Source organism: Magnolia sinica, chromosome 4 (genome assembly GCF_029962835.1).
Source record: "Magnolia sinica isolate HGM2019 chromosome 4, MsV1, whole genome shotgun sequence".
Taxonomy (NCBI): Eukaryota; Viridiplantae; Streptophyta; class Magnoliopsida; order Magnoliales; family Magnoliaceae; genus Magnolia; species Magnolia sinica.
Window position 1 is genome coordinate 18,388,862 of NC_080576.1, and position 144,179 is coordinate 18,533,040.

Consider the following 144,179-nt stretch of genomic DNA (forward strand, 5'->3'; position numbering starts at 1 on the left):
ATATTTTATCCATGTTGTCCATCTATTTTTGATGCAGGGATAAACGTAATGAGGATAACTACTCCGAATCCACGGAACTTCTCTAGACTCCTCACAGAGACTTGTCGAATCGACGAGGAAAGAAAGCAGAAAATAGAAATAAATTATAAGAAATTCGAAATTGATTAATTCATGAATAAAAACGAGTTTACAACCCTTTAAATAGGAGTACCAAGCAATGGGAAAGAAATTAGAATCAAACTACAACTCAAACTCCTAGAATCCGCGACTTACTATAAATAGTAAACTTACTATTTATAGACGGTCGTAATGTCTACTAGTGCGCAAGGTTTTCGACCAAAAATAGTAAGTGTCCTATTTGGCTTCACCAAACTGTTCTCCTAATTATTCCAAGCTCTTTTCACTTTGGGCGCAACTCCTAAAGCCCGATGGATGAAGAGTTATAATCAAACTAAAACTTACTATTTATAGTAAAAATGAAATTAAAACAGGGAAACGACCGTCGATCCAGGGGTTTTTCACAATTTTGGGCTGCGCAACTTGGCGTAGCAAGGTTGGTTGGCTTCAGTAGCTCATTCTACCCCAAAATCATATATTTTACGTCAGATAACTCATTCCGGATTGCAAGATACGCCCGATTTAAGGTTCGATGGTTTAGATCACTTTTGTCGTCGACCGGGCCTTTTCTGATCCATCTTGGCCATGTAACTGTCCGCGACCTGCTCTACATTAGTCTCCTCCACTTCAAAAGAACTCGTCCTCGAGTTCTCGTCATGCTCCGGTTCATGATACTCGGTTAGGTCCGTGACATTGAAAGTCCCTGAGATTGTCATGTCATCTAGGAGATCAACAACATAAGCGTTGTCATTGATCTTTCGGATAATTGGTACCAGTCCAATCTTCTTATTTTTCAACTTGTTGTACGTCCCGGTCGGAAATCTCCCTTTGCGCAGATGGACCATAATGCGGTCGCCCACCTCAAACACTTTTTGTCGCCGATGCTTGTCCGCTTGTTCCTTGTACTTCTCGTTCGAGGCATGTAGCTTGGTCTGCACTTCTGCATGGATGCCCATGATCTTGTCTGCCATATGTTCTGCTACAATGCTCGTGCCTGGGTGCTTGGGCAGAGGGACCAAGTTAAGTGTGTGGCGAGGCACTCGTCCGTAGATAATTTGGAACGGTGATCTCCCTATCGAGCGGTTCACCATATTGTTGAATGCAAACTCTGCTTGAGACAAGGCCAAATCCTACCGCTTCGATTTTTCTCCTGAAATACAGCGAAGGAGGTTTCCCAACGTGCGATTCACAACTTCGGTTTGCCCATCAGTCTGTGGGTGGTAAGCACTACTAAATTGAAGTCGTGTATCGAATCGATTCCATAAAGTTCGCCAAAAGTGTCTAATGAACTTCGTGTCACGATCGGAAATAATGGTCTTGGGGACCCCATGTAGCCGTACGACCTCCCTGAAAAATAGATTCACCACATGTGTTGCATCGAGAGTCTTCTTGCATGGGATAAAGTGCGTCATCTTAGAGAAACGATCTACCACCACGAACACCGAATTCATGCCGCGTTGTGTTTGTGGGAGACCAAGCACGAAGTCCATTAATAAATCCTCTCAAGGACCGTTAGGCACAGGTAACGGGGTGTAGAGGCCCGTATTCTGAGATTATCCCTTGGAGGTCTAACAAACATGGTAACGTTGTACGGCTTTTCCCACATCGCGTACTAATTGCGGCCAGTAATACCGCTCTTCCACAAGAGCTCGCGTCTTGTCTCACCCCAGGTGTCTACCGAGGCCACATCCATGTAGCTCCTAGATAATCTTCTTCCTCAGAGAACTTTGGGGGATGCACAATTGATTCCCTTTGAAGAGAAAATCGTCCTATATATGAAGGTCACTAGGGTGACCTTCTTGGTACTTCATCCAAGAATCTTTGAAGTCCTCATCTTCGGTATACAGCTTCTTGAGACAGTTGAAGCCGACCACCTCGTTGCTCATCGTAACAAGTAGTCATGCACGACGGCTAAGTGTGTCAGCTACCTTGTTCTGCTGCACTGACTTGTGCTTCAAAACGAACGTGAATTCCTGTAAAAATGCAACCCATTAGCATGCACACGATTCACGTTAGTCTGACTATTAATAAACTTTAATGCTTGATGGTCAGTGTACAAAATAAACTCTTTTTGAATCAGATAATGCCGCCAATGTCGCAGCGCCTGAACAACTGCGTACAACTCAAGCTCAAAAGTCGACCACTTCTTTCGGGCTTCACTGAGCTTCTCGCTGTAGAAGGCTATCGGCCTGCCTTCCTGTGATAATACTCCTCCAATTTCGACGTATGAAGCGTCACACTCAACCTCAAACAATTTGTCTAAATTAGGAAGCACCAAAACTGGTGTTGTAGACAAACGATGCTTGATCTCATGAAAGCTCTTGTTAGCTTTATCGGTCCACTGGAACGGTCCTTTTTTCATGCAATCTGTTATAGGCGCGACTATGGTACTAAAATCTCGCACAAATCGACGACAAAAAGTCTCCAACCTGTGAAAACTCCTCACCTTATAAATGTTTGTCGGGATCGGCCATTCCCTAATAGCTCGCACTTTTTCATCGTCCACACGAATGCCTGTAAATGTTATAACAAATTCTAGAAACAACAGGCTGTCAGTTAAAAAACTACACTTCTTCAAGTTGAGGTACAACTTGTTAATTTGTAGGACCTGCAGCACCTGCCTGAGATGTTTCCTGTGCTCTGCCTTATCCTGGCTATATATCAATATGTCATCAAAATATACTACCATAAATCGGCCAGTGAACGGTTTTAGAACTTGATTCATCAAACGCATAAAAGTATTTGGTGCGTTCGATAGGTCGAAGGGCATGACCAGCTACTCATACAACCCTTCCTTGGTCTTGAATGCCGTTTTTCACTCATCACCGGGTAGAATACGAATCTGATGGTACCCGCTCCTTAGATCTAGTTTAAAGAACACCTTGGCCCCTTCTAACATATCGAGCATGCCGTCCAACCGTGGTATTGGGAACCGATATTTGATGGTAATTTTGTTGATTGCCCGGCTGTCGACACACATGTGTCAGCTTCCATCTTTTTTTTTGCGTTAATAATGCTGGTACGGCACATGGGCTCATACTCTCTCTCACGAGACCCTTACAGATCAATTCTTTCACTTGCCCCTGAAGTATCTCACACTCCTTTGGACTCATCCGATAATGAGGGCGGTTGGGCAGGCTAGCCCTAGGGACGAGGTCTATGTGATGTTGGATGTCTCTCATGGGGGACAATCCATCAGGTAAATCCTTAGGCCAGACTTCTTTGAATTCGTTTAGCAATAGTCTTAAACTTGGAGGGATGTTTAAGGGTTCCTCTTCCTCGTCCTTCACCACTACAGCGTATACCTCGCCGGTTTCCTTGGATTCTTCCATAAAATCTCGAATGGTCAAGAAGGAACTCTCCTCCACTTTAGAGGCTTCAGGGTGGTTCTCTGGTGCCATAGGGGTAAGGATTATTTTTCAACTATCCTTGACAAATACGTAAACATTATCTCGTCCCCGATGGGTCGCATCACGGTCCGACTGCCAGGGTCGACCAAGTAACATATGACAAGCTTCCATATCAACCATGTCACAAAGTATTTGATCTTTATAATTTTTGTCAATTGAAAACGAGATAGTGCATTGTTCAGTTACCTTGGTCTCATTCACATTTTTTATCCAGCCAATTGAGTACGGGGAAGGATGTTTCATCGTTGGTAGCCGCAACTTGTCCACCATCACTCTTAAGACGATATTTTCGCTAGTACCACTGTCTATGATTACATCACAGACCTTTCCATTAACAGTGTACCGAGTACGAAATATATTGTGTCGTTGTGGATGTAATTCCTTTCGTGTGGCATACAACAATCGCCTCACAACTAGAATTCGCCACGATCTTCGCCGCCATTTCATCGCCACCTGATATTTCTTCAGTGATTTGTTCATGTTCATCATAGCGATGGTCTTCTTCTGTAGCCTCATCTTCAGTGCCCCCTTCGTTTATAGTCAAGTGTGCTGCGGGACGTTGAGGACAAGTGTTTGATAAGTGGCTTGGTTGGCCACAACGGTAATAATTGTTCGACCTTGGCCGAGCATAAGGATTTGGAATCCTACTCGAACTCGCTGTTGTAGGTGTTGCACGTTGAGGCCTGGATGAGTCGCTCCCCGTATCACGGTTTGCGGTTGTAAGAAGTTGAGGTACTGGGTCTTTTCCTCGTGGCAGCACTGGATCCTGCGTGGGACCCATCATGGGGGGTCGAGTTGAAGGATATGAATGATCAGGAGCTCTTGCAAGTTGTGTTTCTGCCCTACCCGCCAATTGAACTGCTTCATCCACAGTCCCGACTGGGTACATCTGAACTCGGTCCTGAATTGTCGGTCGCAACCCACCTATAAATCGTGTCACCTTCTGTGACTCAGATTCTGACAGATCGTTTCATGTAGCCAGCCGTTGAAATTTTTCAGTGTAATCTGTGACTGTTCGATTTTCTTGCCTGCAATTTTGATATTGCTGGAATAATATCTGCTCATAATCACTGGGGAGAAATCGAGATCGAAGAAGATATCTCATCCGTGGCCATGTTGAGATGAGCGCCTTGTTCTGGCGGGCTCATGAGAGTTGTAATTGTTCCCACCATGCAGAAGCACCAGATTTTAATTTAAACGCTACCAATTTTACCCTTTTATGATCTGGCACGTCCATGTAATCAAAATATCTCTCTACTTCGGCTAGCCAATCGAGAAAATCTTCTATACGTAATAAACCGTTAAAACTAAGAATTCAGCCTTACCTCGATAGTGTATTTCAGTACGATCTAGATGATCACCTCCATGGATTGGTCGTCGGGCAAAACCCTCATTAAGGTCCTCGTTGCTAGAACTTGAATCATCTGGTGTAGCCCTACGGTTTGCCACTGGTAGTGCTCTACGAAAATCGGGGTTGCGTCATACAGCAACCATGGGTGGTGGAGCACCACCTAGGGCTCGGGGCGGGAGTAGCGCATCCGCAAGACGGTCGAGAGTTGCCTGCAGCCCTTGTATGGTCAACTGACTCTCCCGGTGGAAAGCTTTCATTCTTTCCGAAAGATAACGAATCCCTGTATCACCGTCCACAGGATTTTGATTCATACCTTCATTGTTTGCTATCAGCCCGAGGGGAATCCTCACTCTGATACCAATTGACACAGGGATGAACGTGATGAGGATAACTACTCCGAATCCACGGAGCTTCTCTGGACTCCTCACAGAGACTTCTCGAATCCACGAGGAAAGAAAGCAGAAAATAGAAATAAATTCTAAAAAATTCGAAATTGATTAATTCATAAATAAAAACGAGTTCACAACCCTTTAAATAGGGGTACCAAGCAATGGGAAAGAAATTAGAATCAAACTATAACTCAAACTCCTAGAATCCGCGACTTACTATAAATAGTAAACTTACTATTTATAGACGGTCGTGATGTCTACTAGTGCGCAAGGTTTTCGGCCAAAAATAGTAAGTGTCCTATTTGGCTTTACCAAACTGTTCTCCTAATTATTCTAAGCTCTTTTCACGTTGGGCGCAACTCCTAAAACCCAACGGATGAAGAGTTATAATCAAACTAAAACTTACTATTTATAGTAAAAACGAAATTAAAACAGGGAAACGACTATCGATTCAGGGGTTTTTCGCAATTCCGGGCTGCGCAACCCGGCATAGCAGGGTTGGTTGGCTTCAATAGCTCGTTCTACCCCAAAATCATATATTTTACGTCAGATAACTCATTCCGGATTGCAAGATACGCTCGATTTAAGGTTCGATGGTCTAGATCACTTTTGTAGTTGACCGGGCCTTTTCCGATCCATCTTGGCCATGTAACTGTCCGCGACCCGCTCTACATCAATTTTCCTATATCATTTTAATCATTTTATGTCAGGTGGACTGTACCATAGGAAATAATGGTGATTGAACGCGCTCACCATTAAAAACTTCTTGGTGGCCACAAAAGTTAAAAATCAAGCTCATTTTTGTTTTTCCTTTCATTCATCTAGGTTTATGCCATCTAGCTAATAGGTTAGATGGAAAATAAATATTACAGCAGCATGGAATAATCTGAAAAAATGTGGAGGATATGTATAAAACACATTTATGATGGTAGGTTCCATGGGGCACCGAATGGTAGCCACCTCGCTACTGGACGTGTCCCTAGGTAATTCACGGACGTGAATTGCGCGGGAACAATGTTAAGTAGCGAGGCGGCTATGGACAGTGCTATGTGATATATATTTGTTTTGTCCAAGTTGTTTATTTATTTTTGCAGGTTAATACGGAGCATAAGTTTAAAAATAACAAAGATCTAAATCCCAAGTGGACTACACCATAAGAAAATATTAAAGATTGGATGCCCACCGATAAAAACTTCCTAAGACTCAATGCAATGCATGTTGATTAGGTCAAGCACAGATGAAGAGAAAACTCAAATATCTAATTAATCCAAAACTATTGTCGACCCTGAGAAGTTTTTAACGGTGATTGTTCAAACACCGCTCTTTCCTACGGCGTGTTGTCCTTATGAGATTTGGATCCGTCTCATTTTTTTTGGCTCAACGCATGAAGTAGACGGATTACGTAGATAGGACACATACATCATAATGGTCCCACATAGCACTGTCACTATCCAACTCGCTACTGACAGCTGTCATATGCAAACCGCGTCCGTAATTCGCGTCCCCCGGTGTCATGATGCCCAAGCAGCTCAACAAATGTCGCTCACGCAACTTACACCAACCTTTGGTCCTGGGTCGGGAGCGGATTATGTGAGACTCCGGATACACCATGTGCGTCAGACGCCTGACCGTGGGACTCACAGTGATGTATGTGCTTTAAATCCACACCGTCCAACGGTTTTAAAAGCTTACTTTAGGGTATGATCACAAAAATAAAACAGATCCAAACCCTACGTGGACCATACGACATAAACAGTAGTGATTGAATCCCACTATTAAAAACTTTATAGCGGCCACCGGAATGTTTATTTTCCATCCAACCTGTTGATAAGGTTAAAAAGATTTGGACGAAAAGACCATGCAAACATCAGATTAATGCAAAACATTTGTGGCCCACGAGAAATTTTTAATGGTTGATTACCACTGTTTCTGTATTATGGTCCACCTGAGATTTTTATCTACTTCTTTTTAGGATCATACCTAAAGTGAGCTTTCAATGCGGATGGACGGCGTGGATGAAGTCACATACATAACAGAAGGCTCCACAATCAGGGTCCCAACCACCTCGTGGATCCGGGTCTCACCTAATCCGCTCCCCCCTGGTACATGGAAACGGATTGGCTACTCCCCCTGCCACCAGCCCCGTGGCTGATGGTCGGTGCTTTGTGGGCCCAACATGATGTATGTGTTTAATCCATTCTGTTCATCCATTTTTAAAGATCATTTTGATTCTTGATGCCAAAAATGAGAAAGATATAAGTCTTAGCTAGACCACACAACATGAAAACAAATTTATTGGATATCCACCATTAAAATCCTCCTAAGGCCTATTGTACTGTTATTTGACATCCAATCTGTTGATTAGATCATACAGGCCCAGATTAAGGGAAAAAAACAAAAATCAGCTTGATCCAAAACTTTTATGGCCCCCAAAATGTTTTTAATAGTCGATGCTCATTTAACATTGTTTCCTGTAATGTGGTCCACTTGAGATTGAGATATACCTCATCTTTGGTCTCGTACCTTAAAATGATCTTTAAAAATATATGGACGGCTTGGATTAAACAAATACATCATGATGGGGCCCACAGAGCACCGACCACGAGCCATTGGCTGGTGTCAGGGGGAGTAGCCAATCCGTTTCCTGCAAAGCATACACAGAAATTTTCAGTTTGCACCATGCTCCGGTGATCCAGGCCGCATACCCTCAAAAATCTCCCCGGCTAGATTATCCTAACCGTTTGCAAACAACAAATGAAAAGGTTATGATTGCTCTGTTGAGGACATTTCATAGGCTGGTACATCCACCATACGCCCATACATCCAACGGTCTCGTGCCTCGGGCACCGAATTATGGGCCCCTCTTGTACAAACTGAAAACCCGAGAGTGCACGTTATCGGGCCTGGGCGAGTGAGATGGAGATGGGGCCTCAATTCGCACGTGTGAAAGATCCGTGACTCTGTTACCAACCCGGCCCACTCATCAGGTTGGAGACAATCGTATGTTCATTGTGGATCTTTGATCATTCATTTCCAGCCGTCCATTCTCCTCGACCAATTGAGGCCTCTTGATGATTGGACTCTCCCAATAATTGTGCAACAACATTCCACAAGTGGTCCCCACTTAGTGAAAGTTCCGGATCTCTCACACGAGTGCCATCCTCGCACCTGTGAGTTCGAGCCCCATTAACTATCTCGCTCGGCCGAATTCCGTTAAACTGGGAATCTGATATTTAGACACCCTTTCCCACACTCGCGTTTCCGGTTGAGAAATTGCATGTATGAAAAATCAGGGGCATAAATGTCATTTACCAAACCACAAGTGATTTACATTTTCTGAAAGGGGATCTCGTGTCGTGTCGCTTCTCCGCGCAGCGCCGATCATTCCTGTTCTCCCTCTTTCTCTCATCTCCATCTGGAATGGTCTGTGATGATGTCCGCGAGGAGGGATAGAGCCGGCACGCCCCGTTACTCGGCCAGCATGCGTTGTATATCTTGTCGAGAGGTGTACGAGGCGTGCGACGCCGGCACTTGCAAGGAGTGCTACGAGGAAGCCAGCGAGACGGAGGAGGAGCTGAAACGCGAGATCGAAGACCTCAAATCCAAGGTTGCCTTCCTCAGGATCTGTTCTCCTCTCGATCCTCACAACCGCTCCTCCCCGTCTTCTTCTTTCACCGATATCGTTCTCGAGGCCTCCGATGATGATTGCGGTACCGGTGCACCTGCTGTCCGGGCCCACAAAGCCATCCTGGTGAGTAATTAAGATGCCCTTAAGGTGTTTGATCTTTTGTCCCAGTGAATTTGTTGTGTAATTAAGCTTTCTTGTTATGATACGTTGGATGTGTTTGATCTTTGATCGCATTGGAGTCATTTTGCTATCTTTATGTTGGGTATTAAAGGTTCTTGTGAAAAGAGGAATTGGGGTTTTCTTGGTATTACTGTCCATTTCGGAAGAATGCAAAACGAAAATCTCTAATATCTATAACTTGGTGAGTATCATTGGAATTTTTTTGTTTCTTGAAGATGTGTTGTGGGATCGCAAAATAGTTAGTATTAAGATTAGTGCTGTGTATTTGGGATTCAACTCTTTTGATCAACGTGCGAATTTTTGCCTTCTAGTTCAATTTAGTGTGGTTATAAAAAGAAAAAGGAAATGCATGTAATGAGAGAAGCAAATTGGATTTACAAGGTCGGTGATCTGTGCAGTTCTAAAGCGATTGTTGCGGTGCAATCTGCTTCCATATATTTCTATCCTTTTTTGCACTACTCAAGTTTCTTACCGTATATTAGGATTACAATTGTCGCGAGCATGGTTCATGTAGTGGTAGGGCATGGGATAGTGGTGTGAGAGGGGAGAATGGTTTGGAACCCTGCATTGAGGACGAACGTAGAGGAAATAGGTTTTCTTGTAAAGCTTTTTTGAGTAGGCTTAGATGTGTTTTAAATTCCTAGGATAGAAGTGAATAAAACAGTGAGCGTGGTTTGGTCGTGGCGTGCTTTCTTGTCAATCATTTTTTGGCCACTTCTTTACATGGTAGTGAAACCTTCTCCCCATTCACTCAGTAACATGCACAGCTATTCCTCAAAGAGCCGAGGTCTTTTATGGGATGCATCGCCAAAGAACTTTCAAATTACAATTGCCTAAATAATAGGAAGATCTAGTGAGCAATTATGTTTTTCATTTTGTAGGAAAGAGGAACTGGCGAACCATCTTTACATCCATTGCAAAGCGGGTCAATGTATTTGTTTTTTCTCGATGTCTTTGGGGTTGGGTGTTTGTGTGAAGATTCAAAGAAGAGATAGAAAGCTGGGTGAGTGATCCCTTTTGAAGATGGCTGGTGTATTTGTTGAAGAATTATCCAAATTTGTCTTACGTTTGGAAGAGAGAAGAGGAAGGATTTTATTGGGAAGGGTCCTCCCTTTTGAAGGTATTGGAAAGGACTAAGGTTTCCACCAATAGTTGGACTATGAATTTATGATGGCATAGGTGTTTCGGAGTATGTCTATGTGTGCAGTGACTCACAGTTGGAGGTTAGTGGAATGAAGAATAAGGATCTCCAAGCCGGCGGTTTTGTGGTAAAAATTGTGATGCACTACTTTTAAACTTTGATGGGAGCTCTTCATGTAATCAGGTTTACCTGAACTAGAGATGTGCAAAAAACTATGGGGTTATCAAATTGTTGTTTCTTGCAGCAATTGGAGAGAAGGAATTAAATGAAGGTGAGGCAAAAACTCTCCTTCTTTTTCTTTTTTCTTTTTTACTTTTTCTTTTTTTTCCCTTTTTTCCTTTCTTCTTCTTTTTGCAGAAAGGTGCAAAAACTCTCCTTTGAGGTCATTGATACAAAAAAAAAAAGAGCTCTCCTTCAAGGTCTCGTTATCTTTCATCATTTTTTTTTACAAAGAGCTTAGGGTTGAGGGGGACTCTTTCCATGTAATTTCATGGGCTTCAGGGAATCTTGTGGGTTGTGATTGGAGATTAGCCAACATCTTTTTTTCTTTTTCTTTTTCAGGAAATGGTAAATGAAATTATTAAAGAAAGAGGAAAAAACTAAAATTACAATCATTATAGGGATAACAATGAACGATGCTGAGTGACTCTATTGCCAATCCCTCGTTGGCTAGAGAAATGGCTATGACATTGGCATCCTGGTAAATGAGAATGTAATGCAAGTGTTGCTACATCGCTTCTTATCTCAGAAATAGAAGACAACAATTCCCATGGGCCTGGCAACTTTGGAGAACACCTGCTTGACAGTGATACAAGAGTTCCCTTCAATCACCGGCAGATCATTAAATTGTGCTGAAATGATGTGCAAACCCTCCCCAAAGCGGCAGGGTTCCTGCTTCACCTGAACCCATGGCACCTCAATGCCAGAGTAATTATGCACAGACCCTCCCCTTTCTGTTTTGTGCCACTTCTCTGACATCATTGACGTGATTTGGGTTCTCTATAGATAGATGTAGTGTGGTGGAGGATGATCCAGTGAAGGAAGGGGTTTCTAGTGGTTCATTTGCATTGGACAATCTTTGCCCCTCCTTTGATGTAGTCTTTTCCTTCTCAAGAAATCTATTATTCGTAAGAAAGATGCGTGCAGTTATCTCAGTTTTCACTCAAGCATCTCTTTCTATTTTTTGAATTGCAGCTGGATCATGCTACTTCAAATGGCAATCTTGGATGGTGTAAGCTTTCAGATAGCATGGCATTTCGTTTTTGTAGCATAAACATTTCTGCAAAATAACTCTAAAAAAACATCTCTGTAAAATCTGTTATGCCTTTGTAGCATGAGACGTTTTTCTACCACAATATTTGGTTCGCTATTATACTATTAAGAGCCAATTGAAATTCCAGAAAACCTTGAACTCAGAAGAATCATGATCATCATTCCAACCTGCTAAATCTTTGTCTAGTATGAAACCATCAGAGGCTACATTTCATCAATTTTTGCATGAAGAAGGCTAAATATGTAGGTCTCTGCATGAAAGTTTTATGCAGTTCCATTCGCACAGTACACGTGGCAAACATTTCTAGTGGTGGGGACTGTTGATACACCAGGTGGATGGAATGTAGGACAAAATTGCAGCAATTGGATGGCTCTGCCCATCCTATTGCTGTGAATTTTGCTGGTTGAATGTGTACTTCTGCTCCAACCATTCCACTGATCAGATGGCTGCCACATGACCCTTGATTTTTGGGATTATTTATTTATTTATTTTTATTTTTTTTTGAAAGATGACAATATTTTTAAAACCAAAAGCTAAAGGATAAACCTGATATAAGATGGCTCAAAACAACCCTTGTTTTTTGGACATTTCTATACACATGATGGCCCTCAGAACAAGAGTACCAATTCCCTGATGTGTTTGCCACATGTACCATGAGGAGGGAGCTGTGTGGAAATTTGATGCAGCGCCCTGCATTAATGCATTCCTATTGTTGCATTTATGAACTTTGGATGTTTGCATCCCTTGTTTTACTTGAGATGGAACAGATTCTACTCTGGCATACTTGAATACTAGCATTCCTGCTTGTTGATATTCACCCTGCTCCTTTTCTTTTCCCACTGAAAGTATCGTCAATTGGAATTTAATTGAATTGGGTCATTTGCAATTTCTGTTATTCACCTTTTTTCTATTTCTTGCCAGATAAGCAAATCTCCAGTTTTTAAAGCAATGCTGGAGAATGAGATGGAGGAGAGCAGGAGTGGCACCATTAAGATAAGTGATGTATCATACGATGTTCTTCGCTCCTTTGTACACTACTTGTATACAGCAGAAGTGTTCCTCGATGAGCAGATGGCCTGTGAACTCCTGGTATTGGCAGAGAAGTACCAGGTGAAGCATCTCAAAGCCTTCTGCGAGAAGTTCATAACATCCAAGGTGAACAACGACAATGCGGTCATGAGTTTTGCCTTTGCACATCGTCACAATGCGAAGAACCTTCTTGAAGCTGCTCTATCATTGATCACAGACAACATGGACACACTAACGGAAAGAGATGAGTATAAGGAGCTTGTGGAAACGGACCCACGCCTGGTGGTCGAGATATATGAAGCCTATCTTGCCAAGCAGGTCAACACAGCTGCCAAAGATTAGTTGGTGGTCATTGCAGTACCGGTGGCCCAACAGCACCATCCTTCAGTGCAAAAGGAAAGAATAATGTAGATTTGCTTTTTTGTTTTTCTCTTTTTGAATTTCTCCTTCTTTCTTTGGTTTTCAAATTCTCTCTGAACAAAAGAAAAGAATTCCAAAAACTTCTCGTGTAAACACTCAAATCATGCCTTCATCAATAGTTTTCTCTCTAGATACAACGGTTGCTTGCTTCTATTCCATACAGTGTGTTTTGTTGTTGTTGCTGTTGTTAGATGACAAAATGTTCATTTAACCATGAACTGCTTCTTGGAAGTTGTCACCCATAGCATTCAAAGTAGGGATGCCTTGGAAGTTTCCAACCCTTCATCTTGGCTTCGTAGCAACTCAAGGACCTCGCTATGCATGAAGGACAGTGTCTGTTTATTGGAATTTATGGTGTCTGGCTGATTCTGGCAGTTAAATTGCCTACGATGATGCGGGTTCAAAGTAATGAAGAACTTTCTCTTACTCCGAATATATGATCTATAACTGGGGTTGGATCCTGCTTTAAATAAGGCCATTGCCACAAAACCTATAATGTACCAAAAGGACCAAAGAAGAATAAAGAAGGAAATATTTTCATCTCGACCTGAAGGATGTCATTGGTTCTTCTGAAAGCAAAAGCCACGTAACCAATCACATTAGAATGGTCGATATGATGGATTGTGCTGAGCCCTTGAATGTGGATCTTCATAATGCTGCTGCTGAACAGGCTTTAGACCTGGATCTTTTGAATCAGGCACCACCTATCGCTGCTTTCTTTGTGATTGAATTGTGAGACTGTTGCGACCCATAAGGCAAACTAGCAAATAACAATAGCACTACTTGAATAATAAAGGAACCCTAATACTCTGGGAATAAAGCCATCTCTACCTCCCCATGTCAAATCCCACAAGCCTCTTATCCATTCACATTCCATCACAATGATGGAGCTACTCAAAATAGAAACACTCACATTGGGTTAGTTCCAAGGATAATCAGGTTAAATTGATGACCCACACCACATCAAGGTGGCATTCTATTGCTGAATTATATCCCTTAACTACCCGTTTCCATTAATAAAGCTGACTAATACCAAGGCAGCAGGTTGAAGGTTGGAAACTGAACCCCAATATTCCAATGTTCCAAAAAAAACCTGGAACCCCTGAGCATATAAAAGAGTCCTTGCAGCCCCCAGTCGGGCCACTGGGCTATGGCTGATCCCAACCTATTGCCACTTCTAGTCGTAAGACTGGGTGTGGGTGATTGTTTTCTCTTTCAAAAAAATAATCTGACCTTTGGAAAGGCCTACCAGAAGAACAGATAAAAACAGCCATCTTCAACACAGTGTGCTCCAGTTTTAGATGGATTCCACATAGAACTTTTGCCTACAGTTGCGGAGAAACCATAAAAGCAGGCCTTTAAGGAAGCCACTCAAGAATTCTCCGGAACTGGGCTTGTCCTCCACGAGATGAATGCTCACTCACAAGAATCTTGTCTCAGCCTGAAATCTCACAGGCACATAGCCCTTCAGTTATTGCCTTATGTGATTTTCATTTAAAGTCCCTGTGAAGATTACAGCTCAGAGCATAGCAGTTAATTGTCTCACAAGAAAGAAGCAGATGGCCTTCACCTATCTCAGTTCTAATAAAAGAAGCGGTCGGCAGAGGAATAGCGGCCATCCTCTGCAATCTTCCTTCTCTTCGAAGCTCAAGATTAATATTTTTTCCCTTCATTCTTTGAAGGCTCTTTGAAATGCTTAAAGCAGAGTTACTGATAGATAGTAATTTGAAGTCGATGGAGCAAACAACTGCAAGCAGGCATTTCAGGGTCTTTGCTGCTCTCTTCTTCCAAAGTAACATCTGAGATTGAAATGCTGTTTTTGTCCCACTACTCCTAGATCTTTGAAATCCATCATGGGAAATTTTAGAGAATCCTCCCGATATTTGGACTGGAATAGAAATCATGAGATCACAAATGCATAAATAGCGGAAGGAAGTTGACCATTATCAACCCAATGGCTTGATTTGGTGACTGTCGGAAGAAAAGAAAAGAAAAATTCAATAGCTCTGTTTACTGATTTTCTTGAGTTTTGGTGGGTTTTTTCTTCTGTTGTCAAATTAATTTAAAGAGAGAATCAGGTGCAGAACACTCCACACTGAAATATGGTGTGATTCATTTTTCCATAGCCATCCAATCTGTTGATGGTAGGATCCACTGCCTGGCAACTAATCAATCTTTGATTCTGAAATGTGACACTGTAATTCTGCCAGTCCATGCCATGGGTGCCATTATGGATCAGATGCAGCCCAAAAATCACATTAAGATCCTGTCTAATGGTGAGTGAATGGACAGTTAAAGAAAGGTGATTGTCCACACTCGCTGGTTCACTGGGTAACTAATATTGTCAAATTGTTGTGATTTTAGGCTAACCTGTAGGTGGACCATCTGAATCACGAGCTATGCAGCATCTGATGTATGGCAGAGATTCATCATCATTGTAGCTCTTGCCCCACACTTTTCGAGGTTTGAAGTATCATCTGAAACCAAAAACCGATACATATGAATCGATATGTATTGATTTTGGTGCCTAACAATATTGATGAGTTGCACAAATATGGGATATTTGAGGGAGAAGTATTTAACATGTCTGGTTGTTTTTTCTGGGTGTTATGGACTGTATCTTGTGCAAAACTGTATTGTCTGATTTGCGTCAGGCATCAGTCATGGATGACAATATACCCGACAATATTAACCCTTGATCCTTTTGGGATCAGGGATCTAAGAATCCCATTACACCAATGGAAATTTTCAACATGAAGTCTCATGATTGCTTTGCAAAACATATATGATTGACTTTGGAACCTGATATCAGCCATCCTTTAGCCAGGCTTGGACTAGACAAAGCACTCAAATAGGTCAGGTGGTGGGTATGCCAGTGATGTTCACTCTATAAATCAGTAATTTTCCATAAATAGATAAATAAATAAAAAAGGGAAAAAAAAAAAAAAAAACCATATAAGCATTAAGCGTAAAACCAGACCTAAGAAAAAACTATTCAAAAGAATTCATTTTTAAAAAAAAAAATCATAAACTCCCCGCGTTTGGCATGTGCAATTTACACATGTTTCCATCTGTGGCTGCAGAAAAGGTAGACGAGATAACAGTATGTGAGTGCCATTATATCTCATTTACAAATTGAGGCAGAAAACTTGGGTGAAATAATAATTAACCGTATGTGCCATCCTACCAACATTTTAGATTCCAAAATCCATTAATGGGGGGACATCCAAACAAGAGAGAACATTATAAAACCTTTAAAAAAAACTAAGAAAAAGAAGAAAGAAAGTGGAAAATCCTTTGCACTATAAAAATAGTTCTTGAATAATAAACATAGTTCGAAATTAAAAAACTCGACTTGCCAATCAGATGGGTCTATCAACTCAAAGGCTCAAACCTGTTTGAAATAATCAAATTAATTTTATTAATCTTTGTTCCTTAGCCATGATGATGAGTACAAAATTTATGCCTACTTTTAAATCTTAAAAAAGAAAATAAAATTATAGCACAAGCAAATCAGCTCGAAATCTCATCAAGTCGACTTGGTTGTAGTCAATCCACCAAGTTTTAGAACTACCATACAAATAACACAAAATATGAGGAAAAAAAAAAATAATAAAATTAACGTGATGGGGTAACAACAGAATTATATTCTATTATGGAGAAACACCTAATTGAAGTTAATCAACTCCATAATACATTTCAGATAGATAATGGCTTCTCCACAGAATCCCATAATGCATCGGAGACCGGCTAATTCAAGGTACTTTCTTAAAGTTGGCACATGATTTAGATGCTTCTTGAGGATTTGAAAGTCATGTAATGGCCTCAATCCTACTTCAACTAGGAAAGAGAAACTCTACAACTCATTAACAAGAGTTCAATTGTTAATTAGGCCATTAAAGAAGAATCAAATTCACTTATAAACATTCAAATCTATCACCCATTTCTCAGAATCTCAACTTATTGTGAGTAACATCATGTTCTTGAATTCATTGAAGTCGAGCTGCCCATCTGAGTTCATATCGAACTCGCTGATCATCCTCGTGCAATCGCTACTCGTCTCCTCCAACAGCCCGAGGCTGGCGAGAACGTTCTGCAACTCACTGCTCGTGATGAATCCATCATTGTTCTGGTCGAACACCTTGAACGCCTCGATGAGATCGGTCTCATCGTCATTGTTGTCGTTGCTGCAACTCTCTCGTGTTGATATGGACTCGTAGAAGAAGATGAACTGTTGCAAGTTCAAGCTGGTGCGGCCGATGGTCGATTCAAGTTCATCTAAGCCGGTCGAGACTCCGACCTTGTGGAGTAACCAGCTCAGCTCCCAGACGTCCACATGGCCATCACCATCGTGATCAAGGGTCAGGAAGATCCTATGTAGATCAGATGAATGAAGAGCGGACATTGTTTCGAGCAATGGGTATGGGTGCAGAACATGCTCGTGTATATATAGATACATGAGATTGGTTCCTCGGACCCGGATTCCCTGCGACCCCGATCGCACAAAGTTCCTGAAGTCAGAAGCTAGGTGAGGTCCACCTTAGACGTTTTTGAGAAATCTACCCTGTTCATCCGTTTTTCCAGATCATGATAGGACATGAGCCAAAAAATGAGCCAGACCCAAAACTCGAGTGGGTCACACGACAGGGAAAAGTGGAGATTGAACCCCCACCGTTGAAACATTCGTGTGGCTACAAAAGTTTACTATCAAGCTACTATTTTTTGGTTTCAGTTCATCCCAGTGTGAATGACCTTATGAACGGTTTGGATTGCATATAAACATCACAGTTGACCTTAAGAATGTTTCCACGGTAGGTATTTCCCTTCCCACTTTTTCCTACTGTGTGGCCCACTCGAGTTTTGGATCTGCCTCATGTTTTGGATCTTATCCTAGCCTGAGCTGGAAAAACGGATGGACGTGGTGGATTTCTCACAAACGTAACGGTTGGCCCTACCTAGCTTCCGACCGCAGGAACATCCTGCCGTCGAGGGATGCAGGCAATAAGCGTCCCGGTTCCTCGATTACCATTGTAGAATGAGCTACGTCTTTGGGGCCCACCGTGCTTTAGGTCCCACATCCGCTCAGTCCATGAGGGGCGCCCCTTTGATTTCACCTTGCATCGAAAAAATAAGATGGATTCAATACACAAGTGGGTCACACCACAGGTAAAACTTGAGATGAGATTACCACCACTAAAACCTTCCAGATTGTTTGTGGAACCCATTGTATTATGTATAAGCTATCCAATCCATTCATAAGATGCACCCCAAGATGATGAATGGATGCCAAAAAATCAGGCCATTCCAAAAATCAGGAAGCCACACCATGTGATTTTACTGATTTTAGGCATGATTTTACATTGTGTCGCCCAGGGGAGTTTCGGACAGGCCTGATTTTCGTCCTCCAAGGAGAACATATGGGGCTCACATGATGTTGGAGTGGATGTGATGCACACATCACGTTGGGCCCAGGCACGTAGCGGTAGGATAAGGTCATTCTGCAAACGTTGTAGAGGAACCCGGCCTCACGAAACTGAAAATTCCAAAGTATGTTTCGTGCGATCATTCAATGTAAATGTAGATCAGAACCGTTGAAGATTCTCTCTTCAAAAGTACAACTAAAAGGGGAGGCGGAGTTATTCGATACTCAGGCAGAGTATGATGGTTGATACACATGGCATACATTAACTCAAATTAAACTCTCTAAATTCTGGGATCCTCGTTAGATAAGATAACATCCCAACATCTGGATTGATTAAATAATCTTAACCGTTGATTTTTGGACAATTTTTGGCTGACTCGGCCCAGAGGCTAACTTCTTTTTATCACAACCGTCCAATAAATGCCCACCAGTGTACGAGGAAACTAATTAAATCAGTGTAAATTCTGGTTCATGGAATCTATAAAGAGGCCCACGGCTCAGCATTTGTTTGGCTTAATTTTTCTCGTAAGCTACAATTTTTAGTTCCTGTGTATCATCTATCACGCTCTGTCAGAGTACCAAAATTTTTCTTACGTAGAAAAGAGAGAAAATGATCCGTCGTTGACGGTTATAATCAAGGAAGTTGCCTATGCAGCTTCTTAGCAAAACGCCTCGAAAGAATAGTCTTCAACGGCTGGCTTGAGCATTTATTGGCTACACGTAGATCGCGGCTTGGGCATTTTTTTGGCCATAGAGATCGTACGGTCGTTATCGACCACACTATCTTCCAAGGCAGCGTTTGTGATTGTGGTGCCCATGGCATGATTAACTAGACGGTTAATATGGTGGGCCCCAACGTGGGGTGGGATTCAAAAGAAAACATATATGAGGCTTACGGTTTGTTTCTCATGTGGTGTGTGCGGGCACGTTAGAACCGACGGTGTGGCTGATGCAAACGGAACTTGGAACTCAAGTACAAAGATAGATGTCAAGAATGACAAATACATGGAATGCGATGTTATGTGACCAAGGGTTGAGAAGCTTGATAGCTTATTCAATCACATACATGAGATTCTTAGGAAATTATCAAGACTAGCAAGCGGTGTGGTTTTTCCTTCGAAGAATAATTGCACTTTGACTTTTATACAAAGGAATTTTTGATATACCATACCATTAGAGACAATCACACATAAATAAAATATTTACCATTGACTATAAGTAAGACTGTAATGAATATTTATCAATAAAGAATTATTTGTATTGAAACGGAAATAGTTCAGCATAAGAGCATAAACTTAAATTATAGATAAGGATTATTGTTACTCTTAAAATAAATCTAAAGCTATGATAAATAAAAATAAAGTGATTGGTTTGTTTGGGTAGTATGAGATGATTTGTTTTGTTGATTTCTCCTTCTATGTACAAGATTCTCTGTTATGTAGATGCTCTGCATTTGTTTATGTTCTTTATTTCATCCATTATGGCAATGGAATTGTTGTCACACCAGTCTTCCAATAAATGCGACTGTAAAAAGATGAAAGCAACATCAGCTCGTCCTTCGGCATAATAAATGTGACTGCTCGACCAAGTAAAAACATCAAATTTAGCCATTTTAGTTGAACTCGGTCATTTCAGTCGAAAAATATCTAATTCGATTATCTTGGTCAAACTCAGCCACCTCGGTCAAAAAACATCAAATTTATCCGTCTTAGTCAAAATCAGACCTTGGTCAAAAAACATTAAATTTGATTGTCTTAATTAAACTCAGCCATCTTAGTTTAAAAACATCAAGGTCATTCCATCCATCTTGGTCGAACTCGGCTATCTTGATCGAAAAACTTTAAAATCTATCTTAACCGAACTTGGCCATATTGGTCGATCACCGTCAACCATCTTAGTCAAACTCAACCATCTTGATCAAAAACCATTAAATTTTTTCACGATAATGGAGTTTGTCGGTCAATCCATTTCGGATAAAGCTTATGGTAGACGGGGGTGGTAGTTTGACCGAGAACTTGACATACCACCTCTTGGACTAGTTGTAAAGCTTGGTCGTTGTCCAAATTCTGAGGTTCAGTTATCAGATGTGGCTTAGGACCTATAGGATATTATCCCCCATTGTAGGGAATATTTTTAAGAAAATGTTGCCCCCTAGGTATTCCCATATTCTTGATCTCAAGAACAAAATTCTTGTTCTCCCATCTAAACTGTCTGATCTCGACAAGAGTAGGATCATTTCGCACTTCCTACATTAGAGCAGGATGCATGTTCTGTTGTAAAAGAGGTGTCGGTGGTATTGTCAGTGCTGGTAGTGTTGGTGTCAGATTTTCGATAGAACTAGTATTAAAAGTTGGTTGAGACATAATTTGTTGAGGCATAACATGTGCTCTTGCAGTAAAAATAGTTATCATATGATTCAAGCTCTCGTCTGACTGGCCATCCACCTGTTGAAAGTTTCAGCCGGAATTCGAGATTGCTTGACCTGATCTTGTGACTGTTCTGGAATATGTTGAATCCTCATTTGCATATCGTGTAGCCCAGCCGACATTATCTCAAGAGGATTAGTCCAACGAAGATGTCTTATCCTGATTTAGAAGATTATGTGTCGGGTTTGGCAACAACTCAGGTATCGGCTACACTTGCATTTCCTCTTCTTGTGAAGGAGGTTCGATATTGCTAGAAGTGTTACGACCTCTTCGGCTCATATTGCACAAGTAAACTTATAGTCACCAAGTAATAACTCGTCCCATAGGGTATGCTAAAATTTGTTAGCTTTTTGCACGGACGGTACACAATAAATATTTATGACAACCTAGTAGTTTGAAGTCCCACCGAGTGTGCCAAAAATTATTGGCTCTCTATTTGTTTTTTGTCATGTGTGGTGTGTGCAGGCGTGATAGAACTTATTGTGCGGTTCGATTCAAAATGAACAAATTTAACCACAAGCAATAAGGTAGGCAGATATGTCGAATACAATTGTATATGATCGAGACCTGAGAAGATCGGTCGCCTATTCACCTATACACAAGATTGTTACAAGATGATCACACAATTGTCGGAGGGTGGGGTTTTTCCTCCAAAGATGGGTTGCCCTTTACCTTACGTACGAATGAACTTTTAGTATACCATACAATCAGAAACAATTACACAGAAATGGAATACTTACAATCGACCACAGGGCAAGACTATAAGGAGCCTTTCTAAATGAAGAATTATTTATATTGAAATGAAAATAATCCAGCGTAAGAGCGTAGAATTTGATTACAGCTAAAGATTATCATTATTCTTAAGATAGAGTTAAAGTTATGATAAGTAAAGATAAAGTAATTGGTTTATTTGGTTGGTATGTGATAATTTGTTCTGTTAATTTTTCCTTCTATTTATAAGCCTTTCTGCTACGCAGCTACTCTGCATATGTTTCTATTCTTTACTTCAGCCGTTGTGGTAGCTGAATCATTTCCACGTCAGTCTTCCAAATCCTTTTACATCTTTGTATTCTTTTAATTATTTTTTTCTTGACCACTTTTTGTCCCTTGAACTTCTTGGTTGTACCCTGTCATTAGATAGCGTGTACTATCCAACTCAGTGCCAGCTATGCTTTTGTGAAAAGCACCCCAAATATTTCATTTTTTGTATGTTATAGCTTCCTTGCAATGAGACGTGTCATTCCCTGATTGGTCATTCTAAGAATAGCCAGAAATATGGTACAACAATTGTTATCCAGTCTTTTGGCCTTTTTACGCTGAATATGGACGATTACCCTACAATTATTTTAAGGTTGCAGATTGATCTTGTAAGACTACGATGGAGTTTTTTTTTAAAGAAATTCGTCATCTACATTGGGGCCTATCAATCAACGATATGAATAGTTGATCTAAAGCACCACTTGTTATATTTCAATGCTCAATGATACAATGCATATTCTGGACTCAAGTTCCATGTTACACCTACACTCCCTTTTTGCCTCACCCAGGTGAGGCCATTCATCTAGAAGGATCCAATTCATATAACACACTTAGAATGATTTTCAAGGATAAGAGATCCCCACGGTTCATAGAAAAGTGAGTTAGAACTTGCATTTATGGACCATCACTTCTACTTTAATTTGTATGGATTATTAGAACCTTGATGAGTAATTTTTTCCCCATATGCTCCATCAAAAGTGGGATATCATAGATGAACGGCCTAGATCATTCCGGGGTGTGGGGGTGGGATGGAGGAAATCAGACAATTCTTATGGTCGAACCATGTCGCAACTAAGCATTTCTCAATCTCGTTCCTTTTCTAAATGCATATCCGTTGTTGATCCTCTTCTTAATTATGTGTATGCAAGGAAAAATTTGAATTTTTAAATTGTTATTGTTTACACTCAATCTCTCTCAGTCAAATTCAATAAATAAGATACTGTCATGTGCCAGCACGTTTGTACGAAGACAAAGAAAATAACTTACAGACCATGAAAAAAAAAAAGGGAATTGTGTGCAAAACAAACCAATTATCTTCATGACAAATCGACAAGAAGGCATGACTAAAATACTAGAATTGGTTATCTTCTCATCAACACACAGCACGAAAGCAAAGGTTATCTATAAGCAAAACACTTAGAGAGCATGCATAACCTTCAATAAAGCTAAGCTGATAACATGTGATGACAGTTAATTAGTCATTAAGAGGAGAAAGTTATCTAAGAATAAAAATACGACCATACGGTATAGTAATGGCTAATTGGTCTCGTTTAAAAAGCATCAGCCTTGCCTATTTTCGAGATCGGCAGGCCAATCAATTAACAGCCTTACTTAATTTGCTTATATATATATATATATATATATATATATATATATATATATATATATATATATATATATAAGCATATTAAATAAGGTTGTTAATTGATTGGCATGCCGATCTCGAAAATAGGCAAGGCCAATGCTTTACCAAAGTCTATAAAAGTAACATATAATATTAAAGAGCTCCAGGCCCTCGCCAATCCAATCAAATACAACTTGTTTTCAGCTTAGAATTGTCTGTCAATCTTTCATCCTTTATGGACAACTTTTTTCATCTCAGCATTGTCTATCAATCTTTCATTCCTCATGAACACTTATCTTAGCCTAGTTTTAACCTCTCTACTTCGATCCAATATTATACTATAGTAGTAAGTTCAAATCGATTAGCATCACTTAGTTTAGTTCACTACTTTTGTCCAATGCATTCCGCGGGAAGTCAAATTATTTCATGTAGTTAAATATTCACGACCCCATTGTCGGATCCCTAAATCCCAAGTCCTTAATGATTCTTCAATCACATCCCGCTGAGCAAATAACGACCGTCTAGGTTTCTATAATTGTCTCACAACCATCCAAGTGTAAAAGACAGTCCTACTTGAACAACAATCGGTAATTTATTCTAATTACTTATTTTACTTTGGTTTGTCGATTACTGTATTTACATTCAGATTAATAAAATTGGCATTGACCTTTATTTCCCTTTTTTTTTCCTTATGTTATTTTTGTTGATGAATGCGATGATCAAATTATACCGTATGATAAAAGTCATTGTCTATCCTTGCCCTCAAGGTAAAAAAGAATGCATCCAAATGGCTAACTCTTTCCTACATAAATCACCTAATATCAGGGATTGAGTGCCCATGTGGTGTGAGTGGGTATGTGGGTGTGTGAGATGCGGATCTATGTAAAATAAAATAAAAAATCAACTAATCTCTTCATCAATCAATAGTTAAATAGTTAGGTCAATCTTCATAGATCTAATCTTAATTTAGCTATTTCAATGCTTAGGGTCACGAGGTCTTCGGATCAATTCGATTCAAATATGACTCCGGCACACCCAACACATATAATTTGCATACGCATAATTAAAATAAGACCATTCACTATATATGTAGTTGGGTGTTCAAATTGAATAGCAATAGTTACTTGATGATATATTTCAATCAGGTCCACTAGTGGTATTTTGTAGCATACCAATGGTTTGAATTGCAGAACCATGGGCTCCACTTGTAAAATGAAATCTTGAGGATATAATTACTAATATACGATTTTACAACTAATTAATTCAGAGACATGTAACCAATGTGGGTTGCAAGGATACCCTATGGGTTCAACCATTATGTATGTGTTTTATCCACATCCATACATTTTCCAGTTCATTTTAAGACATAATCCCAAAATTAAAGTATATCTAAATCTCAAGTGGATCACATCATAGAAATTGTCAGGATTAAACACCTACGGTTGAAGGCCACAGAAGTCGATCAAGTTGATATTTTTGTTTTCCATTCATCCAAGTCTATGTGAACTTATTACAGGTTAGATGACAAATAAGCATCATTGTCGGCCCTAAGAAGGATTTCAATAGTGGACATCATTATCTCGTAGGGGTGTACACCAAGTCAAACCGAGTCGAGCTGGCCTCAGCTCGACTCGGCTCGGTCAGCAGGCACACCCAGCTCATGTTTGGCTCGGCTCGGTGACCGAGTCATTATGTCTAGCTTGACTCGGCTTGGTTAGTAGATTGGACTAGTTCGAGCTAAGTTCGAGCTTGAGCTTTCGAGTCAAAACCAAGCTCGAGCTTTCAAGTCGAGTTCAAGCTCGAGCTTTCGAGCCAAGTTCAAGTTTGAGTGCTTACTGGCGAGCAGGGCAGACGATGGCGAGACTGTCGAGTGGCGATCGAAAGAGGGCAAGCAGCAGGCTGCAGACGGCCAGACAAGGACCACCAAAGACCGAACAGAGCAGGGCGATGGACGAGCAAGCAGCCGAGCAGGGCGACGGCGGAGGGTTGGTCACCGGTCGAACAAAGAGAGAGAGAGAGAGAGAGGCTAGGGTCGCTAGTCAGGCGGGATGAGGAGAGAGAGTGAGAGAGAGGGGGAGAGCTAGAGAGCCAGGGTTGTTGGTTGGGCGGGATGAGCACAGAGTGAGAGGTAGAAAGCTAAGGTCGCTGGTCAGGTGAGCAGTTTTTTTTTTTTTTTTCAAACAAATGGAAAAGGTTAAAAGTTATTTAGGTTTTTCTTTTCTTTTTATATCATCTAATTGAGTCAATCCGGGTCGAGCCGAGTTCAAGCTATATATTGAACCGAGTCGAGTCGAGCTCAGGCCAGCTCGAACTTATTTTCGAGCTCTTAAAACCAACTCGACTCGGATCGAACTCAGCTTCCAACCGAGCCAAATGGAGCTTTTTCGAGCTGAGTCAAGCAAGTTGACCAAGCTATATCGGTTTCGTGCACACCCTGTACTGTTCTTTTCTTGGAATGCTATCCACTTGAGCTTTGGATGTGCTTTAATTGTGGGCTCATGGCCCAAAATAAGCTGGCAAAACGAATGGACGGTGTAGACAAAACACATACACTACGGTGGGCCCTCAGAGTCCTGCCATCACGGAGGTCAGTGGTGGCAGGGTGAGCAGTACTCGGATTCGGTAGCGACCCCTCGAGTGCCAAGGTCGCTGTTAGTTGTACTGGTCATTGCACGCCGGTGTTATGTGAACCCCTTCATGATCCATGCGTTTCAATCACCACTGTTTCGTGAAGTTTTTAACTGTGGCCCCACAATAGGGTAACACCCATTAACGTGTTACCCGGGTAACACTTAATTCACTCCCCGCCCTACATCCATTCTCTCCATCCGTTTCAACAACTCATTTTAGGGCATGATTCCAAAATGAAGCAGATCCAAATCTTAGATGGACCACATCATCATGGAAAATAATGGTGATTAAAACAGTGAGATTGATTGCCCAAAATTGAAATATTCTTGGCGCCCACAAAAGTATTAATTCAAGCTAATATTTATGTTGTTCCTTCATCTTTCATCTTTCATCTTTGTGGGAACGAACTTACGAAGGGATTAGATGAAACATGAACATCATGGTATCCCTAGAAAGATTCCGGTGGTGGGTCTTTCCATCCCTACAAATTGCCTTTGGTGTAGCTCACTTAAGTCTTGCATATGCCTTATTTTTAAGGCTTATTATCTAAATGAGCTTGCAACTGCCTTATTTTTAAGGCTTATTATCTAAATGAGCTTGCAAAACGGATGGACTGAGTGGATGCAACAACAGACATCAGTGGGCCCCAACCACAGATAACTTGGACCATGAAATGGGCGGTGTTTATTCGTATATCAATCCATTTATAATTATTAAACGGGCACATCAATCAACTCTCCATCCATTACTAAATCGTTGGGTTAGATTAGAGAGCCAATCAATCATGTCATAACTTCCCTGCGAGAGACGGACCGAGTATGGTCGACCAGTCACGACCGCATTGCCCAAATCAGCCCGAGTCAGCCCTCAAATCCGCGACTTGTTCCTACATCCCACTTGAGTGTAGCCAAGCACGCAGACTCAGCTTTCCCGCCAAATGGGATGAAAGATCTGGCTGCATGCTGGCCGGCTGAAAGATCTAGGAGCTACTGTATTATACTAAGGACAGTCATCATCATCATCATCTAAGCCTGTCCCAATTAATTAGATTGTAGTAATGAATTCTGTTCTAACCTTACCTCTAGGTAGACAGATGGGCGTATTTGTAATGAAGATGTTGAGATGAACAGGTGACAAAACAGGTAGAAATGTATAAATGAATGCATTCCAAGAACTTAAAACTCCAATGGGGAGTAAAAAAGGAAAAGGTAGACTTAAATAGTTTGGTCAATCTGCAATTAAGACCAAGAACCATAGTTATATCGAGTTGGTACAAATGAAAGGCTACTCATAAAGCAGCATGACTTAAAATAGTTTGGTCAATCTATAAGAACCACCCATCGAGTTTGTCCCATCAAGTAGGTCTAGTGATGGGCCAGGTTTGGTCCGGGCTAGGATTAGCCCAAGCCCGACCTATTTAATAAAGGGGCCAACAGCACAACCTAAGCCTGACTGGTCCCATTCAATTGTAATAGGATCGGGGTCAACCAACCAGGCCGAACCCACATTTCCATATGGAAGTTTCTAAGGTCGGCGTCTCTCACTGAAATCACAGCTCAAATACAAATTCACGTGGAGTGGCCTACCTAATGACGTTCCTTGGATCCGGGCTGCATCAAGGTGCACCACATCATAGCGTCCTAGTTCCCACTATTCCTGTTTACTAGTGGTGTGGACCACCCAAGTTGTGGATCGAGCGGATGTATTGGTTTTAGGTAACAAAATCGAGAGGCAGAAACCTGATCAATGGAGTGGATTGACAGACACAATAATCCCACAGGTCTAGAGCTAATATATTATACACATAAGGTCTGGTTTTCATTGGGCCAGGTTGCCCTGACGCCTCAACCCAAACCAAACCCCAACTCATATCAGATTAACAATTTCTTGCTTAGGTCCAATCCATCACTTCTCTTCACTAACTAACATTTTTTTTCCTACCGTCGTTCTGAAGGCCACCCATCAGATGGATAGGATCATCCATTTTTTGTGTATCTGAACCATTTTGCATCTAAAGAAGGGACTACAAGATGGACGGTCCGTATTTGTACATCCTGCTACGTTATTTGTGGAGGGATGGCTTTACTATATCTCAGTTGTACCGACTCACCATACATTATAGACCTTAGCAAACATGTAATCTATCCATACCATCAAAATCTAATAGATGTATTTTTGCCTGAAAATCAAACTGATTGACCACGAATCCCAACGTTAATTTCAAAATGGAATTTTACAAGTTACATTTTAAATTTCCGTGTACGGCATTTGGACGGTGGGAAATATGGGGGCACCCAAGTCAAGCCGCGCGCTGCAGGTTGGTGAGCAATTTCGCGGTAGATAAATCTACATGGAAAAATCCTAGTCAAGGACACTGGAAAATCTACGGAGTTACATGCAGTCTAGATGGAGACAGTTATTAGTTATTCGAGTGGACCGACCTACCATGGAGGGTTTATAGGTCAAGTAATCATCATCATTGAAGATCCTAACCATTCAATCTTAACATTAGAAAAATATTAAGTAATAAGCAGCATTTAGCAGCCAAGAATTATCTGGTCAGACAATTAGGATCGTCCAATTTGAGAGTACTTTAAGGTGTGGGCCCTCAGACAATTAGGATCGTCCAATTGGAAGTCGGTGTTTCAGATGAAAACAAAACTAGTAAAATTCGTTGATGACGAAGAATATTCTGTTAAATATTATAATGATTTTTTTATTTTTACGTTTGACGTGGATTCTTGGATAACCTATGGGATGGATTGTGCGGATCATCTCAACCGTACAGTTGTGGGTCCCATCCACGAAGGTGCCTAGAAGCAGAGCTGAGCAGCAGACTCGGTTTCAGTCTGTACAACTGGATCCTATTGTTCAGCTATTCGGATCATTGATCTGTTAGCTAAACATGACAGGATTTTCCCAAACTGGAACAGCCAAGCCACCAATCACTGGCAGTATTGGCCGTTGAATGCGGATTGCGGACCATCGCTGCATCCCGTAGCCGTATATTTGCAGTCTCAGGCCCCGTTTGTTAAATCCGAAGTTTAAAGACCGAATCTGAAATCTGGATCTGAGATCTAAAGAATCTGGAATCTGAAGTCAAAAAACTTGTTTGATAATTATCACCAAGTCCAAAAAATTAAGTACTGAATCTGAAATAAATTGTTTGTTAACAAACATTTTAAGTGTATGAAATATGTTAATTTGACACATTTGCCCCTATTTCTCGTTTGGAATGTTTTACGTTATAAAGAAATTATTATTTATTAAATAAAAATAAAATTATTATATTTAATTCAAATAAATTAAAATACTTAATAAAAACTAAAATATCATCATAAGGCCCTCAATTCCTCTTAATGGAAAGATTGTCACTATATGTTGTATAGGATTGAACACCAGTGACAACAAAACCTTCAAATAAGACTCACCTTATATTTATTTGCTATCCAAACCGTTTATAAGGTCATTTCCAATTGGATGAATTGAAAACATATTGATCCAATACTTCCATGGCCTATTGAAATTAATTTTCCATCCAATATGTTCATAAGGTCACTAAAACCTGTAAGATGAGGGGAAAAATAAAATAAAATCATATTGATCTAAAACTTATATAACCCTAAAAAGGGTTTCAATGGTAGACTTCCAATCCCCCACTGCCATTTGCAGCTTATTTTTTCGTCTCAAGCTTTAATATGAGCCCACCAAATGGATGGATGGTTTGAATATAACACATACCTCATGATGGAACCCACAGAACTTGTGGACGTCAATCCAGCACCTATATCCTATATAGTTGGTGTGAGGTACACCAACCAATGCACCCACTATAATGTATGTGGGCCCAACAACGATGTATGTGCTTTATCTACACCGTCCATCTATGTGGAGATTTAATTTTAGAGCCTGAGTTAGAGAATGAGGCAGATCCAAATATGTAACTGACCCCACCACAAAAAACAATAGCGAGATTAATGCCCACCGTTGAAACCTTCCCAATGCTTTATTTGAAATCCAACCTATTCACAAGTTACCACATACACGAAAGAAGGGAAAAAAGCAAATATGAAAAAAGCAAATATCAGCTTGATCAAAAACTTTTATGTCCTATTAAAGTTTTGAATGGTAGGCATCACTCTCCCCACTGTTTTCTGTGGTGAGGTCCACTGGAGCTTTGGATTTGACTCATTCTTTGGATCTTTACCTAAAATTATATTTCCAAATGGATGGACGGCATGGATACAAAACATATATCATGATGGGGCCCAAATAACTTGGTGACGTAACTTCAGTAGCGAGTCCGCGTCCGCGGAAACAGATGGCAACTCCCCTGCCACCAGCCAATGACTGATGGTCGGTGCTATGTGGGCCCCACCATGATGTATGTGTTTCATCCATGCCGTCCATCTATATTTCTAAATCATTTTATGGTATGAGATAAAGAATGAGGTATATCCCAATCTCAAGTGGACCACATTACAGGAAAACAGTGTTGAATGAACGTCGCCCATTAAAAACTTTTTGGTGGCCATAAAAGTTTTGGATCAAGCTGATCTTTGTTTTTTCCATTCATTTAGGTCTATATGACCTAATCAACAAATTGGATGTCAAATAAACAGTACAATGGGCCTTGGGAGAATTTTAATGGTGGATATTCAATCACTATTGTTTGCCTGTGGTACGGTCCACCTGAGATTTATATTCCTCTCATTTTTTGTATCAAGCCCTAAAATGATCTTTAAAAATGGATGAATGAAATGGATGAAACACATACATTATGGTGGGGCATAAAGAAGTATCAAAGGTTAAAAGTTGATTTTGTATTGCGCAAACAATTTAATGATAAAAAATTACCGTAGTTACTTGTTACTTGAAAAGGGGTAATTTTGAAAGCAAAAATTTTTGTTTAACCAAAAAAATCACCTGAGCGCATTCCGCATTCACCATTAAGTCAGACTCCTATCACGGAAAGAATTCATTGATAAAACACTCAGCATTTTCCTTCTTCCGTGTTGACGCGTTAAGAAACACTACTAAACACATGACATTTTTCCAATTCCGCGTTCAATGCAGAAATTCAGCCTTAACAAACAGGCCCTCACAGTCAAAGGACGTCCTTTACCGATTTAGAAAATTTTCAGAGCAAAGCCCATGAGCCAATCCACTTATAGGGCGCAACATATCAACGGTCTGGATCACCCTACCATGGACCCCCACACGGTACAAGCGGAAAACCTGGGTCAAAAGGATCCGACAGACTGAAACGGAGTGGCATTTGCCCAACGTACAACGTATGCACCGAATTTGGTGGTCGGAACGCTCGTCACATTTGGCACTTTACAGTGAATTTGGCGGGGCCCACAGTTACGAGTATGGCGCTGCATTTGATTCTCTGATAGAAACGCAGGCACTAAGACATTGTACACGTGGCATCCAATGGACACAAACTTGGCCGTCCAAATTCTGAGCCCCAGATTTGATAGATTAACAAAAAAACAAAAAAAAAAACAAAAAAAAAACAAAAAAAAACAAAACAAAGCAAAGCAAAGCAAAGGTTACACTTAATTTTCTACTGACTGAACAGCAAACATTTAATGAACGGTTCAAATGAAATATAATTAACGGTCAGGATTAAAAGAACAAAGGATAATTAATTAGAATCGGAGGTGCTGCCCTGTCCTGCTAGACCTCGCAATTTGGACTATTAATTTCAGTAAATATATGCCACGTGTACAATTTCTAAGTGCCTATGTATCAACCACCACAGGTTGTTCCGAAATTTCATTGTATCAAAGGACCATATCCATAATTAAACCATTGGTCATCAAGTCTTTTTTAACTATTTTCACCCATGTCCTTTGGAGCCTTCCCATTGCCCTTTTAGAACCTTCAACTCAACCAGTGTGCTCTAACCAGTACAGTTCTTCGTCTCCGTTTCACCGGAAAAAAATATCAAAGCCTACTTGCTACTCCTAAGTAATTAGGAAACGCATTCATTTCTACCTAAGTTCCTCGCCCTACCATTCATCCATCTCAACATCCTAATTTCAGCTATGGTTATCCAAAGAACATTTTGTTCCTTGATTGCCAAACATTCTATCCTATAAATCACCGTTAGTCTTACAGCTGACCCTATAAATTTCCTCTTCAGTTTGATAGGGATGTGGAGAATACATTAAACTCCAACCGTGCATCTCCACTTCTTCCACTTAGCTTGAATTATAGCAGCATCCTTTTCAATCTCATTGCTCTCATGGATTATCGACCTAAGATTTGGAAATAGTCTTTCCAGGGTACTTGTCTAGCAATCCTAACTAATTCCTTGTTTCTACTCTTAGTTTTACTAAAATTGCATTTCATATGCCTTGCTTTAGTTCATCTAATTTTGAAAAGTTCAGATTCTAAAACATTCTTTTATAGTTCCAGCTTTATACACACACCTTCCCTCACCTAGTCAATCAAAACTATGTCATCTATCAAAACTAGTCAATCAAAACCTTATACTCCCTTTCTGAGAAGGAAGAACAACGAAAAGACAAATCTAGCACCAATCATCATCATCTAAGCCTTATCTGATCATCTAGCCCCATATATATATGGTCCAAATCAATGATGGGACCTTTCTATTGTAACAAGGACCATCCATTTTCCCAGCCATTGATCAATAGTTAAAATCATCAAAGCAAAGTGATTTTTTAATCGGCAAAGTGCCTGACACTGGTAAGATTATCTACCGTTAGTGACCTACAATGTGCATGGCTTAGATGTCCAATGCACGTGATGACCATGCATGTGTACCTGTATCTTCCATTGACCACACATGTTCTGTTAATAAGAGTATATACAATATGCTTTCTATTTACATAGCTTATGATTTTATTTTTATTTTTTGGTTAGCTTGTAAGTACACACCCCACTTGGGAATTGATACCAAGACCTCGGTGTTGAAACGATATAACCTATGATTTTGTGTGCATATAAAATTTATGGAATTTCGTAAACATAATTCTGATTATATGTTGGCATCTAAAGAATTTACCTATCTTCCCAAATCAAGGAATCTTAAGACAACCACACCATCATTCACGCTCTATCATAAATTCCTTTCTTTTTTCATAGAAAGGCCAAGTGCACTAGCAACCAATTTCATTGCACATTTATGAAATCCATGCCCATCCATCAGGTGTCCCTCACCGTGTAATGCCCTTCCCAAACCACAGGCCAGTCCTCTCATCAAATGGGTGACAACATTTAAGAGAATTATACAAAGGTCCAAATTCAATGGTGTGTGCCATCTGGTGATCATATCAGCCTGATTTTCTAGAGGCGGCACATGCCTAACGGATTCACCTGATGAGCTCATAGATGTATGTATGCCATATTGGTGTGTGAGAGTCAAGCACCACAAAGAACAAAGTACAAACACTCTCAGCCCTAGGAATCAATAGGGCCATTCTTTAGCCGGAAAGGAATTTACAGATACACTGGAATTTGAAACTGAATTAAGGGCCAAAATTGGAATTGAAAATGCCTTGAAGCTCTCTTTGCTGATATAGATGTAGATAAATAAAAAGAGAGTTCTAAGACGAGCTTTCTAGGCCCACATGTGTGGAGAAGGCCATCTAAAGGCTACCATAAATAAAAAGAGAGTTCTAAGACGAGCTTTCTAGGCCCACATGTGTGGAGAAGGCCATCTAAAGGCTACCACATGTACCAGCTTGGCATACAGGTACGAGATCCAAACCTTACATTGTGAGCATGCCACTGCAGATGCCCAGCCCAAGTCCACTTATCTGGTAGTTCACAGTTTAAGGAACTATCAGACAAAAGAAACAAACCTGACCAAGTATTTCTAAACCATCAACTTCTTCTAATGTTGTGGCCCACTGATGAGTGGAGCAGCCTCACTAATAGGCTACCAAGGGACACCTGATGGACGGCTTGGATTTGCAGCCTTGTAGGACTGCCTTATACGTGAGTGGGGACTGAGCGAATGCCATGAAACTTTAAAATGTTCCAACCATATCATGATTCTAATTCGAAAACTAGCCTGCAACAGAAAAAGGGAGATCTCCCTTTGTAGAAAGTGAAAATTGATGCACATGTAATGTACATTGGAAAAGACTTGTAACCGCAAAATAAACTTTGCTACTCACAGTTGGAATGCGGTGTATACGGAGTTGATGGTTCCATCAGACAACAACGTAGCTATTAGATAGTTGTTGAGATGTGGGGTTCAACCTTCTTCGAAGCTCCTCCACAACTTGATCTCTTGGGACCGTTACCTCATTGTTGATTGCCACATCTTTTATATTGGCAACACCCTTCTCTAGTTCGGAATCACCCACAATCACCATCCAAGGGATTCCAGACTGCTTGGCACGGTCAATCTGCTTCATCACTCTTTTGGTCATTGCGAACTCAGCTTTGATTTTGGCGTTCCACAGCTCACTCACCAGTTCAGCTGCCAGGGCCAGATCCTTACCCACAAGAACTACCAAAACTTGTGTTTCGGTAGGACGAATTGCCTACAAAACCCAAAAGGGAAAGAACCATTAACATGAATGCCATTGTCAATCAATGGACCTTCAACGATGTCAAGGAAATTTTAGAGACAACTCATTGTACTTCTGTGATAGATTTTCAAAAATACTGAGACATGCCGGTAAAACCCTATAATCGGTTTTCCCCCTCATGCACACAGTAGCATTGATAATACCATTCTTACAACAAAGTATAGTGTAGCAAATTAAGCTAGGTGCACTTACTAAGATGTCAAATAGCATATTATATGAAATCACCTGGTTGCGGTCCTTTTCAATCTGTTCCATTATCGCAAATACACGTTCAATTCCAAGGCTAACACCAACCGCAGGGACCTGCTTTCCACTGAACATCCCTACAAGATTGTCATAACGCCCTCCTGCCGCAATGGAACCAACCTGTGGCCACATGATAGGCTAAAAGTCATACACATACGAGCAACTCTAACCTTCGTTACAAAACAAAAGGTGAAAATGGAAAACACTCATGGTTATTACAGCATTTGATAACCAGGACCAGAAATATAGAAGAAATCAAATGCATCTTATAAGGATGCAAGGTAACCACAGGTCTCTATCAATAGAGTAAATTCTACAATGACATACTGACCAGTTAGAGGTTCCAATTAAAACAGATATAAAAAGAGCAATTATCATCATCATGGCCATGTTCCAACTATCTGGAGTTGGTTACAAGAATCCTGTTAATGAATAGGAAATCTAAATGATTGCTTGGGAAAAGTTCAACAGATTGGTTGATACCTCACATCAACCCTACACCCAGGCTGGGGACCACCTGGCACATCACTACCAGGCAGAGTTCATAATTTAAAAGGAAGTAAGCAACATGGTTCATATATAAAAACGTTGGCAGGAGCTTACCACACCGTGCAAGCTATCTTAATTTTGGTGGATAATTAAGCTTACTCAAAAACAAAGAAAGCAAGGAAGAAAGAATACTGCCCAATCTATGAAATGGGACCCATACACATTGCAAGTAAAATACCTTGACAAATGCGGGAAATAGAGAGAGAGAGAGAGAGAGAGAGAGAGAACAAGAATGCATCATTCCTACCACAGCACCAGACAATGTGAACGAAAGCCATACACGCATGTATAAAGGTATGTCTATACAGGCATAAGCTACATGAGTGAATGTTCAAATGTATCTAGAAAACAATTACATCTAGCAGTAGATTAGTGCTAAAATAGCTAGAGTTTGGGACCCTGAATCTCAACAGCTACAGAAACTTCAATGGATGCCAATCATTGTTCGTCATCATCGTCATAGTTGTCGTCATCATCAGATCCTTATTTCAGCCATTTGGGTCAGCTTCAGGCTCGTTTCACCAAAATACTCAACTCTCATGCTTGCTTAGCAGAAGTTTGACAACTGGCTGCCAATCTGACATCAACCCACCTTTACTCGGGCTTGGGATCAGCTGGCATGTCACATTCACGTGGAGTGCATATTACAGTTTTTAAATATGCAAATGCTTCTTTAGTTGGGCTTGAGACCGCCTGGCATGTCATGTCCAGGCATAGTGTATTATTTTATTTTTTATTTATTTTTATTTTTGAGCCGATAATCAATTTATTAGAAAGGGCCAAAGCCAAAGAATACGTGAGAAAGAAAAATAACTATAATGCAAGCAATAGTTATGGATTAGAAAAGAATACAAGAAGGATGTTAGGCAAATCATTATGCAAGATGACTTCTTATGATCTACTCACTGTTACTGGACACTTTTACTTTTTGGGTTTCCACTGCACCGACACTTCGGACACTTGGGCACTCCAGGACACGACATGACACTTCAAAATCTGTATGGATGAAGTGTCTTAGTGATGTCACTGAAAAAGCAATGTGTTGGACACTTTTAAGTGAGGCGTCCAAACATATTTCATTTTTCTCAATTTTTTTAATGTGAATTTCTTTTGTCAAGCCAGAAGATGTCTCAATCCTAGCCCTAACGCTTGCCTCCATTTTCTTGTTGTTGAACAAACTACTCATAAGGACTTCCTCTCACTCTCTAGATATAAGCTCATTTTTCAACAGAGGTACCATAAGCCTTATAACAAAAAGAAAAAAAAAAAAAAAAAAGCACAAGCTTTGGTGGTCTTTTTGCTTTTGTTCTTTTTTTCGTGGCTATCTAATCTTTAAGAGAGCGAATAACGTCATACAAACTACCTTTTTTTTTATGAGTAATAATTATATTGAAAAAAGACAAAAGGCAAAGGACAATGAGAAAAAAGAAATGAAACAAGACGAGCACGGAACCAAAACCCAAAATAGTTAGGGATCACAATCCCTAATCAACAATAAAACCTTCCTAGCAATAACAATGAGAAAAAAGAAAAGAAACAAGACGAGCACAGAACCAAAACCCAAAATACTGTTCTTGAAGCATCTGCTATTCCTTTCCATCCAAATAGACCACAGAACCACAAGCAAGGCTAGACACCATGTCAACCTGTCTCTAGATCAAGGACACCCTTCATGCCACAACAGAAACAGCTCCTCCACATACTTCGGCATCACCTACGGAACGCTAAAAACTGAGAGAATGCTGGCCGACACCCCCTTCACAAAAGGACAATGGATGAAGATATCCTCCACCAACTCCCCATCCTTCAAGCAGAGAAGACAAACGTTCAGTAACACCATTGCCCATGTACATAGGTTTTCAATAGTTAGAACCCAGTTCCTGCTAGCAAGCCACAAACACAGCTACCTTTGGAGGGGCTTCATATTGCCAAGCATAGCCCATGTGAGTACTTCTAGCTTCAAACGTAAGATCGGAAACCACCTCGAGGAAGGAGTGAACTGAGAAACCTCCCAATCAATCTTTCAACCAGATCTACACATCTTTTTCACCCAGATTGGGGCAAAGACCACCCAAGCAAGAGAGAAGCCTCACCATCTACTCAACTTCAACATCCAAGAGATTGCGGTGACAAGGAGGAAGCCACACACCACCTTGATCCTAACCAGAATAACACTTGGTAAATGAGATGTTCTCAATCAAACACAGTGTTACAATACTTGGGAACTCAGATCTAAGAATGGACTCCCCTACCCAAATATCATCCCAGAATCTGACATTTTCGCCTCTCCAACTGAGAATACAAGCTCTGAAAAAAAATTTGGGTGCTATCCTTGCAATCAATTTCCAACAGAGGCTCTATAGAGCAAAGACTCACTAATCCACCACCCCATACTTCACAGCAATCACGGATCTCCACAAACACCCCTCCTCCACCCCAAATCTCCAACCTATTTTCCCAGCAAAGCAGAGTTAACATCCCATAACCTCCTAATTCCCACCCCACCCTCCTTCAAAGGCCTACAAACCTCCCCCTAATTTAAGAGATGGAACTTTCCTTTTTGAGCTCCACCTTGCCAGAGCAAATCCCCCTGCAACTCGTAAGTTCTAAGAAGAACCAACTTAGGACAGGAAAATAAAGGCGTGAATAAAAAGGAAAGTTCGAAAGAGCCAACTTGATCAAAGTAATTCTACCACCCAAAGAGATTATAAATTTAAGGTGATTATAAATTTATTTTCAATATTTTGTTTATTGATTACGTGTTATATAGATTACTAGTAATTGGTTTGTGTTGGGACTGTACGAATATCCTTTTCTAATATTTTTTGTTTTTTTCTCATTTCCTTTGCTCAGTGTTTTCATCATTTTATCTTATTTTATATAAATATGTTATTTTTCTATGTCCGCAAGTGTCCCTGTGTCTAGATTTTTGGAGTTTGCCCTGCCAGACACATTAGGACACTTTGACACTTGGCACCTATGCCACATGTCCAGGTAACACTGTATCTACTTGTTCATGGTTCAATGCAAAGTAAATAATATGGAGTCAATCTCCATGCATATAACTCGAGTCAGTAATGGGGATCCACCAAAATGCCAGCGTGTTTCCATGTTAATGATGCCATCTAAACGGTCACGTGGAATTCTCACTGAACTGAAAACATAAGAGTTACTCCAATGGTGGGAGCACCCAAATGATACCATCCAAACATAACGTGGAGGTCTCATAGAATTCTGAGAACACAGAAATACTCTAATGGTGGCTGATGCAGGACCATCCAACCTCCAATCAGAGACCACAAGTATTCCTATGCTGGTTGATCAAAGATCACACCACAGGATTGCAGATAGGGGCCAGAACAAGCCCATCCAACGGTCTCAACTGTATATCAGTTCTACTCAACCATCCAGATTGAACATAAGAACCATAAAACCATCTAGATTGCATATATGGATGGCATCAAGCGTGAAGATTGATCCGATCATCTATCTGGATCATATCAAGAGCCTGGATGGTTAGTCTGGACCAAATCAAGGGCCCGGATGACTGATCTGTACCAGTTCAATTGCATGGCTGGGATCACTAACCGTTGGATTGTGGTAGGACTTGAGTATATCCAATTGCATGGCTGGGATCACTAACAATCGATTGTGGGGTCCACTTGTCCAACTGCACAGCTTTTTAAGGCCTAATGCAAACCCTAAGGCTAAGGCCCTTTTTTTGGATTTTGTACAGATTTTACAGTGATTGTAAGGTCCATCTGTATAGAAATGTAGAATATTAGGATTCTTTTCCTTGTTTAAATCTTTTAAGCAGGTTTGGGTGGTATTAAGACGGTATATGTGGACTGTTGAGGTTACAGAGTTGGAGTTTCTCTTGAAGATTCTTTCTAGAAGCTTCTTGGAATTGGATGGTTGTGTGGCATATATAAAGGCAACAAGTCATACATATAAGACAATGAATGAATTCTTGCTAGGTTGAATGATGTTGCCGTCTTTTAGGGCCTGTTTGGATTTACGGCTCAAATCGTTTTGTATTGTATTAATGAATAAAATAATACTTTCAAAGCGTTTGATTCCAAATTCAAATCCGGCGTCTACGCCGCCTTCGAATACATCGATGAGCCAGTGTACTTATTAGAGATGTCAGTAGTGTCAGGGAGCAGTCCATTGAGCAGTTCAACGCCTTCATCGCACTGCACTGGAAAATATACTTTCAGTTTCGAATAGTTCGGTGGTTCATATACAGATTTACACCTTCATTGCCATTTCCTTCTCATCTTCATAGACTATTTCAACTGGGGGCACTAGTGACAATTATGTACATGTGAAAAATATTATGAAATCGTTTTGGACTTTATGCATCGCGCCATTATACGTCTTATCGAAACATCGACTAATCCATCGCCTTTGTATACTCATCCGAATCCACTCTAATCCAAACAGTCTGCTTTCTTCTGGAAAATGGAAGAATACATACTCTTCTATGTCATATGCCTCTGCCGTACAAAAATACAACGCAGAACAATACTACATGTAAATCCAAACAGGCCCTTAGTTTCCTATAACAGGCCTCTAGCTTAGGAAACCAACTCTTCAAGAATCAAGTGGTGCAATGCCTCTAGATCCCTTTGGTGTGACTCCCTACAGTTCCCTTTGTTGTGCTCTGCCATAATTTGTCCCTTTATTTTACTTACTACTTGCTGCAAGAAGAGACATCATCAATTTTGCCACCTGATCTTGGAAGTTTTGATCTCTATTTGTTAAGTAGTCCTATTTCAATTCTTTCAAGTTGTTGGAGGCTTGGAGCATCCAAACCTACTTAAGAGCTTATGATTGGAAAATTAGGAAAAACCTAATGGCATATTTCTTGCTATTTCTGAGCACTAAATCTATAAGGGCCTGTTTGATTTTCTAAGGTAAACGTAATTGCATTGTAAATAGGTAATAATTATTTTCATAGGTAATTACCGCATTGTTTTCGAGGATTGATTTGACTCTTACTTTTTTCAACGCTAAAATGGAGGATGCTACCAAATATTTATGGGGCCCACCGTGATGTATGTGGATTCTCCACACCGTCCATCCGTTATGCCAACTAAATTTAGGGCATGACCCAAAAAATGAGCCAGATTTAAATTTCAAGTAGAGCACACCACAGGAACAAGGGAATCGAACACCCACCGTTAAAAACTTCTTGGGGCCACTCTTTACTTTGGTGTGGGCCACTTCAATGTTGGAACTGCCTCATTTTTCGGCTCATGCCTCAAAATGTCATGGTAAAGCAGATGGACGACGCGGATATGTCATATACATCATGGTGGGGCCCACAAATTTAAGTTAATCCTTTTGGACCGTTTTCTCAAGTAGAAGTACCTACCTATTTCCAAACAGGGTGAAATTGTAATAAGATGGTATTTACAAGGCATTTACAATGAATTTGAAAATTCAAACAGGCCCTAAATAAGAGTAGAATGTAACTTTATAGTAAATCTTTAAATCTTAAAACCTTCTTTCACTAACCTTCAACCAGTTTACAGTAGATAGGGTTTGATGATGGTCATGCACAAGACATAAGGAAAAGCTACAGCATAGAATAATTCAGCAGTTTGCAATAAATACAAGTCAAAGGAAACTCTAAGTTTGCACCAGCAGTTACAACACTAGGGTTTGAGATTCACAGGGAAAAGAATTACAAAACATGCAACTATGTTCAACATTATATCTAATGCTTTTGATGCATTACTCATGCAAGGGCAGTGTCCAAGAGTCATGTCAAGGAAGGAGATCAATTGCATTACCTGTGTGGCACCACCTTTGAAAACGGCTTCAAATATAACTCCAGTATAATAATCAAGACCTCTTGCAAGACTCAAGTCAAAAGACACTTTATTTATACATTTTGATTTTTCAAGAGCTCTAAATAATATCTCCAACTCATTCAATGCAAGAAGGGATCCCTCGTTCTTCAAAAACTGGCTGCCCTCCTGCTTCAAGTCAGATAATATTTCTAGAGGGGGTCCTCTCTTCTTCACAAATGAACCAATCTTTTCTGCTGTTTCAACAGGTAAGCCTTTGTCCTCCACCTAGCGCACAATGCCATAACTTTGAACTTAGATAGAAAGTGATCTAACTACCATTGCATGAGGATAAAGATAACTAACATGAATAATGAAATAGGATAGAGTAAAAATAATAGCATCAGCTAATAAAAGAAGGATGGCTTCTTAACAAGATCAAAACTTCTACTTTTTGCATACATAATTGGTGATGGGGTGCCTCCCATAAGAAGTAATATCATTTGGTTGGAAGTGGAAGCAATGCAGCTTAATTAGATACTTTGATCATAGTGAGATCATTCCAATGAATTTGAGAGACTAAGCAAATGTAAAAGAAAGGGAAATGAGATAGGACATGTTCAATGGTCTACACTTTGTATGGGAACTTGTACCAAATTATTTCTACTTTCTTAACAGAACTTCTCTCATTATTAAAAAATGAGTGATCAAAAGTGATTAAAATGAAGCCACAAGAAGGGAAGAGGTTCTCATATGCAAAGAATTATATGAAAGAAGGCCTCTTCCCTTATAGATCTAGCAATCTCATTAGCTACCCTGCCCACACGATTAAACAGAATTTAAAGATGAACTTAACAATCCAATCATCAAAGATAAACTACTACACTTCTTCGAGAGGGAACTCCTCGTGACAGTACTTGCATGTTCTAATAGATGGGCAGCTTCTTTTCTTCTTTTTTTTGAAATATGAGAAATTTTATTAAAAAACAAAAGAAACAAAGAGGGAGAGGGAGGTCCTCTCCATATTAAGAGAAAGGCAGCAAGGAGGAGGAGAAAACAAAAATAGGAAAAAAAAATAATAAGAAGAAAGCTAAGACAAACTAGGAAAGGAAAAAACACAAAGGCAGGCCCACGCCTAGATATAACAACCCACAGGACCCATTAGGGAGCCCAATCCCTAAAGAGAGCAAGAACTCTAGGAAAAAGAAAAAAAAACCACTGATGAGATGCTTTTATTCCTGAAACATTTGTTGTTTCTTTCCGCTCAAATAGCCCAGCAAAGTCTTCATGTCATATGCTGAAAAAGGAGGCCAATTGAAGTGAGCATAACCCACAAAACACCAGCCAATCTTAGAACTCCCTAGAGTTGTACACAAGTCGAACCGAGTCGACCTTGGCCTAGCTCGGCTCAACTTGGCCAGCAAGCTACCCCAGCTCGAACTCAGCTTGGCTCGGTCCTCGAGCCTGGCTAGGCAGCTCGACTAGACTCGAGCAACAACTCGGGCCAATTCAAGTCAAGTTTGAGTTTATCACTTCGATTCAAGTTCGTGCTTTCCAACGAAGTTCGAGTTCGATATATTGAGTTTGAGTCCAGTTTGAATTCGATTTCAAATTCAAGTTCAAAGTTGAACATAACACTAAAATATATAAAATGCATAAAATATAATTGTAATCCATTATAATTACATTGTTCACAAATTACAACTAATAACCTCCATAGGAGGAGTGTCTTCCCATTCCAGGCATATTAAGCTCTAGCATCGTCGGTCAATCCATCTGAACTACTATCTAATTTTTCATATACATATTGGTTCACCTCTTCTAAATCATAAGGTGGCGAGAGGTTTCCTTCATGCTCTTTTATAGTTTGAACTAGATTTTTCAAACTTTCTTTATATGAAGATTTCTACGTAGTACCCAACGCCTTATAAAATTCATCGAGACGGGCGAGAAACTTAAATTTGTTACTCTTCTTCTTTTTGTTGCTCATGCTCAATCCTGCTTCAGCATCATGTTGTCTTGGAAGACATCGTTGATGTCTAGAAGCATCTTCCATACTCCGTTTTAAGGCGAGTTAGAGTTAATTTTCTTCCAAAGCTTTTAATATAGCTTCATCCTCTGCCTCTTCCATAGAACTTCTCCGTAAACCTGAAAGTTTATATAGAGTGGAAGGTTTCCTATTTGAATCTAGAAAAGCCTGAAAAAGAATTTGCATATCCTTTGAAGCATTAGGGCACGGTTTTGCATCACCACCTCGACACGCCAAGTGTAACCGAAGCCGATTAATTTTATCAACAAACTTTGACCCACACAATCTTTGGTCTTCTAGACCTTGGCAATTCGACTGGGGAATCATAGTCTCAAATGTTGCTTGATAGGTCGGATGACGACATATCTACACTCAATTTTTTTAATATAAAAAAATTAGTATGTTGAGGATTTATAAAGATAAATAGAAATTAGAAACGAATAACTTGATATAAGAGCAAAACAAACTAATATGATAAACAAAAGCAAATAAGCAATAACAAATAAAAGTCACATTGCACCACTTGCAACTTAAGTAACATTACATCATATTCAAGTTTCAGCAAAATAAAAATAAATTATAACCGCATTATGTAGTGGTTGTTACAGGTACAATCTCGCATTGACTCTCAATCTCTTCCTCTTCCTCATCATGAATATTATCTCCTCCCCATATTGGACGCAACCAATCTTGTGTATAAATTAATGCTTCAACTGTTTTTTGTGAAAGTAAGCTTCAATGTTTGCTCACAACCCTACTCCCTTGTGCTAAAAGTGGATTCTTATGTATAAATGGCATATTCAAACGTTAAATGATGTCAATCCATATACTCAATCTCGAGATTGAGTATATGAACTGACATCATCCAATGTTTGAATGTGTCATCTCAAAAAACATTGAAGTTAGATGTATGTACACATTGGAACTCGACTTATAAAATGTTAGATACATACAGCAATGGAATTAGAGCTTGCATTTTCTGAATATGTGACGTTTTACAGAACGTATTCTTGGTTGTCGAGTGCAGATGATTGGAGCAAAGCAAAACAAGTTCACAACTTTCTCAAACTTTTTTATGATAACACGAAGATTTTTTCTAAAAATAAGTATATCCAACTGCGAATCTGTTTCTTCCGTCTCTTTGAAAGATTAAGGATGCCCTACAAAAAAAAAAAAATGCCAGTGTGGATCCAGATTTTATACAACGGATGACAATTGGTATGCAAATGAAGTTTGAAAAGTAATAGGACGAATGTCATTTGTTGATGACCTTAACAGTTGTTCTTGATCCTCATTGTAATATGGGCTTAATCAAGTTTATTTTTATGAAGATTTATTCTGTTGAAAGAGCAATAACGAAGACCTTCGTCAAGCACTCGAAGATTTGTACAATTCGTATGCTACTATTTTACCCACATTGGGTGTTAAAGAAGTTAATGCGGATATTTCAATAAGCGATGACGAAGTGCTCAATGAATACATGTCTTACTTAGCACAAGAAAAAATAGAAGTTCAGGAATCAGAGCTAGAATTGTATCTGAAAAAGTCAATCATAAAGCGATCGGACTTTGATGTTTTAGAATGGTGGAAGACGAAAGTCGGTGAATCAAATTACCCTACATTATCTGTGATGGCACGTGATATATTATCAATACCAATTTCAACAATAGCATCAGAATCCGCTCTTAGCACAGGGAATAGGGTTGTGAGCAAGCATCGAAGCTCACTTTCACCAAAAACAGTCTAAGCATTAATTTGTACACAAGATTAGTTGCGTCCGATATGGGAAGGAGATAATATTCATGATGAGGAAGAGGAAGAGATCAAGAGTCAAGATGAGACTATACTTGCAACAACAACTACATGAAGGCAGTTATAAATTATTTTTATTTTGTTGAAACTTGAATGCGATGTAATGTTACTTAAGTTGAAAGTAGTGCAATGTGACTTTACTCATTATTGCTTATTTGCTTTTGTTTATCATATTGCTTTTGTTTTTATCTTATATTAAATTATTTGTTTTTAATTTCTATTTATTTTTATAAATCCTCAATATACTAATTTTTTTTTTAAATGAGTGTAAATATGTCATCATCCGACCCATCGACCAACATTTGAGACTATGATTCCTCAGTCGAATCACTAAGGTCTGGAAAAACAAAGATTGTGTATGGTTTGTGTGGGCCAAAGTTTATTGACAAAACTAATTTGCTTCAGTTACACTTGACATACCGAGGTGATGCAAAATCGTGCCCTAATACCCCAAAGGATGTCCAAATTCTTTTTCAGGCCCTTCTAGATTCAAATAGGAAGCCTTCCACTCTATACAAACCTTCTGGTACACGAGAAGTTCTACGGAAGAGGAAGAGGAGGAAGCCATATTAAAAAGCTTTTGAAGAATATCAACTCCAACTTGCCCTAAAACGTAATATGGAAGAGGCTTCTAGACATCAACGATGTCCTCCAAGAGAACATGATGCTGAAGCAGGATCGAGCATGAGCAACAAAAAGAAGAAGAGTAACAAATTTAAGTTTCTCGCCCGTCTCGGTGAATTTTATAAGGCGTTGGGTACTACGTAGAAATCTTCACATAAAGAAAGTTTGAAAAATCTATTTTAAACTATAAAAGAGCACGAAGGAAACCTCTCGTCACCTTCTGATTCAGAAGAGTTGAACCAATATGTATATGAAAAATTAGATAATAGTTCGGATGGATCGAACGACGATGCAGGATCTTATAATTATATGCCAGGAATAGGAAGACACTCCTCTTAAAGTCCGTTTTCGTTCTATTTTCGCACTTGCCTCTCACAAAGCAACCTCTGTTTCAGAGTGTTTCGAGATGGCTAACGGCCTGCCAGTTTGGAATATTGTTTGCAGAAGGAATCTTCACGACTAGGAAATCCCTGATTATGCTGATTTGCTGAATTATCTTTATGTTTCTCGGCCTTCTTCTGAGGACGATAGTCTGAGTTGGAATCTTGACAAGAATGGAGCTTTTTTCTATTAGATCCCTATACTGTTTCCTGTCAGCCTCCACCTCCTCCATCCAGCCTAGTCACGTCCCTCTTCCGTGGAAGTATGCCACTCCTCCCAGGATTGTGGCCTTCGGTTGGCTTGCAGGTAGGAAGAAGATCCTCACCATAGACAATCTCAGACGCAGAGGAATGATTATCCTGAACATCTGTCTGTGCTGCATGCGAGAAGCAGAATCGGTCGACCATCTTCTGCTCAATTGTTCGTTTATTCAAGCTGTTTGGATCGGGATCTTTCGTTCCTTTTGCATCTCCTAGTGTCTGCCTGAGAAGATCGACGATTTTCTTTCTGCATGGCACGTTATGCGCTTTGGCAAATCTAAGACCAAGCTTTAGAGAATGGCGCTTCTTGCGGTTTGGTGGTTTGTATGGGAAGAGCGTAATAATCGTTACTTTCGGGACTTGGCAAACTCTGCTAATTTTGTACAGAAGGCTAAAAGTGCTATCATGGAGTGGGCTGCTTATGGTTCTTCCTTCATAGATAGCGATTTTCTTTTCCTTCGTTTTTAGTTTTTGATTTGCTATCTCAGCGGATCTTTTGTTTTTGTCTTCTTTTTTCTCTTTAATGAAATCGTTATCTTTCAAAAAAATTGGAAGACACTCCTCCTATGGAGGTTACTAGTTGTAATTTGTGAACAATGTAATTATAATGGATTATAATTGTATTTTATGCATTTTATATATTTTAGTGTTATATTCAACTTCAAACTCGAATTTGAAATCGAATTCAAACTCAATATATTGAACTCGAACTCTGCTGAAAAACACGAACTCAAATCGAAGTGACAAAAACTCAAACTCGGCTCGGAAAATCGAGCTCAAACTGGCCCGAGCTACTGACCAAGCCAAGCCGAGTTCGAGCTGGGATAGCTTGTTGGCCGAGTCGAGCTGAGTTGGGCAAGCTTGACTCGGTTCGACTCGTGTACAGCTCTAGATCTATGGACCTTACAAGGGCAGAGGAATAATTGTGCTTCCATAACTGTAGTAGGGTAGTGGACCTAGTGGTGGAGGTCTTTAGGCGGGCTAAGTTGGAAGTTATGGATTAGGCATCGTTCTCTCTCTCTAGAAGATTGTTCTCTTTCTTCCGGGTCATGGGTCACTTTGTATTTTGTAAGTCTTTTGGCTGTTTTGGCCTTTTATTAATAAAATCGCTACCTTTCAAGAGAGAGAGAGAGAGAGAGAAGAAAATTGCGATACGAGAAGGGCCATTGTAAAGAAATAAATGCGACAGCCAATAAATAAAAATTCAAAAGATGGGAGAGTTCTCAATATCACAACTATAGGATCAGATGCTTCATCCCAGCTTACCTTGGGAGAAAAGAAACCTAGACCGAGTCAAAAGACTAGTGCACATGGATGAGGTAGCCTTTTAATATTTATTACTTCATATACCTTTCTCGGCCTTTTTTTTAAAAAACTTTTTTTTTTTACACACGCGCACACACCCCACACACTCACGCTAGTGGAATTTCACCACCTATGGATACTCGAACCCTTTCTTCGCCTTTTGGCTAGGATCAAGTGTAGTATATGTTCTAATCAGTTTAATCTGATATGTGAACCGTCGGCTCACATGAGATTAATTTCTTGTGGGGGATGGTCCACCACAGCAGCTTGCTACTGGGGCAGTCGGGCATCGCCCTTTCATTCCACTACTGCATGGGCCTGGCACACCCTCCAAAAAATTTATTTATTATTTAAAAAATTTCTCGATTGTTTCCATATTTTAAAAAATAATAACTCTCGTGACTACAAAAGCATGATGGATAGACAGATACCAATGCTGCAGAATGTAAATGTACTGATATCTAACTCTTGACTGGACATTCTTTTGACAAATACTTGTCCTAGTCATATAGAATAGAAAGTGAATTATCTTACCAATTCTTTCTTGACCTGTTCAAATGATTGTTTATCCAACTTGTCAATACTAGAACACACTGTTCTGAATTTTTCAGGAGAAACTCCACAGATCTCCAACATTCCATCAAGCAACTTCCGATGATTCAACTTTATCTGTAATAGGAAAGTAGCACTAATTGTGATTATAATGCATATACTAAAAACAATACGATCGAATGCTTAGTAGAACATTTGAAGGACAGAATAATAAAATAAAAAGGAAAGAATCAAACAAGATACGTAAATGAAATCTAATGCATTAATGTTTGTATGGATTCTGTATATCAAATTGTTTGCTAAAACTACAACAATATGAATAAAGAGATATGGTTGATGGTGTGATCCAGTAAGAGCATACCTCATAATCACCGATACTTAATTCATCCAGCAGTTCCGTCAAAACTTTAATCACCTCAAAATCAGGTTCCATCACTTCATATTGTCCAGCAATATCAAAATCACACTGATAGAATTCCCGATACCTCCCCTTAGATGGGTTATCCCTTCTGTATACCTTAGCTATTTGGTACCTTTTGAATGTATTGATATTATACATGGCTAAGTACCGGGCAAATGGAACAGTTAGGTCATATCGCAAAGAACAAATCTCCCCACCCTGCAAACAAGGTAAGAAGAACCTTAAACAACTCTTGCAAGAAACATAACTAAATACATGTTTATCATCATCAGAATATAAAACAAAACAAAAAAAAAAATGCAAAAGAACATGTCCAGACCAAAAACCAACATTGCAATGGTGACATTACAAATAAAGGAACAATCGTCAACCACACAATGAAGAAAGAAAATGCATCACTGATATTGACTCCATGTGAATTTGCTCCTTTATCATATCAATAAATTCATTACCTACCAAAAAAAAGTAGTGTAGATCATGGACAACCAAAAATTTGAGTGCATAGAGAGTATTCTGACTAGTGGAGCTTAGCATCCGTGTTCAATGAAACTGGGACATTGCTTCTAGGTCAGGCATTTCGTTTACCCATGTGGAAGAGAACAAAATTGTTTGACTGACTCATTGGGCAAAGGAGTTGTCGATAGGACTCCTCCGTATTGGGGACTCTTTTTTTTTTCTTTGCTGTTATTTCTCTCTTTTAATAGAAGTCAATATTTCTCCAAAAATAGAACAATGTAGCCCCTGGCTTTCGAAAATAATACCTGAGTAAGCAGCACGTTTACCCATGTGGAAGAGAACAGAATGGTTTGACTGACTCATTGGGCAAAGGAGTTGTCTATAGGACTCCTCTGTATTGGGGACTCTTTTTTTTTATTTGCTGTTATTTCTCTCTTTTAATAGAAGTCAATATTCCTCCAAAAAATAGAACAATGTAGCCACTAGCTTTCGAAAATAATACCTGAGTAAGCAGCATTTAGAAAACTATCCCCAGCCTTTTAAAATTTTCAAGATGACGACTAGAATTTCAAACAAAATATTAACCAAAAAAAAGAGCTTGCTGATGGATCTCCAGTAGATATATTGGGAGCTTGAAATGTATGAGTTAAACATAGTCCGAAGGAATTCTATTGAACAATCTTTAACTATAAGAAAAAAAGTAGTAAAAAAAAAAGTCCCAATGACAGAAGGATCAGATAAGCAACAATGCCAATTCACATCATACCTGATCAGCAAGGTCATATATTAACTTTGAATCTTCCCCGTACTTTCCCATTAGAGTCTCTCTCAATTCAAAAACAGGAGTATCTAGCGCCACAGCCCCATGCCTCTTGAATACTCCTACAATAATTGAAAATGCCCTCTCTCTAATGGCCATTTCCTCTTTCCCAAAATCCCTAGTACCCTGATAAACATACAAAATTTAGGGTCAAGGGAAACAAATTAACAGAAGTTTATTGCATTCCATCAAAATAGAGAATAATCCAAGGAAAAACATCAAGAGAATAATGTGCTTGAAGATGTTTCATTGCAAAATCAAATTTACAAAATAAGCTACAGTAAAGGCTAGCACTTCAAATTATAGCTTTGCGAAGATGGCAAAAAATGCTAGCAAATCTATTTGTTAAACTTTCAGTATTGGCTAATCAAAGGGAACGAAGTGCATTTTTCCTAATCAAGTTACTACAGATAAAAGTGGATCCTTGAATCAGTTCCAGACGGGCAGCATCGTGCAAAATTCCCAATAGAAAGGGCCCAAGATGCAAGATTTTAGCCAATTTAGCATAGTTAACTCACTTGGCAACCTGCAATTGTTTAGACTGCATTTGGATGTAAATCAGATGAAAATAATACCAGTCAGAACAAAAACATTTTCTATTGTAGAAAGTGGTGAAATCCACGGGCTCCACTGAAATGCCAAAGTTGTGAAACACTGGTCAAAGCCAGACACGCGGTAAGGCAGGATTACCTTGCCAGTTTTGTTGCATTATCAAGGCGGTCATCCGAATGCGCAGTCAAATACTAACATATCAAAAATATGTAATTAAAAATTTAAAAATAATAATAATAATAATTAAAGCATTCAACCAAACTTAAGCTTTTAATAAAATAAGCAGTTTGCACCTTGGGAATTTTGGGAAGCCTTCTAACTTCATTGCTTTCCACAATTGCCTTCACCTTCTTCAAGAGGGTATCGAGTTCTGCAACCTTAGGGTCAAAAAATGAAGAAAGCTCTCGTGCCCACTTGGTCAGGATGCTCAAACTGTCAGCCGAAGCCACAGTCCCACTCTCCAGCCTGTCTTTGACAAGCTGCCGTATAACAGCAGTTCCCTTTCCCAAAACCTTCTTCTTCTTCTTCTCATTCTTCCTTTCAACATTCGCATTCCCTCCATTTGCTTCCACATTTGACAACAAACCCACTTGGGTTTTGTCACTTGACTCATGCAGCTCAAGTACAAACAGCGCTAGCGCCGCCTCCCAAGCAAGAATTGCTCTCAACCCGACCATCAAATCATAAATTTCATGCAAAATCCCAATGTAATCTGATTCCGAAGCAGCTTTTGCCAAAACCAACTCGAAACCCTTTCTTAAAACTTCCAACCCGGGACAACTCTTCTCAAACACCTCAACCACCTGAGACCGCAGGTCAGCATCATCTATCGATCCAATGGTCAGTTTCGCCCGCCCCAAACTACACTCACCTACTGACCGAATCGACATAGCCAGAGGCAGAACTGTTGCCACCCATGCCTTCCCTTTCCCACTACTCCCACAGGCTGTTTTGCCAATCCTAACCGCAGAATTCAACTCAACCCGTGTCCGAGCATGCACTGACCTCGCCGCCCCTCTCAAACTCCCATGAACCATCGGAATCTCCGTGAATGCATCTGAAATGGCACGGCCCACAAACTTCGACCCAAACAGCAAATCCTTCATATCGCTGGCCACGTCCATCTCATCCTTGATAGAGAAACCCTCTCCAGAGACAGGCAAATCAAATGCCGCCACGTCGGCCTTTGCGGCCTCGCATGACAATGCAGCAACAGCATCGACCACTGTCCCCAACACTGAAAAATTACAATCCAAAATCGCGGAGATCCCATTAACAGCTGCGAAAGAATACTCAACCACGCCGATTTCCTCAGCCGTTGCGCCACCAATATCTTCAAAATTCTTCCTGTTCAGCTTCAGGATCGAGTCTAAGAGCTGGAATGGGGAGCTGAAATCTAGGGCTTCGGGCGGGAAGCCGTGATTGAGGGTTTCCTGGATTAAGAGAGCGAGGGCAGGGCGGACGGCGGGGCCCGCAGCGAGGAGCTTGTTTAAGAGAACGAGGAGGGAAGCGCGGGATTCTTCTAGGGTTAGGGTTTTGGGAGAGGAAGGAGGAGGGATAGAAGAGTAGGAGGAGCTGCTGTTGGGTTTTTTGGGGGGAGAGCGAGAGAGCTTCTCAAGGAGGGAAGAATCGATTTCAACCTTGGAAGAGATAGAAGTGGAGATGGTGTAGATGGTTGTTGAAGAGAGAGAAGAACCTTTCCCGCCAATTACAATGGCGGTTGGAACCGCCATTTTATGTGATCGATCGAGGATGAAAAATAAGGTTTGGAGTTTTGAATTTGATCTCGCGAAGAACCGTCGAGAGAAACACAGATGGAGGAAGGGAAAGGAGGAAAGGAGATTTTATTATAGGGTTTTAAGTGGAGAATGCTACTGCACTCGCCTCACACGTGAAAACTATGCATGCGCGGGTAAGAGAACGTGGATTGCCCACTGACGCTGAACGCAGCGAGGTGGCAACTGGACACTGCTCCGTGGGCCCCACCATGATGTATGTGTTCCGCCAATCCATTTTTCTAGATCATTTGGGGCCATGAACCCAGAAACGAGACATATCTAAATCGCAAGTGGACTACACTACAGGAAAAACGGAGGTGATTAAACACCCACCATTAAAAACTTCCAAGACCCCGCCGTAATGTTTATTTGCCATCCAACTTATTAATTACTGGATAAATGAAAGATACAAATATCAGCTTCATCGTCGAGAACTTTGGTAGCCCTCAAGAGGTTTTTTTTTATGGGGTGGTGAATCAAAACTTTTCATGTAGTGTGGTGCACATGAGATTTAGACTTACCTTATTTTTGGGCTCATGTCATGCCATTAGATGCACTTGAACCACCACTGTATAAATTAAATGAAAAGCTAAGAAAAGTAAATGGACCAATGGTTTAGGGACGTGGATCTCCTGCAAAAGCCTTTCATACCAAGTTCCTGCGCAACGATTCTAGGTGGGATCCACCGCAATGTTTGTGATAAATTTAATGTCCAGAATCTGTCTTATCAAACTCATTTTAGTAAATGCAACAAAAAAGGTGGATCCAAAAGTCAAATGAGCCGCACCAAAGGAAACAATGGGGACTTAGCAACCACCATTGAAATATTTATATAGCCACAAAAGTTTTATATTGGTATAAGTTTTTTGTTTTTTCACATCATCCAATGAAAATCATCTTATAAACAGTTTGGATGGCATATAAACATTAAGGTGAAGCCTAGGAATGTTTCAACGGTAGGAATTCCTTTCCCCATTGTTTCATCTTGTATGGTACAGTTGAGTTTTGGATATTTGTTGGATTTCTCATAAACATCACGGTGGATCCCACCTTGCATCCTGGTGCAGGAACTTCCTGCAGAAGCTTTTGCAGGAAATCCGCATCCATGGTTTAGATTCTATCTCCAGAAATGTGTGGCCCACCTGATTATTATATTCACCTGATTCAAGATGCATGGAATCTGCACAGTGAGAAAGGCCTTTCTATCTGGTCGAATCATACAGCGTGTAAATAATTTTAACGAATGCCCAACCAAAATCTCTATTTTCCAGGGATCTACATAATCTTTTTCCACCGTTGCATTCCATCGAAGGTGAAGTTACGCCATGGGTCATCAAGTCTTATTGTTCAAATTTATGTTGGAGGTTTTGGCATCTGATGCAACTCTCTTCCATCAGGACTAAGGATTGACATTTACAGTATAAAACTCCCGTAAGCACAATGTAATAGATTATCTATCTAGACCAAGGATTGACAATGACAGTATAAAACTCCCGTTAAGTACAATGTAATAGATTATTTCATTAGTTTATTACAATCAAGCATGTCTAATAGTCTTGATTACAATCCACAACTTACACGAGTCTGCCAAAGATCACGCCAGTCTTATGATCCAGACATCCACTGGAGATTTCTGTTCATTGAACGTGGTCCGCTTATTGGACTTTTGCTGAACTTCCCAATTGTAAATCGCAACACTCAAAGAGTCCAATCAGTGGGCACACTCCATCCACAACTTGGCCCAGTAGAAGAAAGGTACAGATGTCATCCACCTGTACCATCCAGAGTAATGCTAAGGCAATTTGAGGAGATTGGGAAAGTCCCTTAACACACTTTCGTGTAATCGAGGTCAATCATCATGTGAGGCTCGCCTCAGACATTCCCGAGCACACAATCAGGCAGTCCCCACATCAGTTGCACCAGTGCTCATTGAGTAATACTGTACTTGGGCAAGTTATGGTAGGTCATGCGCTCACACCAAATAGTCATTGGTGCTCAATTTTCTGATAGCCGCACATCAATGCACGTGTGCCACTGCAAAATATCATGTAAGGTCATCAGACGCACTAGTCATGGATCCATTAGGGACATCTCATTTACTTGCTTACCATACTCAGGGCCTGTCTTCAAGCACTTGCTACCCTGCACAATGCAAAAACTACATGTACCTAGTTTTGTCACTAAGCACTTGTTGTCCTACACATGCACTGCAAGTCCCGCACTGCAGAACTACCTGTACCATGTGCTATTGTTAAGCACTTGAGGAGATGTGGAGAGCTAAAGATAGTTAGTAGCACACGTGACATTATGGTGCACATGCACAATGGTTGGCACACGGCACATGTGGGTGCTTAAATATGAACGATTACACACGTGGAGAACATGTGGCACATGTTATGCATGTGCATGGAACCTAATTTTCCAGCATACACCATACAAGACTTCTAGCATATCAAAACCATCTAGCCTTTCAAGGGCAGTATCCTTGAGCAACGGCAATATTGGATTGTACCAGTTGTCCTCACTTTCCTCTTCTTGTCTACATGAGTTACTTGACAAACACATGTAGTCTGCAGAAAGCTGCTTGACTAAACCTGTGTACATGCCATCAATGCTGGATTAGCATGTGCAGAACAAGACTTTGGATGCATCCAAACAACCACATAAATGCGAGAACCCAGCTCCCTGCCAATATTTGAAATGCTGTGACAGTATCCATGCCAATCCCCCCAAATACAAAACAAGCAACACAAACATCTCCAACTATATATTCAGGCTGCCATTTGGATGTTACCATGCTTCGAAATTGAACAAAATGACCATGTGTCTTCAATTCTACTCTTCCACACATTGAGCTCACTTGTCATTCGGCTGATTCAACAGATTGTCCATTTCGGCTCCCACAGACAATAGCAGGAACAATCATCATGCATGATTTCATTTTAAGAGATTTTATTCATCAATCTCAATTACAGAGCACTTACAGATGGATATTGGAACCCCTTCTCAATATATCTAGAACAGAATCAGGAATTACTGTAGGAGACAGCTAAACTACAAGGGCCTCTCTATAGTAGATGCTACAGCCAAATCTAATTCTATCAGATAAAGTGTAGTCTGCAAATAAAGGTCAGCTGGCCACGAGAGCAAAGGGAAGAATATCAGAAGATGAACCAGTGGAATATGCAAACTACCGCTTACCCCGCTTCCCAGTTTTTAGGACTCTGTGCAGATTGAATGCCTCCCCTTGATCCCCATTCAATGCCCGCCTTTCCAAGCAGCAAGCCGTCAGCTGCTGCAACAGATTCTCAAGGCAAGATTGCAAGCAACTCTGTGAATCTTTCAGGTCGGGGTTTGTTGATAACACCACGGCATTTACAGCATCAGCTACGGCATCTCGCTGGGACATGCCGAGGAGATATGCGACAGATGACTTCAGAGGTTCTTCATACGCCAGCAATGCAATGCAGTCCTATTGAAAAAAAAACAGGTTTCAATGGTGAAAAAGAGCACACACAGGAGAAAGATGTACAGCTTGGCATGTTTATCTACAAAACAAACTAAAGTGTATGGCGTGGAGATACTGGCATTGAAAATAATCAAAGGAAAAAAGAACTACAGTAGGCTAATTTGGCAACCAATAAAGAAACAGAAATATATAGGTCAGAGATATACGGGTATCAATATTTGAGTTTTCGGACAGGAAATTCAAAACGTACCTGAAGTAGACCCTGGAATGATGCTACCCCAAAAAATTTCGCCAGTTCAGCCCGTCCATATTTCACAGCATCCTCCAGGTGCCCAACCTATGCATCCGGTGAAATGAATGTCAAACTACCACAATCTTACAATATTTTCATATGTAATATAAGTGAAGAAATCTGATCAAAGACAATTAAACACAAAATCAAATATAGAGGATACACATCAATTGTTGTGCTCCCCTTAACACAGATTAGCCATCTGACTCCACCTTTCCAAATCTAATGGATTCTAAAACAACAGAAGGGCATATTAGACATTTATAGGAAGTTTCGAAAACAACTTAAAACCAGCCCTCATAGTTTCGGGTTCTCTTTGGTTCAACTATAATGCTGTCCGGATTCTAAATATCACCATAAGGAGCAACCTCTCACAAGTAGATACCATTTATCATATTCACGGTCTGTGTTAAGGATTTCCATGAATGTTAAAATTATATTATTCAAAAGGAACCAATTATACATACACTGATTTTATATATATATACACACACACACACACGTGTCTGTGTGTGTGGTTTCATGAGCAACTAGTTGGATGATGAAGCTATCATCCAACTAGTTCATAAGTCTCAATGTGTCAGGTGCGTACCACATCCAACCTGTACAAAAAGTTGGCCCCCCATGAAGAACATACAATGCAAAAGTTGGGCCAATTCACTCATCATGTGGTCCACACTCTAGAAAACAAAGGACAGCCAGCAACCTCATCCAAAACACATGTGGGCAAGAATATGACATACTAGCCTGATTTGGGGCCAACCTGTTAGACACAGATCGGACCTCCTTTGCACATGGCACATTGCTAATTAGGCACTAATTGGACAATAACTTTATTGTCCAACTAGTTGCAAAAGAGACCTCATATATATGTCCATATGTATGCAAATTATCAATTGATGCCATTTGCACTGTTGCTTAATTAGGACATTTGGACAGTACAATTGGCCAGTTTGCACTGTCCATCAGGTCCAGCATACATTTATTCAGCTACCATGCAAAAATCACACGACCAGATAATCTGATCCTTCTTTTATAGGTTTCAGCCTTCATTTTCTAAGCCATGGAAAGCGTGTCTACAATTGTCTGATAGAATCACCAGAGTAATGTTTTAAAACATAAGTGATTAACTAAATTCATCCATAGCAAGTGCAAACAGATAGGAGCATAATGCAATTAATTCATCCATAGCAAGTGCAAAAATATAGGAGCTTAATTCGAGTCTGTATTGAAAATCTAGCAACATTAGGAACACATTAGTCTCACCAAGGCATTCCCACACTTGTAACGCCGCCCTCGTACATGTCTTTATTGATCCCTTTTGGTGCAACCCAGTTTTCAAGTCAATAAGATCTCGACCCCAAAATGGCAAAGAAATAAATGTGCATACAGTCACAAGGAATATTAGAGTAGAGAGAGAAAAAACTTTATTGATTTTCAAATTTCTCCCCTTACAATACTTGAAATTCACAACTCAAAGAAATGTGGAACGCCTGCCACTGACACCACTCCCCTTTTATCATGGTTCTGAATATCGGTATCGGCGAGTGTATCAGCCCAACCAAAAAATGGTACGATATGGCATCGTGTATCAGCGTATCAACTTGTATCGGATAGATAGAAATTTTAGCAAAATTTTTGCGGAAAATATTAGATAAATAGAAGAAGAAAAAATCAGATACGCAAGAATCTTCTTCTTTTTTGTGTGTGCGTGTATTTTGACCATGTATTCAATAGCATATCAGACCATTCATTGGTAAGAATGTTGTATGTCCGGTTGAAAAAAGAAAAGAATAAATAAATATGAAATTTTAGAAATTTTGAGCATAAATCAGGAAAATTAAAAAATAAAAAATCTCCAAATCGAGATAAATCTGTAGATCAATGGTACTAGAAGGGAATTGATGCATCACTACACCATTTGATTGAAAATGGAAAAATAAATCTGAAATTTTCAAAAAAAAAAAAAGAAGAGCATAAATAGGAAAAAGTTGAAAAATAAAATAAAAATAAATCCCCAAATCTATAAGAAATCTATAGATCTATAGTATTAGAAGGGTATTCATGCATCATTACACCATTTGATTGAAAAATTTAAAAAAAAAAAAAAAAATCCCCAAATTGAGAAGAAATCAACATATCCATAATATTAGAAGGGTATTCATGCATCATCATTACACAATTTGATTTTAAAAAGAAAAAAGAAAAAATAGATCAAAAACTTTCAGAAAATTCGACAATAAATGGGAAAAAAAAAAAATCTCCAAATCAAGAAGAAATCTATATATCTATAGCATTAGAAGGGTATTCATGCATCAATCCAAGTACCAAGGCTTGAACCTTGGATCACTCACACACACTACATTGTCTCTATCAGCGTAGATAGGGAAAAATTAAATCAAAAAATCCTCAAATCAAGAACAAATAAAACATAATTCCTTCGATTTGGGTTTATACTATAATTTTGCATCGATTTCAGCAATAATAGACAAAAAATTAGGTATTTTACTTTTTCCTGGATTTTCCCCAACCCAGGTACCTCCACTTCAATCTATAGATTTGATTTTAAAAAACCAAGTTTTGATATTCAAAACTTGTGTAGATCCGGTCAAAAATGGATCTCAAACAAACCCTGAGGTGAAAAAGTTCGAAAGAAGTAGAGAGGAAACGGTAAAATCAAACATGGTGGACCAGTTCGTGCATTTTAAGCCCATATCAGTCTGACCGATATAGGTGCACTGCATTGGCGCCTATGCGGGTTGTATTGGCTTATACAGGCCGACATGGGTCATTTTTTTGTATCAGGCCAATACAACCCCATATCATGTATTGTCTCGTGCCAATACAGATACGATACAACTGTATCAGCCAATACTATACCAATATTCAAATCTATGCCAATATAGGTGCACTGCATTGGCGCCGATACGGGTTGTATTGGCTGATACAGGCCAACATGGGTCATTTTTTTGTATCGAGCCAATACGACCCCATATCATGTATTGTCTCGTGCCGATAAAGATATGATACAGCCATATCGGCCAATACGATACCAATATTCAAATATATGCCTTTTATAGACCCTAAAGACAAACCCTATGAATCTTTTATGAAAATACCCCAACTATTAAATTGATATCAAATCAATATTAATTAATATCAAACTAATCTAATCTACCTAAGATGGCAACAAGCCTAATAATAATACAAGCAAATGTATGAAATAATACTCAAAATCTTTAATCAAATCTTCAAATTAGCCTCCATATCTTCCACAAGTAATAAGTTGCAATTCTTGACATTTTAAGCCGTAAACCTAGCAACAAACAATCCAAAATTAGAACACGTTGGGCCCTATGGTGGGCCATGGCCTACATCATCCCCTCGGGTTGGAAAGAACTCGACTTAAACGAGTTGGACGCTTCATAAAAGTAGTTGACGTCTGGATCCAATCTTTTCAATTAGTCGCCCATGATCCATATACATTCAAAATTAAACATGTTGTAGTAATTCATCAAGTATAAGTTGGACTAGCCTCGTCGAGTGCTAAAGGTCTTCATCTGCAACATTTGTTCAATTTTTTTCTTTTCATTTCTTGAGTTGTTTGTCCATATCGGTAATTAACTTCATTTTACATATCAAGCACCTCGCCATGGTACTCGAACAAATCCGTCATCAAAAGTTGGTGAGATATCCAAGTTATCTAGCAACTCAATCTCATAGGTGTTGCCACCCAACTTTCTCTTGACTCGCCGTAGTCCAATCTTCTCATACTTGAGCTTGTTGTAAGTTCCTATCAAGAACTTTTCTTTATGGAGATAAATCATAACCAAATCACCTTCTTTAAACATCTTCTAGCAGCGATATTCATTTACAGCTTCTCAGTACTTGGTTCCACTCTCTTTGATATCTTTCTTTTGCCTCTTTTTCTTCTCTCTTTCTTATTTAGAACTCCTCTATGCCAGACCATTCAACCAGCAGAAGTTAAGCTTGTTTGGTTGGGCATTGTTCGGTACCGTACAAGATTTGGTATATGTTCGAACTTAATGCCAAGTCAATATGAATGCTCCTCATAGGAGGAAGTTCAGCTAGGCGTTCTTCAAGCAACAAGTCTTGATATTCACAACAAAATATATATATATATATATATATATATATATATATATATATATATATAAATAAAATAAAATAATTAATTAATTAATTAAATTAAATTAAATTAAAATTAAAAAATTAAAAAATAATAATAATAATAATAATAAGTCTACATGAGAGGTGGGACATCCAACTGTTTTGCTCCTTCTCTAGGAATAGTTTGGATCGTAAGTCATTTTGCTCAAGCTACTTATGCAGTCATGCCTCAAGCAGCTTGTCTTGGTTTCAACTTATCCAACAAATAGGAAGTTTGGTAAACAACATACGTATCAACCAAAAACTAGAAAAGTTTGTATGGTTTCCCACATCACATAAGTAGTTTTTAAATCTCTTCCATCAATCTCTTTCTCCTCACTCTTTTCTTCCAAGTTTTTTTTATTAACTTCTATTAAAATCTCTTCCAAGTTGTATTTATTCATGTGGGTCCACCTTTACTATCCACCATCCATCATGGGGGGCCAACCTTTGATGTGAACCGTTCATTATGTTGGGGTTGGACCACCTAAGCCATATCTTCAATGTGAACCGTCCATCTTGTGGGGCTTACCTTCAATATGGACCATCCACCTTGTAAGGCCCACCTTCAATGTGGGCTATCCATCATCCAAGGCCGCCTTGGATGTGGGCCGTTCATCATGTCTGACATTAGATGTAGATCGTCAATCATGCAAAGCCCACCTTCAATGTTCACAGCCATCATGCAGAGCCCACTTTTGATGTGGACCATCCATCGTGCGGGCCCCACCTTCGAAGTGGGCCATCCATCCTACAAGGCCCACCTTGGATGTGGGTCATTCATCATTAGGGGATGAAATTTGATGTGGACCATCCATTATGTGGGGCCCACCTTGATGTGGGTCATCCATCATGTTGGGCCCACCTTTAATGTGGACCATCCATCATGTGGACCCTACCTTCAAAGTGGGTGATCTATCATACGAGGCCCGCTTTGGATGTGGGCCATTCATCATTAAGGGCCCACCTTTGATATGAATTGTCCATTATGTGGGCACACCTTCGATGTGGACCATCCATCATGTGGGACCCACCTTCAATGTGGACCTTGCATCATTTGGGGCCACCTTTGATATGGATTGTCCATCACGTGGAGAGATGAGAAAGAGGGAGAGAGAAAAAGACAAGGGAGAGAGAAAGCGAGAGAAGAAAAAAAAGTAGTCGAAAAGTAAAAATGTTTAACTTATGGCTAAGTTTAAGCTAATAAGTTACTTTAACAAAGGTTGTTACCAAACTAAATTTTATTTAAAACATAGCTTATTTGTTGCCATAAGTTAAAAAAGTAACTCATAAAGGTGTATCTAAACAGGCCCTTAGCAACTAAGACATGGATGATGTCAGTCTTTTTCCTTTCTTCTTTAGACTTCTATATACTGATTGATTTCTGACCTTCCTCTTTATTAGATTTGAGTGTTGGAAGATATCTCATTGGGCGCAATGTGATATCAACACTGTCCTTGACAAAGAAATAGGTGTTAGTCCAAGTCAAATGCACACAATATCTCGGCCCCACAACCGAAGTCTTCCTAACAAAATGTAGCATGCATCCATGGGGACCGTGTCACACTCCACCTTGTCCTTGTACTTAAATCTGTAGAGAAGAAAAATAAGCTCCAACAGTTAACAAAAACCACTTTCCTTTCTTGAACCAAAGAATCTAGTATGAGCGTGGATGCTTATTGCTCTTCATTAATCAAACCACCCCTCCCCCAAAAAAAAAAAAAAAGACTATGACGAATCCCTTGACCATCAGTAAAAACCATGGGCTTGCCTCTCTAATATTTGTATTGAAGTTGTGCTCCTAAGACTCCATCTTGGTTTTGCTAATTTTTAAGCCTCTAGACTCTTAAGCTACGCATGCAAAAACGGTTATGTAACGTTATGGCCATTATGTAACGGTAATGGTGGTCACCATTAAGCATTATGAGGTTTTAACGATTACAAGGCCGATACAGGGGTTTTTAGGAGAGAGGAGGGGGGATAATGGCCCATATCATAACAGTAACGATGGTGGCCGTTATGGCCACCATTACCGTTACAGAATACCATGCTCTGAAGCTTTCCTCCAAACATCTAATTTAGCATCACATACAGTATGTTAATAAATGTCGGCAAAATAATACAATGTATTAATGCTGCATCACTTGTATCAAACAAGAAACATTTGCAGTAAGTTATCATTCAAATAAGTAAAGATAATTACCCGAACAAGTTCAATAAATTTTTGGCAATGAAGACGAAAGCAAATACTTGATGTGTCATCCTACAAGAAGCAAATGCACAGTTTTTTAGTCAAACGACATGCATCCCAAAGAACATTTAGCTAAAAGAGATTGATAAATTAAGCATACTATATTGTGGGTAAATTTTAGATACAAGGATTAGGAAGAAACAAGATCTTATAAGAACAACAATAACAACAATGGATAATAGTAATTCAAATCAGTCTATAATGAAGGTAGTATCTGCGGTAATAGCAAATTGTAAGAATGCTATTGAGTAACAAAATGAATCTATTGTCGTAGAAGAACTTAATTGCAAATAGATTGATATATTTGCACCAAATGTCAATTTATGATAGTGAAAGAACTTCATTCCAGAAGGAAGAATAAATTCACACCAAAATTTCAATTTCAAGCCCGTGGTTTCAACTTTCAAAACCAAAAAATCAAGATGGCATTTCAAGGGACAACCTCAAGGCATTTTAAGCAATGTGCAGCAGGTCAAGGTTGGTCATTTCTCCAGCAAATCTTGTTATGTGGCTTTACATCCCATTTATTATGGGGATCCTCTATTCTTCATTTGGAAATACAAAGGGCCTCTCCGAGTTCTTGCCTCTGTTTGGCTGGTGAGGAAAAGCAAATTTCTTACTCTAGACAACCTGCAGACAAGAAATATGATCATTACGAATAGGAGTCCCACGTGTCTTGGAGATGCGGAGTCAGTCAAACATAGTTTCCTGCGGTGCCCATTTGTTCTAGAAATATGAGGGTTGATTCTTTGTATGTTCAAGAAGGAATGGGTGATGCCACAGTCTTTTCCGTCATTCCTGCAAGCATAGCACAGAGGGAAGAGGAGATAAAGCAAGGAAGCTGTATGGAGGCTTTCGGCCATGGCCATGATGTGGGAAGTTTGGCTGGAGCACAATGCTCGTTCTTTCAAGGGCAAGTCATGCTCCCCAGGAGTGGTTCTCCTTAAAAGTCAAGTGGATGTTAGCAGAATGGGCCAACGCAGCTCATATCAAAGGGGTTTTTCTGGGGATTTGATGTAAGGTCCAGGTTTTTGTAATTGTGATTTTCAGATTTCTTGTCATCCTTCTGTTTCTCCTTTCGCTTTATAATAAAATTTTGGAATCCTTAAAAAATAAGTCAAGGCATTGATCTCCAAGGCTTTCTAAACAACAGGTTAAAACTAGAAAACATACAGTGTGCAACCATTTGAAAAGCAGGAATATCCAATGAATTGAAAAGCAGGAGTATCCAATGAATTGAAGAGCACAATCTACACCATGCTCCTTCAATTCGGGTTTTTGTTGTCCTATCAAATGGAAGGCACATGATCAACAGCATTAATGGCCTTTCTCAAATGGAAGGATGCTTAGTTGGATGATTTTCCTCTTGTAATTTCCTATAAGGGCTCGTTCTCTCTTGTGAACCTGATGAAAAAGTCCAGGAGTGCTATGAATTGGTAGGGAATTATTTGGTTTGGAGTATTTGAATGGGAAAAAAAAAAGGTCAGATAAGGTGACGATTTTGTTTGCATATCCATTATGGAGGTTACATAGAGTTCATATTGACAGCTGGATAAATGACAAGGAAGTTCGGAGATGGTCTCCAAGTGCCAATTTCTCAGTGATATCATTCTTGTTGTTGCTGACGAGGGCAGGCACTTCTTCTCCTCTTGTGCTAGAGTTTGGAAGGCCCCAGTGCACCCAAGAGTTAAAGCTCCTAGAGTTGGAATAACCTAAAGAATTATAACATGGCTTTCCCCAATATAGGAGTCTATCGATCATCTCTTCATTCATTGCTCTTTGGTAAGAGAGATTTGGTCCTTGTTCCTTGAACGATTTGGGGTCTGCTAGACTTATAATTTAATAAGTCCATTGGTGAAGTGATGTTGGATTGGCACTGTGGTCTGTTCCAGGGACGATTGGAGATCCTCTGGAAGATGGTAGTCTTTGGCGTCTTACAGGGTGTGTGGAAGAGAGGAATGGAAGGATCTTTTTAGGACAAAAACCATTTCGAGAGTCCTTAAAAAGAAAATTTTTACTCATGATCATTAACTGGGCGCTGGAGAGAGAGTTCCAGGAGTGTTCATCAGCGGATATTTTTGAGGGACTGATCTTGGAAGAGGGATAGTCAAAGTCAGAAGTTGTTTTCCCCTTTTCTTTTTTTATTAGGGCCACTTGCTGTATTGCCACCCAAGTTTGTGTTTTCTCTTCTTCTTCTTTTCTAATTGTCGGCCTCTTTACAAAAAAGTACTACTGGCTATTCTACACTTGATTTACTCAAAATACAATCAACCTAGAAAAACTACAAGCAGATCAGCATGTGTCCATTGAAACTGAGCATCAGAACTGATAAAGGTCTCCATCATTAGAAATTAATCCTAGGCCATTTACACTAGCAGCCCAGGTCTTCTGACGAGATGCTGCACCTGCTACCAACTTGCATTTCTGTTGCTTCTTAGGCTTTTACACTTATACAAACATTTGAACAGACACTAAAAGTCTCCAGCATTCAAACCCCAGTCCAACTTCCCCTAACACCTTGAAAGCAAAGACAGGGTAGCATGCAGCAATACAAATTGCACCGGCTTTCAGACCATGTAATCATCCCAAATAATCTACGAGGGAACCTAATGTTCCAAGTTAAACAAGTCATACTGTGGCATTAATTCACACCCGATGGCATAAGAAAGGAAAAACAATACATCCTAAACCAGCTGCAATTCAAATTTATCATGTAAGACTACAGAAGGGTTTTTAAATAAATAAATGAAAGCAATATCATGACCAACAGAGGCAACAAGAATTTAGTGCCGTAAACAGTTTACCTGCACAAGATGTGGATACCATCCCCGAAGCTTGTCCAATGCAGAATCAATGTCTCCATTCCTGATGAGCTTCATTAGAGGATACAATAGATCAGACATATGAATCAAAATCTTTAACACAATAAAATCAACATCACAAGGCTGTTTTTTTTGTGGTAGCTGATCTGGAAAACAACAGAAGACGACATGCAACAACTATAAACACTGAACAAAATCCAGAAGAAAGTTCCATGAATAGGTGACGCTAGTTTAGAATGCCAACAATGACATTGTTTCTGAAATGTTAGTTCAAGCTCATGTGATTGTCAATTACCTACTAAATTTCTCTTAAAGCCAATACATTAACACCTTCACAGCAAATATATCTTCTCACCTGACGAAGAATCTTTCGATGGCTAAGTGCATACATGTCTCCTTGTTCAGCAACACCATTTTCTTGTGCTACGGGAATAGGAGGAAGCGTACTTTTACTTGCTGTGTCAAATGAATTAAGTGTATCTTGATACCCATAGTGTAGCAAATAGGAGCGAACGATCCTGATTTCCACATACAAAAGAATTAGAAGTATAAAAGGCAACTAAAGTTCATGTTTTTTTTTCTTCTTCTTTTAAGATACAACTGAAGTTTATGTTCATGAAAAGTATTTGGAAATGAAAGGTTAACAATCTTGATAATGATATCATTTAATGCCAACCAGTACTTAGCAGTCCTATGAGTAATTGTGAATCAATAATGCAGAAGCCCGTGTGACTGAATGCTCCAATAGACTTCTCCAGAATTTTTGCAGTGACACTCTCGTGGTGCGGGGAAAATTTTCAACCATTGTACAAACATAAACACGCACCCATCCACCACACGCAAGCACACAAACACCCACCCACCAGTACACATGCATCCACAACACATTATTACATTAAGTCCTATCTGGACATGTCATTAATGCCATAATTAGTACATGGGTATATCTTAAATCATACATGTATTCGAGTTGAAGGAGAGGGATTACTCTGGTTGTCCTTGGGAACTAAAGTATGGACATAATGGCCACTAGCCAAGAGAGAGTTGTGTTTCATGAATATCAGTACCCTATAATTCCATGACCACCTAGCAAGTTGTAGGATCCTATGGTTGCTAATGTTCTTATGTAATCGTCTGAGTGATAGGGAACCGATGACGAATAGAAATGGAAAGTCTTCACCATTAGGTTTGACAAGTCAGTGTGCCTATGCCTTACCCTACATAGGATTGTAAGTGTGCCATAGGAATAGGTTCCTGGTATTGGACCTGTTAAACGCTTGAAATGGAGGATCAATTCAAGTCTTTAGGCCAAGAAACCCATCGTGTCTGGACTATGATCAATTTGTGTACGGAATATAGCTTTGACTAATCCTTAGACCTGAGGACAAATGGGGAGTACAAGTTCTTGACGTAATGTGCTTTCGCCCGCCTCACGAAGTCAATTGCAGTGGCTCATATGTGGGTATTGTTAGGTTCACACATTAGAATAGGTTGGGGTCCATATGACCCATTAAGGGATCCATTGGTCTTCTAGGGACACTCTTATGGCTAAGATTTGGTAGATCAAACCATAAACCAAGTGGTTTTTTCACTAGTACCGATACCCCAAGGTTTCAAATGATTTTTACGATTGTTTTCAACCGTTGATCTTTTGTTTCAAGCGTTAAAATGCTTTCATCACAATTCATGGTAATTCTGACAATTAAGATCTTATGGTCCACTTGATATGTATGAGAATTAGATTGAGGATGGATGACTATGATCAATGGAAGGATGGAGTCAATTTGGATATATATGGTTAGGCAGGATTACAAACATTAGATGTAGTGGGCATACTAAGTTCGTATGATGGAGCACCATATTGGTGTCTCTCCCTAAAACCTTAATTCCTCCTTATAAACAATGTTTTCCGTATCATTATCGGTGAATTTATCGCACTCGGGGGATACGGAAACAAATCGATTATCGCATGGGAAATATCAGATGTATCACGTAATGCATCACTATTTTTGGGAAACATTGGGAAATTGGTCACCTTTTACTATGAAACTTCAGTAGGTGTTAAAAAAGACATAAATGCACAATTAGAAATCAAAAAGGCACAAAAAATTTTAAAAAAATTTTAAAAAAAGTTCACATAATAGGTTTCCTTTGTGTAGGGTGTACTAATCTATGCACTATCTGACTGAAGTGATGCAATTATATTCATAATCAATTCATATAATTTATAAATCATAGAAGATATGTAGGAAAACATGACCAATTAATTATCTTTAAAACTTGCATGTGGCAAACAAGTAATTGAAATTAAATTATCCAAATTATATCTCAAAACTGAAATTAGATTTATTTCCTCGTCCAAATGAGATTGGTGAACTTTTTTTCTTTTTTTTTTTTTTGAGATAGCTGAAATTTATTGAAAAGCCACACAAACATGGAAAGAATATAGCATAGCTACAAAAAGAACCAAGAAAATAAATAAGCTTCAACCGCTGATTTAACAAAAATAGCCCATTACAAAATGGCAATTTTGACAAGACAAATGGCCTCCTCAATGGAAGAGGTCTTGTTCTGAAACAACGACCATTTCGAACCTTCCAAATGAACCAAATGATTCCCATCACAACAAGTCTCCAAATAGCCTTTCAACATTAACCCACCGCACTCCCGTGCCAAACCCATAGAAGTTGATCAACAGATTTCAGCATCACCCATAACATATGGAATAAATCGAGGAAGTGCTCCCAAGTCAAGCGAGCGAAGGGACAATGGACAAACATATCATCAACCGACTTTGTATCCCTCATGCATATCAAGCAAATGTTGGGAAGAACCAAAGATCTTCTCTGAAAATTGTTGATCGTTAGAACTCTCTTCCTACCAACGAGCCACACAAAAGCAGAGATCCACAAGGGTGCTCCATACGACCAATGATGAAAAGGAAGAGGGCAACGGCAGCTCAAAGAAGAGGCTATAAAACAATCTCACCAAAAAAAATACCAGAGGTATGAGCTTTCCAAATCATCGAATCTTCATCTTGAGGTGAAGGCATGGAGAGCATAATCGAGTAAGCTAAGGAACTCCTTAAATTCCTCATCTGAAGATTCCACCAACATGTGAGAGACTAAGCTATGGAGCTGCTAGCAATGGAATAGCAAAGATCCACCATAGCAAAACTATCCGGAGCAAGACTAGCCAATCTCGGGAAAATCTCACGCAACGGCCTAACCCCACACTAAATATCAATCTAGAAACGACTTCAATTCCCCCTACCGATAGAGAAAGAAATTCCTTCACGAAATAGATGTTATGTTGCCACAGCTGCTTTCTAGACAGTTGAAGCGCAATAAGGAGAGGAAGATTTTATGTTCCGATCCCCCGATTCAATACCATATTTAAAGACAAGGAGTTCTCTCCACAATTTACCCGCTTCGAAGCTAAATCACCAATACCATTTCCCAAGAAGTGTGGCATTCATGAGGCCCAAATCTTTCAAATTAGCTCCTCCTTCCTTGAGAGGCTTACAAACATCCTCCCACTTCAAATTGAATTTTCTCTTTTCCTCTCTGCCCCTTTCAACAAAACGTCCCTTCTCATTTTCTCGAGACAATCCAACACCGATTTCAGGCACTTGAATAATGACATAAAATAAAAAGGCATGTTTGAGAAGGCCTCTTTTAGAAGAGCCAACCTAGCTCCCATAAAAAGATAGCAGCGCTTCTAAGTTCACAATTTTCTTTCGATGACTTTATCCCACAAGTAATTTGTCAGTTTTCCAATGCAGAGAGGCAACCCGAGATAAGAGGGGAAGGATCCTTGCTTGCACCCAAACTTGTTTACCAACTGCATAAGTCTCTCTGAACATAGATAACCAGCATTTCACTTTTAGCAACATTCACTTTTAGGCCCGAAACCGCTTCAAAAAAAAAAAAAAAAAAAACACAATTTTATTGAGATTTTCAACGGACGTCGTATCTGCATTGCAAAAGAGAATCGTATTGTCCGCATATTGTAAATGACTGATTTGCACTCCTACATCCACCACTTCGAAGCCACGAATTAGATCATTATCTTTAGCTTTATAAAGCATCATGCAAAAAGCTTCAACAATTACAATGAATAGATACAACCACAACGGATCGCCATGTCTAATACCACAGGAGGCCTTGAAGTAGCTGAACATAGATCCATTGATAAGGATTAAAAACGAAGGAGATTGGATGTAGGCCTGAATCCAGCTTCTCGACCTTGGGCCACAACCAAGCCTCTGAAGCATATAGTCCAAAAAATTTCAATCAACATGATCGTAAGCTTTCTCTATATCAAGCTTACAAACTAATCCCCTCTTCCCTTCCATGTGCCTTGAATCAATAAATTTGTGAGCTATTAGGGTTGCATCCAGAATTTGTTTGCTTGTTATGAATGTGCCTTGATTTTTGGAGATGATCTTGGACAAGACAACCCTAAACCTTAGCAAGAGAGCTTTCGCTAGAATATTTTAAGGGCTCCCAATAAGACTTATTGGTTTAAAGTCTTTCAAAAACTCTGCCCCTTCTATCATGGGTATTAGGGCAATGAAAGTAGCGCCAAGATCACTAGTAAGGCAACTTCTAATATAAATAAATAAATAACTCTGAAAGGAAGTCCATCACATCTTTTCCCACCATCAACCAACATTTCTAAAAGAACATTATGAGGAAGCAATTGAGACTAGGAGCCTTACCACCGCACATCGAATCGACGGCAAGCTTGATTTCTTCTTCCATAAGAGGCCTCTCAAGAGACTCGACCTCTTCTAATGAAAGCAACGGGAACTGAAGATTATCAAGAGTCGGCCTTATCCAAGCATCACAAGTAAGCAACTCTTTATAATATCGAACAATAGCATCAAAAATCTTCTCTTTATATGAAGTTTTCACACCATTCACCACCAAGTTGTTGATTCTATTAGCCCAGGCTCGTGCGCTCGCCATATTATGGACAAAAATTGAGTGTCTTACCCCCCCCCCCCCCCCCCCTGTTTCAACCACAAAGCCTTGGAGTGCTGACGCCATTTAATTTCTTCTTCTTTGGAGGAGTTGTACTTAGCTGACCAATCAAGCCTTTCAGCCATATCCTCTCCCAACAAGTAACCAGCTTCTTCTTTAAGATCAAGGTCATGAATTCTAGCCGAAATTGATTCGAATTCAGCCTTCCTAGAGCCCGGAACTTCTTTCTTCCATATCTTAATTTTTTTCCTTTCAATAGCTTGAGTTCCTGACCCAATTTGAAGCCAACATAACCTGTAACCATGAAGGAAGACCACTGGTCCGAAAGTATGTTGTTGACGCCTTCGATTTCCAACCAAGCTAGCTCGAATTTGAAGGGTTTTAGGACCCAATTGTCATGAATAACCTCAAACACAATTGGCCTATGGTCAGAAATCACTCTCAGCAATCCCCGTTGGTTAGCAAGGGAGAATTTTTTTTACCTAGTCTTGGGATACGAGGAATATATCGAGCCTAGAAGGGATGGCATCTGACTGATTATCAGACCAGGTAAATTTAGCGCCACCAAGAGGAAGGTCAGCTAAATTGTGAGTAGCAACCCAATCTGAAAATTTCCGCATGCCGGTGGTTACCCTGCCCCATTGGATTTTTTGAAAGAGAAGCATACGACGTTGAAATCACCTCCAATGCACCACGAAATGTCCCATCACTACCTTACTGACAAGAGCTCATCCCACAAGTGATCATGCATAGAGGGGGAACAAGGACCATAGACCATTGTGAAAACCCAAAAAATATATATATGAATCACAACCCTGAAAAACGACTAAAACAGAAAAAGAACCACAAAAGTTGCCCAACATTCTCCAAACATCCGTGTTCCAAGCAACAAGAATTCCCCCGACAGACCCAGTAACGTCCCGAGCTGCCCACTCAGAATTCTAAGTACCCCCAAATTGAATTTAACATGCTCCTATCAAAAGACTAAAGCTTCATCTCTTGCAAAGCAAAAACATCAGCCTTCGATTTCCTGCATATCTTCTTAACCCAGGCCCTCTTAAGGTTATAGCCCAACCCTCTAACATTCCACAACAGAATTATCATTTGACACCTGCTCTTCCTATTCTCACCCTTTTGTTACTACTTGGGTTGTTTGCTGAATCATAATTGATCGAACATTCCAAACTCAGTAAATCTCTTCAACCCCAGGAAGATTTTTTAGCTTTTAAAAGTTTTTCTTCATTAATCCTTTGTGCTCCTTTACTCTTTATGAATTGAAGGAAATCATACACATCTTCCTCCCTAACACCAAAACACATACCCACCATTCCAAATCTCTCAAGAATATCCTTGGACCAACTAAGTTGAGCCTCGGAGAGACTAATGTTACTGGGAATGTCGAAATGAGAAGATTATGCATCAACAACCATCACCAAAGATGCCACGATGGAATCCGTCGAGCCCGTCGTGACACAGAGTGGAGTTACGACTATAGCATCCTTCAGCACATTCCACTTAGGTTACAATGCTTCCATTGCTAGAGGCTCCTCATTCGGATTTTGTAACACATCGTCAAGAATCGATTCGATGGCGGTATTTGTTTGCTCAGAGCAGCATTTCTCTTCATTATCGGAGTCATCATACCGGTTGGTTTCTACTTCATCAATCTGACTTGTGTCTGTCTTAGATATGAGATTGCGTTAGTCGAGAGGGAGAATATGAAGTTCTCGTCGCGGACTTAGCGTTGTCGACCTCCTGGGCATTCGAGGAGTCGAGTGGTAAAGGAGGATCTTTAGGGCCTATTTGGCTAGGTGTATTAGATGGTATTAGATGTGGTGGTATTCATAATCTCATCTAATACATCTTGTTGGCATGTTTGGAATGATAGTTGAATAGGATGATGAAAGCCATCTTGGGTTTGGTGCCCAAACACCATGCTGTGGGCGGGATTTCGCCATCCCTTATATAGGAAGGGCGGGGCCTCCGCTCATGGTCCCAACTTGATGCGCATGTTTCATCCAAGCTGTCCATCCGATTCTCCATTCCATTTTAGCCTTTAAATCCAAAAATGAAGTTGATTCTCATCCAAGGTTGGCCACACCGTTAGGTGCAAGGGGACTGGAAAACTCCAACGTAAATGATGGTCGCATGCATAGAATTTTAGAGTAGGTTTCTACTTGTGGGATCCATAATGAGCTAGTTGTTAGATCCACACCATCCACCTCTTTAACCAAGTTATTTTGACCGCTAAGCCTAAAAATCAGGCTGATTCAACAATCAGGCGGACCACACTACAAGTGATGTGGGTTGGGAAGACCCACTCACGTCACTGCTCACCTAGGTGGGGTGGGGTGTCCCACTCGTGACCCCACTTTGATGTATATGATAAATCCACGCCATACACCCGTTTCTCCATATCATTTTAGGCCATAGGCCAAAAAATGAGGCAAATCTGAGTTTCAAGTGGGCCGCACGGAGGGAAATGAACTCCTGTTGTTGAAACCTTCCAAAGCCCATTGTGGGGTCCCTAATCATCCAAACCAGTCCAAGTCAGGGCCTGTAAGACCCACTCGAGCTGACCTACGCGATGAACAGGTCAGATTGTCCAAACGGGGCCCACCTCGATGGCGACACAAAAAATATATAATATAAAACATGAAGGGGAGAAATGGTTTATACATTTGCAAATACTCTTTTTCCAAACACGACGCTGGAAAATATGGGATAGTCCCAATTCAACGACAATACCTTACACATGTATTTAATGTATCTTTTCCAATTCCATCCACTTTAATACGACTTAATACACCTGCCCAAATAGGCCCTTAAGTATTTCGAGAGGGTTCCTCTGTGAAAATTAGTCGCACGTATTGCAAAGGAGTCATTTGCACATGGGGAGGCACAAACGAGCAAGAGATCATAATTCAAGTTATAATGGTGAGGTTTAGAACACATGTCGGAAGGAGCGGTGTCCATAGTTGCCTTGGCCCGAAGTTCAAGTTTGGATGAGCTCCGAACCATGTTCGAAGTTGGTAAATCCTACCACAACTCCCGAACCTCTTTGCTAAAGTTGTTCGGGCTCAACAACCAGAAGTTCAAGTTTGGATGAGCTCCGAACCATGTTCGAAGTTGGTAAATCCTACCACAACTCCCGAACCTCTTTGCTAAAGTTGTTCGGGCTCAACAACCACTTCCAAACCAACTATCTGAACGAGCCTTCCTTTGGTTGTTGCATCGAGCCAAAGCACAAGCGCATTTCTCTAGCAATGCACTGAACCATTTTCTCCTGAAATCTCATCCATTCAATTTCCACCAACCACCATCCCACCAATAAGAACTTGACAAGGAGCTTGCAGATGAACAGGTGGAGGGGAGGAGCATTGAGAGAGCATTTCATCCACATCCTGCTAGAGATGCGCCACCATCGGAGAGTGTTCGATTTTCCCGTCTCATCCAAACTTTCCCCCCATCACTGCGAAACCCCCCAAAATGATTCTCATTGAATTGTCAACCTCAGACTCTCATCTCCGACAATCACTTAAATGGCTTGTGGGCAAGGAATTCCATATCGGGTCACCACCGTTACCGATATAGGTATTGGCCATAACGTTCGATACAAGGGCGTAACAACCATTACGACCCCCATAACCGAGGTATTCCATAAAAGTAACGGTGGCCGTAATGGCCACCACCGTTATCTTTGTGATATGGGTTGCAACGCCCGTTACGTCAACTATTATGGTCTCTCTTTTTTATGGGGAAAAAAAAACCTGAAAAGCCCATATCGATCCCATAATGGACCTTTATGGGGCCTGTAACAGTCATCACAGCCTTTGCAACCTCGTAATGTGTAACGGTTGCCACTGTTAACTTTATGTAACGGCCGTTACGGCACACTATGCCCATAGCCCAAAACGGTTGAAAAAATATGGCCAAAAAATTAAAAATATATATTTAGAAAATCTAGAATAATATAAATATTGCAAATATGTATTCATTTTTTTGTTTTGAACATGTTTATGGTAGTGTAGCAGTCCACTCTTTGGTGCGAGTGTTGTATTTGGTTGTTTAGTGAATTCATGAGCATGGTTGTGTCTCTAATATTTACACATCACAATCAAGCATTAGAACTAGAAATCAGGAAAAAAAAAAGGAAGCATAAATCCACTTTTTTTATTTTTGAACAAAAATGACCCTTAGAGCTTCTATTCACCCAAATTGCTTTATTCTACAATTTTAATCTTAAAAACTATAGTAAGAGTGGTCTAAATCTGCTATAGAATAATCTAGGAAAGTTTTTGGAATGAAAAAGAGAGAGAGAGAGAGAGAGAGAGAGAGAGAGAGAGTATGGATTTAAATAGAACAAAAAAATGGTTTTTTTTTTTTTTTTTTTTACCGTTAAGAGGTAACGGTCGTTATGCCCCACAGCGGTCAACGGTCGATACGGTCCCAAAAACCCAACTATCCCATTTCACCCCCATATCGTGTAACGGTCACGGCCGTTACCTATACATACCGGCCTTTACGGCCATATCGTAGCAGATATAAAACACCTTGCTTCTAGGTCAAGGATGCTTTGCTTCTTCTTGACACAATCAAACTACATCGAGCTCTCCTCCCTCTTCGATCACAAGATCGATAGCGAGAAGCTCACCCAAACACACCAATTGCCAAAAACATGTCTCTGAACCAAAGCTCCATCGGGACTCCCCATACTAAAAATTAGGCCTCTCTCCCAAAATGGGTTTTTCCTAAACATCTCGTGAGGTTTTTGTTAGGTCCATTGAGAGACGAAGAGCACGTAAGAATAGCTTGAAGAAGAGACTCTTTCATGTTGAAATGAATCCAGACTTCGTTTTCACCGATAGGCTTGTCCAAAAAAGTCAAGTCTGAAATGTCTCATTCTTAAATCTAGCATTAGACTTTGAAAAGAGTCGCTCTTGAGACGGTTTTTACAAAAAGGGACCATCGTAGTGTGACGAAAGCATTGTCGATAAGTTCCGGTCTCACATTGATACTTGGTTCCCCACCCCACCCCGAAGGTAAAATCGTGTCCAGCGTCTTCTATTGGCGAAGCTTGGAAGGTTTGTAAATGTTGTCCGCCCAGCATTGCATCCTTAAATGACGAGTGGTTTCCTACTTTGGTTGAGTTTTGTTGGTTATGCATATTGAAATTTTGCAAGTTGCCCACCTCCTCCTTTCTTCCCGAACGTTGAACACGAAGCTTCTTGCCCCTAAAACTCTCATCTTCCAGCAAGTTGATCGCACATTTGACCTCTCCTTCTGAGCTCATCCAAACAAAGGCAAAACTTCTGTAGCAAGAGTTCACGCGATCCCAAGGGGATGTAAACATCCATGACAACACCCGCTTACCTGAAAACTCTGGAAAATTGATCAAGAGCCATCCACCCAGGTAGCTGACCACATACGGCGTAGGGTATTCCAATATAGCGGAGGCTAAGATCTTATCTTCCTAAGGGATGTCAATTTCGGTAAACCTCTTGCCAGCCCCCCTCATCTTCCCCTTTTCTGTTTCCCTGCTCTACCATTGTCGCCACATCCCCGCAACCTACTCAATCCGCATCTTGTCTTTCCTACTCCCCCCTAATCGATTTCCCTTTCTCCTTTTTTTTTCTCTCTACTCATGCATTTCCTCATTGTCCCTAATATCATTATGATTTCAATGGAAATGAGAAATGGTCAATGGTGTGGTGAGGAAATCTCCATCAAGCTCGCCATAATAGCTTCAATTTTGGCAAAAATAGAGTCACCAAACAGTCCAAAACTGCACTAAAAAACTCGAGATTTATTGGATAGTTAAGAAAGAAAAACATCCAATGGTCCTGTTTCAACAAACAACTATCCACAATTCAACGATCAGGATCGTTCAACCAATATGAAAAAATCAAGGGACATCAATACAGGATAGGCCTGCTTCAACAAATCCCATTTGCCAACTCATTTTAGGGCATGGGCCCAAAAGTGAAGTAGATGTAAATCTCAAGTGGACCACACCACAGAAATAGTGGTGATTGAATGGAAAAAAAAATTGTGGGACACCCTTGATTTTTATGGGGCCCACCTTGATGTGCATGTGAAATCGACTCTGACCATTAGTTGTGTAATCTCACGTTAGGCCCAGACCAAAAAACAGGCTAACCTATGATTCAAGTGGGCCACACCAAAGAAAAGAATTTGGAGAAATGTCCATCTTTGATTTTTACAGGGCCCACCGTGATGATTATATGAATCCATTCCAACCATTAGATGCCACAACAAAATTTAGGCATGAGGCACAAAAATCAAGCCCAAACGTGATTCATGTGGGCCACACCAAGGGAAACAACTTGGTGGGCGAGCGTTGCCCTGTACATTATTTTCAATCGTGTGGTCTACCTGAGTCACGAATGGGACTGATTTTTGGGCATGGACCTAACGTTAGGTGACCCACCTAGTCGTCAGCGTGGATTTCCAATAAACATCACGATTGGCCCACCGTTTAAATGCAACGTTTGGTTCATGACAAATCCAATCTAGAGCCCATAATATGGATGATCTAATTCGAATTATTTTTTATTCAAGCAAGCAATTTCTAAGTAATTTTTAACCACCACCGTATCATCCATCCATCGAACTCAGATTGCATAGTGTAGAACACAGCACCAAGGTCAGTATTGTGTTGACGTGGCAAAGTTTTTTGGATCCCACCATGATGTATGTGTTATATCCATATTGTCCATCCATTTTTTCCAGACAATTTTACAGCATGAGCCCCAAAACAAGGCATATCCAAAGCAAGTGGACCGCAACACAGAAAGAAGTGGGGATTGAGCGCCTACCATTGAAAACTTCTTAGGGGCCACAAAAGTTTTGGATCAAGCTAGTATTTGTGTTTTCCCTTCATCTAGGTCTATGTGACCTTATCAATAAGTTGGATGGCAAACAAACATTACAGTGGACCACAGGAAGCTTTTAATGGTGGGCGTTCAATGATGATTGTTTCCTGTCGTGTGGTCCACCTAAGATTTGGATCTACTTCATTTTTTGGCCCATGCCCTAAAATGAGGTAGCAAAACAATTGGACGACATGGATATACAACGCATACATTGAGGTGGGCCCCACGGACACGACCTAACCAAACTGGGTAACCCCACCCCCTTTAATTTCGAAAAGATGCATCTACGTCCCGGCTGCAAATGAGGCATAGCAGGAGAGAGAGAGAGAGAAGCAGTAGAGGATGGAGCAGGAGACATAGCAAAGAGGTGATTGAGGATTTTCTTCATTCTCCTCTTCTTTTTTTTTTTTTTTTTTTTTTGGGTGAGAAAAATGAAACCCTCTCACATATTGATGATATCGTTGATACATCCCAACATATTGACGATATATCAACACCAAGAAATCTAAATACGTCCAAGGGTTTCATATCGCCGAGGTGAGATACCGAAAATATTGGCCGATATTATTAATATCGTATTTATTACTTATAAATAAGATCTCATCCTAAAGGGAGAGGACACACAAAATAGAGCCTTGGACGCCCAGGCCACCTAGGGTGTCATCACTTAGAGAGAGAGAGAGAGAGTCATCTCTCTTTCCCTTCCCTCCATCCCCACATGTGAGGCCCACTGTGCATGAATCTCTGTGTAGAGCCTTAGCCCCTCTTTAGGGCTTTGTGTGTAGGGCCTTAGCTCTGCTTTTATGTGTAGAGCCTTAGCCCCGCTTTAGGGCTTTTGTGTGTAGGCTTTCATCCTCACCTCATATGGAACAAGGCGTTCCGTTGCAGTAACGGTGGGCATAATGGTCCCCACCGTTACCAATACGGATACGTCCCATATCAGTCAATACGAGGCCGTAACGGCGAATACGGGGTGTGTAACAGTTGAAAATCTTTTTTGTCAGAAAAATCTGAAAAAATATTCATTAAATCCGGAATATTCTAAATATTCCATATATGGATTCATTTATAATTTTGAACATATTTATGGTGGTGTAACGGTCCAATCTTTGGCGAGAATGCTATATCGGGTTGTCTGATGGATTTATGAACCTGACAACCTGGAATTAACTACAAACCTTTTATATTTAGTTTTCTAACTATACAATATCTATATAAATTTACTATAATGAATGTAATACCAAAACATCTTACATTTTCAAGTTTTCCTTTTATTTATAGTGCTAGTGCATTGCATACTTCGTAACTCACATACATTTCATTTCAATATAGAGAGTTTAGGGACTTTTGTATCCTATTACGTAATTCATATACCTAACAATTTTGATATCATTTTCCCCTATAGATCTTTAAAAAAATTAAAATTAAATTGAGGTAAATAGTGTTATCAATTTAGGGCTGCTTTGGGGACCATTTGATGCCCCAAACTAGCCTCAAATTAATGCAATCTATTGGCACTTATCCCACTAATGGATTGGACATTTATTGGACAATGAAAAAATGAAAAATATCAAATGGTCCTATTTCAAAAAACAAGTGTCTGCAAACTAATGGTGAAAATTGTAGGAGTTATTTAATTTTGGGATAGTGACTTAGCAACAATGGTCCCAAAATTTAATTGGTTAATTTTGAGTTGATATATACCTCATGTATAAATATTTCGAGCCATGTATTGGGGTCCCCTCGATTATGTATTATATCTCCATGTCATCCATCCGTTTTGGCAACTCATTTAAGGGCATTGAAAAAAATAAGGTAAATCTAGATATCAAGTGGACCACTAGTGGGCCAAGAGGGCCACCTCGATGTATTTGTATATCCATGCCATCAATCTGTTTTGCCAACTCATTTTAAGGCATGGTCCAAAAATTCAGGTAGATCTAAATCTTCGGTGGACCACCAGTGAGTATCCCTTTAAAAGTGGGGCCCACCTCAATGCATTTGTTATATATCCATGTGGTCCATCCTTTTTGCCAACTTATTTTAGGGCATGGTCCAAAAAATGAGGTTGATCCAAATCTTATGTGGACCACAAAATAAGGACTTAATTCCCACCATTACAAATTTTCTTAAGACAACTTTTTTTTGGATCAAGGTGTTATTTGTGTTCTCCCTTCATCAAGGTCAAAGTCTATGTGACCTTATCAATAGGTTCAATGGAAAATAAACATTATAGTGGGCCCTGGGAAGATTTTAACAGTGGGCATTCAATCCCAACTGTGTGGTCCAATTGAGATTTGGATCCCTTCATTTCAAGGATTGTGCCCTAAAATGAACCTGAAATATTGATTGGACGGCATGGATATACTACACATAAATCAAGGTGGGCCCCACGTAACAAAACAGTGCACATGCATTGTGCTGCGTGCACTGCAAAGCATTTATAAAAAATATATATATATTGAAATGCGTGGCTATTTCAAAAACTGAAAATGAAAAGAAGAGAGGGAAACCGAAAAGAAAAGAGGGAAAGAAGAGAGAGGGAACTGAAAAGAGGGGGAGAGAGAGAGAGAGGAACAAAGAAGAAGGGCAAGCAACCCAACAACAACAACAACAAGGAAAAAAAAAGTAATGTTTTTTTTTTCTTTTTTTTTCTTTTTCCTATTTTCTTTAGGGTTATGTCTCGTAACAGTTGTTACGGTACTGTAACAGCCGTTACAGCCACAAAAAGAGGTGCCCCCTTTCGGAGTCGTATCGCGTAAAAGTATCACTCGTTACCGTTACGTATCGGCCGTTACAGCCGATATGTAACCGATTTTGAATACCTTGATATGGAATAGATCTGGGAGAGAACTTTTTATTTTGAAGGTACAACATCAGCAATCAAACAAATATTTGACAACGGCGATCAAAAGGTATGGCCAGATCTAAAAATCTCTGATTTTGGCTAATTTAAGAAATTATATAATATCTAAATGGTGATTGTTAGGGCATAATCTATAACTTGTGCCTTTGAAATTTTTTATTTTCCGCTCCATTTCCAAAATTCTAACAACATATGTTCATAGTTAGTTGAGAACAAACAAAAAATCCAATTCTTCATAAAGTCACGGTCACGAGAATAAATAGAGTTGTACATTTATCAAGATTCAAGAATCAGTATTATGTACATAAAATAAAATATTTATATGAAAAATCATATTGCAGGATTTCAACTAAATGTAAAAGGTCTTGTACATTTGAAGGAGGTAAGAAACAAAATGGGAAAATATTCATAAAAAAAGAAATAAAATGACAGGTTATTTCATCAGCATTTACAAAACCAACTACCACGTTAGGAAGACATGTTAGAAAGTAGTTCCGAGCTTGTTTATGCTTACCCATGACTAACGCTAAGTGGCAAAGATATCTTTTCAATCAGCATTTGTTGTTTTAGTCTTTCCTCCAATGCAAAAGCCTAATCAAAAGATTAACAATTATAATACAAATGAGCATTGGAGAGATTACGCATTTATCAATTGAAATGTATGTCAATGCTTCGAAACAAGGAGATGATAAGCAAAACATGGATGTAAATATCCTGGATGGGGACTAAGACAACAAAATAAGAACAAAATCTTCTATCAAGAGAAGTGCAAACATTAATGACGGCATGCTCACATTTGTCTTGATTGCTCTAAATAATTGGTTTCTGCTCCTACTGACAGCCTAGAGTAATTAGCTAGATGAAAGTTAACAAGCCTCAAAACCAATTGAGATCTTGAAATTTGCCCCTGCTTGATGATTAGTCCTTGCGAGTCATATAGAAGGCAAAAGCCACGTACACTAACAGCCATTTGGATCCATAGAATTGTTTGTCCAGGAAACCATAATAGCCCGAATCCCTGCCTTTCCCATGTCTGGTTTCAGGATTGACAACTCACTGAATTCCGAATTTTCCCAAGGGACCTCAAAACCCCAAAAGTTTGGAACTGCAACTTCCAAAAAAAAGAAGGTTTTCCACTTTCTTGAAATTGTGACTCCCTTCTTGATTTTTACCATTGACCAAGACTTTAGTATATTGACAAATATGGTTACACAAGAAAGGCAGCCCCACTGATGAGTTCATGTTGATGATAATCCAACAGTCCACATTGCCCAAACCAACACCCAACCTACCAAAGTAAGATCGAATCGCCCAACTTCCTCAAGATGACATCTAATGGTGCAAAGGTGATCAAGGGGGCCAAGATGAAGATTGGACTGCAGGAATCTGCGATCAATAGTTCAGCAAGAGGCACAGATTAATATCGATGGAGAGAAAAGGATGATTGACAAAAAGAGTGGACAACCAGTGGTCAGATCCAGTGATAATGTATGATCAGCAGTTGCATCTAGCAGCAGTGGACAGTTAACTGTTGGTCCAGCAATGAATGAAGACAAACAGTCAGGTCGGGAAAGGGTGGAAGTTTAATGGTCAGATCAACTGATAATGAACAACAATCTAATACCAGATCTTGCAGTGATGGAAGAAAATGGTGAGATCCAGGGATGTTTCAATAGTGACATCTAGAAATGATGGAAGATCTAAGGATAATTGCATATCAAGTGTCAGATCTAATGATAATTGATAATCAGTGGTCAGATGTAGGGGTATTGGATGACCAACGTTCAGATCTCATGACAAAGGACAATCGACAGTGAGATCTAGCAACCAACAGCTAGATTTAGCAATAATAAGTGATTAATGGCTGGATCTAGCAATAATGAATGATAAATGGTCAAAACTAGCAATTGTTATGCACCAGGAACTCTTGATGGTGGGGCCCACTGTTTGCAGGGCTTCTATGTATTACACACGTGAAACTTTCATGGTTGGGTCACCTTTATATATCCATGGTGGGGCCCACATGCACGACTTGGATGTCATAGACCTTTATATATCCATGTTGGCCCTTAAGGATTGATAGCAGGGCAGCACAACTTATATATTTTATATTCTTCGTAATTTTATTATTTCCACTTCTCAAACAACAAATTTACAATTTCCAAGATTTATGACTCCTGATCTTGGACATCAACTAAATAACATATTTATCCATTCCAAGACTTAGAAAACCAGGATTTACAACTCCTAGGATTCACAACACCCCCAGGACTTACAACTCCAAGCATCAAAAGAAGCCCTAAGAGAATCTATATGATCCTTGACCAAAGGATATGATGCATAATGTCCTAAGGAGTAGAGTTTGTCTAAGTGAGGCTAAGTTTGGTTATCCAGACCAATTATCTAAATGGGCCCACCATAGATGGAAGATGGCTTAAAATATCCAAGATTGTAAGATCCATGACTTCCACTCTTTGGCCTTCTTTCTGTTGAATATGGACAATTGTTGCAATTATTCTTAATTGCCAATATGAGGGTCATCAAAGAAGTTTTTGGTTGTCCCACTGGGAAGATTGTTGCAAATGTTCAAGTGCCACAATTGTCCAATTGGGGAGAATGTTGGCGCATGGTCCATCAGGTATACAGCAGATCGCCGAGGAATGGACCCCAATTGCACAAACTCAAGACCCAAGGATGTTGAACACATTTTCAGGCCAGGGATGAAGAAATCCTCGTAAACTAAAAGCATAAATCACATGTAAGTTCCAGGATTCTCCTTTTTGCTCTTCTTAAAGCTCTGAGGTTCAGATCCAGCTTTTATTTTCCTTTGGAATGGTAATGATGATTTTATTGAGAAGAGAAAAAAAAAAAAATTTTATGGGAACAAAGCAATGATGATGAGGAAACATTTAAGCTACAAAGGCCCCAGGCCTACTAAACAAAAGACAGAGAGCTGACCCAATTCCCAACGCAATGGCCAACATAGGATCCTTCCCCTAGCCATCTGAAAAACAACATCACTTGAGCCTGACACATTACAAAGAGCTCTAGAGTTGCACTCCTTCCGGATTGACCAAAAAATGGCTACCATGAAAGCTGCCAGAGGGTATTCCTACTTTTTTCCCATCCAAATAGCACGCCAGACAAACAGCAATTCTTTAATTCATCACGGCACCACCCAGGCCACACCAAAAGGAGAAAATAGCTTCTGCCAGATAGCTCTTGAAAATTCACAATATAAGAACAATTGATCAACTGTCTCCTTATTGTTGATGTAGAGGTAGCAACTGTTAATAATGATCAACCCCTTGTGCCTCAAGTTGTCAATGGTAAGCATTGTCCAGCCCCACCAACCAATAAAAAGCAATTACTCTCAGAGGGTCGGAGAACTGACAAACAGTAGTTGGAGCAAAAACATGGCAATTCGAGGTACAGTCCAAAAAGTTGTAAAAGGACTGACCATAAAATTACTCCTTTTGTGTCTTCACCACCATTTGTCCTTTTCATTGGATTAGGATCCTATTTTTTCACTCCTCCATGAGACTAAGAAAATCATAAGTTCTGCATTGTTGAAAGCCCTTCTAAGCCCTGAGGCCCAAACAACTTGGTCGCCCAATATATTGTAAGATTGGGAGATCACTTCCTCTCTGTGACTAGCTATCTGGTACAAGCTTGGGTATAATTCACCCAAGGCAATATTATCACACAACAAGTTCTCCCATATGATCTCCGATAACAGCTTTCCCCATGACAAACTTCGAGATTGCTTTCGATAGACCTGAAACCTTGTAGTTTGATGATTATTTGGGGTAACAACCCCCTAGATAAACCCTGTATTACAACAAATGATTTGTCTCCATGAGCTCTCCTCTTGCATGCCAAACCTCTGAAGCCATTTGCCAATAAAAGCAACTTTCATCTTTCTGAGTGATCTGATTCATGCCCTTTCTTGATCTTTAGGTTGCACACATCCCCCCATTCCAAGAAAAACTTGTTTTTCCACAACTCCTTGCCCAAGGAATTCTCTTTGAATCCTCTCCAATTTATGGATTGCAAAAGCCGGAGCATTTAAATAAGGACATGAAGTAGATGGGCATGGTAGCCAGTGCTGAAGTGATTAACATAATGCCCTCTCTCATAATAAAAAATAAAAAATAAAAAAATAAAGAAATGCTAGCAGATATCCATCCAGCCCAAGAGCTTTTTGTCTACCCAGGTCCAACATCACCTCTTTTATTTTCTCCTCCTCTATGGGGCATTCTAGCCAATCTGCTTCCTCATCATTTATTTGATTGAAATAGAAGTTATCCAGCTTTGGCACAGTATGCTCTTCAGCAGACAGCAAATTCTGTTAGAAAGCAACAATGCCGTCACAAATTTATTGACATTCCGAGACACTCACCCAATCCACCACTAAACTGTTGATTTTGTTGCTTCTCCTTCTTGCATTAGATATGTTTTTGGAACTACTTCATGTTTATCTCCCTCTTTTAGCCATATCGCCCTAGACCTTTGTCTCCACTTGATTCCTCTTCCCTCGCTTTCTTCTAGAACTATATTTCTAATAACGCCCACTGGTTTCTTTCTTCCTCTTCTAGAAGCCCCTCCTCCTCTTTCCTATCGAGAGATTGGATCTCGTGAAGAATTCAGAAATTCAGGACTTGGCCTCTGACAGGTCTTCGAATTGGTTCATTTTTCCATTCTTTTATCTTCCTTTTTGGCAATCTTAATTTAGTCATTAGGCAATAACCAGCCCAACCATCTAGTTGGAACGAACACCACCGTTCTTGCAATTCAACAGCAGGTCCTGTTCTTCAAGCCACATCAACTCGAATTTGATGGAATTGAACACTAAGAACCCATATTGATTCCTAAATGACTGGGCAATAATCAGACATGGTGAGAGAGAGACCATTGTACAAAACACTAGGATACATTTATTCCCAGTCAATTGAAATCGCGTCAAGGATCAGAGGTGACCAGTTATCGGACCATGTGAATTTGCACAAAAATAAAATTGTACTTGTTAATAGAAGTTAGAGAAACACCTCCGAAATCAGTCCAGACTAGCAATTTTTTTATTTTTTTTATTTTTGAAAAGTTAGTCCAGACTAACAAAGTAACAACCGCCGACAAGAAGAAAGCCATGTATGCCAAATTTCACTAGAGAATGCATTTAAAAAATATATATTAATATTAAGAATGCATTTTAAACCTTCAAGTCTTAAGGGCCTGTTTGGTTTTCTGGCTCAAGTGTAATTACCTTGTAAATGAGTAATCATTATTTACCAAGGTAATTACCTGCATCTTTCCCAATGCTGACTTGACCAGTTACTTTTTAAGCACTTAAATCGAGAAATTTGTAAAATAAATATGGGGCCCACCATAATGTGTGTGGCTTATCCACACCGCCCATTCATTATGACAAATGAATTTAAGGTATGAGCCCAAAAATTAGGCAAATCCAAAGGTTGAGTGGACCACACCACACGAAATTATGAGAATTGAATGCCTACCATTAAAAACTTGTTGAGGCCCTTAGAAATTTTAGATAAGGCTTATATTTATATTTTTCACTTATCCATGTCCATGTGAACATATGAACAGGTTAGATGGTGAATAAACCTCAATGTGGGCCCAGTAAAAGAATCAACTTTCAACGGTGGACAAATTAAGTCCATTGTTTCCTTTCATGTGGGCCAATTGAACATTAGATCTTCCTAATTTTTTCGGATCAAGCCTCAAAATATTCTAATAAAACAAATGGACGACACAGATATATTATATACATTATGGTGGGGCCCACGGATTTAAGTCAACATTTTTGGACCGGTTTTCTAGGTGAACTTACTCACTCATTTCCAAACAAGTGAAAAAATGTAATAATTACTTCTTTACAGCGATTTACCTGGATTATGGAAAACTAAACAGGCCCTAATAGATTCGTGTGGTGAATTCAGAGAATAGACAGTAGCCAACACCTTAAGTAATCAATCCATAAAGAAGCCTTAATTTGAATATAAGCACCAAAAGGAGAAATGCGGCATACCTCAATGTCGAAAGCAAATGGTTGCTGCCCGAAGTTAACATTCACCCTGAAGAATTGACATCAACCATCCATCTGCAAATATCAGATTCTCTAACACTTTGATAATACCAAGATTTTGGCTCTTACATACTAGAAAACAGAGACTAAGCAGTAAGCATTTGCAAGTTTAACAAGTGCCAGGCACATATTAAGAGAAGAACCGATACTGTTTCCAAATTGATGCACTCATAAATCCTGTAACCAAGCAGTCCAATAACCCCTCATGTAATTTAGCTGCCTTTACATGCTTTACATTGGCAGTTCAAATTGCTTTCTTCAAACCATTTTTTAACGTAGCATATCTTTTAAGTGGCACACAGCTGGCTTTTCTACATTGTCTGCACTTGTTATTACCCATTGGCAGCCATAGCAAACAAATACTATGTCCAGTATCAACATTATGTAGTTTCAAAAATTAATACAAAGTTAACTGCTAGCAATATGGTGATAAAGAAAAAATGAAAGTAAATTTCTTTTTTCTTTTTTTTTTTGAAAGCAACGAGGGAAATTCATATTTGAGCAAGGCTGCTGCGAGAGTAAACGTCATGCAGCAACATGCTCCATTGTGGATTCATTTGATAGTTCCACTTTAATTTTCCAGTCTTTATGATGAACTACACAGTTGGGTATTTACTTAACGTTATAATTATGCTGCAGAAAAAAAGGGGCCAACTGGCACCATGGATTTGGGGAGATTTCAAATCCCCTGATATGTTTGGCACCATAAGGTAACTGGGGGTTTCAAATCCCCTCAAAGAGGGGAGTTGAAATCCAAGGTGGAAGGTTGGATTACATCTAAAATCCTTCCAAGAGTTGCATGTGTAACATGTGTGTCACTAGGCTACTAATCTATTGGGCACATGGCCCACTGATGATATCCCAAAACAATCAAATTATCAACTACATCACTATAATTACTTCAATAGGATAATCTGCACCATCCAAACATTGTCCATGTAAATCAACGGTTAAAAATCGTTGGTTAGCCACTCGGATGTGATCTTGTGCTTGTGGCCCATCCAAGACTTGAAATTTCATCATTTTCAGGCAAAGTATATATTTCAACAGGCCTATCACAATCATTGTGTCAAACATTACATACCTACACTAATTAGAGGTATTAAAGTTGATTTGGTAAATAAATTCAAACCCCTGTGAATATACTATGAATAGCTACTTTTGGATTACAGGGGATTTTGAATCCAGGGTGCCAAACACAACGGGTGGATTCCAAATCCACGCTCTCAAACAGGTCCTAACAGTGTTGTCGTCGTCGTCATCTAAGCCTTATCCCAACTACTTGGGGTCAGCAGCTACATGAATTCTTTTCTACCATTCCACTCTATCAGGAGCCATAATCATCAAGTCTTTTCTTACTACCTCCTCCACCTATGTCCTTTTGGACCTTCCCATCACCCTTTTAGAGCCATCAACTTGTACCCACTCACTCCTAACCAGAGCAGATCTTCATAGACATTGCACATACAGAAAATAACTACGTAGATGGACCAATCAGCAATAAGGGCCTGTTCGGCGCAACGGATTCAACCAAGTTAGGATGTATTTGCATTGAATCGTGTACAGCTCTGCGTATGTTTACGACAACCGCCAGTTGGGTTAATGCCTCGACTGTCATGTGAATGGACAGTTGAGTAGAACAATGGATATCTTCCAATCTCACCTGGATTCGGAAAAATCCAGCTCAGGATAAGCTAGAAGCTTCGGTCAAGAAACCATATCCTTTCCAATCCAACAGCCTACCACCTTCTCTAGCTGCGAACTCAATCCAATGTCATTCCCAAATCCAATTGCGTGTAGGACAATGGAACAGGAGTGAGACATTCACCCGTCTTCTCCATTTCTGTACGCCATGATCGGAAGAAAGGTTGGTGTCTATATAAATGAGGGAGATTTGCTACCGGGAATGGTAGATCATTGTCGGCCTGAGAATGGTAAGCAACGGACACCGATGCTCATCTTCAAAGGGGTTTTTCGGCTAGAGAGTGGATGTTCTTGGGGGTAGAACATTCCAACCTCCCAAGAGGCAATTTTCTGATCAGCTACAGCCTAACAGAGAGCCATATTTCTGTAGATTTACGCTGCCGCATTGCCCCTAACCGTTGATTTATGATGTCGTAGTGTCTGATTTCCATTGCCTTGACATTGTCTCATGCCCGTTGACTTCCGTTTGCCGGATTGCCTGTTTTCGGTTGATTTTCATTGCCGGATTGTACGATTTCCGATGATTTTCGTTGCAGGAAAAACTGTTTTCTAAGGACTTCCATTGACGGGATGTCTGATTTTCGTTGATCTCCTTTGCTTGATAGCCCCTTTACGTTAATTTCTGTTGCCCGATTGTTTGATTTCTGTTGATTTCCACAGAGAGAGAGAGAGAGAGAGCTTGATTTAGAAAAATAGACAGACGGCGGGGATTTTTCACAGAGATCATGGTGGGCCCCACCTAGCATCCCAGCGCATGTACTTCCTGCGAAACCTTGAGTCACAGGAAATCCGTGTCCCAGCAAGCCTGACCGTTGTGATCCATCTGGAGGTGATTTATCACCAAACCTGGCATGTGCAGGAGTCAGCGTGTTCACTTTCGGTCCCAAACACAGGATGGGATCACACGGTGATGTATCCAGTCTATCCCTTGGAATCAGCAGACAATCCTCTGACATGTGCAATAAATGCAAATAAGCAATACAATCCACCCTAATACTTTTTAATCCCTTGCGCCAAACAGGCCCTAAGTAGCATGGATAGATCAAAGGTTTTTCTAGGATATTTTCTACCAGCTTTGTAATTTCTCCCATCCCTTATCCAATGAAGTTGCATTATTAACTTCTCAAAAAAAATGGGCATCCCATATATAGAAGAACAGCACAAATGAGAAAACATTTACCCTAAGTATATAATGAGGGACAAAATCTATTCTCCTCTAGACTGCCTTTCAAAATTAGTGGTAGAACAAAGACTCCATGGGAGTAACAAAGGCTTTGAATGGAAGTACTCGGTGATGAGTGGTAGAAAAACAGAGACCCATTGTAAAGATGTAAACTTATTGTAGAAGCAGCACTTGTAGCAGCACGATATTAAGCTTCACTGCTAGATGAAGCAGCTACAGTCACTCAGGTGCACCACGAAATAAAGTCCTTGTTCATAAAATTACAATATCCTGTTTATCCATAGAAGTCAATGTCACCCACCAAATCATAACCATAAAAGAAATGCTGATGGAGTCTCATGAGACACTGGGAAAAAAAAAAAAAACATGAACAATAATTCCTCGAACAAATGCAAATTATATTTTGCCACTTGAAGATAAAGCTCGCAAGGATTGTGCAAAACCTCTCTTTTTTCTTAAATTATGACACCATATCATGTAAAAACTAACAACCCTATGTCTTGATAAGACTGATTGTGTGGCACATGAGGTTGCAGCCTTCATAGCCAATTCCGCTGGGCATGAATTAGTTGATCTGATGTCCAAACTCTGCTTCCTGGCTTTTGCATGGTGCATATACAAAAGAAATCACCACATGTTTCAATTTAAGTTGAAATCAAAAGCCATTCTTCGAAACGTCCTAGCTGATTTCCATAGTTGGGCCTTTTAGTTCTGCATAATAGTGATGTGCACTCTGCTCCACCAGGACTTTTAACCATCCAGGACCTTCCAAATCTCTCCTCACAGTGTGCCCACCACCCTCTAAACACAAACAGCTATGCTGGAGCCCACAGTGGTTGAACTATCATTTAAGCTCTCAATGACCACCAATAGTGCAGCTGTATTTGTTGAAATCCCAATGGTAATCTATGCTGGAGATCCAGCCATAAAGCTGAGCAAGGCACCAATTCTGATATCATCATGGCCGTTACCCTGCAGGCACTTCTAAAAGCACTCTGCAGAAAAATTCAGCATCTGAGTTTTGAGATGCCAAATCAGGATCATGCATCCATGGCTATCAAAATGGAGCTATCATCCAAATGTCATCTGTGCTGCCACGCTGCTTTCCAGATTCTCCTAACTGAGCACCAGGATGATCTCTACCCCTCATCAGCCTCAACTTACCGGATTGTGACATGTTCTCATCCTTCATGTTGGAGACAATCTCTAGTGCCAGTGCATCCTTTCTCCCTCCCTAATTAGCTGCCACAAGGACTGCCTGTTTGGCATCATGCAATTTGCCAAGCATTACTCCTTTAGCTATCTGTAGCCCTTTGGGTAGCATTTGCCCAGGAAACTTACAAGTTTAGCTGCAGTCAATTATTTGGGTGTTTAAGTTTTTGTTTTTTTTTGTTTTTTTTTTTTTTTTTAAGTTGTGTTTAAGTTTGTTTTGTCAGTGGGAAATAGTTACTTAGTGATTATCTTTTTAAATGGAATTTTGCTAGTACAAATCCATAACAATATAATATACCAGATACCATTCAACATATATACCAGAAATCTAAGCCTATCGGGCAGGTTCGTGATGAAATAAAGTTCTTTTTGCTGTTATTTTGTCCTGAGATTAGACGTGAAGAGATATTCTTCAAATCGGTGGAGAGATTCCACCTAGAGGAAGTTTTTGTTGAGACTCATCAGCAGGTTGTTTCACCTTATTCTTTTATTTACTGTTGCACACAATATCAGTTTGGGCTGTTTACAGCCTCCGAAGAGTCACTTAGTGTCTCTTCATACTTTAGAATTTCTATCTAAATCTATTGAGGGGAGAAGGGCCTGCACATGTGGGTCACACACCAATCAATCATGTTGCAGTAAAGACAGGTTCCAAACTGGACCACCTTTGTTGCTACTGAGTTTAGAATAAAGAATGGAAAAGGTATCAATCAGTTTGTCCCCATTCACCCCGAATTCATCTGGAGGAATTATAGGATCCTCGACCTGAGGCTTTGCACTTCATACTCAGTTTCTTTAATTTTGAGAAGGGGAGGACATGTTCAGTAATTCAGACCACTGGACTGTTGGTTGCACCACGGATGGACCACGTCCCAAATATCTCCTATGGAAGATCATCATCTTCTGCACAGTAAAACTCTGCAAACCAACGACCACAAGATCATAACACCGATGATCTGCCATCTCAAGCTATAGAATATAGATATCCTTGAATTTGTCTCCAAAGATTCTAGTATCCAGTACCCTTCAAGTGACCCAATGACAACCATTGTGAAAAACTTCTATTGAACAAAGTGGAGGACGGTCATCTCTACAGCAATAGATGAGTGGTCAAAGATATCTTCCACTTAACCCTTTCAGGAAATGTTCTGGTAGATCAACCACAAAAGGATCAATAACAACCAGTGGCCTCAACAATCCATTAGGAATCAACAAAGATGCTCCAATCACTCACCAATGAGAATGGAGGAAGAGGTGGTCGATGGTCTGTTCTGCAACAAGATCAATACAAACTGATTCAAAAAAATAAAAAAATAAAAAATAAAAAATGGTGCTAGAATGCCCCAAACATCAACACTCGGGATCAAAAAGCTTCAAGACTAGCCTACAAATAGGACAAACATCAGAACTCGAAATCCCCTGTCAGAAGAGCTTAAACAAGCAAACAGAATATGTTGAAGTCCTTCAAAGTGGTACAGTTTAATATTGAATATAATCATCATGAATTGCATATGAAAAAATGTTCGCACCATTTTTAACTTTCATATATTTTGTAGTATAGATATAGCATTCTTCCCAAGTACAGATGAATGGAAAGTTTAACTGACACACAGAGATGATATGCAAAGGGGGAGGCAAGGCATACTCCTCATTTTGGCTGTGAACGGCAATGGTAGGAAACAAGGAGCCCTTAACCTCCTTGCGCGGTACTGTTCCAACAAGCTTTCCATTTTTACTGCACATTAATATGAAAGGTAAATAGACATGTAAGTAGTATTTATCAAGTAATGGTTACATCTAATACAGAAGGAACTGAAAACTAATACAAGTCTAAGAACCAAATTTGAAGAGCACATAAACAAAGACAACAGCTTAGTTGAGGTTTTGCAAATTCAACAAAATGTTCACATGCAAAAGATGCATGGACTATAGATTATGAAAACATCATATTAGCAGCCAATGCACTGGAACAAAAGGGAAATTGCCGTACGTGAAAAAGAACTCTTGTGAAGCATAGTTAATGCCACCACCAATAGTATCACCAGATGTAAATGTCGGGCCAAAGGTTTCTCCCTTTCCGTGCCCGAGGTAAAGCAGCCCATCATCCCCATGATATCCACAGCTATTTGCTTCCCAACTGCAAAAAGAGCATTCATTATTGTGAATTTAAAATAATATAGAACCTAGATGAGAAGAGGAATGAAAAATCATCCACCAGTTGACCAAACGAGCATATTCTCACATACTTCATCGCACAAAACCATTCAAAATTGCAAGCTGTAACCAAATTCAGACGCAGAAAGATTAAATATTAGTAAGTGTGCTTTTTGTTCACCTATTTCCAACAAGTCAGAATGTGGAATGTTTCATATATGTCAAGAAGGATATGAGAAATAACAAAAGAGCAATTATTATTTTTTTGAAAGGTAATCGCCATCATTGTCTAAGCCTTATCCCAGTTAATTGAGGTCAGTTACATGAATCCTATTACACCATTCCACTATGTCAACGGTCAGACCTTCAATTAGACAATAGGTCATCAAGTCTTTTCATAATTCATACTACCTCCATCCACGTCCTTCTAAACCTTCCTGCCCTTTAGAGCCTTCAATTTGAACCAACTCACTCCTAACTAGCGCAGTTCTTGGTCTCTGTTGCACATTAAGAAACCATCTAAGTCTACTTTCCCTCATCCTATTATCTACTAGTATTACTCCTATGTTCCCTCACAAGCATTCATTTCTAATTTTGTCCTTCCTCATCTTGCCACTCATCCATCTCAAATCCTCATTTCAGCTACACTCATCCTATGAACATGTCATTCTCTAACTACCCAACATTCAAGTTATGGCATAAGTTGAACGTTGGACCAGAACCCAAATCAAGTATTATAACCCAAAATGGATGAATAGATAATCGACGTTTTCAGTATCTTTCAAACACAACCAGCATCCATTAACCAAAATCATGTTTCATTGACATAACCAGTCCACAGTGAGGATGCAGTCCCTTCCAACAAGACATGAATACGATTGTTCTTGGGGGGGCTTTTGTCTTCCACACCATGCCATTGGAGCCACATTAGAATTCTCTAAGAGCATGATTGAAGCCAACGATTTAATCGAGAAAGATTCGGAGAGCATATTTCTTATATGATTTCAATCTACACATATTTCTCATATGATTTCAATCTACATCCCCAACCTAGGTGCGGAAACTGGTTTTGAGTCCAAATCATCACCATCATCGTCTAAGCCATATCCTAATTAAGGTCAACTTAAAAGTTTTAGCCAAAGTTTGGAGCTGGCTGCCAAATTAACACAACCATCCTCCTTTATCTAGGTCTGGGACTAGCAATCAGAGCGCAAAACTCCCATAAGCATTATTATCCATACTCTCAAAAGGATACCTATAGAAAAGGGTATATTCAGGAGATAAGCAGCTTCTAAAACACATCAACTAAATGCAAATCCTCTGAATCTTAATTCATTCAATAGGACACAATGGAATACCCAAATCTGATCAAATGCAAATTCATATCCAATACCACATAATCCAAATCTTAAACTGATGGGGCCCAAATCCAATTCTAGTTTGAGTATATTAACAATGATATCCTAACCGAACCCTACTCTCGCTGACAGCCCAGGAACAGGAGGGATTAAAGATCGGATTGGGAAGATAGTGACAACAATGGCATAGATGTGAGGTTTTTTTTTTTTTTTTTTTTTTTGCTTTTTTTAAAGGGGAGAGGTTGGTGGGTGTGGGACGTAACTATTGAGGATTGAAGGCATTTCCAAACTAGATGTGAGGCATGACCAATCTATTGCGAAAGAAAATATCATGCACTAACTACAAAACATCACCTTCAAACATCTACCAAACCTCCTAAAAGAAAATAATAATAGTAATAATAATAAAAATTAATAGAAAGCCATCGGGTACTTTGGCCAAGTATCAACATGCTAAACACATCACTCATCACTTCCTCATTTGAGAAGGCACATCTTATAGAGACAATCCTAGAGTAAGATGAAGCAAAATCCCAAACAACCACATAAATTTCTCCATTCAGGTAGACCTCTTCTTTCTTTTCTTTTTTCACTTTTTTTAGGGCCAGAAAACAATTTGTTGGTGATGAATGATGAGGGGATAATAAGCCTGCTGATTTCCTTAATTGATAGCCTTACTCTAGGGACGGCAAAAGATGTCAGAGGAGAAACAGACCAACCAACAGCCCTTTCCAAATTACAATTATGAAAGTAGTCTCGTAGGCAAGTAAACATCTCAACTGATTAATAGCCGAAATATATACAAATGAATTAAGAGACGGCCAAAGAATCCAAATGGAAAGAAAAACAAATGCTTTCAGCACACGCACACATTCTTTACTCTGCTTCTAATGCAATGAAGTTCGGCTTACCAAATTAAAAGTTCAAATCACACAAGAGAATATATGCAATTCCCTACAAGTGAGGGTTCGATTCCCCTCCTTGGCTTTACCCGATACACGTGGTTGTGGGTGATTTCGTGTATCCGCAGGGATTAGTCTCACTTCAAAAAGAAGTGGGGACACCCTGTGTCTTCAGAGAGAGAGAGAGAGAGAGAGAGAGAGAATATATGCAATGACTGAGCAAGCTTAGCAGTCCTCTAGTCTTATGCCACAGATCACCACTCCCCCCACAACACACTACCGTAGAGAAACAAGAGAACTTGCTTAAAGAAAATATCATCAACTATCGTATCCCATAGGCCCCATGCCTTATTTAAAATGAGTGTTTACAAGGTTTCCTCCTTGAGAAAATCTCTAGCATACTCTTAAGGAATCTAAAAAATAGAATTCCTTGCTAGCCAAGATCTCTAAAATAAGAAAACCCTTAAACATGAAAATCTAATAATACTTTTTTCCTAGCATACAGATATTTTCCTAACATGAGAATATGAAAGAAAGGAATTTAAGAACAAGCTAAAAAAGAAAACTGGGCCTTTTTGTAGGGTGTGGCCTGATTGCATCAGCTCCAGAAAGGTTTTGCAACGATTTCCCAGTGTCAGCTAAATAGTTGCTGTCTCAAGGAATATCCGCAGCCCCAACTACTCCGGTATTTAGATTCATGGTTACATGTAGCATCTGTGGCTATCCCTTTACTAAACTAAATCCCATTTACTAACTAAAACAGCAAACGAGAAAAAAGAAAAAGAAGAAGAACAACAATGAACCCCCTTCAACCGGGGGGGAAAAAAAACATAAATGGTCCGGCAATCCAGTCAATAGACCTGGCCGACCCCAGCATAGATGGGCCTTCTGCCCACAAATTGCACTGTCCGATCAGTGTCCTGCAAATGGACGGATAAAGAAGTTTACTGACAGTGATCAACATTTGACAGGTAAATGTCAATCCCTGACATGGCTCACACCTGATCCAGTAGAATCTCAGGATGTAGCCCATCTACTGTTGGCCCCACCCAATAAATGTTCTAGATAACTGGATAATTGTACCACATCCATTACATAATTCACATTTTCTTCAATCAAAAACTTAGGGTAGATAAATAAGCCAAGTAAAAGGTAAAGGACAGAAAATGAAATTGACGAAATGGAGAAAAAAGAGACAATGAATTCTCACCCGGGCTGTCTCCTCATCTTGAAATGTTCATTGGTGAAACCGATCGCAATCTGACCCTTTTGCCCTGCATTCTTCACGAATATCTCGAAGTAGTACATCAACTTCTTCGAAGGAGCTGGGCAATTCGCCTGCACGACTCCAACGTCATGCCCGTGCAAATTACTGCTGGTGTATTGGACAGATAGCTTATCCGGCGACACCACGTGGAACCCGCCCGAGCTGTTGATCGTGTTCAGGTGCGTCGGTACCTCTTCTTCGTCGTCCATATCAACGTCGTCCGTGCTCCGCCCAACGCCAAGCTCAGAAAGATCGAGAAGATTGCCCATCGGTTCTTGATCATTTACCATTCGTGCCAGGATTGAGTATTCTCTCTCCAATATCGATCAAAACCCTACCTCTCTTGCTGCTGGAATTTGCCGGGAATTTTCGAAAAGCTAGGGTTCATATCCGCCAATCTAAAAACCCTAATTTCCGGAAATTCGAGAAGAGCGAAAACCCTAGATTCGGCACCAGTTTCCTTCCAATGCACGAAAAGGATTGAAAAAAAAAAAATTTGGAAAAATATGCGATTCTATCGTTCAAGCAGCGACAGTCCCGTAAGGCTCGTAGATGGGAGACAATAAGTTCGGGACTCGAGAAAGCTCTGAGCCTACACGCGTGTACAAGTCAGATAATGCACACGCCGCCTCATATGCGAACGTGGCAGCCACGTGCAGTATCGAAGCCATCCATCTGAAGATTTACGTTCATTTCCCAACTCAATAATCAAGTTGGTACAGTAGCCAGGTGGGCCACACTTCACTAAATAATCTAAGGATGTGAAAAATCGCAAGAAGTTCTCTGACTGGCCATTTATTTCTGATATCATGGCACATTCACTAAGTGGACCATCGTTATAATTGGGCAGTAGCATCCACACGGTGAGTTCCACGTGATAGATGGCTTGGATGGTGCACCTGTCTGCTACGCTAGCGTGTGCATTATCTGACTTGTACACGCGCGTGGGCTCAGCAAAGATACGATTGGTATTTTGTATTTTCTTAGGAAGCCGATTGAGCGTACTGAGCAAGCTCTGTGGGGTCCACCATGATTTATATATTTTATCCGCTCCTTCTTTACATTTTACCGGATAATTTTAGGGATTGATCCATAAATGGAGCATACATGAAGCGTGGATAGACCACACCAAGGAAACAGTATAAATTATACTATTGAAAGTTTTCTGGAGGGCCTCTGAAGTTTTAGATCAAGATTATATTTACATTTTCCTTTCATACATGTTTTTTTTAATCATGTAAGGCCTCAAAAGGTTTCAAAGGTGGAAATCATTATTCCCACACTTCTCCGTGGTAAGGTCCAGTTGAGTTTTTATCATGCTTCGATTTTGATTTCAACCCCTTCAAGGAACCATTCGTGGGCCAAAAAGGGTTTTCTCAGTGAGATAAGAGCGCGCCGACACTCGCTACACAATCCGATTTGATTTTGATATTTAGTAACTCATTTAGCCAAGCGTATTGTGTAAGCACTCTACAGGTCCACGGTAATTTATGAATTTTACCAACTCGGTCCATCCGTTTTACCAAATTATTTCAAGGATATAAAAATCTCAAGTGGACCACACCATACATACCAGTGTGATTGGAATATCTAACACTGAAAATTTCCTGTGTGCTACGGAATTTTTGTATAAGATGATATTTTTTCCTGCGTCCATGTCTTTTTGGTCTCATGAACAGTTTGGATGACAAATAAACATAGCTATAGGCTCTTGGAAGGTTTCAACAGTAGAAATCATATTCCCACTCTTTCATGTAATGTGTTCCACTTGATTTTTGAATATGTTTCAATTTTGAAAGCAACACCGAAAATGAGCTGAAAAAACGGATGGACGGTGTGGATAAACAACATACATACACGGTGGGCCTAGCAGAGTTTACTCAGTACATAAAAGCATACTGAGGTAGTACAGCAATAGGTGATGAGCTGGCACTTAAAAGTACAGTCGCGGCATGTAGACAGTGTACGCGGATTTCCTGCGAAAGCCTTTAGCAGGAAGTTACAGCGCTGGGAACGCAGGTGGGGCCCACCGTAATGTTTGTCGGGAATCCACTCCGTCCATCCGTTTTGTGAGCTAACTTTAGGAGATCATACCAAAATTGAATAGGATCCAAGACTCAAGTGGGCCGTACTAAAAGAAAAAGTATTTAGGGAAATTCTGACCATTGAAACCTCCTTGAGCTCGACAGTGACGTTTACATGCCATCCACACCGTTAATAACGTCATTCCTACATGGATGAACTGAAAACACAAATATTATCATTATTCAAAACTTTCGTGGCCCCACGAATATTTCAACTATGGATGTTTAATTATTACTTTTTTGACGCACTTGAGCAATGGATACTATTCATCTTTAGCCTCATGTCTTAAAATGAACTCACAAGATGGATAGACGATGAGAATTTTTAGCAAACATTCCATTGAGCCCCACGGGCGTTCCCAGCACAGGAACCCCCTGCAAAAGGCTTTCGCAGGAAATCCACGTTTGTAGATAGTTAACTTAGTCCGCCGAAATTACGGTCTCAGTTGAGATGCACCAGTAACTAAAATTAAGGTTATTTGGCCAACTGACCATCTGGACATTTTTTGAACCGTTAAAAATGAAATATATTCAACAGTTCCATGTCCATGCTTCAAGGTATCAAGTAGCTCTTCTTTTTATCAGGAGAGAGAATCTTACCACTTCTACTACTCGCGATCGAGCTAGTGTTACTGCCGCTGGGCTCACAAGCTCAGTTGCGGATACAATTCGGTAGTGACCCTTATAGCACTGAGGTTGGTGCTGTGGCCACCCACCCACAATGATGCGCTTGTTAAATCAATGTTATCCATTCATCTTTCCGGTTCATTTAAGAGCATTATTCAAAAATTGAGCCAGGTCCAAATCTCATAAGAAATAATGGTGATAGAGTGCCCACACCAAAAATTTCTAAAGGGCATGATGGTTTTAGATTAAGCTGATATTTGTGTTTTCTTTGTAGTTTATAATTGTGTTTTCTCTTCATTTAGGTGTGCGACCTAATCAACAGGTTGAAATTTCTAATGTTGGGCATTCAATCACCACTATTTCATGTGATGTTGTTCAATTGAGATTTGGATCTTCCTCGTTTTCTAGCTCATGGCCTAAAATGAGCTGAAAAAATGGATGAACAACATTGATAAAACATGTATATCATATAATGAGGCTTGTGGAGCTTTTCATGTGTCAATTGGACTAGTACTCAAGGGGTCACTACAAGTTTGAATATGAGTCGTTAGATGTTTGGAACGATGATTGGATGGGATTTTAGCTTGAGGCCTCGTTTGTTAAATCTGAAGTCCAAAGACTGAATCTGAAATCTGAAGTCAAAAAACTTGTTCGATAATTATGACTGAAGTCTGACAATTAAGTACTGAATTAAAAATAATATGTTTGTTAACAAATATTTTAAATGTCTGAAATATGTTAATTTGACACATTTGCCCCTATTCATTATTTGGAAATGTTTAGTGCCACCAAAAAACTTTTAAACAATAGTGAGCCCTTCCATATCGAGATCAAGGTAGGCATTGTGGGCACCAACATGGTATATGTGTTTTATCCACTCCATCCATCCATTTTACCAGCTCAATTTAGAGCTTAAGCGCAAGACTGAGGCTGATCTAAATCTCGAGTGGACCACACAATAAGAAACAATAGTGATTGAACACTTGTCACTAAAAACTTTGTAGGCCCACTATAATGCTTACTTGTCATCAAACCTGTTGATTAGGTCACACAGACCTGGATGAGGATAAAACACAAATTTGTTTGATCCAAAACTTTTAAGGGCCTTGAGAAGTTTTTAATAGTCGGCGTTCAGTCACCAATATTTTTATGGGGTGTGGTCCACCTAAGATTTGGATCTAATTCATTTTTGGCGTGTGCCGTAAAATGAGTTGAGAAAATGAATGGATAACATGGATAAAATACATACATCTTTGTAGGCCCACTGAGAGTTTTCAGCACTCACCTTGTATTAGAGGTGTCACTGCAGAATTGGAATATCTTTTATGTATGCTTTGGGTGGCCCCTCTCTTACAAAGCAACATGTGGCCTAATTAAATCCTGCCAAATCAGTTGCCATCCATGTCACCCTACTGGTATGTCCTCCGGGTCATTATCATCATTATCATCGTATCATCATGGAAATAACATTAAAGGATTGTTTTATAAAGAAAAAGAAAAGAAATGAAAGGAAATCAAAATGAGATGTGACATTTAACTGTATTTAATTTTTAAAGAAAATGAAGTATTCCACTTTCCTGTCATCCGTTCTGTAAACAAATTCTCATGCTGGGAGGTTTTATTTCGTTATTCAAATATGACTCTATTTGAACTGTGTTATGAAACTTATCCTTTAATAGTGTTTTTTTTTTTTTTTCATTTCTTTTTTTCTTACCTCACTGATCAATCAGGCCCGATGGAAGTTACACGGTAACAAATGCAGATGGTTCATAATGGCAAGTTTTATATATATATATATATATATATATATATATATATATATATATATATATATATATATATATATATATATATATATATATATATATATATATAACCCAAAATTCATCCAAATGCATAATAACATGGGAAGATGCTTTGATGTTGGATACCAAAACAATCCCTCAGCCCTATGGACAACGTCTCTTCATCTCATCCGGAAAAAAATATATGAAGCTATGTGGACCCCTCCATAATATGTGTTTCTAAAATTTACTCCCGTCACCAGTTGCATGATTTAATTTTAGGTGCAGGGCTCAAAAACCATCCCCATATGTGATTCAAGTGAACCACATGATTGGAAAAGGTGTGTAAGGTGACCCCACCGTCCAAACTATTTTCTTTAATGTGGCCCATTTGAATGAATCATGAACTGTCCAAATTTTTACATTGCATCTAATGGTCATAGTGGATTTCACATAATCATCATGGTGGGCCCTGTAAAAACTAATGGTGGACGCATCTCTCATAAATATTTTCTTTAGTGTGGACCATCTAAATGACAAGTCAACATTATTTTTTTAGGCCTAGCGTGGGACCACATCTAATGATCAGAGAGGATTCCACATACACATCAGGGTGGGCCTTACCAAAAAAATGGGAGGAGTGTTGCTCTCATGATTGGATTTTGTAGCATATCATATGGCACCTACGTCAACACCACATGATGCTGGAAAAGATCTATATATGGTCCCCACCGTGATGAATTTCTGATCCACGTAATTTATCCAATTTGTTAGATATCCATAAGAAACACTAGTGATTAAACACCTTACATTAAAAATCCTCTGGAGAATATAAAAGTTTTGGATAAAGTTGATCTATGTGTTCTCCCTTCGCCTAGGTTTATGTGACCTAATTAACATGTTGGACGGCAAATAAATATTATAATGAGCCCTGTGAAGTTTTCAATGATGGGCGTATTGTTCCCTATGGTGTGGTTTATTTGAGATTTGGATCTGCCTCATTTTTTGGACCATAACTATAATGACCTGAAAAAATGGATGGATGATGTAGATAAAACATATACATTATAACGGGGCCCACAAATCTTTTGAGCACCACACATTATGGATGACATGTGCTACGCTAAGCATTGTGAGTTCGAGAGCGATGCCCCCTAGATATTGGTGGGGCCCACATTGATATGTATATGAAATCTACTCTGACCATTATGTGTAATCCCACATTTACAGCTAAAAAATTTAGGTTGGCTTGTGATTTAGATATGTCAAACAAAAGAAAACAACTAAAAAATACATCCACCGTTGATTTTTTTACAGGGCTCATCATGTTGATTATATAAAATCCACCAGGATTATTAGATAAAACACAAAAAAAAAAAAAAAAAAAAAAGTCTTATAGCCCAAAAATGAGGACAATTGATGATTTAGGGGGGGCCACTTTGAGGGAAATAGTTTGGAGGGTGGACATCGCCTCGTACACCTTTTCCAATCGTGTGGCCCACTTGAATCATGGACGGGGATGGTTGTTGAACCATATGCCTAGAATCAAGTCACACAAATGATAGTCATTGTGAAATTAAAAACCATATCATAGTCTAGCTTACATTGATCTAAGCTTTTTATGTGCAAGGAGACATGAGCAAAGTAAATTTTCACTCCCTATGGTCTAGGTAACGCTTTCGTAAATATCTAATGTCAATACATCTTCTGGTAATATTGTATATTCGAAAGATTTTTTTTATATAAAAATCCCATTAAAAAGTAAGCATCTTATAATTAATTTAGACTATTCAACCAAAATACACAGATGCACGTGAAATATAATTCTTTATAAATTTAATTATAAAAATAAATAAATCTTTGTTGACATTTTCACAATCAAAATTATTTATTTTTTTACAACTAAAATATGTAATTTAAAATCTCAATAATACAAAATAGTAAAGTTATCATTTTACTTAAAGAATTGAATTTGTAATTAAATATTTAAAAATATTATGCTATCTTTAAAATTTTAGCAAGTTTAAAATATTATGTGTTGTTTTAAATATTTAAAATTTGCATGGTAAATAAATATATGTTAAGACATACCGTGATTTTGAATCATTTGTAAATACTGTATAAATAACATTTAATTACAAAAAAAATTATTTAGAAATAAAAAAAAATCATTATAAATTTACAATTAAATTTAGTTTTTATAATTAAAATATCTACGAAGATTGAAATAGTACAAACTGATATAATTATTATTTTATTAAGGGAGAAATTTTCATTTAATTAGCTAGACATTTACATTAATCCTTAATATTCACATTTGTTTGACATTTAATTCTCTTTCAAGAGCAATAAATAATTTAGCTTTTTTAGTTTTTTATTTATCTCAACAACATTAGACACCAACAGAAGCAGCGCTACTTGGAACCACTAATGGCGCAAACCACCCCTACCACCAATCGTCGTCCTTGTTGTATAGCGATAAGTCTTATAGTATTTTTATTTATATATTTTAAAGATGACAAAAGAAAATAAAAATTAGAAAAAGTAGTTTTTTCGATTTATCAAGTGCAAGAGTTGATCTAACATCGAATAAAGAGAAAGATTGTGAAGTGCTTATAAAGTATTCATCTTCTCAACCTTTGTAAAAAATGCTACATTATGTTTTTGCACGTATGTGCGATTAGGAATGGAGGGCCAGAAAACTAGTTAACCAGGTGTGTGTGCATGATACTCGTCCATAAGGAGTGCAAATCAAACTTTGAATCTTGATGAGTTTAGTTTTACTAATATTACAATGTTTTTAATTCACCTTCTTTTAATTGAGTTTTTATAAAATCGTATAATATGACTCACAATTTAAGACTGTTTTCTTGGGTGAAACATGTCTAATCAAATTTGAGCACTTCCTAACTTCGTGTGGTCACAATGATATCAAAACTCCCTCTCTATTTTTATATATAAATGAGAGCATGACTTCTTAGTATTTTATATATAGAAAAAAATTGTTCACATCCCTCTCTCTAAAATTTCAATTTATCTTTATCTTTCTCGACATGCTGAGGAGGTTTATAGTGATGGTTATGGTGTTGGGTTTTAACTAGCATGTGCATGCTATCAAGATTGTATGTTGGGTGATTTATCCTAAAAATAGCACATCAGGAGCCTATTGTACTAGTAAATTCAATTAAGGGGTGTAAACTATCTCAAATGAAGTGACTAATTTTTGCTTCATCCAATAAGAAACTAAATTTGTTATTAGTTGTAGCATTGTATTTACAATCATCTGAACATATGAAGTATTTCATATTTCTTTAATTTATTGTTGTTTGAATATTGCCGATGCTATTATTTATAACAATGAGTTACGTTATCCATTCAATTAAACATGAGATATACAATTTATTTATAATGTATACCATAGTCAATAAATATATGAAATACAATTGTCTAGATGTATTCCCATAAAAATATTTGATATGCACATGTCAACTTACTTAAGAGATTGCAAGCTTATAACGAGGTGGACTATATATGTAACACCCTAAAAAATTGGGGGTCGTGCATACGCTCGACTCCCAAGTTCCCGGGTGTAACTTATACCCAATTTTTATAGTTTTATGATAAATTAGGTTTAAATGCGCAACTGAGAATTACTGGAAACATGAATCACAATTCACAACTAGTCTACTAAGATAAATGAGTCTAAATATATGTAAGTCCAAATTAATATAAATGGGTCGCATAAGGTGTTGCCCAGCAAAATCACAAAAATATGTCCAAAAGGAATGATGAGCTGAATCCAACACTCAGCGATCCAAGTCCACTCATGAATTCCACGGCAAACAGCCCATCAACTGAAAATAGGAAACTCGTCCTCCTTATCCAAGCTCACGCCGCAAGGCTCCTCGTACTCGGCGGCACCTGCAACTACTGAAGAGTCTGGTTGGTGTTTTAAAATACCGTCCCATAGTGGGAGTGAGTGATCAACTCAGTGGGTGCTATTAGTCTTAAGTTGCAACAGTCATCAATTACATTATGAATTTAATGAAAAGCAATCATTCATAAATACCTAATTAGTCTTATTCATGCATATGCATGATAAATGACATGATGCATGCCCTCGCCACAACACTCCCTCAAGCGACTTCATCTAACGATCGCGTATGACCAACACTCCCTCAAAGCGACCTCAACTGCCGAGTCGCCACCCTAACTAGTGCGATGCAATGTAATAGTATTAGCTGAGTTCTTAATTAAGTCCATTCATCCAGCAGGTTGGGAAATCTGATACATCCCACGTATTAATGCCCTGAACTAGTTGCGAGGCCAAGGCCCCCCAACGTGTGAGGCCGAGACCCCGCGATCCTTGATCCCGTCGAGTTCCCCATCCCCAACTTCAAGCGCATGAGGAGTGTCGAGAAAAAGGGATCGCTCGCGGTCACTACGGGGAGGCGCGTCACCCAAGCGTAGGCCGATAGCTCGGACATAGTATCCCATTCCACCATGCCCGGCTCATGAGGCGGTGGATCAGTTTCAATTAGTTTACGATAGGCTACAACGGTTGTAGGGTGTTCCAGGTTCCATACATATATTAACAAACAGGGTTAACAAACGGGGTTAGACAGTAAATAGGCTAGACCACATGAGTCTAGGCAACCATGTGACAGACGACATCGGGTACAAGCGACCCATGTAGTCTAACTACTATTACCCATACGCACTCGCCCAAATTCATGGGTTTAGTCTCAGGATAATCTTACCAACGGGATCGCCTTCGCTTTCCTTATTTTCCTGATCAACCCAAGGGTTGAGGGTAATTCCATAACATGCCACAATCAGGGTTATCGCATAATACAAGTAGAAGCATGCGTGCATATCTTCCAACATAGATTCCAAAATTTCTCTACTAAACAAAGCTAATCATGATGTGAACTAAGGGTGCAAGTGTGTTGTGTGGGTTAGTGAGGAAGCTAAGCACTTCCTACATACATGGAACCAATTTACACAAGAATTAATACGGCATAATGCTATAGGGCAACATCATATAAGAAATCATATAAGACATAAACATGAGATCATTAATTTGTACCAAATCATGTGAGAAGCAACATCATATGAGAAAATCAATAAGACATTCAATTCCATACAATTCCAAACAAACCGACAATTCCTAGGTTTTCTTTAGATTCTCCAAATATATCATCGAAGCATACAAAATCATTAGACTCATATTATAATTGGTGCTAGGCCACCTAAGAGCAATAGTCCACACCTATGGATCGTTGAGTTCTTGAGAAACGACCTAGGAGTGCTCGGATTTGGGGTTCGATTGACCGGAATCCCTAAGGCAAAGCATTTGCATGTTAGAACTTCATACAAATCCCTTTTCAACACAAAGGGTTTCAAGAAAATATGAGGGATTACCTACCCAATCGGAGGAGAGAGGTTCTTCCAGTTGTGGGTGAGGGATTCATTAAGGAAGAGATGATGAGTTGCAAGAATCGAACTCCTATGGGCCCCACTTAAGCTATGACCCACTTTCTCTCCTTTCTTCACTCTCCCTTCCCCTCTTCTTCCTTTCTTCTTTCTCCTTTTCTCTCTTCTCTCTTTCCTTTTTCTAGGGCAAAATCGTATAGGGAGAGGGGGTGCCTAAATGAGACCCTTTTATAATGCCAGATTTGGTGTAAATGGCCCCAAGGGCTAGGTTTTTACTATACTAGACTTATGGGAGGGTCTTTCTAAGCTCTAGGGCTTACTATGGGGTGTACTATTAATATACATCATAGGATAGTTAACCCTAATGATGATCTACGTATGGACATGTTCGGCCCGCCATTTGGATGCGCTGATCAACAGATATGATGAGAAGTCTATTCAACGGTCGCCAATGGTCGATCAGGGCCGCGGCTATACGGATAGGAGCAGGGAAATATCCTTACTCCACGTGTGAGGTTTGGTCTTAACCAACGGTTCGAAATCCTCAACTTTGCATAGGAGTGGACGACCCTATTCACTTAAGTTTCAGCTTCCTACTTTGGGGTATTTGCACTTCTCATGCACTCGTCATTTGGCTCAAGTTAAGCGGTTCTGGACCGTTCCCAGGTCCGACACTCGCAATGGACGTCGAGCCCAGTAAAACGGATTTTTCTCTATAGTTTTGAAACTAGTGGCCCGCCAACGAGCGGTCTAGAACTTGTTCGAAAAATTGGGGTATTTCTGGAATGAATTTGGTAGTGAGATTTCTCGTGGACAATGATTAGGTTTTGGATTAGCTATGTTCATAATGTGACCCATTTATAATTAATGAAAGTGGAGAATTGATCATGATTACTTTAAACCGTCGGTTTTAGGTTAAAAGAGTAATGGGGTTGATTTAGTCTATTAGTTAAGATCCGAGCCTTATCTGACTCGGCTTCGGTTAGATCTTTAATTTAGTTATGTTTGTCTTGATTAGTTAGCAATGAGTCAGTTAGATTTAGTCCTATGTGAGTAAATCATGGGGCTACACTTGATGTTCAAGTGATCGGGCGGATTCATTGGCTTCCTACGGCTGATTAATTGGACTTGTGCGGTTCTTTACTGGTACCACCCCTGTATAAACTAACATTGAGTGCTAATGGTCATTAAGTGATATTATAAGTTAACTAATAAAAATTTTTTTAAGGATTTTTGGAAATCCAAAACAGTGAAAATCCAGGATGTTACAATATATCAAGTCATGTTATATATTTTTGTACTAATGTGGAATGAACTTAACTACTATATGCCTCAAAATTCCATGAAGAATTGTATAAATGTTATGAAAAATTGCATATATTTGATTTTCTAAACATATTTAATGAGTTTAGTCTCAAAAGGTCCAATTTTTTTGGATGGAGTATGTATCATCTTTTTAATAAGTTTACAACTACATTCACGGATATGCCATTGGACATATTTAAAGCGATTCTTCATTGGTTTAAAAAAGGCTTGCCTTTATTGGGTCTAAATTAAACAATAGAGGGTTTCCAACAATTAAATGAACAATCAATCTTATTAATCGCGGTATTTCTCGTAATGTGGATCATAATAGCTCAATGTGCACACACAACAATAAAAGTTGACATACTAAATATTTCTACTATGATCTTCATCTTCATCTTTAGGTCAGGCGTCGATAAGGGGCCAACGGTGCAATAATTGAGGTGGAGTGATGTTAGAACCACAACAAATTGCTAAACTTCGTGAAGGGATGACTAACCTTTCCAGTACCCCTTCAATTTTGCTTGGTCGAATGACTCGTTTGGTATTTTTACATATCATGGTGCTCCACACCATTACGATCCTACAAATACTCATGAGTCAGGCATAATGGTGTGAAACATCATGTCCAAGTTGTTAGCTTATGCTGGGTGATGTGCTTGCCAAAAATTACACAGTTTCTTCTACAATATTGATATTTGTTGGGGGCCTTGCACAAAACCTTAGGATCTAGCCTCCCAGAACAAACCAGAATTATGGGATATTAAAGCAATGAAATAAATCAAACCATAAACGATACACCACATAAGAGATTTTTACGTGGAAAACTCTCAAAGAGGTAAAAACCATGGGACCTCGTCTAGATCAACAACTCACTATGAAGTAGAACGTTACAACCTTCTTCACTCACGCAGGAGTGGGTAAATAATAAGAGAAACAAAGAAAACGGAGAGATCTCACCGATTACGAGGACGTGGAAGCGTTAAGATATGGTAGATCACATCTACGAGCATAGCCTCCCTTGCACAAGCTTCCTCTCTCTCTTTCTCTCTATCTCTCACGCCTTTAATAGCCCTAAACCCTTTAGCAAAACCTTGCAAAGCTTTTAGGAAACCCTCTTGTATCGTTTTCATACCTTAGAAAAACCCTAGGGACCCCTATTTATAGTTTTAGGAAACTCCTTTCCGCATCCCAATTGCGAAAGGACTCGAATTTCTGCAATCTGCACAAAATCACGGAACGAATCTGTGTAACCTCGACTGGTCGAGCTAAGTCCTCGACCGGTCGAGCGCTACCCACGACCGGTCAAGCACCACCCTCGACCGGCACCCCGGAGAAAAATAACCCAAAGTCGCTTGACTTTGAGTCGAGTCAAGGCTCGACTCCACGACTGGTCGTGTACCAGCCCTCGACCGGTCGTGTAAGGCTCATGACCAGTCAAGCACGGAGAAAAAACTCCATTAAATCTCTCCCTTTTTGACCCAGGAGGGATTTACCTTCTTCAATCCAGCCTGGTTTCTACAAACCTCAAACTTGCCCTTGAGCAAAGCCTTGGTCATCATGTCTGACCCATTATCGTCCGTATGGACCTTCTCAAGTTGTAACACCTTTTGTTCCAAATATCCCTGATCCAGTGATACCGAATCTCTATGTGCTTTGACTTGGAATATTGACTTGGATTCTTGCTCAAGTGTATAGCACTCTAACTATCGCAATAGACCACGTGCTCCTCCTTCTTTAGGCTAAGTTCTTGTAAGAACATTTTCATCCAAAACATCTCTTTACATGTCTCTGTAACTGCAATGTACTCGGCCTCTGTCGTCGACAATGTTACGACCTTCTGTAGCTTGCTCTGCCAAGAAACTGCTCCCCCTATAAACGTGAAAATGAACCCTGATGTAGACTTTCTGGAGTCTATGTCGCCTGCCATATCTGCATTTGTGTACCCCTCTAACACAAGTTTACCGTCACTATAGCATAGACTCAACCTAGATGAGCCTCTTAAATACCGCAGTATCCATTTCACCGCTGCCCAATGCTCTTTGCTAGGATTGACAAGATACCGGCTGACAACACCAATCGCATATGCTATGTCTGGGAGTGTGCACACTATAACATACATCAAACTTCGTACAGTTGACACATAGGGTATCTTCTGTATATTTTCCACCTCTTCCTTCGTCTTGGGACACTGTCTGTCGCTCAATCTGAAGTGACCATCCAGTGGAGTACTGACCGGCATCGCTGCATTCATATTGAACTGCTTTAGGATTTTCTCAATATACCGCTCTTATGATAGCCAAAGCTTCCTGTTGCTTCTGTCTCATGTTATCTTCATTCTTAGGATCTGTCTAGCCGGGCCCAATTCTTTCATTGCAAATGATTTGCCCAACTCCTGTTTCAGCCCATCGATCTTCTTGATGTCTTTTCCCATGATGAGCATATCATCAATATATAACAGCAGAACTAAGAAATCACCATCTGATAACTTGCGCATGAACATACAGTGGTCCGACTTCATTCTGTCATACCCATGTTGTAACATGAATGAGTCGAACTTCTTGTACCATTGTCGTCGAACTTTTTTCAGCCCATACAATTTCTTCCTCAGTCTACACACCATATGCTCCTTGCCCTTGACTTCGAACCCCTATGGTTGGTGCATGTAGATCTCTTCTTCCAGGTCACCATGTAGAAAGACAGTTTTAACATCTAACTGCTCTATCTCCAGATCCATGCTAGCCACCAACCCAAGTAACACCCGTATAAATGTCATCTTCACCATGGGTGAGAATATCTCCTCGAAGTTTATGCCTTTCCTCTGACCAAACCCTTTCACCATAAGTCTGGCCTTGAATCTCGTCTATGAATTCTTCTGCTCAACCTTCTTTCTGAACACACACTTGTTGCTCAAAGCTTTCTTGCCCTTAAGTAGTTTCACCACGCCATAGGTGTGGTTCTTATGCAAGGATTTCATCTCCTCTTGCATAGCTTTCAACCACTCCCCCTTATGCTCATCGGCTAGGGCCTCAGAGTAGTCTTCTAGCTCTCCCCCATCAGCCAGCATGATGTACTCATGCGGTGAGTACCTCTTAAACTGTTGTCTGTCCCTACATGACCTCCTCACCTGTGGCTCAACAGGTGGATCAAGTAGGGGCTGCTCCCCTGGTCCATCTTCTGTAGGAACTCCCTCATCCTCTGCACCTTGTTATACTCCCCTGTCATCAGGCACCACGGGAGGAATAATCGGATCCATGTCCTTTATCTCACCTGAACTAGGCTGGTTCTTTTCTGGCTTACCAATGTCTTCGATACCCTAATCTTCAAAGAATACCACATCTCTACTCCTGACGAGCTTCTTCTAGGTCAGATCTCACAATCTATAACCGAATTTTTCATCACCGTACCCTAATAACACAAACTGCCTGATCTTCATATCGAGCTTGGACCTCTCGTCATTTGGTACGTGAACGGATGCCTTGCATCCAAACACCATGAGATGACTGTACGATAGATCATGTCCAGTCCACACCTTCTCAGGCACTTCTCCATTCAACGGGGCTGATGGAGACCTGTTTATCAAATACACCGCCGTGTGCATTACTTCTCCTCAAAACGTCTTGGGCAACTTCGCATGGGATAACATGCATCTAATTCTCTCTACAATGGTGCAATACATTCGTTCAGCCACACCATTATGCTGGGGGTCTTAGGAACTGTCTGTTCATGTCGTATACCCAGGGACTTGCAATACTCATGAAAGTTGCCAATGTATTCACCACCATTGTCAGTACGGATGCACTTCAATGATCTACCTGTCTCTCTCTCGACCATAGCATGGAACAATTTAAACACACCAAAGACATCGTCCTTAGATTTCAAAGTATAAACCCAAACCCTCCTAGATGCATCATCTATAAAAGTGATAAAATACAATGCCTCGCCTAAGATTTTTATCCTTATAGGACCACAAATATCAGAATAAACCAAATCTAATGCATGCACTTTATTAACATGAGAAGCAAATTTAATAGATGAAACTCTAGTTGTTTCCCTAATAAGCAATCAAGACAGGTTTTGAGAGGTGTACCTGTCACGTTTGGAAGGAGCCGCTTCTTTGCTAGTACCTGAAGTCCTTTTTTACTCATGTGGTCTAGATGCCTGTGCCACATGTCAATAACTAAATCTTCCGCTGCGTTCAACCCACCCTTGCATATACTAACACTTGCCTTGTAAAGGGTATAACACTTCTTTCATCTAGCTATGATCAACGAACCCTTAATGAGCTTCTAATGCCCACCAGCAAACCGGCTTTCATAGCCATCATCATCCAACCTTCCCGTCGACATCAAGTTGAGGCGAAGGTCTGGGATATGCCTCACATTCCTGAGAACCAATGTGTAGCCCACATCGGTCTTCACACAAATATCACCGACCCCTATGATCTTCGATACGCCAGAATTTCTCATCTTCATGGTCTCATAGTCACCTGACTTGTAGCTTGTGAAGAAATCTCTGCGTGGAGTCGCATGAAAAGAAGTTCCCGAGTTAATCACCCAATCGGTGTCCTGACTCGTAGCCGTGAAACATATATCGTGATCTGCTGAAAGAATAACTACAACGTCGCCATCTAAAGTGACCGCAGTGAAATCTGATTCATCTTCAAACTCCTTTCTTTTTCCTTTCTTGTCGTTCTTCTTACCACAACGCTCATGCTTGTAGTGGCCCTTCTTACCACAGTTCCAGCATTCAACATCCTTTCTGTTACTCAACTTACCTCTTGATTTATCTCTGGCCTTCCTACCCTTCCTGTTCTTTCATCTCTCTCGTTCCTCTGTCACAAGGGCCTCTTGCTGAGTAAACCTATGAGACTTCCTCCTTGTCTCCTCATTGAAGAGATAACTAGTTACCTGTTCCATGGATACCTTTCTGTCTGGCGTGGAGTTACTTGGGGACACCACCAATGTCTCCCAATTGTCAAGCAATGAACTAACTAATAGTAAAGCCTTCAATTCATCATTCATGACCATATTCATAGAGAAGAGTTGGTTCACTATATTGTTAACCTCATTCATGTGCTCGGCCACAAAACCACCATCTTTGAACTTGAGATTCACAAGTGGCCTTATCAGAAAAATCTTATTACCGGCTGTCTTCCTCTCATACAGCCCTTTCAATTTCAGTCATAGGCTAGCAGCTGAGGTCTCCGTAGACACATGGTGAAATACGAAATCGTCCAACCGTTGTCTAAGAAACCCCACCGCCTTCCGGTCCATCTTCTTCCAATCATCATCAGACATATCATTGGATTTTGCTGATATGCCTAAAATTGGAGAATATAGGTCCTTTCAATAAAGCAAGTTCTTCATCTTAGCCTTCCATGTGGTCCAGTTAGAACCATAGAGGCTGATCATCCTTGATGAACCAACTTTTATAATTCCAAACCAATCCTACCAGTTCAATGAACTTAGCTCTGATACCACTTTGTTGAGGGCCTTGCACAAAACCTTAGGATCTAGCCTCCCAGAACAAACCAGAATTATGGGATATTAAAGCAATGAAATAAATCAAAACATAAACCATACACCACATAAGAGATTTTTACGTGGAAAATTCTCAAAGAGGTAAAAACCATGGGACCTCGTCCAGATCAACAGTTCACTATGAAGTACAACGTTACAACCTTCTTCACTCACGCAGGAGTGGATAAACAATAAGAGAAACAAAGAAAACGGAGAGATCTTACTGATTACGAGGACGTGGAAGCGCTAAAATATGATAGATCATCTCTACGAGCATAGTCTCCCTTTCACAAGCTTCCTCTTTCTCTCTCTCTCTCTCACACCTTTGATAGCCTTAAACCCTTTAGCAAAACCTTGTAAAACTTTTAGGAAACCCTCTTGTATCTTTTTTATACCCTAGAAAAACCCAAGGGACCCCTATTTATAGTTTTAAGAAACTCTTTTTCCGCATCCCCGTTGCGAAAGGACTCGGATTTTCGCAATCTGCACAAAATCACGGAATGAATTTGCGTAACCTCGACTGGTCGAGCCGAGTCCTCGACCGGTTGAGCGCCACCCACAACCAGTCGAGCACCACCCACGACCAGTCGAGCACCCCGGAGAAAAATAACCCAAAGTCGCTTAACTTTAAGTCGAGTCAGGGCTCGACTCCACGACTGGTTGTGTACTAGCCTTCGACCGGTCGTGTAAGGCTCACAACCGATCGAGCACGGGGAAAACACCCCATCAATATTTAGATTTAAATAATGTATATCTATACTATAGAATATAATGAAGTTTTTAAGACAAAAATTACTACTTATTGGAAGTGATTTGTTTATGTTGATAAAAATAGTTGTTTGTTCAAATTACGAAGATGAAACATTTTTTACTGCTGCTTATCTTATCAATTAGGTGATATTGTATACTCTTAAATAGAGTTACCCTATTAAAATGTTTTAATTAAGTTTATTTACGTTACGTCACAATGCATTCAAGTGCGTTTATTATGTTCATTTTGTTGACATTGTTGAAGATAAACACTCACATAATTTGTTAAGTATATTTTCCTTGGATACTCTTTTTTCTAAAAAATGATACTGTTGTTACTATTCTGACAACTAAACACCAATGTGTTTCTCATAATGTTACATTTTTTTAGAATGTATCTTATTTTGCATCATCATCATCTATTTATCCATCACTGTGTAGGCCCGTAGTGGACAAATCAAACACGGTATAAAGGACAATTCGCTTGTAAATGAACATGCCAATCTCTATATACGACTGCAAATTCATCTTCATGTGATTCTTTTGCTAATCTTTACATGGTTGTCGGCAATGTAAAATATAATATTGTTCTCTTACATAGCATCATTATTATTTGTCTTACCACATTAGTCACTTAATTTTATATGGCCATCTTTCTCATTTATTTCATGGTTTTTTGTATGTTGCATTGTTTTTATTTTATTTTATTCCAAAGTGTTTAGTGTCCTAAAAAAACCTTTAGTGAAAAGTTATAGTGATTGATGAGATGGGTTCCCTAAAGAAGCAATGTATTTGAAAATTGATCAATCTCCTCGGTGATCATCATTTCATTGGTTATAAATGAGTGTACATGGTAAAGTACAACTCTAATAGATTTGTTGTTAGTTATAAGACTAACTTTATTAAAAATGGCTTCACTGAAAAGTTTTGCATCGACCATCATAAAACATTTTCTTCGATTGTTGTACTTAATTATGAGAGTGTCATTTGAAAAAAAAAACTTTAATTATTATTGGTATGTTTATTAACTCAATGTTAAAAACACCGTTCTCAATGGTGGGTATCATGAAGAAACTACTTGGCTCATCAATCTAGCTTTTTTCACCATAGTTCAATAGAAAAAGTATACATTCTCAAGAAACGTTATGTGAACACGAGCAATCCACATGTGTTTAGTATGAATAAATCAATAATATTATCTTTCTACATGTGTTAGGGCGAATGTAATACCTATGTCAAATTGGCCTCTGACTGTTCCTCTTACATTGGAATGACTATTCCTTTCATTGTGTGATGACTATAAGCCTGTCATAATACTCGTGATGATCATGGTATAACAAGGTTATGAGATCTATATATCACAATTTTCTCCTGATTAAGACCATTGTGTCTAATCTCAAGCTCTCAAGGGCATCTAAAGAAATCACTCCTCAACTTAACCTATATTCATGTATGTTTAAGATGATATTGCACACTGCGTATAAATTAAGGCATAGCATTATGTCCAATAACACTTGGTCATCTTGATCTATGATTTAGATGATCATTGTCATGCCACATGGTCAATGGACTGCGTATTGTAAATTACCACAGTGGACTCTAGGATCTATACTAGCATGATCAATCTAGAGTATTCAAATGACTGGATTGCATACCCTGGTCAGCTATCGTGCTAACTGTAGAGAGTTGCACCATATCATGTTGCATGTCGGCCTTTCGTCTCGACCACACCTGCACTTAGATGCACACTTCAATAAGAAGAGAACATGCCTGCAATATTGTGATAAGGTTCAATATTATAAGAGCCTAATTATCATGATTTGATGATTAGGCCCGTGATCTTAGATAATCTAGTCAACTGTCCCGTTAATTAAATAAAGTTTATTATAATAAGTGTCAATTTTCTAATGCTTAACGTTTAATGGAATATTTTATTTTATGTGAGTTGTTGCACCTTTTATGTATTATAGTTATAAACATTGGATTTATTCTTTCATAAATTAAAAGCCTCCATATCCTTAATGATTCTAACTTTTCATAATGAAATGATATATTAAAAATAACTATTGATTGTATGGAGTTGGACTTAACCTTAAATGATGATCAACCTTCAAACATCATTGAATTCAGTCAATGCCTATGATATTGCCAAATATGATAAATGAGAACGGATCAATAAGATAAGCATAAAAATCATTAGATGTTCCATTTATAAGTCCTTTCGTGGGGTGTTCCTAAGAAAGAGATCGTGAAATAATTTACTGAAGAAATCGGAAAGAAGTTTACTAAATCCAATAAGGCAGAGGCTACGAGGATTTCCTCCAAACTTGTATATCTGAAATATAGTAGTGATGAGATTATGTAGCACATCATAAAGATGACCGACCTTTGTAGACTGGAATCGATTGTCGAAGTAGTTGATTCCGATCATCTGGAGATGCAAATGGAAGTATTTCTGTACAAGCTAATTTTAAGGCCAGAAATGACGATAACGACTGCCGAATCAATAGCTAGGGTGGCTGAAGGGGTTGTTGTTAATGACAGCCACCATCATCAATAAAGGGTTGCAATAGACAAAGGAATAAGAAAGTCGTAGATGGTGCATATGATTTTTTTATTAACTACAGTTTACAAACATGGCAACAACCATAAATTAGTTGTGCGTGAATCACCCAATCACATACAATAGCAAGGTTAAGATTATACCATCCGATTTTAAACGCCATCTAGGCATGGCATTTGTCCGATTCCGATGATGACATGAGATTACAATTCGAATTGCCTGTTTGCCGTCGGGATCTGACAATCTCAATTCGAGTTCATATTCAATCTCTAAGAATCCAAAATAATACAAAAAATAAAGCTGTATATGAGCAGCAAAAGCTCAGCAACTAGCTCGACTTGGCCTGAAAAAGCTTGACTCGACTCAGATCAAAACTCTGTTCAAACCGAGTCGAGCCATTTTTTGGAAGCTCGGAACATTTCGAGTCGACTCCGAGCTGGACCTAGCTCGACTCGGCGCGACTCGAATACTGCTCAAACTCGGCTCGACTTGGCTTGACTTGGTACAGGGTATATATACCCTTAAAAAAAAAACCCAACCCCCTTTTCAAAATACATCCCGCCCGCACGACCCTAACCCTACCCCACCTCTTCCTCCCTCTCTATTAGTCCGACCAACGAAGCTCCTCCTCCCTCTCTCTCTATGTTACGCCCCGAACTCGAAAACCGGGCTTACAAAACTTTCGATCGCCGAATCCGGCTCCGACAGCCTCCGTAGAACCCCATTATCGGCCCTGGCACCCATTTACCAGGTTCCAATCCTGGGATCCTATAAGGAGGATTTTTGATATCAATTTAATTCATAATGAGCATAACAAAAAGCATAACCCACGAACAATAACCATAAGAACACCATCACAAAATCTACTATGATAAAAAAACTTTTAAGTACAAGGCGTATGAAAGGGAAATACAATATAATGAAAATAACGAAAACTCCAAAAGCTCAATTGCACGCTCCTGCTGCGACAAGGCTACGGCTGCGTCTTAGCGTCACCTGCATGCATCAATCGTGCATAAGCTTATAGAAAGCTTAGAGGGTGGTGTAAGTGTGTGCGCAATATAAGCGTGTGTTGAAGGTCAAATATTACAGATCATACCCCAGTTATTGCCTGATTTTACGTACATGATAATGCTTAATGTCATATTTTAATTGTGCTTTTATTGCAGGATGTAATCAGGAGCGTGGACTGAAAAATAGCACTAAAAGCATGGATTTGACACTCCGAAGTCACCAGAGCAAGGGACGCACTTTAGAGAACCAAGACTGAAGAATTTACATGCCAGGGATCCAAGAAAATCAAGCCATTCACGTTAAAGAGGCCCGAAATTGGTGAAGAATACAAGATCACATAGTTTCCGCCATCTGATTGGCTCAAAACTTCATACATGGGCTGAGGGCCATAAATTAACCGTATATATCAAATTTCAGCCCTCGGATCACTATGAAAGTGTCCCAACTGACAGATCAGCCCATAAACCGTTGATTCTGGGCCCACCTGATATATGGAGCTGCCTCAAATCTAGTCTTAACGCCTTAAATAGGGAGATTCATTGAACGAATGGATTGGATTTTGTAAAAACATCACAATGGGCCCCGTATGTACAGTGTGTGTACATAATGTACACACGTGCCGCCGCGCGCCAAACCGAGTAAGGCGGGTCAGCAGGCGCTGACCCGCGTCTTCTTCTCAAAACGGCAACTGCCGTTTTGGCACTGCGTAACGGACGGACGGTGTCCATTTTGTGGATGCTAGTGGGCCCCACAGAGTGACCGTACGGATGATCCAAGCCGTCCATCGTGTAGAGGGCCACGAATACATCAAATCTATGCTGACTGTTTGTACCCATGCAAGCACACGTGCACGATACAGATGCCATAAGTGGACTGCCCTGCAACGTTCAAATCGATTTTAGCATGATTTTTTCTCTGGTCCGAGTCAATGGACATTCAAAATCATCCGTTTCTGACCGAAATTTTGAGGGCAATCTAATGGATGAGGTGAATTTCCATGAAAGCACCTCTGTGGGGCCCACCGATCACGACAGCGCTGAACGTGCGAAAGGCTACGCACGTCTATGAAATCCGGTTTTCCAGGCGGTTGTGGCCCACCATCTTTGATCATATGGCAGATCTGAACCGTCCTCGGCAACGGCGCCAAAAACTTGTTCACACCCCAAGTGCAGGGTTGTGATGTAGTAATAAACTCGGTAAGACCGAGGTCGAATCCCAAGGGACTGAAACCTGTACGTAATCTGAAACTAGGTAGAAATAGAATTAGCCTAAGATGAAATCTAAATCAAATATAAATTGATGAATAATGGTGAGAGATTAATGTAAAACTTAAGAGAAATCAGAGATAAGAAACTAGAGATTCAGAGGATCCACTTATAAAGATCAGGGAGATCTTACGCCTGCTTCAAAAATCATGGAAATTAAACTGAACTTATTTGATATAATTTTTAAGAGATGAAAGGTATATGAATTAGAATGGATTTCGTCACCAAACAATGCCCAGGAGACAAAGCAAACAACAGAATTAAACTAACTACCAACCAATCAACAATGCATGAAGGTTAGGAAGGGTACCGTCATCCGACCATGCCCAGGAGACGATGGTGAACAACAGGGCTTCCTGATGTCAAAAACATAAAAATGAAAGGAATAGGCTCAAAGCTATCGCAGACCCATTGTAATTTCAGTCACAACAGACCATTAAAAACTGAAAGCATTCCCATAATCAAACTAGTATCAAATTCAATTCAACCTAAATAAAAACACAAGCAAAAGGTCTCCCCATCACGTTACAAGCTTCACCTCTTAACCCTAGCTAAGAGGTTTAGCCCAACATGATTGGGTTAAATCTCTCAAAAATAATCATTAAAAAAAAAAACAAATAAACATTCAACAAACTCTCTCTCTGCTCCTTTGCTTCACATCCAGCCCCCCAGCTCCAGATAGGATGCCTCCTCTTCAATCTCCCCTTCTTATAGGCAGAGGCATCAGCGCACGGTTGGTGGGAAATTTCCGTAGTATAGGTTGGCGAGCTTCTTACGCAACAGCGTGTGTATAACTTTTACGTTGATGTCTGGTGGGGTCTGTAGTCAGACTTGTTAAAGAAATCCATGTCGTCCATTAGTTTCCCCCTGAAAAACCAGTGGAACCTGATTGGTTTTGGAGCAGATTCGTGGTGGACCGCGAATTATTTCAATTCACCGTCAGTCTTCCGTTTAGACGGTCAAAATCCGATTAACGCTATCTTCTGCAATTCCACCACCTAACGAGGGAGATAGGACCCGTGGGCTCCTGATTGACGGTCCTAATTAGCCCGATGGGCCCTGATGGTGGCCCATAGAGATCAACCGCGACCTATGTTGCGGAACAGAGCCATCGCAGATCTCACGCTGAGGTTAGTGGGGCCCACTTCTTGGTGCCAGGCACAAGATCCACGCCGTATGTTAGAGTCTCCTCAAAAAACCATTCGGGAAGGGACAATTTTGGATCCAAAATGTGGTGGCCCATGAGATCGTTCTTCAGCCATCCATATCACGTTCAACGGCCAAGATCTTCCGATAACTTGAATGGGGCCAAAAATTCAACATGGTTGTGGTCGTGGCTATCCTCTAAGATGATTGGACGGTTCAAATTGGTCATTTGAATGAGTAGTGGGCCCCACAGAGAGAACGGCGGACGCTGGTGCGTCCACTGTTGTTGGTGTGAAAAGAAGACGGGTCAGCGCACGCTGACTCGTTTTTTATTTTTGGTGCACGGCCAGTGCCGTGTACATGGTGTACACACACTGGCCATGTGGGGTCCATCGTGATGTATATGTACAATCCGTTTCGTCCATCTCTTTTCTTATATATTTTTAACAGCTGAGACCAAATTTGAAGCATATCCAGATTGCAGGTGGGCCCCATATCACTATTTTAGTGGCTGATCTGTTAGTTGGGCCACTTTCACAGTGATCCAGGAGCTGAAATTCGACGTGTAAGGTTCATTTGTGGTCTTCAGGCCTGAACGGATGGTGGGAACCTTATGATCTTGCATTCTAGACGTCTTTCGGGCCACTTGAGCTTCAGTTTATCAGTTCCCTCAAATTTTTGGCGTGTAAATTCGTATATCTTGGTATCCTGGGGTCCGTCCCTTCCCTTAGTGAATTCTAAGCGTTAAATACTAACTTTTAGCACCCTGTTTCGGTCCAAGTTCGCAACTTCACCCTACATCACAAACATGATTAAATCAGGCCATTAAATAGTATTATGTTCGTAAATCCACGCAATAACTAGGGTCAGATATGCAATAATTGACCCTCAACACAGCCTCCAACCAGCATTTTGCTAGTCTCGAGCAAAGTATGCGAAAAATAAGTTGAGAATTACATGACAATTTATATAAACTTGAGTGATTTTTGAAAAATAATCCAGATATGAGAATTTTGAGATTCATGAATGTTAGGTATTACTTTCTCCTGAACTCAAGCGCATGAGAAGCTTTATAATCAAGTTCAAAGTATTAATCTATTAATTAGAAAAAATTCTAAACATTGAATTCCATGGGTGTATCATGTAGTCTTGACTTATCATCATTAAGAGATTCAATCGTTAATTTACATGATAACATTGATGATTCAAGGAACATTTAGGACAACCAAAACCTAAAATAGAACTTGCCTTACAGTTCTTCTTTTCATTCTTCTAGCTTTTGATTTTTTCATTAAAAGTAATGCCAAGAAGGGAAATCAAATCCTCACTTATAGGGAGCAAACCTATGGTGAAGACTGTACACTCAACCAATTTCATATATCAACCATGGGAAATTAAATCTACACTTATAGGGAGCAAACCTATGGTGAAGATTATTCGCCAACCTTTTCTAAAGGTATCTGTTTTTTTAGCTCAAAATGCAAGGTCAGAATAATGCGGAATCATGGTGATGAGTATATGAATGCAATCAGCTGTACCAAGGCTATACGGTGCAAGATATGAATGCTATAGGCCATAACACGGCCATGCGATGCGAGATGCAACTCAAGCATGTAAATTCTCATCATGTATCAGTACAGTTCTCATTCTGGATAATCATCGGGGTTCAGTACACTCCAAATGGCGCTGCTGCTCTCCTAGCCGCACAGTCTAAGTGAGCGTAAGAAACCTCACTATCTGCCTGGTAAATAGTCTGCCAATACCTATCCGGCACGTCGATAGCGGACCTATTCACGATCTGGTCAAACTCAGCCTAGTATTGCCCCCTACCCTCGGGTGAGTAAGGCCACACCCCTTTCCAACCAACCACGACATAGTGGGAGACACGGCCTCCTGGTATTTGGCCCTCGTGCGCTCATATATCCACTCGGTCTAGACGTTAGAGTCATCCTTTGGTACCATCAGGTTTAGAAATTTTCACCTAGAGACATCTATGGCGCTTCGATACTTAGTAACAATATTTTCGGTATCCAATCTAGCCACCCACGATGTGTCTGTGGAGGCTATGACCCTGATGTCACTAGGGCATACAGTAATCACAATCACACTAATGCAAGTGCATGAATCATACTATCAGACATGCAACAATCCTGCATGTACTGAGCGCTCATGTGGGGCAACTGCGCCTGTCAGGGAGCCCATAAGCGATCTTCCCGAAGGCATATGCTATGATCAGTCACTTCTCATATCAGGCATACATATGATGTGTATGATCATGAATCGTGAATCTATACTATACATGTTACGTGGTGATGTGCTCTAATCAAAACGAAGATGGGCCTAGATGGCCTATATGCTATAGGTATGGGCCTATTAATGGGCCCTAGGGAGAGAGTGACAATGCGGACATTTAACCAACATCATCCTTACAATGTGGACATCAAACCATCATTACTCCCAAGGTATAGCCTGCTATAAAATCAACACATACCATGGTGGAATCACACTATAATGGGCCTTATGTATGTCCTATTGGGCCTTGACCCATGGGCCTCCAGTACATCAAATGGGCCTCATACATGGGTCTTCAACGACGGGCCACAAATGCATTAAGATGGGCCTAGTCACATGGGCCTTGCATACATCACAATGGGCCTCATAATATGGGCCTTATACAAATCAAAGTGGGCCTTGTATGTATCAAGGTGGGCCTTGACGACGGGCCACAAATGCATCAAGTGGGCCTTATCACTTGGCCTTAAAATATCCTCCAAAATGGTTGGACGGTTAGGATGAAACATATGCATCATGGTAGGTCCCATAGGGATGGAAGGCATAGATAAATCACATACTTCATGGTGGAGGTCCACACTGATGAAAGGTGTGGACACAATTCATACATAAGAGGGTCCCAAGTAGGACCCACCATAATGTTTATTTCCCACCTAACCTGGGGCCCACCGAAATGTTTATTTTCCACCCAACCTAGGGCCCAACATAATGTTTATTTTCCAACCAACCTAGGGCCCAACATAATGTTTATTTTGCAATCCAACTGTTCATAAGGTCACGTGGACTAGGGTAGGGCCCACTGTAATATTTACTTATCATCCAATCTATTCATAAGGTCATGTGGACCAGGGTAGGGCCCACTGTATTGTTTATTTGCATATAATTTGTTCATAAGGTCACGTGGACTTGGGTGGGACTGGGGCCCACCGTAACGTTTATTTGCCATACAACCTGTTGATAGGGTCACACGGTCAGGGAGCCCACCGTGATATTTTTTAATTATATATATATATATATCACGTGGGCAGGGAGTCCACCCTGATGTGGTTCACAAATCCAGCCCACCCATTATGTGTGTCCCACTTGGCTGAGGGTTTAGACCAAGTTTCAGCTGCATCTAAATTTCAGGTAGGCCCCACCAAGTGATTTTACATATTTTAGGCATGTCTTCACATGATTTTAGATGGTGTGGTCCACCTGAGTTCCGTATACGGTTGATTTTTGGGGTGGTCTCCTGGTCCGAGGGAACCCGTCAAATGTATGGTGTTGATGTTCGAAACGCATTACAGTGGGGCCCACAACTGGGGCCGTGAGGGCCCTGCCAGGCCGTCCGCCCGCCCACTGACAGCGGCAGCAGCAGGTGCTGCTGCCTTTATTTTTTATTTTTTTTGGAAATCATAATTGCTGTGGTTTTTGGTAGGTGGGGCCCGCCTCAGACAAATGTAACCCAGCCAATGGTCCCTGTGGCTCGATACAAACCTATCAAGACCAATATTGAATGATTTTTGATATACAGGAACATCAGGGAGGTATTTTAATGGTGAGAGTTCTTTTGTCCATACGATTGCCCATCAGGAAGTCAGATTGACCTCAAATTTTGGCTCAACGCCAAAAATGGCCTGAAGAAAAGGATGGACGGCTTGGATTGATTACATACATCAAGGTGGGGCCTACATAAGTGGCCCACCACTTCCTTCTCTTTTTTTTTCTTTAGCCGATAGTACACATCCATGTAAGTATACACACTCCATATTAGCCACGCCCGTCCAGCGTCCAGGGACCCTGGACGGCATGGATAAGCACATGCATTGTGGGGGGTCCCATATGGACGTGGCCCACTATATATATATATATATATATATATATATATATATATATATATATATATATATTGCAGGTGGGACTTCGCACCGGACGGTGGATTTTCCCTAAAATGTGGTGGGCCACACCATTGATGAATGGAGTGGATTTAATACGATTTGGTGAGGCCCACTTCATTCTAGGGAAAGGAATGAGAGAGAGAGAGGAGGGACCCCGCCACTATGGGCCCTCCATTGATACAACACATATATCAAGTGGGTCCCACAACAAGTGGGCCCTTAAGGTTGAAATAAATGATGGATCACCCACCTTTAGGCTTCCTCCTTGCTCCCTTAGCCTTCTATGCTCCTTGCCTTTACTTTTAATGGTGGTTGATGGGATTTTGATGGTGTGGATGAGAGATGAGAGAGTGGGCCACACTTGGCTTTGGGGAGAGTTGGGGAGGCTTAAACGTTTGGGGTTCTTAGTTACTTGGAAGTGAAGAGATGGAATGAGAGAGAGAAAATAATAAAAGAGATAGGATGATGTAAGGAAGGGGATGAGAGGTATGGGTGAGTTTAATTTTTTTGGAAAAAGGGAATGAGTTTGTTTGAAAATTGTAAAAGAGGGATGGTGAGGTGGAGAGAGAGTGGACTTTTGAGAAAAGTAGGGATGGGTTGTTGTACTTAGGGTAAGGCTTGTACTTGATATTGATTGATGGGACATATCGTAGAGATTCCTTCGATATTCGCAACGTGCGGCGTTTCTTCAGAATGAATGTAGGCCCACATCTCTTGGCCTGGGTATCAGTTCGGTGGGCGAGTCGCGGCGTTGGAACTGCGGCGACGACGCGATCGCTAAAATATAAGTTTCGGGTCGAGTCGTCTTCGGTATGCAGGACTCGGCTTAGGATTGCGCATAATCGTCGGATACGGTGTGAAGGTTGTCGGAATTCGACCGGAAGGACCGCAGAGGTCAACGGAACGGTACGGACTAGGACACGGGTCTTACAGCTCTCCCCTCCAAATAAAAATTTCGTTCTCAAAATTTACACGATCATTGCAAGTAAACATAACTCATAATAGAAGAGGAAGTAAGGCATCGTCATATAAATATCAGAGACAACATACAAGATACAACATACAATCAATCATCAAAGAGATGGGGATAACGCTCTCGAATCTCGGCCTCGCACTTCCAAGACACCTCATCAATAGAATGGTGACCACACTGAACCTTTACCAAGGGAATGACCTTGGTCCGGAGGACATGCTCCTTCCGATCAAGGATACGAACTGACTGCTCAATATAAGAAGCGTCCTCACGAACCTTCAACGGCTGCCAATCAATAATAGGAACTACGTATGACTCACATTTCTTCAACATAAAGACGTGGAAAACATTGTGGACGCTAGACAACTGAGATGGTAAGGCAAGCCGATAGGCCACGGCACCAATGCGCTCAGTGATCTCAAAAGGTCCTATGAATCTCGGGGCAAGCTTGCTCTTCGCTTCAAATCGAACAACGCCCTTCATGGGCGAGACCTTGAGATACACGTGGTCTCCAACACCAAACTCTAAGGGACGACGTCGTCGATCAACAAAATTCTTTTGCTGGCTCTGAGCTGTGCGCATCCTCTGCCTGATGATATTGATAACCTCTGACGTCTCTTGCACAAGCTCGGGACCTAGGAGACGCCGCTCTCCAACCTCGGTCCAACAACTCAGAGATCTGCATGGTCTGCCATACAGTGCCTCAAAAGGAGTCATGCCAATGGTCGCCTGATAGCTGTTGTTGTATGCGAACTTAGCCAATCGCAGATGCTCATCCAAGTCAATCACGTAGGCCCGAAGCATATCCTCAAGGATCTGGTTGACCCTCTCGGTCTGCGGATGATACGCGGTGCTGAGCTGCAAATCAGTGCTCATAGCTCTCTAAAAACTTCTCCAGAACTGAGACATGAACCTCGGGTCTCGGTTAGAAACGATCGAGACTGGAACTCCGTGCAGTCTCATAATCTCCTCAATGAATAACCTCGCAAGCCGGTCCAAAGGCTAAGTTACACGAATCGTAAAAAAATGTGCCGACTTCGTCAGATGATCGACGACGACCCAGATGGCGTCATGACCGCGCTAAGTCCTCAACAAACCCATAATAAAATCTGTAGATATGTACTCCCACCTCCACGTCGGGACGCTCAACGGCTGCAATAGGCCAGGGGGTCTCTAATGATTGGCCTTAACAGGCTAGCATGTGTCACACTCGGCCACAAAACTGGCAATCTGGCGCTTCATCCCTGTCCAAAAATAATGTCGCCTCATATTACGATACATCTTCGTGGAGCCAGGGTGGATAGAAAACCGCGATCGATATGCCTCGGTCATAAGATCTCTGCGCAACTTAGGAATATCCAGGACACATAATCGACCTTTGAAGCGAAGTCCACCATCAGCACCAATCTGCCAATCTGTTTGACTCTTAGATGCTGCCTCTGCTCGATAATCCTGTAACGACTCATCTGTCTGCTGAGCCTCAATTACCCTTACGACAAGAGAGGGTTGAATCGACAGGCTCGATAACTGAACAATAGAAGACTGCAGACCAAAATCGAAGTCCTACTCTACAATATCCTCGAGCATCCTCCACTCCTGAATCATCATATGTGCCACCAGGCCTCGTGGCTGATGGCTGAGGGCATCTGCCACCACATTCACCTTGCCTGGGTGGTACTGGAGGTCAAAATCATAGTCTTTCAGAAGCTCCATCCACCGTCTGTCTCATGTTCAGCTCGGACTGAGAGAATAAATACTTTAAGCTCTTGTTGTCAGAGAAGAGCTCGAACCTGACCTCATAGAGATAATGCCTCCACACCTTCAGTGCGAAGACAATTGCTGCCAGCTCCAAATCATGCGTGGGGTAGTTCAGCTCATGGATCTTGAGCTGACGAGACGCATAAGCCACGGGCCTCCCGTACTGCATCAGGACAGCACTTAAACCAATACGTGGGGCATCGGTAAATACAACAAATCCATCACTCCCAGAGGGAAAAGTGAGGACAGGAGCCGATGTCAGACGGTCCTTCAGCTCCACAAATGCTCGCTCACAGGCGTCACTCCAAATAAACTTTGTACCCTTCCGAGTCAACCTAGTCAATGGGGCTGCAAAATGAGAGAAGCCCTCAATGAAACGTCGATAGTATCTCGCTAAACTAAGGACACTGCGGATCACGAACGCAGTTGTGGGCTGACCCCCCTAAAGCACTGCCTCAACCTTCGAGGGGTCCACTGCGACACCCTCCCTCGTCACCACGTGATTGAGGAATCTCACCTCATCCTGCTAGAACTCGCACTTCTCCAGCTTCACATACAACTGGTGGGCACGGAGGGTCTGCAAAGCAATCTCCAGATGCTGCTCATGCTCCTCACGGATCCTCGAATAGATCAGAATATCATCGATGAATACCATAACAAACTGATCGAGATATGGACGAAAGACCGCATTTATCAACTGCATGAAGATCGCGGGCGCATTGGTCAGTCTAAAGGACATGACCTGAAACTCAAAATGACCGTAACGTGTCCTGAAAGCTGTCTTCGAGATGTCCTCCTCTCGAACCCGAATCTGATGATAACCAAAACGCAGGTCAATCTTTGAAAAGAACCGTGCACCCTACAACTGATCAAACAAGTCATCTATTCTCGGGAGCGGGTACTTGTTCTTGATTGTGACCCGGTTGAGCTCGCGGTAATCCACAAAGAGCCTTAACGAGCCATCCTTCTTCCTAACAAAGAGTACCGACACCCCCCAAGGAGAACTGCTTGGACGAATGAATCTCAACTCACATAACTCGTCCAACTGCCGCTGCAACTCACGCAACTCCATCGGTGCCATACGGTACGAAGCCTTCGAGATAGGCGCGGTACCGGGCATAAGGTCTATCTGAAACTCAATATGACGGCGCGACAGCAATTCCAGAATCTCCTGGAACATGTCAGGGAAATCGCAAACAACCGGCCACTGATCAATACAAATGCCAATGGGCTCCTCAACTACGCAGGACATGAGGCAAGATAGCGACTCTCCTCTGGGCTCGGCAATGAACTGGAACTGTGGCAAGCCGGGTATAGAGAATGTGGCAGTCTTTGCGGAATAATCCAACACGGCGTGGTACTCGGCAAGCCAATCCATGCCCAGGATGATGTCGAAATCTAACATCGGCAGCACAAATAAATCGGCGGGCAAAAAGATATCACCGACCAGAACCGGGCAAGATGAACAAAAATGGCCCAATACTGTGGTCTTCCCCAAGGGCGTCGACACGGTCAACCCCTCGCGAGCAGACTCTGTCGGCAATCCAGTCGAATGACAAATATCCTCAGACATGAATGAATGCGATACACCGAAATCAAACAGTACACATGCGATACATGTGGAGATTAAAAGAATATCCTCAATGACTCCCCCGATGACTACGGATCCTATTGAGCCGCGTAGAACCTAGCCTGAGTTGGCTAGGGAGGTGTCTATCCCCTCTGAAGTCCCTGGTGGTGCTGTTGCCTCTGCGGCGGTTTGTACTGTTGTCTCTGCTGCTGCTGGGGCCTCGGCGGCTAAGGTGACTGCGGTTGCTGCTGATGGGGTCACTGCTGTGCTGGAGGCTACTGCGGTGCTCTCGGCTGCTGCTGTGAAGGCTGCTGTGGTGCTCTCGGCAGCTGTAGATGAGGGCGAGGGCACTCAGACAGGCGGTGCCCTGTCCCACCGCATCCAAAAAAATTTCCTACAAATGGCTGCTGGGGTGGCGCTGGAAGTGCTGTTGGTGCTCTAGCAGGTGGGTGACTCCTATACCTCTGTGGCCGTTGATGCTGCTAAGAACTACTGGAGGGGGCCTGCCTCTTCCGATTCTGACCCCTCCTCTGATCTCGGTCGCTCTGCGAGCCGGCCCACTCAGTCTCGTAAATCTGAGCCCTCCGCACAACCGCCTGAAAAGTCGGGAGCTCGTGCCTAATCACAAGGCCTCGAAGATTGTAACGTAAGCCGTTCTCGAAACGGCGGGCCTTCCGGCCCTCATCATCAACCATATATGACCCTCATCATCATGCCTAATCACAAGTGCATGAATCATACTACCAGATATGCAACAATCTTGCGTGTACCGAGAGCTCATGTGGGGCAGCTCCACCTGTCAGGGAGCCTATAAATGATCTGCCCGAAGGCATATGCTATGATCAGTCACTTCTCATATCAGGTATACATATGATGCGTATGATCATAAATCATGGATCTATATTATACATGTTACGTGGTGATGAGCTCTGATTAAAACGAAGATGGGCCTAGATGACCTATATGCTATAGGTATGAGCCTATTAATGGGCCCTAGGAAGAGAGTGACAATGCGGACATTTAACCAACATCATCCTTACAATGTGAACATCAAACCATCATTGCTCCCAAGGTATAGCCCGCTATAAAATCAACACATATACCATGGTGGAATCACACTACAATGGGCCTTATGTACATCTTATTGGGCCTTGGCCCATGGGCCTCCAATACATTAAATGGGTCTTATACATGGGTCTCATATATATATATCAAGGTGGGCCTCAACGACAGGCCACAAATGCATCAAGATGGGTTTAGTCACATGGGGCTTGCATACATCACAATGGGCCTCATAATATGGGCCTTATACAAATCAAAGTAGGCCTTGTATGTATCAAGGTGGGCCTCGACAACGGGCCACAAATGCATCAAGATGGGCCTTATCACATGACCTTAAAATATCCTCCAAAATGGTTGGACGGTTAGGATGAAACATATGCATCATGGTAGGTCCCATAAGGATGAAAGGCATAGATAAATCACATACTTCATGGTGGAGGTCCACACTGATGAAAGGTGTGGACACAATTCATACACAAGTGAGTCCCAAGTAGGACCCACTATAATGTTTATTTCCCACCTAACCTGGGGCCCACCGAAATGTTTATTTTTCACCCAACCTAGGGCCCAACATAATGTTTATTTTCCAACCAACCTAGGGCCCAACATAATGTTTATTTTCCAACTAACCTAGGGCCCAACATAATGTTTATTTTGCAATCCAACTGTTCATAAGGTCACGTGGACCAGGGTAGGGCCCACTGTAATATTTATTTATCATCCAATCTATTCATAAGGTCATGTGGACCAGAGAAGGCCCACTGTATTGTTTATTTGCATCCAATTTGTTCATAAGGTCACGTGGACCTGGGGGCCCACTGTGATATTTATCTGCCATCCAACAGTTCATAAGGTCACGTGGACTTGGGTGGGACTGGGGCCCACCGTAACGTTTATTTGCTATACAACTTGTTGATAGGGTCACACGGTCAGGGAGCCCACCGTGATATATTTTTTAAATTATATATATATTTATCATGTGGGCAGGGAGTCCACCCTGATGTGGTTCACAAATCCAGCCCACCCATTATGTGTGTCCCACTTGGCTGAGGGTTCAGACCAAGTTTCAGCCGCATCCAAATTTCAGGCAGGCCCCACCAAGTGATTTTACATGTTTTAAGCATGTCTTCACATGATTTTAGATGGTGTGGTCCACCTGAGTTCCGTATACGGTTGATTTTTGGGGTGGCCTCCTGGTCCGAGGGAACCCATCAAATGCATGGTGTTGATGTTCTAAACGCATCACGGTGGGGCCCACAACTGGGGCCGTGAGGGCCCTGCCAGGCCGTCCGCCCGCCCACTGACAGTGGTAGCAGCAGGTGCTGCTGCCTTTGTTATTATTATTATTATTTTTTTTGAAATCATAATTCCTGTGGTTTTTGGTAGGTGGGGCCCGCCTCAGACAAATGCAACCCAGCCAATGGTCCCTGTGGCTCGATACAAACCTATCAAGACCAATATTGGATGGTTTTTGATATACAGGAACATTAGGGAGGTATTTTAATGGTGAGAGTTCTTTTGTCCATACTATGACCCATCAGGAAGTCGGATTGACCTCAAATTTTGGCTCAACGCCAAAAATGGCCTGAAGAAAAGGATGGACGGCTTGGATTGATTACATACATCAAGGTGGGGCTTGCATAAGTGGCCCACCACTTCCTTCTCTTTTTTTTTTCTTTAGCCAATAGTACAGATCCATGTCAGTATACACACTCCACATTAGCCATGCCAGTCCAGCGTCCAGGGACGCTGGATGGCATGGATAAGCACATGCATTGTGGGGGGTCCCACATGGACGTGGCCCACCATCTCTCTCTCTCTCTCTATATATATTTTGTAGGTGGGACTTCCCACGGGATGGTGGATTTTGCCTAAAATGTGGTGGGCCACACCATTGATGAATGGAGTGGATTTAACATGATTTGGTGGGGCCCACTTCATTCTAGGGAAAGGAGAGAGAGAGAGAGAGAGAGAGAGAGAGAGAGAGAGAGAGAGAGAGAGAGATACGATGATAGAGAGGAGGGACCCCGCCACTATGGGCCCTCTATTAATACAACACATACATCAAGTGGGTCCCACAACAAGTGGGCCCTTAAGGTTGAAATAAATGATGGATCACCCACCTCTAGGCCTCCTCCTTGCTCCCTTAGCCTTCTATGCTCTTTGCCTTTACTTTTAATGGTGGTTGATGGGATTTTGATGGTGTAGATGAGAGATGAGAGGGTAGGCCACACTTGGCTTTGGGGAGAGTTGGGGAGGCTTGGACGTTTGGGGTTCTTAGTTGCTTGGAAGTGAAGAGACGGAATGAGAGATGGAAACTAATAAAAGAGATGGGATGATGTAAGGAAGGGGATGGGAGGTATGGGTGAGTTTGATTTTTTTGGAAAAAGGGGATGGGTTTGTTTAAAAAATGTAAAAGAGGGATAGTGAGGTGGAGAGAGAGTGGACTTTTAAAAAAAGTAGGGATGGGTTGTTGTACTTAGGGTAATGCTTGTACTTGACATTGATGGATGAGACATATCGTAGAGATTCCTTCGATATTCGCAATGCGCGGCGTTTTTTCGAAATGAACGCAGACCCACATCTCCTGGCCTGGGTATCGGTTCGGTGTGCGAGTCGCGGCGTTGGAACCACGGCGACGGCGCGATCGCTAAAATACAAGTTTAGGGTCGAGCCGTCTTGGGTATGCAGGAGTCGGATTAGGATTGCGTGCAATCGTCGGATATGATGCGAAGGTTACCGGAATTCGATCGGAAGGACCGCGGAGGCCAACGGAACGGTACGGACTAGGACACGGGTCTTACACTCTATTCTCTGAATCTCCCTCATCCTCCCTTACCCGCACGGCCGCATCGACACACGACCATCTTCCTTTCCATCAGTATGGCTGGCGAAGCTCCTCCATCTCTCTCTCTCTCTCTACTCTCTCCCTCATCCTCCCTTACTCGCATGGCCGCACCGACACATGATTGACGACCCGTCTTCCTCCTCTGTCAGTTCAAAAACTTGGCTCGAACTTTGCTCGAACTCGACCGAGCCGAGCACGACCTGCTGTTCCAAGCTCGAAGGCCAAGCACAAGCTGGGACTTAAGCAGTTCGAGTCGAGCACGAGCTGGGCAAAGCACGGCTCAGCTCGACTCGTGTACACCTCTACCCAAGATCGATGCATTGTATCAGCTCTGATACTACATGTTGTAAATTATCGCAATGGACTTCATGATCTATACTAGCATCAATCTAGGGTATTCAAGTGACTAGATTGCATACCTTGATCACCATTCGTGCTTACTGTAGAGAGTTGCACCGTATCATATTGCATGTCAGCCTTACGTCTCTACATCACATGCATTTAGATGCACACTCCAATGGGAATAGAATGTGCTTGCAACAGTGTGTAGAATTTGAGGCCGATTGCACTTTATAAGTGTAATGACTATTTGAATATCCAACCCATTATAGGACTCTTCCAAGCTCACAACTCCTGGATCACTAGGAGAGAAGCCTTCTCCCAACGTAACTCCATAGAGAATTGTCTGTTGTACTTAATGCCCATAATAAATTGTGTATGCCAATCAACTGCGTGGGTCCCACCCTGATGGTCATGTACTTAATCCATACTCAGCATTGCATTGCCAAATGAAACTATGCAATTTATGGCTCATAATTCCAACATTAGGCTCACATTCATTTCATATAGCATAACTCCAACAACCTGCACCACATGTTATCATGCAAGGTTTTTTACCCTTGGATGCAATGGAGATTCTTTGATGCATCCATTGGCATATCGTAAGTAGTGTTGTAGGCTCTATAGGTGATTGGTTCTCGATAAATAGAACATTTTTTAATGTGCATGAGCATCTTAAAATTATAATGGAAATAATTTGTACATGAGCTGGTTGCCTTTCTGAGCTAGTTCATTATTAGCCTAATTTTACATCAGGATCGCTTGGTTAGGTAGTTTTTTCCAACCTAGCCTTTGAAATGTTTGTTCTAGAAGGTATAGACAACTCATGTGGATTTCGAAATATTGGTATCATATTCCTAATTTTGTTGGAGATGACATGATTCATTGACTTTGTGGAAGTGAAATGATAAATGATCACATATGTCCCAATTACAATTATGTAAGTTAGAGCTGCATGGGCCCAATATGAGTGACATTGAAATGGGTGATGCCAGGCAAGGTGACAACCACAGTAAAAACTCTGGATGAAATGTCGGATCTACAATGTTGTGTATATATCATCCGACCCACTCATTAGGCAAACCTCTGCAACACGAAGGAATACGCCGAAACCCAGCCTAGGCCATTAATACATAGGTTTTATGTATGACCGCACACGATCCCTTTGGTTTGTTCCACCTGAGTTTTGGGAACGGATTAAGTGAGACCCCGAATCCAATGAGGTGGGTGGGACCCCTGATTGTGTGGTTCACAGTGATGTATATTTCTTAAATCCACGTTGTCCAACCATTTTGAAAGCTCATTTTAAGTCATTACTCCCAAAACGAAGCTGATTCAAATATTAGGTGGACACAGCACAAGAAATAGTCGTAATTGAATCCCCACCATTAAAAACTTCATTGATTCCATCAAAATGTTTATATGCCATCCTACCTGTTGATAAGGTCATGGACAACTAGATGAAGAGACTACACAAGTATCATCTTGATCCAAAGCTTTTGTGGCCCACAATAAATTTTTAATGGTCAGTCACCGCTATTTCCTACTATGGTCCATATGGGATTTGAAACTACTTCGATTTTCGAATCATGCCCTAAAATGAGCTTTTTAATATGGATGGATAGCATGAATGTAGTCACATACATCGTAGTGGGCGCCAAGGAGTCTCACCCACCTTGATGTGCAGTGAACATGAGAAATTACACCAGGTGCATTGTTTGGATTCTACAAATGCATCACGGATGGGCACAAAAAAGCTCCAAGGTGCAGTGATTAAAATGCATTCGAATGAATATGATCAGTCGTCAAAGGAAATAGATTGCCGATACTATGATTTCAGTATCGAACATTTCAGATTCGAAAGTGGGCCGGAATCCTCTAAGGAATAATGTAAAGTTGCTCCAAAACCACTAAGTTCGATGAAAGATACACACCATGGTGGGCGTACACAGACCGATGGTCCACATCCAATCCTCGTTCTTCCATGTGGTTTAGCCCGAATTTTTTAGGAAGTTGATTAATACCCCCTTGTTTTGAGCTGGCCCCCACCTGTCTCGAGCTGGGCACAGGCTAGGGATCTAAGGGGCCACTGTGCTGTATAGGTTTTATTCACACCATCCTTTTATTCCCTGTATAAGCCCAAAAATGAGGCAGACTCATGATCAAGTGGACCACACATTAGGGATTAAACGCTTACTATTCAAAACTTTTTAGGGCCACACTAGTTTTGGATTAAGATGATATTTGTGTTTTCCTTTCATCCATGTCTATAACAACATATGAACAAGTTGAATGGCAAATAAACATCAAGGTGGGCCCTATGAAGGTTTCAATGGTGATGACATTGTCCCCACTACTTCTTGTAGCGCGGTTCACTTAGTTTCTGGATCTGTCTCATTTTCTGGCTTACACCATAAAAATGACATGGTGAAATGGATGGACGGTGGATTAAACCCAATTTTTTTCCATCTTAAATCCAAACATCGAGGACAGAACCAGATAGACTGTATCTTGCGTACATGACATGGTTGGCCCAGTAGACTTGGGCGTTTTACGCATCCCCTAAAACAGGTATTGCAGACGATTCCGTCCATGAATCGAAGAGATGGCTAAATCGCTGGATGCCCACTGTACTCGTCAGGTGGGTCATCACTGAGCTGGCCATTTGTGGCATTTCATGAAATTAAAAAGATCAATTGCATGCCCATGAAAGTGGGCTACACTACAGTGCGACAATACATGCCTCTCAAATCATGCCACCTGTTGAGAGAACATACCTAATCCCTTTCTTAATGATGAATGATTGACTTGAACTGTGCTTTTTATTTCTTTTTCATTTTTAGATCCTGTGGTCGGGAATGTTTAGTACCTGTGGGCCCACAAGTTATCCAGGGCCACATGTGACAACAAGGCATGCGGGGAAGTTCAAACGATAGTTAAGTCACACACACGTTGGAAATTAATTAGCATGAGTTACTACTAAGCCAGGTTACGATGAACATGAAAAGCCTTGGCTGGCAGCCAGGCCATCAGATGGACACCGTAGTGTGATTTCACCACCTATGGGTACTTGAATCTTTGACCTGGTGTTGAAACTCTTGTGGTGATAGAGTCTATCACCGGTGCAAGAGTAAGGCCAATCATGTCTCGGGGTCAGTTAAAAGGGGAACCGATTATGTCCTCCCCTGGCCTGTAATCAGTCCAAGTAAGAGTTTGTGGGGCCCACTGTGATGTATTTGGGTTTTATCCACACAGTTCATCCATTCTTTTAGATGATTTAAGGTTTGAGGTAGAAAATGAGATAGATCTAAAGCTTAAGTGGACCACCCATTAAGGATTGAACACTTATGGTTGAAAACTATTTTAAGACCACATAAGTTTTAGATCAAGCTAACATTTGTGTTCTCATTCCATCCATGTTTGTGTGACTTTATAAACAAATGTGATGGCAAATAAACATTACCTATGAAGATTTTAACGTAGGCCTTATTATCAATGCTACTTTGTGTGGTTTTGTCCACCTGAACATTGGACCTGTCTCATTTTTGAGCTCCTGTCCTAAAATGATCTGAAAATTGGATGAACAGCGTGTATAAAATCAACACATCATGGTGGGTCCTACGGAGCCCCTGATTGGACCATTTCCGTTTGGCCCGGCAGGACGCAATCTGATGAGTTAAAAGATGGTCTGTTCTGGCATCAAATAAATGATACATCAGTGGACCTAAAACTAACCCTCTCATGCGATTCATTTGCACTGTAACCTGCCAACTTGCATGAGTTGGACTCATGAACAGTTTGATCGTTGATCTGGACTGTCCGTCTGGTGGGTCCCTTTTTTTGTGCCCCATTGTACAAGAATTCTTGCGGATCAAATGATCCTAATTATCCTGCTGAATGCCGATGGTCTAAACTCTAAAAAGACTAATGGTTGAAACAAAAACCCTGACACGATTGCATGTCGTCAGTTACACAATGTGGGTCGTTTGATTAGATGATGGGGCCCAATAAATGGACAGTCCACGTCGTCGGTAATTGAACTGTCCACGTGACAATGACTCGAGTTGCATTAGAATATGATAAATGATCCGATTCAGCGGGAATGTATCATAAGTTATGATACAAGCATTTCTGTCCTGCTGACATGTCACCTGTAAAACATCCAATCTGCAAGAAAGGTGGGCCACACCATGATAATCACTTGAAAAAAATCATGCTGATCTACTCATCGTTGGGACACAACATCGTGGAACGGCTTGATTTTTCATTGTATGTTGGTGCGATCCACCTCGTGGTTGGATTAGGTATTCTAGGCACGAGACATAGTAGCGGGGAAACGTGGCTGATGGTAACTTCTGACACAGCACCTGTCTCGGATAATTTCTAAATGAAGTAAAAACCGTTCATTTAGTAGGTCCACTAGCGTGTGGGCCACAAACCCAAAAATCACACTGTTTGGTTGTTCTTATGCCTTTAAATGCTAGTAGACGGTTGGACACTATAGATTCTTCCTTCCATAGTTTGGATTTTGACCCTTGAATCCAAATGCAGGCCAAAATCCTGTGTTTGGCCCCTGTAATTGGGCGGTCCTCCCAAAGATTTCCTTCAACCATTCAAAAGTTGGTTTGCAGAATTACGGATTTTTTTAAAAAAAAAAAAAATTATTTTTCAGCAAGAAAAATAAAATTCCCTTGAAAGGTAAAATATACTTGGACTGGTATTGAAGTATGAAAAGCCCATTTATTAGGGACTCAAATTGTGCATTGTAGTACACAGCATCCAAAACGGATCGGCTAATGACCCTGCCACTAGACAATGGCTAGTGGTCGGTGCTCCATGGGCCCCACCATGATGTACATGGTTTATCTATGCCATTCACCCATTTTTCCATATAATTTTATAGTACAACCTAAAGATAAGGTAGATCAAAATCTCAAGTGGACCACACAGTGTTAATTGAACTCCCACAGTTAAAAACTTCTTTACAAAAGTTTTGGATTAAGTTGATGTTTATTTTTTTATTTTTTTACCTTCATCCAGGTCCGTATGACCTAACAAACAGGTTGGATGTCAAATAAACACTATAATCGGCCTTAGGAGGTTTTAAATGGTGGACATTCAATCGCTACTGTCTCCCTTAGTGTGGTCCAAATGAGATTTATATCTACATCAATTTTGGGTTAAGTCTTAAAATGATCTTTAAAATTGGATGCGGATAAAAGGCATATATCGCAGTGGGACTTATAGAGCACCGTGACTAGCTAAACTACGTCCCATTCACTTACCATGTAAGGCAGGAAAAGCTATGTGGCCCCCCATGATGTATTTGTTTACACTTACGTCTATCTATTTTACCAACTCATCTTAGGGTATCAACCAAACAATGAGGTAGATCAAGATCTGAGATGGAGATGGACCACTCCATACAAAACAATGGCCATTCAATACCTATCATTAAAAACTTTTTAAAAGCTTTAAATGTTTTGGATAAAGCTAAAATATATATTTTCCCTTAGTCTAGGTGTGTATAACCTAGCCAACCAGTTAGATGGCAAATAAGCATTGCAGTGGGCTAAGGAAGTTTTTAACGGTGAGTTGGGGGCGTGACTTAAAATGATTTGGCCGCACGAAGGAAGGCTTGGATAAGACATGTATATCTTGGTGGGTCCAAATAGCTTTTTCATCGCAATATACCATGCAATCCTAGTCGTTGTTAGATGGATGGGACAATCCAACGGGAGGATATCTAGGTTACAATTGATCGCAGAACCTGATGGGACATTTCACCATCTTTCAATATCAAAGGGACAATTGAATTTCAAAATATAATCATTACACACTCACGGCTGTTGGATTCTCCTGCATTTCGTGAATGCTTTCTTGGAAAATTATCTCTGTATGAACATTATTATTATTATTATTATTTTTAATTTCCTTTTTCATAAGAAAACCAACTTCACAATTTCTCCAAAACATATTTCCTGCAGTGGTTGCCGATTAGACTATCTCTACCATCTGATTTCCATCCAGAGCTTGGACGTATGGCCATCCGCCATTGACCAGACAGTTTACAGACACCAATTGGACGTATGAGCTACCATGGATCTAGTCAGGTGGGTGGATTCCAACCTTGGGGCTCACCTTGACGTGTGCATTATATATTTACAACATACGCTCATTTTTTTCAGCTATTTTAGGGCATGGTCCTAGAAAGTGAATAGATACAAATCTCTGGTCTACTACACCAAACAGTGCCCATTCAAGTTATCTCTAAAATGAAGTAGGTCCAGTTATCAGATGGACCATACCTTAAAAAATAGTCTTAATTAACCATTAATCAGCCACAAAAGTTTTGGATCAAGTTGATATTTATTTCCTTTCTCTTCATCTCATCCGATGAATATTAATAAGGGGTACCCTAATAAGTTTTCAACGGTAGGATGATCAATCAGCACTATTAATTTGATCACCTCAGTTTTTTAGATAATATCCTAGAATGATAAGTATAAAAAAAAGGGAAAAAGAATTCACGAATGCACGCCCTTGATACATAATACATAAATCAAGGTGAACCCCCCGGTAAGGGCCGTACCGTCTTGGGGGAGGCCGGGGTCTCACCAAACCCGCTTTCTCAAGCAGCTACAGCACCATGTCCATATCTTTGGACGGTCTGCATGGATGCAAGTGCATGCCGCGCCGGATGAGTTGTCCCCAGTTAATAAACGGTGTCCAGCGCACGCTCGATTGGTGCCCGAAACAAACAGAGAACTGATCACATACATGCGACGGTACCGTAACTTGTGATACTGTACCACCTCGGGCACTGCACATCCCATTGTTATATAAATCAGTAACATGAAAAGGGTTGGGCCCACCATGTTGATACTCATTTCAAAAATCAGTATGATCCGCTAAATAGGTGGGTCCTACTTGTATATTGAGTCAGACCATTGGTTATCCATTGATTTGGATGGTGTGGCCTACTTAATAAGAAGGAAGCCTAAAATTTGTCGAATTGATATTAATAACCATGGACCTACCATTTTAACGGTACTGATTTCTTACAAAAGTGGAATATTGGCGGAAAACATGGGAAGGTACCAAAAGTAGTGGTACCTTGTCTTATCTAATGACTTCCCAAACAAAAATTCCCATACTGCAAATCTCGTGCGGCGAGATACATTCGTTGACAAATATGTCGCGATATATTGTCGTTTTTTTGACGATTTCGCGTTAAAAGCCATCGCCTTCCACCTCTCTCTGTCTCTCTCTGTCTCTCACCTGTTCTTCTCTCTTGCAGAAAACCATAAAATTTTTCTTTTCTCAGGTCCGTTGGACCCAAAAATACCGAAGCGGATTCTGATTTTTCGATCTGGTAAAGCATTTCCTCCTTTTCTTTTTCATCATCACAAAATTTGAACTTTAAAAAAAAAAAAAAAAAAAAAAAAACTGCTTATTTATTATTTTCTACAGAAATCCTCTAATTATTTGAGCTTCTGTATATAAATCTGTTTTATTTTTTGATTATCTCTGTTTAATTAAAGAATCTATTCTCTACTTCTTTTCTTCTCTCTCTCCGTTTTTTTTTTTTTTTTTTTTTTGATTATCTGTTTTTTTAAAAACAGATTTCTCCCTTCGATCATCGATTTCCACACGTTCTTTCTTATTGTAATTTTCCCGTTTCTGCTATTTCTTATGTGTATTTTGTTTAATGCATTCTCATGGCATTGCTTTATTTTTTTTTCGGTTTTTCTTTTCTTTTCTTTTCCTTTCTTTCTCTTTTCCAAATTTCTGCCCACATTTTTATTCCGACTTTGCCCCCTTTAAATTTAAATGGCTTGGTGTAAGTCCGTAACTGCATTGCATTTGTTTATTTGTTATTTGATTAGGGCGTGTTTGGTTGCATCAAATTTAATGAAATATCATGAAAATTTGCACTAAATTAGACTGATTAGCCATGAATTTCAGGATAGTTGGTGCAGCCAAGTGCAGCCTTACACATCAGATTACGATTGGGAATGATATGGTCATATGCACAAATATCAGATGTATTGTGATTGGTGCATTTCGGTGGAGCCCGCATGAGCGGTACCAACAGTTTCATTTTCAATTGTTCAGGCCTGCTGAATTACTTGTTGAACTTGAACCATGACATGAAGCTTCGAAAGTGTTGTCGGGATTGCATTCGTTATGTATTTGCAATTACTTCACTAGCAGTTTGTTGGTTTTGCAGAGAATGAAAACTAGAATTATTTGCATTAAGAACCATTATGAGCGCTGCCTGTGTTCCAATTGGTACACAGGACGTTGTGTACTAATGACTTCCACCTGCCCTCTTCATGCTGGGGTGATTCTATATGCAAATTCGAAGTGGGACTCCTTGCAAGAATCCCTTTTTGAATATTCATGGAGATTTCTGCCCCCCAACATTTGATGGGTGAGAGCCATTGGTACACAATCTCATGTTTACCCATGGGAACTTTTTTTTAATCTCTTCCTCATTCTTTTCTATTGTAAGTTAGAGGAGAAAAATCCTTTGGTAGAAGGTTAGTTGTGAAGAGTGTGTACTTGAGACAATTTGTCTAGGTGTGCTAGCAAAGGTCTATTGCCTGGGTAGGTTTAGGCAATAACCCAATGTTTTAGGTAAGAGGTGTTAGGAGTATCTATTCTAGACATTGACAGTCTATAAGTACATTTTTGCATGTTAGTGGAAGATCAAGAGGAAAACGTGTGGGTTATTATTATCTCTCTCTCTCTCTCTCAAAAAAAAAAAAATGAAAAAAAGAAAAGAAGTGTGGGTTATTTAAGGTGGGTGCCCCTCTTGAAGTGGCAAGGAGGTCCATTTCCTGGAAGTGCATTGTGTAAGCCTCCTCAAAGTGTCATTTTATGTGAGATGCCCTCAAAGCAGTTATAGAAAAGGTGGGATTCTTTTCATGGTTTATTGTGGGCACATATTCTTGAAACAATAAGGACACAAGCTTACAATCTGTAGGCCTATAGTTTCAATAGGAGGAAAAAGGGAAATGAAAGGTTTGATTTGAAGAGGTGTTCCCCAACATACAGACACTTGAGAAATCAAGTGCATTTTAACACCCGTTTATTCCCCCCCCCTGCAAAGAACCGTAAGACTTGGTGGAGTCATGGCACTTGATCCAGCCACAGAAGAATCATCTCTTTTTGTAAGTACTCGATGAAGTTTTTCTTGGTGGTCTATTAAAACCTACTTTTTGGTCTAGACATGCAACTTGACTTGAGTTTCAATAGAGATTAAAAGAGGAGCCTATAGTTTGACTACCTTCAACGATCAGCGAAGACTTCTTTTGTGCATTCTATGCAAGGCTACTTTCTGCACTGTGTTTGTACCTAGTAAAGCAATGTGGGGCCAACATAACCCCTTGCTTCAGCAAAACTTTCATTGTTAATAACATTTGTATTCCACTTTCTGTCTCTCACAGGATCATCTTTTTTTTCATGAGTAGCTCATATTTCAGTTGAGCATTCATAAGATTTCAAGATGCTCTGTTTTGTACTGCTGTAGGGATGAGAATAATTCCCTGTAATTTTTATCTCCTTTTCTGGGGCAAGAGCTGAGTTTTCTGAGGCTTTTAATTTCAGAGGAGTCATTTAATCATTGCTTAATGGATTACATTTCCTTTTGAACAGGTTTTGATTGTATTTAACCATGGCAAATTCTAAAGGGACTGCAGACTTTAAAAATTCGATGTGTGCCGGGAAACAGTTGCTTCTTCCTCCTAAAAGTCCCTTTCAAAGCACATCCCTGTCAAATTCAGATTATGGCTCCTCTTCAACAGGATCAAAAGGTATCCTGAAACCCAGAGAGGGTCATAGGCCCCGACAGCGTACTTCCTCTGAGAGCTTTCTCTTTGAGGAGCAACCTCCTTGGCTCGACGAACTTCTTAATGAGCCAGAGACACCTGCGAGGAGAGGAGCTCATCGGCGTTCATCAAGCGACTCTTTTGCATACTTGGAGGCATCTAATAATTCTTATAACAGAGATAGCACATCTTGGGAGGAATATAAGCATGGCAATATAGCTTCTGTACCTTCTTGGGGTTCTCTGGACTTCGATCACTTTCGCGATGCACTACATGCTTCTTCCTATACAGAAAGCTGTTTCAAAGGACAACGGAATATGGCATGGGAGTCACCTTTGAACTCTGTGGCCTACCCAGGCAGCCTGTCACCTGTGAGAGATAACATTATAGGTCAAGGCTCAGGGTCATCATGTGCTCCTTCGGAACCGGATGGGGTTGCATCTGTTGTTACCGAGAAGCAAGACCAAGATGAATCTCATCTGCATGATTTGCAAGGTTCTTCTGAAAGAGGGGATCACTTTTCTGCTAGGCCTTCTGCATCTGAGGTTGATCCGAAACGTGCCAAACAGTAAGCTGCCTGCTGATCTGTTATTATCTCTGGCAATGATTTTGTTTCTTCTCGTGAACAAAAAGGACTTCTAAAGTACACTCTGCTCCATTCATACTTAGCCAAGGCCCTTTGATTGACTATTTGTTGCTGCTTAGTAGTTGATTGAGCATGTTCCACACATTATGTTACCTGCCACCCATGAACATATCTTTTTTATGGCATCTTCTTTACACTCTTATCCTTTGTTAAATTCAAATGACATACAGTCCCAATGAATAAAGTTTTAAATGTAGGAATGGAAGTACAATGTTGGTTTTATATGCCTTTCCTTGAAACTTCCATGACTAGTTATTGATGTTAGCCTTGGCATAAGTTGTTAAAACAAAATAGGATGTTACAACTTACAAGTTACAACAGCCTTAAATTATTCCGCTTCTAAAGATCTTTTCCAAGTTACGGTTATTGTTTTATCTACTTTTTCCCCCATTTTTATTTCTTTCTGTCTGTTTCATATTTCTTCTTCTTCTTCTTCTTCTCTCCAAGAGACTATTCTATTCACTGAGCACTGTTCCAAAAAAAAAGAAGAGACTATTGTATTCACTGAGCACTGTTCAAAGAAAAAAGAAGAAACGACTATTCAATTCACTGAGCTCCGAGTCAGATTATTGTTGGGTGAGTTCTACTAGAGGTTGAGTTTTGAACGCTACAATTCGATTCTTGGTTGCCAGTAGTGGTGTTCGTGTTCTTGATATTAAATAATAATTTCTATGAGAAGTGTAGAGAACTTGATATCCTCATATCCTAGGTGATTAAATGTGGGTTATTTAGTCAGATGGGAAAGCCCACATGATGTTTAGGGACGTTATAAATGTCCAAAAAGTTTTTTTGGAGCTCACCTAACCTTCCTCCCTCAAGTCAAGTGATTCATGCATAACTGGTGGGTGAATGCTGAAGGTGCTAAGTATTTTTTGAGGGGACTTGAGGGCAAGGTGTTCTCTAACGGTAACGGTGGCCGTAATGGCCACCACCGTTACCCTTACGATATGGGTCATAACGGCTGTTACGGCCCCCGTAACGGCTGTCACGGTCTCTTTTGTTATTGGAAAAAAAAAATACTGAGAAACCTGTATTTGCCCCGTAATGTTGATTAAAAAGTATGGAAAACCTGTATCTGCCCCATAACAGACAATTACGGGGCTGTTATGTACTTTATAAGGGACGTAACGTGCCGTTAATGGCAATTACAAGTCATTTTTTCCATAACGGCTGTTACGGCCTTTACGACCCCGTAACGTGTAACAGTTGCCACCGTTACCTTTACGTAACAGCCTTTACAGCTACGTAACGGCCTTTACGGGATACCATGCTTGGGGGTATTTTTAAGGAATTTGAAGGAAATTGGTTTATGGTGACATATGAATACCCCATAGATAAGGGTGTATTTGGTTACAACAAATTTCATGAAATATCTTGAAAATTTGCACCAAGTTCTTCTGATTAATCATGAAATTTCATGATATTTTGTGCAAATATGCAACGGAATGTGAATATTGAGAATATTGCAATTCTGCCAGATGCTAATTTGTTAGCTGCATAAGATTCCTAGAATTCACTCAGTAAAGGAACGACTTGCTTGTGATGGTGAGCCACAAAGAGATGGAAGCAAAGATCAAAAGGGACTGTAGGTGCTACTGTTCTCCATTGCATTAATGCTGTTACGAGTTCATTCAATGAGGCTAGGTGTTCAACAGATCTGTTTGTACCAAAAAGGTTGTTGGGGAGGAATCGTTGGAGGTGAAAAGGGAATGGAGAGAGGACTCATTAGGCATTTCTAGCCACTGTTTGCTTCTGAATGGAGCAATAACCGCAGCCTTTCGACTCTCAGTCTCCAGTCGAGTTTGATAGAGACGTAATCCTTATTCCCATGACTTTTTCATGGTTGTCTAAGAGAGGGATCATGAGCATGATTTAAC

The 144,179-nt window shown here is 40.3% G+C and overlaps 5 protein-coding genes and 1 non-coding gene across 12 annotated transcripts in view; 3 read left to right on the forward strand and 3 right to left on the reverse strand.

The window, feature by feature from the left end:
• Positions 1-8,516: 8,516 nt before the first annotated feature.
• LOC131242649 (BTB/POZ domain-containing protein At4g08455) lies at positions 8,517-13,091 on the forward strand. The gene is made up of 2 exons (XM_058241424.1): positions 8,517-9,018; positions 12,411-13,091. Exons 1-2 carry the CDS (start codon positions 8,698-8,700, stop codon positions 12,858-12,860), a joined length of 771 nt encoding a protein of 256 aa, XP_058097407.1. The 5' UTR covers positions 8,517-8,697; the 3' UTR covers positions 12,861-13,091.
• Positions 13,092-16,565: 3,474 nt separating this feature from the next.
• On the reverse strand, positions 16,566-17,679 carry LOC131242650 (probable calcium-binding protein CML44). Its single transcript, XM_058241425.1, has one exon. It carries the CDS (start codon positions 17,395-17,397, stop codon positions 16,894-16,896), a length of 504 nt encoding a protein of 167 aa, XP_058097408.1. The 5' UTR covers positions 17,398-17,679; the 3' UTR covers positions 16,566-16,893.
• A 16,110-nt stretch (positions 17,680-33,789) lies between these two features.
• LOC131242651 (histidine--tRNA ligase, cytoplasmic) lies at positions 33,790-52,027 on the reverse strand. The gene is made up of 7 exons (XM_058241426.1): positions 50,478-52,027; positions 49,579-49,758; positions 48,297-48,554; positions 47,918-48,052; positions 40,976-41,260; positions 34,605-34,745; positions 33,790-34,331 (listed from the first exon to the last, which is right to left on the reverse strand). The coding sequence occupies exons 1-7, from the start codon at positions 51,915-51,917 to the stop codon at positions 33,996-33,998; spliced, it is 2,775 nt and encodes a 924-aa protein (XP_058097409.1). The 5' UTR covers positions 51,918-52,027; the 3' UTR covers positions 33,790-33,995.
• On the forward strand, positions 47,528-47,715 carry LOC131244809 (U2 spliceosomal RNA). The gene has a single exon (XR_009170582.1). It is a non-coding gene; the product is annotated as a U2 spliceosomal RNA (small nuclear RNA).
• Positions 52,028-54,872: 2,845 nt separating the features above from the next.
• LOC131242652 (ran-binding protein M homolog) lies at positions 54,873-96,129 on the reverse strand. Of its 2 annotated transcripts, XM_058241427.1 has the most exons (10): positions 95,546-96,128; positions 91,912-92,058; positions 91,567-91,656; positions 85,766-85,811; positions 80,231-80,307; positions 65,322-65,484; positions 64,949-65,017; positions 62,097-62,156; positions 55,682-55,768; positions 54,873-55,434 (listed from the first exon to the last, which is right to left on the reverse strand). In XM_058241427.1, exons 1-10 carry the CDS (start codon positions 95,890-95,892, stop codon positions 55,153-55,155), a joined length of 1,368 nt encoding a protein of 455 aa, XP_058097410.1. In that variant the 5' UTR covers positions 95,893-96,128; the 3' UTR covers positions 54,873-55,152. The 2 variants fall into 2 exon arrangements, with proteins under 2 accessions (XP_058097410.1, XP_058097411.1); XM_058241428.1 differs by lacking the exon at positions 62,097-62,156 and having other exon boundaries at positions 95,546-96,129.
• A 42,911-nt stretch (positions 96,130-139,040) lies between these two features.
• The window catches only part of LOC131242653 (uncharacterized protein At4g06598-like), a 13,267-nt gene continuing 8,128 nt past the window's right edge, over positions 139,041-144,179 (forward strand). For 5 of the 6 annotated variants that reach the window (XR_009169674.1, XR_009169675.1, XR_009169677.1 and 2 more), the window contains exons 1-2: positions 139,041-139,195; positions 141,484-142,224. Coding sequence is in view for 2 of the 6 variants with exons in the window: in XM_058241429.1 (XP_058097412.1) it covers positions 141,503-142,224 (722 nt within the window). In the remaining 4 variants the exon portion in view is untranslated. Of the gene's footprint in view, positions 139,196-139,793; positions 139,909-141,483; positions 142,225-144,179 lie in introns of all 6 variants that reach the window. The other variant, XM_058241430.1, reaches the window with a different exon arrangement.

Bases quoted from the DNA above. Each gene is read 5' to 3' on its own strand.
- LOC131242649 (XM_058241424.1), top strand. From the start codon at position 8,698: ATGATGTCCGCGAGGAGGGATAGAGCCGGCACGCCCCGTTACTCGGCC. The intron at 9,019-12,410 runs GTGAGTAATTAA...ATTTCTTGCCAG, and splicing joins GGGCCCACAAAGCCATCCTG to ATAAGCAAATCTCCAGTTTT.
- LOC131242650 (XM_058241425.1), bottom strand. From the start codon at position 17,397: ATGTATCTATATATACACGAGCATGTTCTGCACCCATACCCATTGCTC.
- LOC131242651 (XM_058241426.1), bottom strand. From the start codon at position 51,917: ATGGCGGTTCCAACCGCCATTGTAATTGGCGGGAAAGGTTCTTCTCTC. The intron at 48,555-49,578 runs GTATGATGTGAA...CCTTGTTTGCAG, and splicing joins TATATGACCTTGCTGATCAG to GGTGGGGAGATTTGTTCTTT. The intron at 34,746-40,975 runs GTAATGCAATTG...ATGTGGCCACAG, and splicing joins TCAAAGGTGGTGCCACACAG to GTTGGTTCCATTGCGGCAGG.
- LOC131242652 (XM_058241427.1), bottom strand. From the start codon at position 95,892: ATGGTAAATGATCAAGAACCGATGGGCAATCTTCTCGATCTTTCTGAG. The intron at 92,059-95,545 runs GTGAGAATTCAT...CTCTTTTTGCAG, and splicing joins AAGATGAGGAGACAGCCCGG to TTGGGAAGCAAATAGCTGTG. The intron at 80,308-85,765 runs GTATGCCGCATT...TCTTTTGATTAG, and splicing joins CATTTGCTTTCGACATTGAG to GCTTTTGCATTGGAGGAAAG.